The sequence below is a fragment of the Leucoraja erinacea genome, chromosome 18 (genome assembly GCF_028641065.1).
Source record: "Leucoraja erinacea ecotype New England chromosome 18, Leri_hhj_1, whole genome shotgun sequence".
NCBI lineage: Eukaryota > Metazoa > Chordata > Chondrichthyes > Rajiformes > Rajidae > Leucoraja > Leucoraja erinaceus.
In genome coordinates, this window is record NC_073394.1 from 865,031 (window position 1) to 1,009,209 (window position 144,179).

The following is a 144,179-nucleotide window of genomic DNA, read 5'->3' on the forward strand; positions in this document are numbered from 1 at the left end:
ATCCAACTCAGTATCCTGTACCTGCCTTCTCTCCATACCCCCTGATCCCCTTAGCCACAAGGGCCACATCTAACTCCCTCTTAAATATAGCCAATGAACTGGCCTCAACTACCCTCTGTGGCAGAGAGTTCCAGAGATTCACCACTCTCTGTGTGAAAAAAGTTCTTCTCATCTCGGTTTTAAAGGATTTCCCCCTTATCCTTAAGCTGTGACCCCTTGTCCTGGACTTCCCCAACATCGGGAACAATCTTCCTGCATCTAGCCTGTCCAACCCCTTAAGAATTTTGTAAGTGAATGGTTGATTGCTGCCTTCATTTCAAGACAATCTGTGCTCAATCTCTTTAGAGAATTTTAATTTATAATTTTTTGGAAATTTGCCTCCAGTTATTGGTTCTTGTTAGCATAGATGGAAACGAACAAGACAGAAAATCCACTTGGGAAGATGTGACGATGTGAAATACTACTCTATCTGAAATCACACAAAGGCTGATAGCTGGATTAGATGCATTGAAATGTAATCCATTTCCCATTTTTAAATCATGTATTCTGTTCTCGACATTGTGTGTTTTATTCCGTCATTGTCAATTACAATTAAATAGCAATACTAATACATGAAAAAAAAAACGTTAGCAATTCTACAACAGGGAGCTACTGAGCCAGTCCTTTTAATGCAAGTTTTTTTAATTGCTTATTCGGAGTGTTCAAGCATGCGTATATCTCGTGCAGTGACATTTCTTGTTCTCAAAAGCTTGTGTGGGTTTGTTCAAAGTCTTTGCATTTTTACACTGCTAAATTCAACTACACCATAGATCAAACTGCCCACTGTGCGAATGTCTGAAATGCAATTCAAGGCTATGGCAAGTTCAATTGGAACTTCTGTTTAAAAGAATGCCATAAGTGTCCAACACAGTTTTATTCCTCTTTTTAACTATTCTTCAACAAACAATTTTTATGGTTATACAACTGGACTCATTCTCTGAAAGCTGAAAAATACATAAATCCACAACTAGGAAGGACATCTGACTTTTGTCTTTGTGGGTTGCAGAAGTGGATGCAGTGGAACCTAAGCAACCATCACAAGTTCAGGTTCTAATCAAAATGGACAGATCTAAAATTCTTATTATAGAATTCTCCATTAAAGCAATGATGTTAAAACTACCTGCTTTTAAAACTCCAAATATAAAATTCAAATGAGAAAATAAGAAACACATGCTCATAAAAATGTGAGCATTATCCCCATGCGATCAAATAATTTTATGTAATTCATTTGTATCCCAATGCATTGCAGTGATCAGCGTTATCTTTTTAAACTTAACATTAACATTGACACGAATATTGTCATACAAATCAAAAATTGAGGTTTTTTGTAAATAACTAGACCAAGTGGGACCCGTTGGGTCCCTGTCACACGGGAGGCCTGGTCCCCCAACTTAACCCGTTCCCCAACGTAATATTCCACCATTCACCCGTTCCCCCAACGCAATATTCCACCACTCACCCATTGCTCCCAACTGCGCAGGCATGGCTCATTTCCACCCCCTCTTCACCCTCCCTCTTCTGAATTAGGAAAAGGGGAGATGCAACGAGACCTGGGTGTCATGGTACATCAGTCACTGAAACCATGTAGGTGCAGCAGGCAGTGAAGAAAACGAATGGTATGTTAGCATTCATAGCAAAAGGATTTGAGTATAGAAGCAGGGAGGTTCTACTGCAGTTGTACAGGGTCTTGGTGAGACCACACCTGGAGTATTGCCTACAGTTTTGGTCTCCTAATCTGAGGAAAGACATTCTTGCCATAGAGGGAGTACAGAGGTTCACCAGACTGATTCCTGGGATGTCAGGACATTCATATGAAGAAAGACTGGATAGACTCGGCTTGTACTCGCTAGAATTTAGAAGATTGACCGTGGCATTTTAACGAAGGTAGAAACACACATACGCATACATGCACATATACAGTGGCTTGCAAGTTTTCAAACCCCTTGAACTTTTCCACATTTTGTCACGTTACAACCACAAACGTAAATGTATTTTATTGGGATTTTATGTGATAGACCAACACAAAGCAGTGTTTATTGTATGTTTTGTTATTTATTGTTACTGTGTATGACAGCAGGCAACGTAATTTTGTTTAGACCGAAAGGTCTGAATGACAATAAAGGTATCAAATTCAAAATTAAGAATGGCTCTTCAGATGAGTCTTTTCAAACATATTGGAAGAAAAAGAGTAAGTTATGAGTTAAGAAGTGCAACATTAAGGATGTGAAGAAACAAACTGGACAAAAACGTGGCCGGAAACCAAAGTCAAACTTGAAAAGAGAACATTTCCCCACCGTGTATCGATGTCAGTATAAGGGTTGCTGTGCAGTTTACAGAGGAGTTGACGGACTTAAGAAACACATAAAAGAGCAGCATGAAGAGGTGCGTGAAAGACCCTGCCCCCACCCAGGATGTAACAAGGTGTTTGTGATTGAACGCTACCTGCAGCGCCATGTAAAGATGATCCGTACAGATCAAAGAACATCTTTACAGATCAGGAGGAAGTGCAAAGCCTTTGGTCACAACTTGGGAAAGACAAACCACATTTGATCAACAATCTTGAAGCATTTTGAGCTCTATCATATGACCAAGGGTCTAGAGAGAGAGAAGCTGAACATTTTGAAAGATGAGATTATGCATAACCCTATCAGGGAAGACTATGACTCAGACCTGGTGGGTAATCAGTGTGATGACAATCAGGGCATTGATGAGGATGGCAATGATAGCGTTTCTGATGAGAAGGACAATTGCCGTTTTGTTCCCAACCCTGACCAGATCGATGCCGATGGTGACAGTAGAGGAGACAACTGCAAGGACATTGACTCCAACATCCCAGATATCTATGATGTGTGCCCAGAGAACAGCGCCATCAGTGAGACTGAGCTGAGGAAGTTCCAAAGGGGACGATGCAGATTGTTCCTAACTGGGGTAGTGCGCAACAAGGACAGGGAGTTATTGCAGTCCATCAACTCTGACCCTGGCCTTACTGTCGGATTTGTGGAGTTCAACGCCATCAACTTCAGTGGCACCTTCTATATCAACACAGACCACAATCTATGGCGGCTTTGTCTTTGGCGTCCAGTCCAGCAGTCGCTAGTACTTGGTGATGGGTGGAAGCAGGCCACTCAAATCTACTGGGAGGAGAAGCTGCCCATGGATACGCTAGCCTCTCACTCAAGGTGGTGAACACTGCCACAGGCTGAGAGGGGGGGGGGGGGGGGACACACCTGTGCAACGCTCTCCGAAGAGACTGGCAACACCTTCGGACAGGTGCGAACTTTATGGCACAACCCCAATATCGGCTGAAAGGATTTACACCGCCTATAGTTTGCACCTGATCCATCAACCCTAAACAAGCTTCATCAGGATGGTTGTCAATGAAGAGAGTGAGAACTGCTTGCCATACCATTGGTTTGATAGACTTTGGGGTACAATTGAACTAGTAGCCATACCTTTGGTTTGGTGGCCTTTGGGGTACTGTGATACATTATGGCTCTATCATTCTGTTATCCATTGCTCTAATGCTTGCAACCATTGTGTGTACCTACCGAGGACTGTGAATGTTATCATGTTTGATAAAAAGGAGGGAATGAAAGCTAATAGTCAAATCTAAAATGTAGTCGTACTTCTACAAAAGCATGGTCTAGTAGAACAAAAGAATGGCTCAGTGTCAAGTCTGAATTACTTTGTAAATTATATGGAACACAATATGGAGGACAGGTTGTCCTTTCAATAAAGACATTAAGATGGAATCCTGCAGTAATAACTTGTGCTTCATTCAAGGCCATAAAGGAGCCAAGATTGAAAAAAAATAGCTGACACTTTAGAGATAAGTAATAACTTGTTATTGGATGAGCTTGGTTTGGATCCAGCTTTTCCTATATTCTGAAAGGCTGCAGAATCTTTCAGTCATGCCATATTCAGACTTGGTAGGAGTGTTTTACTGAAAAATGTATAATTTTGCTAACTTTTCTTTGTTCTGTGAGTGGAGCCCGAGAAGCACTGAACAACGTTTGTGCTCATTGTAGATCTTGCCACTCCCGTCTGACGAATCAATTAAAGATTGCCATGGTTTACCTTTAACAATTTTGTTGCTATCTGCTTTATAAGAAATAAACTTTGAAAGGGGGGGGTCGAGAGATATGGAGGGGTAAGGTGTGAAAACGACAGATCAAGTCAAGTTTATTCGTCACATACACATACGAGATGTACAGTGAAATGTAAAGCAGACACTATATCAGCAGAGAAGACAAAGCAGACGTCCGATCAGGAGAGAAGGTTATTCCCTCCATTGTTGAACTGTACACTGCAAGGGCCAGGAAGAGAGCGGGCAAGATCATCTCTGACCCCTCTCACCCTGGCCACAAACTCTTTGAATCACATCCCTCTGGAAGACGACTCCGGACTGTCAAAACTGCCGCAGCCCGACATAAAAACTGTTTTTATCCACGACTAGTTGCTCTACTCAACAGCCAAAAATCTGTAGCCTCCCTTTGATCTGGTATTTTGTTGGTTCACAAGCTTGATCAATGGCGTTTTATCATTAATGTTTTATTATTATTAATGTTTAGTGTTTTTTGAGTCATTCGTAACTGTCACTGTATGTCATGTTGTTACTTGTGGGCGGAGCACCAAGGCAAATTCCTTGTATGTGAATACTTGGCTAATAAACTTACTCACTTACTTATATGTTGGAGTAACTTAGCGGGTCAGGCAGCATCTCTGGAGAGAAAGAATGGGTGACATTTCATAGAAACTGAAAAATAGGTGCAAGAGTAAGCCATTCAGCCCTTCGAGTCAGCACTGCTATTCAATATGATTATGGTTCATCATCCAAAATTAGTACCCTGTTCCTGCTTTTTTCCTATATCCCTTGATTCCGTTAGCCCTAAGATCTAAATCTAACTCTCTCCTGAAAACATCCACTGAATTTGCCTCTCCTATGGCAGAGAATTTGCAGGAATTCAAGACCCTTCATCAGACTGAGCCTTAGCATGGCTAAAGGGACTAGCATGGGCAAGGTGGGCCAAAGGGCCGGCGCTGAGAAGCTCTGTGTGCCAGTGGTCAGTCCAGTGGTTCCGTCGGGTCAGTTAATTGGTGCTAGCGGGTCGGTCCAGTGGTGCCTGTGCCTGTGGCCGATTCAGTGGTGCCTGTGGCCGATCCAGTGGTGCCAGCTGCCGGTCCAGTGGTGCCAGCGGGTCGGTCTAGTGGTGCCAGTGGCCGGTCCAGTTAAGTAATTTAAAAAGGGTGTTGAACATCTAGATATCATCAACTTGGTCAAAAAGGCCCACTTCAAAATCTAATCACTACTCTACTCACTCCGACTTGCGTGAGATAACCACTGATGAGGTGTTTGCACAGTAACTAACCACAACCAGAGGCCAGTACAGTAGTGGTGCCAGTGGCTGGTCCAGTGGTGGCGCCAGTGGCCAGTACAGTAGTGGTGCCAGTGGCCGGTCCAGTGGTGGCGCCAGTGGCCAGTCCAGTGGTGGTGCCAGTGGCCAGTACAGTAGTGGTGCCAGTGGCCGGTCCAGTGGTGGCGCCAGTGGCCAGTCCAGTGGTGCCAGTGGCAGGGCCGGTGCTAGGAATTGCGGGGCCCAATTAGAAAACTGATGGCGGGGCCCCTACTCTACAAAAGTAAAAATTTATGTATGTTTATATTTCGTGTAGTATGCTCGTCTTTAACCAAAAAAAACATTAAATGCTTGATATACTAAAATTTTGAAAAACTATATGAAAGTTTTATTTTTTTAATACAAAGTAAGGCAATTACAGACATACTGCTTATACACAGGTCTTTAAGAAAAAGACATTTCTGGCCTTTTTATTTGCAGTCTCTCAAAATATTTTCAAGGTCAATGGTTTTAGCAATGTCATTTTCTATAGATATCATTGCCAAATTGTTTAGTCTCTCTTGTGAAATTGTTGACCGTAAGTATATTTTAATCAGTTCTAGTTTTGAAAAACTTCTTTCACCTGATGCGACTGTTACAGGCATTGTTAAGTAAATCCTCAAAGCAATAAAAACATTAGGAAATGCTGTAAATCGATTGTTTACTACCAGGTATTCAAACAGAGCATGAGGCTTAATGATACTGGAGGGAAGAAAAGTTTTCAGAGCTTCAAGTTCTTCAGCCAATAGGTAGCCATCAACGTCTTTAGTTTTTTCAGTAACTACCTCTTCATCAGTGCTCTGTTTTATTGTGGTGTCTGTTAAAGCTGCTTCAAGGTCTGCTGTGTGTTTCCTTATTTCCGCCTTCTGTATACTTTGAAAGTTATTTAGAAATCCAAATAATTTTACATGGCTTTTAAGTTGTTCAAATCTACACTCCATGGACTGAATAGCTTGGTCTAGCACTAAGTTGAAGCACTGAATTCTGTATGCTTCTTTTGGATCATCTGAAGGTTGATCTTTTGTCTCATATGAAAACATTCTCTTCCTTCTACGTAGTTTTTTTTCTTGAAATTGTCTAAACTCCAATGGTAATTCAACAGATTCAGCCAATTCATTTGCACCTACTAGAACATCATTAAAACCTTCCTCTCTATAAATTCTTAGCCATGATAATAGTTTTTCAAATGACTCCATGCCTTCATCAATGTCCTTTGTTTCACCTTGTAGTTGCTTGCTTACATAGTTAACTTAAAAAAGTACTTCATACCAAAATATCAAAGAAACTAAACATTTCTAGTCTTTTAGCTGGTTTGCTAAAGATTCAGCTTCTGCTTTTACCTTGGGCTCATCTGTTATGTCTGATATTTCCACAAGTGCATCATATACTTCTCCAACCTGATAACAAATAGCTTTAACACTATCAATCCGACACTCCCACCTTGTATTGCTCAAGGGTTTAACTGATAACCCGAGTACATGTTTTTTAAAAAGTGCCCACCTTTTTGTTGATGCTGAGAACAATATGTAGATCGTTTGCAGAATGCCAAAAAATGTTATGGCATCTGGACAACACTTGGCTACATCTCCGAGTAAAAGGTTATAATTGTGACATGCACAGGGTACAAAAAATGCTCTTGAATTATCCTTCAACAGTCGTGCTTGTACTCCAGATGTGTGATCTTTCATGTTGCTACCGTTGTCATAGCCTTTGCCTCGAATGTCTTGCACTTCTAAATTTAATTCCTTCAGTGTGTTTAATAATGTTTTATATAAATCTTCTCCTGTGCTACTTTCAACTTGTATAAACTTTATGAAATGTTCATAAACACCCAAAGGAGCAAAGTTACCATCAGACACATACCCGATCGTTAGAGACATTTGTTCTTGGTGACTCATATCAGGTGTGCAGTCTAAAATAATGGTGTAGTACTTAGCTGCTTTTACACGTTTCAGTATTTCATTCAAAACAGCTGTAGCCATGATGTTTAGTAGTTCATTCTGAGTATCTTTTCCTAAATAGTGATTATGAATTTTGTGTGTTTTGATTTTTCGCAAATGTGTATCAAGAACAGGGTCAAACTTTCCAAGCAACTCCACAAGACCTAAAAAGTTTCCATTGTGCACACTCTCATTACTAACATTTTCTTTTGTTCCTCTAAATGCTAAATTTCTCTCAGCAAGAAACTGCACTATTGCTACTAACCTTTTGAATACTTGCTGCCAGTGCTTTGCATGTTCATTGACAATTCTTTCACGCTCTTTGTCAATTGTCTATACACTACAAAGTCTTTGGTGTAACTCCCAGAAACTCCATGATGTTTGGTCTTGTTTTTCTCCGGTCATAAGTAAGCTTTCTGCTTTGGCACTGTCTTCTGGTGCATTGAGATCGTCTTCAATTTGATTCACAGCTGCGTCATCCTTTTCTAATTTGTTATCAATGTCATCATTGTATTTATCAACTGTAATTGGACTCAAAGCTATATCATCATTTTCTGAATAGTTTTTGTTTTCTTCATCCTCAATACATGGGCACATCAAAGATGCAGTGACAAGGAATTTTTTGATAGCACCTCTATGTTTTTCATTTTCAGCTACCTTAGCCTTGACCAGTGCTCATTTCTGGTTGCCACTTAAATATTTACGCCCTTTGTCTCGATCTCTACTTGTGCTTGCCATGATGTAAGGCCTTTTTATATTATCTTTTTTAGAAAAGACAAACAATGACAATAATCTGAAATTTAAAAAAATTGTATTAACAAGAAGGAAGGAAAAAAGAAGAAGAAGGGGAAAGAAGGAAGCAAGTTTGAACGATGAAAGAAGGAAAGAACTTCAATATTAAAAAAAGTTATAAGAACTATTTTACCAAAATTTCAAAGTTTTGAGAAATCGCCTTGTAAAGATTTTGTACGCATTTACTGTAATAAATTCTAAAGTATTATGCCGAAATACTTGAAAATTGCTGTGATTATACAAAATCTTATAAGGAAACCACTGTTATTTGGTCTTCGGAGTTGCACTAGGCTATGTTTACATTCATTACAAACATTCATTACAAACAGGTGATTCCTAGCCAAACCTACCGCTAGATAAATTTTGAGTCATCTAACAAAACCAAACCAAACCAAACCTAACCTGCGATTGCACTTTTCATAATATAACATTAATTTAGGCCACATGTCGCGGATCTACTTACCCGGGCGGAATGATTTGGCGGCGCCGGGCTGAAGGATTTGCCGACGGTAATGCGGTGCGTTCCCCAAAAGTAAAAACTACCCTATATAAGTATCCATGGAACACGAAAAATAATCATTATATTCAGAATCAGCTATTCCACCCACAAGCCATTTTTGGAATAAACATTTCTCATTCTTCATTTCACGTTTTCAGTAGTGGTTTATTCCTCTTAGAATACAGAAAAGGCTTCAAACGGTAACTCTGTCACTGCCCCCTGTAACGTGCGGGGCCCAATTTGATAAAATTGGTCCTATAGGCTTAAAACCGGCCCTGGCCAGTGGCCGGTCCAGTGGTGCCAGTGGCTGGTCGCGGTGGTGCCAGTGGCTGGTCGTGGTGGCGCCAGTGGCCGGTCATGGTGCCGCCAGTGGCCCGTCCAGTGGTGCCAGTGGCCGGTCTAGTGGTGACAAGGGCCGGTCGTGGTGCCGCCAGTGGCCGGTCCAGTGGTGCCAGTGACCGGTCGTGGTGGCGCCAGTGGCCGGTCCAGTGGCTGGTCGTGGTGGCGCCAGTGACCGGTCGTGGTGCCGCCAGTGGCCGGTCCAGTGGTGCCAGTGACCGGTCGTGGTGCCGCCAGTGGCCAGTCCAGTGGTGCCAGTGACCGGTCGTGGTGGCGCCAGTGGTGCCAGTGGCCGGTGCCAGTGGTGCCGCCAGTGGCTGGTCGTGGTGGCGCCAGTGGCCAGTCCAGTGGTGCCAGTGGCTGGTCGTGGTGGCGCCAGTGGCTGGTCGTAGTGGTGCCAGTGACCAGCCGTGGTGCCGCCAGTGCCAGTCCAGTGGTGCCAGTCCAGTGGTGCCGCCAGTGGCCAGTCCAGTGGTGCCAGTGACCAGCCGTGGTGCCGCCAGTGGCCAGTCCAGTGGTGCCAGTGACCGGCCGTGGTGCCGCCAGTGGCCAGTCCAGTGGTGCCAGTGACCGGCTGGTCGTGGTGCCGCCAGTGGCCAGTCCAGTGGTGCCAGTGGCCAGTCCAGTGGTGCCAGTGACCGGTGGCGCCAGTGGCCAGTCCAGTGGTGCCAGTGGCCGGTCGTGGTGGCGCCAGTGACCGGTCGTGGTGCCGCCAGTGGCCAGTCCAGTGGTGCCAATGGCCGGTCGTGGTGCCGCCAGTGGCCAGTCCAGTGGCCGGTCCAGTGGTGCCAGTGGCCGGTCGTGGTGCCGCCAGTGGCCAGTCCAGTGGCGCCAGTGGCCGGTCCAGTGGCGCCAGTGGCCCGTCCAGTGCGGGGTCCAGTGGTTACAGCGGGTTTGTCGACGACGTCCCGTCCTTCACGCCCACCCATGTCCCGCCCCCTCCCTCCCTCTCTCTCTCCCATTGGCTGACCCGCACGTCAATCCGGAGCAACGGCTGCGGCGGGCCGGTCAGGTTTAAATCCGACCAATCAGGAGGTGGGTTACGGAGGCCGGACGGCGGCCAATCAGGGGGCGGCTTGATGCGGGGGTGCGCGACTGGGATTTCAAATGCGCTTCAGCACCAACGGTCGCGACCAACGGCCCCGGTAACAGAAGCAACGGCGGCGCCATCACCACAGCCACAGCCAGGCCCCGGTAACGGCGCCATCACCACAGCCAGGCCCCGGTAACGGCGCCATCACCACAGCCAGGCCCCGGTAACGGCGCCATCACCACAGCCAGGCCCCGGTAACGGCGGCATCACCACAGCCAGGCCCCGGTAACGGCGCCATCACCACAGCCAGGCCCCGGTAACAGCGCCATCGCCACAGCCAGGCCCCGGTAACGGCGCCATCACCACAACCAGGCCCCGTTAACGGCGCCATCACCACAGCCAGGCGCCGGTAACAGCTCCATCACCACCATCACCACAGCCAGGCCCCGGTAACGGCGCCATCACCACAGCCCGGCCCCGGTAACAGCGGCCTCGCCACAGCCACGCCCCGGGAACGGCGCCATCACCGCCGGCACACCCTCGCCAGGCCCCGGTAACAGCGGCCATCATCACCGCCATCACCCCGCCAGGCCCCGGTAATAACAACAGCAGCAGCGGCGGCGGCGCCATCATCACCACCTTCCGGCGGGGGCTCCGTGACGGGAAAGCGCCTCCACCCGCGCACACACACACACCGGCGGCGGCGGCGGCTCCACACCGCACCAGCCCGGCCCGGCGCCGTTACATAAGGCCCGCGGTGAAGGTGAGTCCATTTTGCTTCCTCAGCAGCCGCCCGTGAACACAATGAAGGCCGGGCCGCCGCCACCGTCCCGACCTCAGCCCCCGGCCCACCCACAGTCCACACCCCCGCACCCCCAGGTTTCATGGGGGGGGGGGGGGGGGGGTGGTGGGCAGGGGGGGGGGGGGGGGGGGGGTTGGGGGTGTGAGGAGGATGGGGGAATTAAATCATGGAATAGTCTTAGTCTTCACCCTACCATAGTTACCCAACCCGATTCAACTAAATTTAAGGTAGCTCTTTCCTCCCACAGCCCCCTAGTTTCTGCCTGAAGTCCTCCCTCCCCCACCTCCAGTTTAAATACCATTTGGAATATTTTGGAGGACCAGGAAACCAAAAAGGGGGAGGGAGAGGTGGATGGGGATCTGTAGGTCTGGGGGAGGAGGGGGGTGAGAAGAGGGGTTGTGGAGATGGTGGGAGAGAGTATGATGAGGAAGTTGTTGGGGGGGGGGGGGGGGGGGGGGGGGGGGGGGTGGGGATGCACTCACTCGCGCATTCTCCCACCGTGAGGGATGGGGCAGGGGGAGTGGCAGCTCCTAGAGGTCGGGACGGTGTTGTTCCGTCAGCTGACGTTGTGGCTGCTTCTCCTTTAACACCTCGGGTGCCGGTGTGTGTGTATGGGGGGGGAACCGGCCCGTTTGGCCTCTTGACTGTCTGCAGCATCAAGTCAGGACAGGGTGGGAAGCGAGGAGATCTGTGGCAAGGCTCCAGTGTTCTGTTTGTGATGTATTAGGTGAATTGCTCCGGGTTTTATTGTATCGGCCGACTTTCAGTATCACAAATAGAACATAGAAAATGGGTGCAGGAGTAGGCCATTCGGCCCTTCGAGCCTGCACCGCCATTCAATATGATCGTGGCTGATCATCCAACTCGGTATCCTGTACCTGCCTTCTCTCCATACCCCCTGATCCATTTAGCCACAAGGGCCACATCTAACTCCCTCTTAAATATAGCCAATGAATTGGCCTCAACTACCTTCATTGGCTATATTTAAGAGGGAGTTAGATGTGGCTAAAGGGATCAAGGGGTATGGAGAGAAGGCAGGAACAGGATACAGAGTTGGATGATCAGCCATGATCATATTGAATGGCGGTGCAGGGCCGAATGGCCTACTCCTGCACCTATTTTCTATGTGCTTCATGAGCGAGGGCTGCGTACCGTATTGTAGGCCGCGGCCTGGCTGTGTTATTATTTGAAAACACCTCGATGAAATCCCATCCGCGTCTGTGTCGCTGTGAGCCTGCCGCGAGTCACGCGGTTTCTGCACTTGTAAACGCAATGATCTATTTGCATTCAGCCGTTAGCAAAATAAAATGTAATCGAGTATTTCTGGCCACACGTCCCACGAAAGAGAGCAATGATTTGCCTCGTCGACTGACCATTAGGCGACGTGAAAATGATGCGACGATAGCAATGGATTTTAAATAACTCCCAGTATAATTCTGACTTGAGTAAATTCCAAAGACTTGCATTTGGTTTCCATTTTAGTTTAGTTTGGATAATGATGCTGTAGAGTGTCACAGATGTTTAATTGTCCTATGTATTGACAACAGAACAGTGAAATTCTTACAGCGGCTTAACAGGCTTGTAAATGCAATATACACAGATTATATAACATCAGGGGGAAAAAATCAAGAACAATACTAGTGCAAAAACCTAAGCCAACCAGGTGCAACCAAAGACAGTCCATAGTTGATAAGGTTAGTGTGTGGTGTTCAATAGTCTGATAGTTGTTGGGGGGCGAGGGGCTGCTCTTGAACCTGGTGGTCATGGTTTCCATGCACCTGCAGGGGGGTTGCACGAAAGGTCAATGGGTCAGAGGGCTCGACGCACAGAGCCGCTACATCCAACTGGAAGACATCCGTCATTTCCGGTATATGTTATTAATGCTAGAAACGCGTACTTTCCTACCTGTTAAAAATCGCCAAAATGGTGACTTTTTGCGCTGAAAAAATTTGTGTGAGTCTGGGTAAGTGAGAGACGTGTACCCAACTTTAGAATTCCAAACCTGAAGCAAAATGAAAGTATAGAGATGTGAGAACTGAAGGGACTACAGCAGCTAAAGTGCTTGGTAAACATTGAAAATATTGGGAATTATTGCGTTTGCTCACTGCATTTCATCAAGTAAGGCATTATTTGTGTTTTTTATTGATTCCATTGGTATCTAAAAATTCTCAGAAGTGATAAATCTGGCTGTAAATTTTTCTTCAGGTGCGTTTTCATTTTGTATGTAAAAACCCACGAGAACCATGGGCGATTTAAAAAAAATTACAGCCAGATTTATCACTTCTGAAACTTTTTAGATGCCAAAGGAATCAAGAAAAAACGCAAATAATGCCTTACTGTTGATGAAATGCAGTGAGCAAATGGCCAATGTTCGCCAAGCACTCTGGCTGTTGTTGTCCCCTTCAGCTCTCGCTTCTATCTACCGTCATTTCTCCTCACTTTTGGAATTGTGAAGTATGCTAAATGTCTCACACACTTATCCCAATTTCCATAATTATTTACAGCGCAAAAATTGACAATTTCAGCGGTTTTTAACGGGCCCGCTACGCTGGAAACAATGGTAAGTGCCTACCTGCAGTTCATCGCGTGTAATCCATTTGGAGTAGCATAGCAACAGTACGGGTCATGGTTCGTGACCCGACTGCCGTGAAACCTCCCTGTACCATCTTCCTAATGGTAGGAGCAAAATGAGAGCTTGCCTCGTGTTGACCCCTTCGATGAGGAGGAGGTTATTAATACCAAATAGAGTAAATTGGTATGCGTTTGTGTACTGGCCTGTGGCACTAACATAAATGGTGATGAAGTGTTTTGAGAGGTTACTTATGATGCATATCAACTCCCATTTGGGGCACACTACAATTTGCCTACTGCCACAATAGATCAATGGGGGGTGCAATCGGGCACTCCACCTTTTACTGGACTACTTGGGCAATAAGAATATGTATGTCAGGCTGTTCATTGACTACAGCTCGACGTTCAACACCATCATCACCTCCAAACTTATCAGACTTGGAGAACTGGTCTCTGCTCATCCCTATGTAACTGGACCCATGACATCCTCATCAGCAGACCACAGACAATGGGAACTGGCAACATTTCCACCCCTAACCATCAGCACAGGAGCACCTTGGGGCTGTGTGCTCAGGTCCCCTGGTCTACTCAAACTATACCCATGACTAGCTGAATAAGAGTTCCAATGCCATCTTTAAATACGTCAACTATGCCACCATTGTTGGACATGTAATTTGTAATGACAAGTCAGCGTACAGGTCTGATTGTACCCATTCTATGTTGGAAAGATAATTTAGGAATAAGGTTGATAAAACATTCCAATTCTGAGCAAGAGCAGGAAGATGCACAAACATTGTTGTCCTGATACCAGGAGTGACAATCTTGCCCTCCTTCGTCTTGCTGACGTTGAGCTGATTGTCGACTTGAGGGAAGGAGCGGCAGATATCCTGAGACATTTGCACATAATGTTGAGCAGCTACTAAATTTTCACCTGAATTAATTGGGGAAAGTGAGTTTGGATATTTTCTGAGTATGATGACTGGAACACAATGCTCTTGCCAAGCAGTGAGTGGGCAGGAATATGGCAGATGCAATATAAATATAAGTTATGCACCGGTCCCACAAACAAAACATTTTAAAAAAATATGTTTAATTGTCGTATGCAACGGCAGCAGAACAATGTAATTTTTCTTTGCTGCCACTTTATGGGCCTATTGATGCAGAAACTCACAAATACCATAATCATGAATACAGTGAATTAATAATTAGTAATATTAGATAACCTGACCATGGATAGTGTGAATCCAAAATCCATGGTTTTAACCAAAACAAAGTCCCTAGTAGATCATAGTTGCCAAGTTAGGGTTGTGGTTGGTGTATTGCAGAGTTCAAGAGCTTAATAGTTGTTGAGCAGGAGATCAGTTTTCAGGCTCCTGTACCACCTTTCCATCAGTAGTAGCGAGATGAGAGCATGGCCAGGGTGATGTTGGTCTTTGATTACGAGTGGTCCTTTTTGAGGCAGTGCCTTCTGCAGTTCCATTTCGTTGCTGGGCAATGTATTACTTTCAGCAACCTTCATTCCTGGTTGTTGAGTTACTGAACTAGGTTGTGATGCAACCAGTCAGCATGTTCTATATCTGTAGATATTCACTACATCCGGTTTCCTCCAGGTGCTCTGGTTTCCTCCCACTTCCCAAAGACTTGCAGGTTTGTAGGTTAAATGGCTGCTGTAAACCTCCCCCTGTGCAGTGAGTGGATGAGAAAGTGGGATAACATAGAACTAGTGTGAACGGGTGATTGATGCTCGACATAGGCCAGGGGACCTGTTTCCATCTCAAAAATAAACTCTAGACAAATGCAATATCCTTGTGATGAGCTTTTTGTGATTGCCTCAATATGCTGGGCCCAGGACGTGAATTTGTTCTGCACTTCCCCAAAAGTAGGTGAATCAGATTGGAGATGTGCATTTAGATAATCCTGATGTTCCAAGGGACCTAGGTTTAGTTTAGTCCAAATTTCCAAAAGCTACCATCCGGGTGAAGCATGAAATACAGAAGGCGCATCTTGTAAGAAGTTCTGAGACGAGGAATAGTGATATTTTATTGCAATTAAATAAGGCTTTAGTGAGAATAATGTGCACTATATGCAATTTTGATCATCTTTCAGTAAAACAGATACACCCGCTTATGGGGAAGTGCAGAACTTAACTGTCAAGTCAAGTTTATTTGTCACATACACATACGAGATGTGCAGTGAAATGAAAGTGGCAATGCTCGCGGACTTTTGTGCAAAAGACAAACAACAAAACAACCAAACAAATTATAAACACAATCATAACACACATATTCTTTTACATAATAAATAATAGAAGGAAAAAACGTTCTGTAGAGTTAGTCCCTGGTGAGATGGGCGTTTACAGTCCGAATTGCCTCTGGGAAGAAACTCCTTCTCAACCTCTCCGTTCTCACTGCATGGCAACGGAGGCGTTTGCCTGACCGTAGCGGCTGGAACAGTCCGTTACAGGGGTGGAAGAGGTCTCTCATGATTTTGATTGCTCTGGAGTTGCACCTCCTGTTGTATAGTTCCTGCAGGGGGGTGAGTGAAGTTCCCATAGTGCGTTCGGCCGAACGCACTACTCTCTGCAGAGCCTTCTTGTCCTTGCAGAGCAATTCCCAAACCAGATGGTAATGTTCCCGGACAAGATGCTTTCCACCGCCGCTGCATAGAAGCACTGGAGGATCCTTGTAGACACTCTGAATTTCCTCAATTGCCTGAGGTGGTAAAGGCGCTGCCTTGCCTTACTCACCAGTGCTGAGGCGTGTGATGACCATGTCATATCCTCAGAGGTGTGGACTCCCAGATATTTAAAACAGTTCACCCTATCCACAGGATCCCCATTTATACTCAATGGAGTGTACGTCCTCGGATGATGTGCCCTCCTAAAGTCCATGATCGGCTCCTTCGTTTTTTTGATGTTCAACTGGATTTGGGGATGGTGAATTTGCTGCTTGAATAGAGATTAAATAGTCCAAGCCTAGAAAAAAGAAAGGTCACAGTGAAGCCGAGTTGCAAGGAAAATCTTATTCTGAGCCCTGGAACTAGAGGAAAGTCCTCCTTGCAACTGGGGTGTGTACAAATAGGACTAACTTGAGTAGATTTCTTGGTCAGCCAAAGCTGGGCCAAAGGGTCTATGCTATATGTCAATATGACTTTTACTTTATTTTTGCTTAGATGAGGAATTATATGAAAAAAATGTTAGTTTGTTTGCTCTTAGGAACTAGGCGGAAACAAAGCAATGTTAATCCAGTTACCAAAGTAAGTTGGCAAAATTCATTGTGGTTAATGAGCTGTCTCTGGACAGTTTTTGTAATGCAACACCTGTGGTTCCTGGCTTGCTACCAAACTACACATTTAGTAAAACTAATAAGGAATGTATGTCTTTGGAGTGTGGGAGGAAATCGAAGATCTCGGAGAAAATTCACGCAGGTCACGGGGAGAACGTACAAACTCCGTACAGACAGCACCTGTAATCAAGATTGAACCCTGATCTCTGGCGCTGCATTCGCTGTAATGCAGCAACTCTACCGCTGTGCCACCGTGTTTCAAAGATTTTCACTCTTTTATGAATAAAAGCTATGAATTTAGCTTTTGCTGCTACTTCCATTAATGAGAAGGATTTCTAAAACCTAAGAAAGCAGTGCAACCTTTGGTCTTGGTAGGCTGATCTGAGATTCCCTCTGGATAGTTAAATCAATATGGATTGAATGACTTGCATTGAAATAATCTACATTGAATGACTTGCATGTGTTTTTACTGTTCGTTTTGCTGCAATTTACGCTCGTCTTTAATGTGAATGAAAAAACTTTGTTTAAAGGGGTTCAGTTTCATATGCTTGTACTTTCAAATTAAGAGTATTGAGGTTATCCTTGGCGTTTTTGTTTAGATGTATCTTGTACAATATCCATTTGTGTGCATATTCAATTCTTACCTCTACCATTCTTTTGTGTGACTTGATCATGGGCAGTCTCACTGCCCCTTCTGAGTAAATCAAGATTAAGCAGTGTTCCATGTCAGCACTATATACCAGACTTAAGCAGTATAGGTATATAGTGCTGACATGGAACGGGAAACCTGCATTGGAATTTATTTTTTGTGCATCCTTGCAGCTGATTTGTGCAGGGATCAGGTTGTAATATTGTCAAGTACTTCACATATATATGGCTATTTCTTTTCTGGCTAGTAATTTTTGTTTGTTTCTCTAGGCTTCAGTGAGCACAATACACAATAGTCATGGGTGATGAATCAGAATGGATAAAATTGCCAATTGATCAAAAGTGTGAACATAAGGTATGTAAAAGATTTTTGAATATATTTGAGCAGATTTTGATGTTGAATATTAGTAATTAAAGTTCCTATTGGATTTGAGATATATAATCCATGTAAAATATCACTGAAGATGTAGAACCTTGGATTTTGCTCGACATTCTTTGGAAGCAGCAGCGTCTATAATTTGTGCATCTTTACCCATTTTTAGAGATGTCTTTTTGAAGCTGTCTTTGCAGTAGTCCAATTCAGGGGAATCAAATTGTGTATTTTGACTGAGCCATGAAAGAATAACAATTATGTTTTGGAGTCACGATTACATGATTTTCTGCTTCCTGCCTCATTCGTGCAGACTTAAGAAACCTTTGAGATTCTGAAATCCATCTTGTTTTTGGTACACCCTGAACTCCTATGGTTAATTGAGGAAAGAGCAACTCTTTGAGGTGAAGTGGGCAGTTTTGCCATGGATGATAGAACTTTGGTCCCACTCATATTTGGGTAATTAGAGTATTGTGATACTCTACTGTCCTATGTAGGTTGAGAGGTGAAACATTTGAGGTTTACTCCTATCTTTGACCTGGTCTTTTAACCATAGTGTTTTTGTTCCTGAAAATCACTCTTTCAAGCTCTGGCATGAGATTGATGTACACAATTTGAGGGGCATAGATAGATAGAGTAAATAACTAGAGTCTGTTTTCCTCTGGGTGAGAGAGTATAAACTATGCAGAGCTGCCAAGTTTTGTCAGAGCATTTCAGTTTTCTAGTACCTGAAAATCAGTATTTTGCTGAGAAAATCAGTATGTTGAAAAAAATTTGCAGTCGTACCCATGTACAAGAATGCATAACTTTGCTACCAATTGACATGTCTTCTACGCACTTTTCTTGACAGTGCATTCATTGCCATCCCTTTGTATACTGCTGTTTGAACGGCTGCTTCCTGCTTTTAGCATCAGATAATGATGTAGAAGCCATTTTGGAAGCCTCTCTCTCTTATTCCCTCACTATCTCTCTCCTTTTCCCTCTCTACCTCCCTCCCCAAACAGTCTGTGACCCATAGCGCTGTGGCCTTAGCGCTATGTGTAAAGCCCATAGCGCTCCAGCCGGTAGGGCTATATTTAGAACCCATAGAGCTGTAATGGACAACTCTTTGTTTAAATTCCCACGCGCTAAACTGCGCTTTTAAACGGGACAAGCAAATCAAAGCTTACAAAAATAATCATCTAAATCTTGAAATTTAAAATACTAATAGATTTAATCTGCTATAATTTTTAGAGTTACAGTTTTTATATCCTGCATTTTTTAAGCAGCAAGATGAAATGGGAAGTTGGGCCGATTTATACAAAAAATCCGTATTTAAAATTGTACATCCGTATTCTTATCGCATTTCCGTACAAAATACGGAAAATCCGTACTACTTGGCAGCTCTGACTATGGAGCATCGTTTTAAGGCGAGAGGGTAAAAATTCTAACCTATTTCCTCATGGAATTGATGTATTGTATTGTATTGTATTGTATATGATGTGATGTGATTGTGAAGCATGTGATGCGCATACTGAAAGATCTGCCAGAGGAAGTAGCAGTTATGTCACTTAAAATTTGAGGGTCAATAGTTCAATCATTTGCTCTAGAAAGCTAAGCAAGCTGAAACCTAAAAGGTAGGAATACTAAAGATAAATGTTAATTAAACATGATTAAAGTATTGGCATGTTAACATGTCTTCTCAAGCAGCCTAGATCCTGAAATAGGGTGCTGTAAAACGCCAAATGTGAAAATAAAATCATATTGCAACTTAAAGCTGACTTGTGAATACTATCAGAGCTAACAGAGGACGTCTGTAGAAATTGCAATCTACATCTACATGTGCAGCACATGGTGCAAAGTTAAGCTGCTGCCTCACACTTCCAAGGATCTGGGTTTGATTTATGCTTCGGGTGCAGAGTTTCTCCCGGCTATTCCAGTTCTGTCTTGCATCCCAAAAACATATGGATAAATTGTCCTTTGGCGTAGGTTAATGACATAAGGAATCAAAGCTGAGAATATGTTACAAGGTGTGTGTGGAATTAAAGAGGTATAATAGGACTAATATTGTATACCCTGACCCTGTGTAGACTTGATGCACAGAATGGCCTCCTGTATAATTAGAGATTTGAGTTTAACAGCAAGGAGGTCCTACTGTTGTACTGGGCCCCGGTGAGACCACACCTGGAGTATTGTGTGCCGTTTTGGTATCCTAATTTGAGGAAGGACATTCTTGCTATTGAGGGAGAGCAGCGTAGGTTCACCGGGTTAATTCCCGGGATGGCAGGACTGACATATGAGGAAAGAATGGGTCGACTGGGCTTGTATTCACTGGGATTTAAAAGGATGAGAGGGGATCTTGTAGAAGTATTTAAAATTCTTAAGGGATAGGACAGGCAAAATACAGGAAAAATGTTCCCGATGTTGGGGGAGTCCAGAATCGGGGGTCACAGTTTAAGAATAAGCGGTAGGGCATTTAGGACTGAGATGAGGAAAACCCTTTTCACCCAGAGTTGTGAATCTGTGGAATTTTCTGCCACAGAAGGCAGTGGAGGCCAATTCACTGGATGTTTTCAAGAGAGTTAGATTTAGCTCTTGGGGTTAAAGGAATCAAGGGACATGGTGGGGAAAGCAGGAATGGGGTACTGATTTTGGTTGATCAGCCATGATCATATTAAATGGCGGTGCTGGCTCGAAGGGCCGAATGGCCGACTCCTGCACCTATTGTCTATTGGGAGGGAGCAGTGTGGTAGGAACGTGACCACAGTAATTAGACGCCATTTGTCTCAAGTGTGTCCGTCTTGATATCGGTGGCCATGCCATTGACAAGCAATTGCTTCTCTTGACACCTCTACAATGACACCTTAATGCAAAGTACAGCATGAAGTATTTTTAGCTGTAACAAAAATCAAGTCCTGGTGTCGGGACAACAGCCTCCTCTTGAACATCAAAAAAAACCAAGGAGTTGATCGTGGACTTTAGGAGGGCACATCATCCGAGGACGTACACACCATTGAGGATAAATGTGTGAGCTGTTTTAAATACCTGGGAGTCCACATCTCTGAGGATATGACATGGACATCACACGCTGCAGCACTCGTGAGTAAGGCAAGACAGCACCTTTACCACCTCAGGCAAATGAGGAAATTCAGAGTGTCTCGGAGGATCCTCCAGTGCTTCTACTCAGCGGCTCTGGAAAGCATCTTGTCTGGAAATATCACAATTTGGTTTGGGAACTGCTCTGCCCAGGACAGAAGGCTCTGCAGAGAGTAGTGCATTCGGCCGAACGCACTATGGGAACTTCACTCGCCCCTCTGCTGGAACTATACATCAAGAGATGTAACTCAAGAGCCAATAAAATCATGGGAGACCCCTTCCACCCCTGCTACGGACTGTTCCAGCTGCTACAGTCAGGCAAACGCCTCCGTTGCCATGCTGTGAGAACGGAGAGGTTGAGAAGGAGTTTCTTCCCAGAGGCCATTAGGACTGTAAACTCCTACCTCACCAGGGACTAACTTTACTGTACCATTCTACTGTTTTTTCAAAAATTGCTGTTTTTTTTTCCTTTTTCCTTCCTCCCACAATATGTAATATGTAAAATAATATGTGATTCTGTTCCATTCTGTTTGTCGTTTGTTTGTTTGTTTTTTGCACAAAGTCCGCGAGCATTGCCACTTTTCATTTCGCTGCACATCTCGTATGTGTATGTGACGAATAAACTTGACTTGACTTGAAATAGTCTAATTTTGTGTGTGGGGGAGGGACTTACTGTTAATCGTAAGTATGAAATTCTCTAACCTCTGACCCCCCCATTAGCAGTTGTTTATCAGATGGAGTTTTCTATAACATGGCTTTTGAAGAACATAACTATTGCACGAGAGCAGTTGTGCTGGCAAATGAAACTGTCAATTGTTGTATTAGAACGATGAATTGAGTGATCATTCAAAGTTCTATTTATACAGTTGGAGATTGCAAATATAATGTTGATAAATGTAGTGAAAACATTGTGGGTGACCAGCAATGAATGGGAAAAGTTGAGATGACAAACTTTGAAAAGAACCAGGACTTGATAATGAATTCTTTTGTTCAGGCAGCACAAGGTAACTACAAAAGTTTTATGTTTACAATAGTCGTCAGGTCTTACAGAAGTATGTGTTTATTTGCATCACCAGGATACATAAGTAAGTATAGACATTGGCAGATACCTATAGCAACAAACCTGATCTCTGCTGAAGGGAATGAATTAAAGTATAGATTAAAGCAGTTGTAATAGAGTACAGAGAAATTAGACAATAAGTGCAGGCATAGGCAATTCGGCCGTTCAAGCCAGCCATTCAATGTGATCATGGCTGATCAACCCCAATCAGTACCCCGTTCCTGGCTTCTCCCCATATCCCCTGACTCCGCTATCTTTAAGAGCCCTAGCGAGCTCTCTCTTGGAAGTATCCAGAAAACCAGCCTCCTCAGCCCTTTGAGGCAGAGAATTCCACAGACTCACAACTCTGTGTTAAAAAGATGTGTGCACAAATTAGTACGGTACATTTTGTGTATAATATGTAGTCTGCTTTCTCAGCAGAAATGTATACATGATATAGTGATTGATTGCCTGTGATTTTCAGGCAGTCAGTATCAAGGAGTCTCGGTCAATGGGTTTGTGGCAGTGCTTCATTGGTTGTACAAAGAAAAATGATTGTGGTTGTCGCTTAATTTTCCTAACCCCGGGAATTTGCACAGGTTCTCCAGGAAATGCTCAGTTCCCAACCATCTTCTGTTGATTCACCAGTAACAGATTCTATCATAAGTTTGGAAGTGTGAATGTGCTCATTGCACAATGTTCAACCCTATTGTGGCGAGGCCTGAAGACATGTGGCAAGACTTGGTTGACATTCAATTGCCAGAATTTGAAGCCGCCCAAGAGTACTGCCTATTGTTGGCATCCACACATGTTAGCACTGCATGTTGCCCTGCCATCATTTGGGGGGTGGGGGGGGTCATTATTAATTGGGTGCTAAACTGGACCAACTACAAATACTTTAGATTCAAGAGGAGGTCAGAGGCTGGTGATACGACAGCATGTGACTTGCTACTTGTCTCAAAACATTTCTACGATCTAGAGATGTGCCTGGAACTTGATAGAATCAACTACACATGGCCAGAACAGTGAAGTTCTAACCATATGAAAGAAACTTGATGGTACCAGGGCCAGATTAGTATCCCAGTTAGCATCCTAAACATTAATTGTATTTGATTATTTCCAGCCACATTCCCACAATACAGGAGTGAGCAGACTGTTGATGGTAAAGTTATCTTTTATATCCATGCATTTGGCCCTGTCCCACTGCCAGGGGATGGGAAGATTGTTGCCATTGTCTTGATTGCTTTGTTTTCTGACACTTGTGCCTTCCAATGGGTTGTAAGAACACTTTTATGCCGTTGAGTGAGAAGAGACAACAACAGTGATGTCTCATATCGAGACAAATATGTAAAGGACCTGGTACATTCCCAGAGTGTAAGCGAGTAATGAGGTGGTTGTTGTGGGATGGCAAGATGTGCAATGTGTTAATATTGGTGCAGCATCCTAGATGTTGACTGAAAAGCAAATATGTTTCAGGTGTGGAAGGCTAGACTGAACGGCTATGAAGAAGCTGCAAAACTATTTCAGAAGATTTCTGATGAAAAGAGCCCAGAATGGTCAAAACATTTGGGATTAATCAAAAAGTTTGTAACCGATTCAAATGCAGTAGTTCAACTGAAAGGACTGGAAGCAGCACTTGTTTACATACAAAATGCTCATGTGGCCGGAAAGTAAGTTAAAATCTATTGTAACTTTATTTCTATATATGGCTTGAATTCTGTAAAGGCAAGGCTAAGAATGTGTGAGTGGCATTTGGGGGGGGGGGGGGGGGGGAAGGGTGAATTTTGAAGTTTGTTTTAGAATCTTTACATAATGTAGCGAAATTGGAAATTAAGTATTTAATTACCATGACTACAAACTTGCATCAGATGTGATTTTCATTAATGCATAGCAAATGTATTTCACAAAATACTTTATATTCTTATAGACAATGATTTGTGGCTAAAAACAATGCAGTGGAGGAACTCTGAGTCGAGCAGCATCTGTGGAGGGAATGACATTGTGGCTCCACAAAATAGTCAACTCGCTTTTCATATTTTTTCTCCCCATATCCCCTGACTCCGATATCTTTCTTTCCCCACTCCCCCCTAACCCCACCTATCTCATCAGTCCCAGAAGGATCTCAACATGAAATGTCATATGTCCATTCCTTCCATGGATGCTGCCTGCTTGCTGAGGTCTTCCAGCGTTTTGCTTTTTGCTCAAATTTCCAGCACCAGCAGCTTCTTGTCACCGATGATTTGTTTCAAACTAATGTAGAAAATATTCAGTTTAAAAAAAAAAAAAAATAAAAAAAATGTTTCCTATTTAGTTTTGTCCAATGTCAAAGCTATGTAAAAGTTTAAACACAGTTCAACTACAAACAAAATACAAGCATTACGACTATAAATAAAGCTATACTTTGTCTGCACTGTTCACTGTGGGCAAGTGCAGGTCTAGCTTGATTTGAGATCATTTGTTGGGGCATGATTCAGTACATATTGTTACTATTTGGCCTGACATAAATTGAGGAAAATATACTAGGGAATCGTTTTGTCTGTGTTTTAGATTTTATTTGTTCATGTGCACCTGATATGGTACTTCATGTTTCTGTTTTGGCTATGTAATTATTACACTACTTTTTAAATAATTAATTGCTATTTATTTCAGAACTGCTGGAGAAGTGGTATCTGGAGTTGTAAATAAGGTCTTTAATCAACCAAAAGTCAGAGCCAAGGAGTTGGGGATAGAAATATGTCTTATGTACATGGAAATAGAGAAGACTGAGCCTGTGCAAGAGGAGCTGGTTAAAGGACTGGACAACAAAAATCCCAAGATTATTGTCGCCTGCATCGAAACCCTAAGGAAGGCCCTCGGGTAAATATAGCATGTCATATAATCTATAGATTACATCTTGCTAGTTTAGAAAGCTTTATCCCAAAGAAAAGTGAACTGATTTCCTTAAAGTAATTGATTATTCAAGTGCTTGCTTTCTGATGAAGTTTGTACCTTGAACCTTGAAAAAAAAAATCATGTTCTGCCTGATTCAATTTTGGAATGCTGTGTTAAAATATCCTTAGTAAACGCATCACTGCATTTTTAATGCTGATCAAGTTCATTGACAACTAACAAGAATTAACTATTCTTTCTAGTGAATTTGGTTCAAAAATAGTTCAACTCAAGCCAATTGTCAAGGTGTTGCCAAAATTATTTGAATCGCGCGAAAAAGCAGTTCGAGATGAGGCCAAATTATTGGCAGTGGAAGTATATAAATGGATTCGTGATGCCTTGCGTCCACCATTGCAAAATATTAATTCTGTGCAGGTATGGTACATTTATACATGTTTATTAATTGATATTGCTGCATCACTGTGGGCAAGTGCAGGTCTAGCTTGATTTGAGGGGGCGGGGGGGTGTGGGGGGAAACTGCCTTTCAGGGTCCCTACCTGGTCGGAGAGGCAGCTTTTCTCCGGGCTGAAGCTTCGACCCGTCCTCGCGGCCTACCAGCAGGCCTGGAGCGGCCAGACCCTCGACTTCAGCGGCGGCACAGCGCTGGAGCGCTATCGTGGAGCGGGCGATGCCTTGCCTGGGTCGCCGCGCTGGAGCTCCGGTGAGCTGAGACTGCCGGATAAAACATCGCGGAGCTGCGGGACTGTGGAGTGGCCAGCTGCGGGTGGCGGCGCCGAACTTTACACCGGGAGCCTGGGATCTCGCGACGAGATCGCCAGTTGTGGAGCTCCAACCGGCGCGGCCTTGTCGGCTTCGGAAGCTGCGGCCTCCAGTACGGAGGCGGCCGTTCCAGGGTTCCCATGCCACTGTGAGGGCTCTCCCTATGTCGGAGCACCACCACCCAGCGAGAACGGCCAGGAACATCGGGCCTCCATAGAGGCAACTGTGGAGGCCTCAATAGGCCCGACTATGGGTGAACTGGGGTTGGGGACTGGACTTTGTGCCTTCCCTCATGGTGGGAGCCATTGTGGGGGGATGTTCTTTGTGTTTAAGACTCTCATTGGTGTTATGTCTGTATTCTTTCTTTGTGTGCTGCAAAATGGCAAAAAGCATTTCACTTCATTACACCTCGGTGTATGTGAATGTGACCAATAAAATACCTTTGATACCTTTGACCTTTGATCATGTTTCCTAACTGTTAAGTAATAATTATTTGGTCTCTTATTTTTCTCTTAGTTGAAAGAACTTGAAGAGGAATGGGTTAAATTGCCAACCTCGGCCCCCAAACAAACTAGGTTTCTGCGCTCTCAACAAGATCTCAAAGCCAAGTTTGAGCAGCATCAAGCAACAGGCGATGAAGAAGGGGGTCAGTAAAGTACATTGATTCTAAAAAACACAGTGTAAATACACAGTTTGATTTTTAAACTTGTTTCGCATCAGTTAATTTCCATGGATAGAACATAGAAATGGAAGCAGGAAGAAAATTGGCTGCCAACTTTGTTTATGTTAAAGGCAAACATATTGAAGGTATCTTATGATCTTCTTGCAGATGATGAGGAAGATGATGTTCCTGTTGTGGATGCTTATGAACTCTTAGAACCTGTTGAGATTCTTTTAAAGCTTCCAAAAGATTTCTATGATAAAATTGTAAGTGTGTTTAAATTACTGTAATCTTGCATATTTGGAACACTTTGTTTTGGTTGAGATTAAATGAAGGAATTCTATTTAATGTCCAGTTTTCATGTAAAAACTGCATTTTTTGCAACTTTAAATCAATGTCGTAGTTTGAATGCAATAATAAACTAACTTGAACTGAAATATTTAAGGTTTACTTTGGGTAGGATTGATGCTTTTATTTCTTGTTAGGATTTTATCTTTCATTCGTGTATTTTGAAAATTATAATGACTGTCGTAGCTGCTGAAGGGAGACTTATTTGAACCTGGATGTAGTTTTACGAAGGAGTGAAAGCTTCAGTCTATGGTCTGCAGTTCAAATTGCGGATGCAGAAAAATAGGGGCTACTTTTTTTTGTTCACTTTGTAAATTGTCATGTTATATGGTAGATCTGGTGTAAATGGGTCATGTTTGGCAAGATATTGGCTTAAATACTTCTCTGAAATTGGTCAGATTGAACTTGTTTCAATTGGCATCGTGGTTGAGGTAAATTGCTTCAAAACAACAAGCAATATGCTTTGTGTTCACATTGAAGTTTTTTTTTAAAAGATATTTAATGTCAGCATTGTTTTGACCAATAATCTCAAGTAGGGATTTAATTTGGCAAAAGTTTAAGAATAATCTGGCAATGATTGGTTGTCATTAGATCTGATGTGTTGATCAAACTAACCTAATTTTTCTCTTAATATAGGAAGCCAAAAAATGGCAGGAGCGCAAAGAAGCGCTGGAAGCCCTTGAGCTGCTTGTAAAAAATCCCAGACTAGAATCAGGAGATTATTCTGATGTTGTGAGAGCACTTAAAAGGGTAAATATATACTTGCTTTTTCACCAGCGTGCTTAATTGTAAACGCTGCTGATCTGTACTGTATTGTTTCTTTAGTGCAAATACCCCAATTGAAGAATTTGTGCAAGAATATAAACTAGATTTTTGGCCCTTGAAACTCCTTTTCACTCGTGCTGGGTTTTTGGGGAAGAAGAAATAGGATTGTGAGCACTGGATTTCAAGTGATGTTGAGCGATGCAGCACAATCTATTCTATTTCAATTATAATCTTGTAGGGCCGAGATGTCCTGTTTCCATGCTGTAATTGTTATATGGTTATATAATCAATCATAAGTGTAAAAATTGATTGTCTTGTGTTTTATGAAAGAGGTTGCTTTTTTCCTGCACATAATATTTTGGCTTTAGTTTCAAATTTTGCCACATCAGTTTTGTTTTTAAATTTCTTTTGGCTTTGCAATTTTTCTTATTAAGATGACCCTTTCTTAGAGGGAATGTAGTTATGCTTTATGGCTTTTGATAAGGATCTCTAAGTAAATGTAGAATGAGGAATAAATACTGCATGGAATATTGTGGAATAACTACTGAACATGTTATAATGGTACCTAGGAATCCTTTACATCCACCCAAGGGCAAAGGATAAGTCTATTGGTTTACTGTTGCTTGTGAAAAATCCTTTGCCGATTTTTGCTTGTGTAGCACTTCCTCACAATTGTACTGGACCACAAAACTAGATTGCATCTTTATTGCTTGATATACCTCGACCAGTTGAGTCAAACTAAGTAGATTGCATTTTATATTGGGGACTCCAAAGTAGACTTTGACCAAGTTGGCAAAGACGCTGGATACAGTGTTCCTATGCCTTTTCATAGCACTGCTGTATATTTCTGCCAAGTACACATTTTAGTTGATTGGTCACAAATAATGCTAACATTCGTAAGGTCACAATGATCCTTCAGCGATGTCTTGTCCACTGATCCGATCCATACTATGGTGGAAAGGTGGTCCATCTGAAACGTTAACATTTCTCTTTGCAGATGCTTTTGAACATCTTCAACCTTGTTTTTATTTCAGATTGCCAGATCTGAATTTTGAAATCATCTTTTTGATCTCCACTCTAGGTCATTGGAAAAGACTCTAACGTGCTGCTTGTCGCATTGGGTGCAAAGTGTCTCGCTGGCCTAGCTGCTGGGTTAAGGAAAAAGTTCCAAACCTATGCTGGACATGTAAGTGTTTAGGATTGGTGCAAATATATGATGCACATTTTTAGATTAGATTGCCTGTTATTGTCATTCAGACTGAAGTCTGAACGAAATTGCAGCAGTCATACATACAATACAATATGTATTGTAGTAAACACATATTAACATCCACCACAGTGAGTCCACCCAGCATCTTCTCACTGTGATGGAGGCAAAAGTCTTAGGTCTGCAGTCTCTTCCCTCCTCTTCTCCCTCTGCGCTGGGGCGATACCCCCCCGGGCGATGTTAAAAACAGTCCCGCGGCTCAAACACCGCGGCCCGGGGTGGTTGAAGCTGCCGCCCACCAGTTCTGCAGACGCAGCCGCTGGCCCGCGGCCGGACCCCGGACGCAGGCCACCACCGCCAGAACACCGTCCCAGCCACCCTCACGTGAGTACCGCACCGTCTTCAGCCTCGGGCTGGGCCGCCCCGACATGGGTGCCGAACCTCCCCCGGACCGGGCCGCCCCGACTTGGGCGTCGCTTCTTCCCCGGGCTGGGCTGCCCCGACTTGGGCGCCGAACCTCCCTCGGGCTGCCAGCGCCGCACCTCCCCGAGCTCGGCCGTTCCGACTGGAGTTTCGTTCCACCCTTGGGCTGGCCGCCCTCACGGGAGCGTCTCAACCTCTTCCAGCCCTGAGCCGGACCACCCTCACGGGAGCGAGCTCAGAGCGAGTCCTGGCGGGCTCTGCCTCCGGAGCCTCGAGGTCGTCAGGTCCATTAGGCCTCATCGGAGACGGAGGCAGAGAAGGGGAATACGGCAAAAAGGTCATATTCCCCCGCAGGGAGAGACTGCAAACCCCGTTTCAACCCCCCCCCCAAAAACACAAACTAAAACCAAAAAACTAGACTAACCAAAACAAAATAAACAACATAAAAAACACAAAACAACGGGACTGCCGGTAAGCCGCTGCAGCCAGAGCCGCGCCGCCACTCCGAATATAGACATATAGACTGCTTCTCAAATAGAATTTGTAATTCTGAGTAGCGTGAAATGAAATTTGGAGAAACTTTGTGTTGAGGATCCAAGATGATTACTGCCTTTTATGTAATGCCATGGCTTCTTTTAACATCCATTTAGATCTCCTTTTTTTCAATTAAGATTAGGACTTCTAATCAACCAAAACCGCAAATATTTTTCACCTATTCCACAGGCCAACATGACATCTGCCTGTATCTGTATCACCTTCACTGGTTGTCGCATTGATCAATTGCGAATATAGTTTTGAATTGTAATGTGCATTTTTTAAATGCTATAATTCCATGTTTAATGTCTCCCACAATTGTTCATCAATGGGTTTAATCTTTCAGGTGATGCCAACACTATTGGAAAAGTTTAAAGAGAAAAAACCTCTAGTAGTTCAAGCTTTGCAAGAAGCCATTGATGCAGTTTTTCTTACAGTAAGTTCAACATTCACACTTCTAAAGAATGTGTTGATATGTTAATAGTTGTCGGTTGTTTGCATATAGCTGTCACATTTTGGCTAATGATGGTACTGGTCCTAGATTGTGTATTTCCACAAGAGAAAATTTTACTTTGAGTCCACGTTACTTGAACTGTAGACTTGCGTCGTGACACGTAAATGATGTCGCGTAAATTACGCCCAAGTGGGACAGGCCCTTTAACCTGTATCAGTGCATGTGAATCTTTGCTGATGCAATGATTGCAACCATGGAAACTTTGAATTTGCCACTGTTCCTCTCCTGTAGCAAAATATAATCATGCATTCAGATTTCTGTAGATACACTTTTACTTTGCATCCAGGATGTCTTTTTATGTTTCTTGCCTGTGGCTATCAAACTGTACAACTCCTTCCCCTTATGTTGTGGCGTAGACCGAGACTGATTCCCCTTCCCACTCTTTGCACATCCCCAATCCTTTCCACTCATCACTTTAATTTAATGTTTCATGTATTTTGTGCTTTTATTACTGTTGGCAGATCAATTTCCCTCTTAACATAGAAACATAGAAATTAGGTGCAGGAGTAGGCCATTCAGCCCTTCGAGCCTGCACCGCCATTCAATATGATCATGGCTGATCATCCAGCTCAGTATCCCGTACCTGCCTTCTCTCCATACCCCCTGATCCCCTTAGCCACAAGGGCCACATCTAACTCCCTCTTAAATATAGCCAATGAACTGGCCTCAACTACCCTCTGTGGCAGAGAGTTCCAGAGATTCACCACTCTCTGTGTGATAAAAGTTCTTCTCATCTCGGTTTTAAAGGATTTCTCCCTTATCCTTAAGCTGTGACCCCTTGTCCTGGACTTCCCTAACATCGGGAACAATCTTCCTGCATCTAGCCTGTCCAACCCCTTAAGAATTTTGTAAGTTTCTATAAGATCCCCTCTCAATCTCCTAAATTCGAGAGAGTATAAACCAAGTCTATCCAGTCTTTCTTCATAAGACAGTCCTGACATCCCAGGAATCAGTCTGGTGAACCGTCTCTGCACTCCCTCTATGGCAATAATGTTCTTCCTCAGATTTGGAGACCAAAACTGTACGCAATACTCCAGGTGTGGTCTCACCAAGACCCTGTACAACTGCAGTAGAACCTCCCTGCTCCTATACTCAAATCATTTTGCAATGAAAGCTAACATACCATTCGCTTTCTTTACTGCCGGCTGCACCTGCATGCCTACCTTCAATGACTGGTGTACCATGACACCCAGGTCTCGCTGCATCTCCCCCTTTCCCAATCGGCCACCATTTAGATAATAGTCTGCTTTCCCGTTTTTGCCACCAAAATGGATAACCTCACATTTATCCACATTATACTGCATCTGCCAAACATTTGCCCACTCACCCAGCCTATCCAAGTCACCTTGCAGTCTCCTAGCATCCTCCTCACAGCTAACACTGCCCCCCCGCTTAGTGTCATCCGCAGACTTGGAGATATTGCCTTCAATTCCCTCATCCAGATCATTAATATATATTGTAAATAGCTGGGGTCCCAGCACTGAGCCTTGCGGTACCCCACTAGTCACTGCCTGCCATTGTGAAAAGGACCCGTTTACTCCTACTCTTTGCTTCCTGTTTGCCAGCCAGTTCTCTATCCACATCAATACTGAACCCCCAATGCCGTGTGCTTTAAGTTTGTATACTAATCTCTTATGTGGGACCTTGTCGAAAGCCTTCTGGAAGTCCAGATACACCACATCCACTGGTTCTCCCTCCCCTATCCACGCTACTAGTTACATCCTCAAAAAATTCTATAAGATTCGTCAGACATGATTTACCTTTCGTAAATCCATGCTGACTTTGTCCAATGATTTCACCACTTTCCAAATGTGCTGCTATCCCATCTTTAATAACTGACTCCAGCAGTTTCCCCACTACCGATGTTAGACTAACTGGTCTGTAATTCCCTATTTTTCTCTCTCCCTCCCTTCTTAAAAAGTGGGGTTACGTTTGCTACCCGCCAATCTTCAGGAACTACTCCAGAATCTAAAGAGTTTTGAAAGATTATTACTAATGCATCCACTATTTCTGGAGCTACTTCCTTAAGTACTCTGGGATGCAGCCTATCTGGCCCTGGGGATTTATCGGCCTTTAATCCATTCAATTTACCCAACACCACTTCCCGGCTAACCTGGATTTCACTCAATTCCTCAAACTCCTTTGACCTGCGGTCCCCTGCTATTTCCGGCAAATTATTTATGTCTTCCTTAGTGAAGACGGAACCAAAGTAGTTATTCAATTGGTCCGCCATATCCTTGTTCCCCATGATCAACTCGCCTGTTTCTGACTGCAAGGGACCTACATTTGTTTTAACTAATCTCTTTCTTTTCACATATCTATAAAAACTTTTGCAGTCAGTTTTTATGTTCCCTGCCAGTTTTCTTTCATAATCTATTTTCCCTTTCCTAATTAAGCCCTTTGTCCTCCTCTGCTGGTCTTTGAATTTCTCCCAGTCCTCCGGTATGCTGCTTTTTCTGGCTAATTTGTACGCATCATCCTTCGCTTTGATACTATCCCTGATTTCCCTTGTTATCCATGGATGTACTACCTTCCCTGATTTATTCTTTTGCCAAACTGGTATGAACAATTTTTGTAGTTCATCCATGCAGTCTTTAAATGTCTTCCATTGCATATCCACCGTCAACCCTTTTAGAATTAATTGCCAGTCAATCTTGGCCAATTCACGTCTCATACCCTCAAAGTTACCTTTCTTTAAGTTCAGAACCATTGTTTCTGAATTAACAATGTCACTCTCCATCCTAATGAAGAACTCAACCATATTATGGTCACTCTTGCCCAAGGGGGCACGTACAACAAGATTGCTAACTAACCCTTCCTCATTACTCAATACCCAGTCTAAAATAGCCTGCTCTCTCGTTGGTTCCTCTACATTCCTCTTGGGATAAAGTCTTATATTGTACAGTGTTTGGGACAAAGACCCATCATTGCCTCTGTACTCCACAATTTGAGATTTGTAATAGAAAAAAATCACATAAAGTGCACATTCTCATATTTTAATAAAGGCTATATTTATACATTTATACAATTAGAGCAGTGTTTATACGTAGCCCCCCCATTTCGGGGCACCATAATGTTTGGGGCACATAGGTGTTTGTAATTGCTCAAGTGTGTTTAATTTCCTCCTTAATGTATGTATAAGAGAACTCTCAGCATTTAGTCTTTCCTCCAGTCTTTCCATCACCTTTGGAAATGTTTATTGCTGTTTATCAACATGAGGACCAAATTTGTGCCAATGGAAGTCAAATAAGCCATTATGAGACTGAGAAACGAGAATAAAACTGTGAGAGACATCAGCCAAACCTTAGACTTACCAAAATCAACTGTTTGGAACATCATTAAGAAGAAAGGCCACTAGTGAGCTTACTAATTGCAAAAGGACTGGCAGGCCAAAGGAAGACCTCCGCAGATGATGACAGAAGAATTCTCTATAATAAAGAAAATTCCCCAAACACCTGTCCGACAGATGAGAAACACTCTTCAGGTGTGGATTTGTCAATGACCACTGTCCGCAGAAGACTAAATGAACATAAATACAGAGGCCACAGTGCAAGATGCAAACCACTGGTTAACTGCAAAAATAGGATTTCAGTTTGCCAAGAAGTATTTAAAAGAGCAACCACAGAGTCTTATGGACAGATGAGATGAACTTGTATCAGAGTGATGGCAAGAGCAAAGTATGGAAGAGAGAAGGAACTGCCCAAGATTCAACGCATACCCCCTCATCTGTGAAACACTGTGGTGGCGGTGTTATGGCCTGGGCATGTATGGCTGCTGAAGATACTGGCTCACTTATCTTCATTAATGATACTGCTGCTGATAGTAGCATAATGAATTCTAAAGTGTATAGACACATCCTATCTGCTCAAGTTCAAACAAATGCCTCAAAACTCATTGGCCAGCAGTTCATTCTACAGCCAGGCAATGATCCCTAACATACTGCTAAAGCAACAAAGGAGTGTTTCAAAGCTTAAATGGTCAATTCTTGAGTGGCCAAGTCAATCACCTGATCTGGAACCAATGGAGCATGCCTTTTATATGCTGAAGAGAACACTGAAGGGGACTAGCCCCCAAAACAAGCATAAGCTAAAGATGGCTGCAATACATGCCTGGCTGAGCATCACCAGAGAAGACACTCAACAATTGGTGATGTCCATGAACTGGCCTTTATTCAAATCTGACAATGTGCACTTTAACCACATGTGATTTTTTTAAACTTAATTAATTTTTTTACAAATCTCAAATTGTGGAGTACAGGGGCCAATAATAAATGATGGATCTTTGTCCCAAACATGGAGGGCATTGTACATCATCCAAGAATAGGGAAAGAGACTTGTGTGTGAATTATGAGTTTCGTGATCACCTGATACCCCAAATCTCCACATTGTGACACTTTCTGTGACTGCTGATCCTGGCGATGTTTGCATAGTAACGCATGAAAAATGGGTCCTGTCTAACACAGCAGAGATTCAGCCGCCTCATTTGACTCTGAAGATCAGTCTCGACCTGATGCCTCTCTGCCACAAACTCGTGACCTGCTGAGTTCCTCCAGCAGTTTATTTTTCGCTCATAATTTTTGTCTTTGGCTCTTTGTTACTTTCTTTGACTTCAGTCGACAATTGTTGTAGTTCTTTGGTAAATGCCAGCAGTTCATTTGGCTTATCTGATGAAAACGATTATCTATGGAAGTTGTCGTAGTTAATTGTCAAATTTTAGAATTTATTAGATTGGAACATTAATTTTGTGGTTTTGTATCTTGTCCATCACATTTCATTGAAACTTTTGCATGAACAAATGCTGCCAAAATATTGTTCAGAAAATGTAGAAAGGAGTAACAAATTTAATAATGTTTGCATTTAGACCACATTACAGAGCTTGAGTGAAGATGTGTTGGCTGTAATGGATAACAAAAATCCATCCATCAAGCAACAAGCAGCACTCTTCTTGGCAAGAAGCTTCTGTCACTGTACTGCATCCACATTGCCAAAAAGCCTTTTAAAACCACTTTGTGCTGCACTGCTTAAGGTATGCAACAGAATATGAAAGTTTATGAACCTGTTGTGATTTAAATATTATTTTCGAAATCTTTTTGCCTTATTTTAAACAATATATTGTCTATAAATAAAATATTTTGTGAACCCAGAAAACTAATATAATCCTATTCTGCTCAGCAAATTAATGATTCTGCACTTGAAGTGAGGGATGCTGCCTTTGAAGCACTGGGTACTGCTCTGAAAGTTGTTGGCGAGAGAATCATGAATCCTTTCCTTGCTGATGTTGATAAGTTGAAACTTGAAAAGGTGAGTCATTATGCAATGAATGTTTTACATTTTATAATCAATGTTTCACAAGTAACAAGATTTTCATTTTAAAATCATAATGTTTCACATACTTGCTGATGGGGTCATAGAGCCTTACAGCACAGAAACAGACCCTTTGGCCCATGCCAACCAAGATGTCCCACCTGCTTACATTTGGCCCATATCCTGATAAATCTTTCTGGTTCATGTGCCTGTCCAAGTGTCTTTTAGGTGTGGAATATTTTCTTATGTGGTTTTCCTCTTGCTGTCTTAAATTCAATAAGGCCACTTGGCACACAAACTTAGACTTGACACAAAACACAGGATATTCCAGACATATTCCACTAATCTATGCCATTCTTCTTCACTATTTGCAACTCTACCTCTTTTGGTATCATTGGCAAGCTTACTAACCAACCTTCCACATTGAGGTCAAAGCCATTTGTATGTATCACAAATAAAAGGACCCAGCGCAATTCAATTCAATTCAACTTTATTGTCATTGCACAGATACAAGTTTGGGTACAACGAAATGCAGTTTAGCGTCAGTCCGTAGTAATAGTGCAATATAGAAATAAAAATACAGAATAAGCAAACAATGTGGACGGCGAGACTGGAGAAATCTATCGGCGGGATTCCGAGTTCAGCAATGTGATAGTGTTGTTGTAGAAGCTGTTCCTCATCCTACTAGTACGAGACCTGAGGCTCCTGTACCGCCTCCCTGATGGGAGGAGGGCAAACAGTCCATGGTTAGGGTGGGAGGGGTCTTTGATGATCTTCCCGGCCCGTCTCAGACACCGTTTTCGGTGGAGGGCATCCATGGCAGGGAGCGGGGCACCGATGATGTACTGAGCGGTTTTCACCACCCGTTGTAGTGCCTTCCTGTCCGCTACGGTGCAACTGCTGTACCATACCGTGAAGCAGGTGGTCAGGATGCTTTCAATGGTACAGCGGTAAATGTTGGTCAGGGTCTGGGGGGACAGGTGAGCTTTCTTGAGCCTCCTCAGGAAGTAAAGGCGCTGCTGCGCCTTTTTGATCAGCTTGGTGTTTGTTGAGGGACCAGGACAGATCCTCCGAGATGTGTACCCCGAGGAATTTGTAGTTGGAGACGCGCTCCACCTCAGTCCCGTTTATATGGATGGGGGTATGTCTGCCCCCTCTGTTCTTCCTGAAGTCAACAATAATTTCCTTCGTCGTCTTGGAGTTGAGGACGAAATTATTGTTGGCACACCAGGTTGTCAGGTGCTGGACTGTAGGCTAACTCATCGTTGTCACTGATCAGTCCTACCACCGTGGTGTCGTCTGCAAATTTAATGATGGCGTTGCAGCCATTCTTAGGGATGCAGCCATGGGTGAAGAGGGAGTAGAGGAGAGGGCTGAGCACACAGCCCTGTGGCACGTGTTCAGTGTTATAGTGGAGGAGCAGAGTCCCTGCAGAGCACCACTGGTCATGGACCTCCAGCCAAAACAACACCCACCCACTCAGCCTACTACGAAGAAGTCAGTTCTGAATGACCAATAACTTTGGACCCCATGCGTGTTTATCTTTTGGATCAACTGCCCTGAGGGACATTAAAGACTTCATCAAATGCTTAACTAAAATCCATGTAGACCATCTCTATCCTCGGGTAATTATTTCTACTCCTGGCTGGAATCTTGGAATAGATTTTTACGGTTAAGCATGCGGTAAGGGCCGCTGTGTCTTAGTAACACAATGCAAGGTTATAGAAACTGCTTTCTCTTTCCACTGCCTTAAATTGCAAATTCTGCTTTCAATACAATCAATTTTCAAAGAAGAAGATTATAGTTTGAAGAATAATGTGGAATAATTTTGTGTATAATTATATTTGAGAAGTGCGGCTGCCATCAGTCATGAGCAGACAAGGTAAAGGGTTGAGAGGTTTACATACAACGGTACAGTACAAAGCAGGCCCTTCGGCCCACAATGCCTGTACTGAACATGACCAATTCTTATCAGCCTGCATATAATCCATATCCCTCCATTTTCCTACATATTCATGGGCCTATCCAAAAGTCTCTTAAATGCCACTATCACAACTGCCTTAATCACCACCCCCTCCCCTGGGCAGCTTGTTCCAACCGCTCGCTTCCCTCTGTGTATAAAAAAAATCCTTGCACTGAGTGTCATCTTCAAATTTTGCTCTCTCGCCATAAAGCTGTGTAGTATTTGATCCCAGGGGAAAGGTTCTGACTGTCTACCCTATCTATGCCTCTCATCTTTTCATATATTTATATCAGATCTCCCTGCAACCTCTGGTGTTTGGGTGTTGACTCTGAGTTGACACTGTTTTGAGACAGTGTAAGATCATGTCTGGTATCACAAATGTTCTTCATGATTTGAATATTGTCTTTCGTTTTAGATTAAAGAATCTTCAGAAAAAGTAGAACTTGTTCACGGGAAGAAAAGTAATGCATCAAAAGAGGCAAATGTTGGAGCTACAGGAAAAGGATGTTCAGCCTCAAGCAGTGGGGACAAAGCAGATGCTTCTGCGACCAGAACTGGTGTGCTGTCAAAGAAGACTTCTGCAAACAAGGTAGTGAGTCACTCTGCCAACGGGCACCGCCGATTGGCAGCCCCGTCAACAGTCTGTCTGTTTTTTTGTCTTTTATTTTTAGTGTGTTACAAGTTTGTGCAAATGTTCTCCGGTTTGTTTTATGTAGGGGAGGGGGTCGGGGGAAATTGTTTTCAGTTTAATTTTCGGGTCGCTCTGCGGCCTACCATGGATGGAGCTGGAAGCCTCATGGGACTGAATTGAGCCCCACCGCAGGGCGTGGACTTAACCTCGGAGCTGATCCCTTGCCTGGGATCGTTCCAACTGCGGCCTGTGTACTTGGCATCAACAGCTAGCAGTCTAGGGAGAGGCCGAGTCGGGAAGTTTCAACGACGCAGAGGCTCGACCAGCCCCGATCCGAGATCTGATCGCCAGCACAGGAGATCTGACATCCCCACGATGCAGGAGCTGATCACCCCGATGGGGAGGGCCCAAACAACGCCGGCTACAGGAGTCGAGATCATCCCGTCAATGGAGGGTTTGAGGCCCCGACCGCGGGAGAACAAAGAAGGGAAGAGATTTGAACTTTTTTTTTTTTGCCTTCCATCACAATGAGGAATGTGAAGGAGTCACTGTGGTGAATGTTTATGTTAAAATGTATTTTGTGTGTTCCTTGCTTTTTATTTGTATGACTGCCTTGGCAAATGAAATTCCTCATATGTTGCGAAATGTACTTGGCTAAAAGTATGATTGTGATTGTGATTTTTTATTTTGTTCTGAATAATGTGGTTGTAAAATTTATTTGTATTTAGCATTTTAATGATATGCAATGGTGTTGGTTAGAGTTGCATTCAGTATAGATGCAAGGTTATTTTGCACACCTGGTGTCTGCAAAATTACTGACCAACACTCCACACTGAATACATTGGAGCTAAATTTAGTGCTTGTACTGAGTAATACATTTCACAAATGGAAAATATTACATCTGATCAATAATGCTTCTGTGGTAGTGTAATTCATAAGAACCACTTCAAGTACTTTAGTGAGGATAATTGTTTAAGAAACATTTGTACTTGATATTTTACAGTCTGCTGGGGCATCCAAAAAAATGAAGGCAGTTGTGCCTCCTTCTGGTCCAAGTGGGAAAGGGAAAAAAGCAGTTGAAATTAAAGAGGACCTGTCTGTAAGTGATCACTTTTGAATACTTGTACTTGAAATACCTGTGAACCTGCTTAACATTCAAAATGATCTCCCATGTTTAACTGCAAAACAGTGGAATTATTTGGTGGGGGGGTAAATGGGGCCGTAATGAATATGACAAATTAACTCTTTCTCGTTGTTCTCTTTAAACTGGCTCTTAATCAAAAAATTTTGTTATTTCAAATCTAAACCTATTGTTATTTTGTGGTGATGCGTTGCGATTCTGCTCTGTTTCCATTGTATCTTTTAGGATTGTCTTCAGGATTTTTGCAACTATTTCAAATTTTCAATGTTTAAAGTTTTTTTTTCTCCTTCTTTGGAAGATTGAAGTTTGTGAAGAGCAAGCTGCAGCTATACTACCAGCCACCTGCTTACAGCAACTTGACAGCAGCAATTGGAAGGAAAGGTTAGCCAGTATGGAGGAGTTCCAGAAGGTATCTTAACAGGCTTGGAATAATGTTTTGTGCGAACCCGAGGAATAACACGTAGTGTTGTTGATGTTTGTATTTAGTCTTCCTAATTTGTGGCATGCTACATCAATATGCTAACTTCATTAGGGTTTCCAAATCAAGTTGAGCATAAAACCTGTGTGCCAGGGAGTGCTAAATATTGTGTAAAAAGGAACTACAGATGCTGGTTTAAACCGAAGCTGGAGTAACTCAGCGGGACAGGCAGCATCTCTGGAGAGAAGGAATGGGCGACGTTTCAGCCCGAGACGAAGAAGGCTCTCGACCCAAAACGTCATCCATTCCTTCTCTGCCGAGTTGCTGCCTGACCTGCTGAAGCACCAGCTTTGTGTCTATCTAGTGATAAATATTGATGTTAAATATTATAATTTGTGCAACACTTTATATTTTAAATGTCTCAAAATGGCGGCGCCTCGCGTTAGCGGCCTCTGCAGTCCGTCTGTCTTTTTTATTTTTGTCCTGTTGAGTGTATAGTTTGGTTGTAGTTTATATATTGTTTTTAGCTGTGTATATGGGGGGGACTTTTAAATCTCTTCCCTGTACGGGGGACCCGACCTTTTCCCTTGTCGTTGGGGCCTAGTACCGTGGAGCGGCCTCCAACTGGAATGACCTGGGAGCTCCAGTCGCGGAGCCTGCGGACTCAACATCGTGGAGCTGGCCGGCTTCGGAGCGTGGAGAGCTGTGGTGGCGCGCGGCTGCGACCCGACTTCGGAGCTTTGGAGGCTCCAGCCGCATGTCCAGTGGACGGTGGCATTGGGAGCTCGCGGGTCCCTGATGGGAGACTGCTTTTCGGAGCTCCCGCAATGGCAACTTCTACCCGAATTGCGGGATTGAAAACGACCCGGAGCGAGGCCTTACATCGCCCTGCGCGGCTTTAATGGCCGCAGGCGCTGGGGAGTTTAACATTGGGAGAAGAAAGGAAAACGGGAGAGACAATGACTTTGCCTTCCATCACAGTGAGGAGGAGGTTCACTGTGATGGATTTTTATATTAATTGTGTCTTGTTAATTGGTTCTTGTTGTAGGACTGCAGAAACCAAAATTTGTTTTAACTTCATTTGAGGCTCAAATGACAATAAGCAGTATTGTGTGGTGTGTATTGTATTAGCTATTCTTGTTCCAACTGGTTAAGTGATCATTTTAATCTTATTTTGAATATCAGGTAATAACATTTATATGCCATGCCTCTTTTTGTAATATAATCAACTTTCAGATATCAAACTTTAATGTAGCAAAAGCTTCTGTGATGCTTCATCAAATAAAACGCTGATACATGACCGCAAGGGGAAATAAAATAAATAATTGAAGGCTTGATTAGAGGTTATAAAGTGGAGACTGAAAGATGCAAGGAGGAATTTCCAAATCGTTGCAGCAGTTAGAAGCAGTCAAGGAAGATATTCTCCAATAGTTTTTCCACTCGGCAGTTGAAGGTTTAATGGCTTATAGTGAAGTGATCGAGGTTGAATTTGCACTGTTCCAAAACTGGAGGAGTGTGATCTTTAGCCAGGAGAAGATTTGAAACAAAAGTTTGAGGCCTCTGTTTAGAAGCGCACTTAAGCGGGGAAGTTTGTTCTGATTAAAATATAAATGGAATACCAAATATTTCTTGAATAAAATACAATGTTTTTACTAAGTTAAATGCATGATTAATGTTAAGTAAATTTGAGAGCTATCATTGCTAGTTCCAAGAATTACCCCCCTTTAGGATTATTTTCCCCTCGCTTCATCTTCCATCAACCTGATTTATCTTGAATTTAACTTGTAAATGTTCACATTTCAACAACCAGATCTGTATTAATGTTTTATTGATGTGGCTACTGTTTCTGAAAGTATCAGTGGCTATTGCCGTTTTTATATAATGGTTTAGAATATTGCATTCAAGTTCCTGGGAAGAGTGGGTGGGGTGAGGCGGTTGACTAGAACCAAGTGGTCAATTTACCATCATATTCTGCAGGGCGTAGAAGCCACGGAGAAGAAATCGCTGCCTTGTCAGGCACTTGTACGGATGCTTGCTAAGAAGCCAGGCTGGAAGGAAACCAATTTCCAGGTATGATTATAAACTCTAGATCTATTACTCTACAGATATTTTACTCAATTTTCTTTTTGAACTTTTGGGTGTGAAAACTAAAGGGATTGTGTGCTGCTGTTCACTGAGGAATGGTACTCTGTAAACGCTGTGTGCATGGATATTACATTGCAGGGGTTCCCTGGGAAGAACTGGCTTGTGGAAATCAGACTACTTGCCAATTTGGGAGAATTATAGGAAGAGTAATGTATAGAAAGTGCAGAACAATATGATATGGGTACGATAAGATAAATTTCATTTCATAGAAACATAGAAATTAGGTGCAGGAGTAGGCCATTCGGCCCTTCGAGCCTGCACCGCCATTCAATATGATCATGGCTGATCATCCAACTCAGTATCCCGTACCTGCCTTCTCTCCATACCCTCTGATCCCCTTGGCCACAAGGGCCACAACTAACTCCCTCTTAAATATAGCCAATGAACTGGCCTCAACTACCCTCTGTGGCAGAGAGTTCCAGAGATTCACCACTCTCTGTGTGAAAAAAGTTCTCCTCATCTCGGTTTTAACGAGAAAGGTTGGTTTAACTACCTTTCCTGGCAGCTTGTTCCATATACCTCGCACCCTTGGAGTGGAAAAAGTTGTCCATTAGGCTCTTATTTAAATCTTGCCCCTGTCACCTTATGTCCTCTGGTTCATGATCCATTGCCTTGTCAGATGTCTGCTTTTGTGACAGTAGGTGAACTGCAATGGGCCAAGGGTGTCTGAGAGGCTGATGGTGGATGTCAGAGCCGCTGTTCTTTCCACTGGTTCACTTTCAGGAAGGCTGATGTGACGTTTGTGATACTGACTGTGGTACAGGGGCACCTGAGGGTGCACTCACTGGGTGGATGATAGTATGCCAATAATCTTCTGCTCAGAATGAGCGTAGCCACCATAGATCTCGTCACACATGGGCACATTGTGCCAGTGACCCTGCTATGCTTCAGTTAACAAAATGCTCTTGTTAACCCCTCAGGTGATGCAAATGAAATTACACATTGTTGCACTGATCGCCCAAAAAGGGAACTTTTCTAGAATATCTGCTGAAGTTGTAATGGATGGGCTGGTTGACAAAATAGGAGATATAAAATGTGGAGTTAAAGCAAAGGAAGCACTGACTGCTATTGCAGCAGCATGTTCTCTTCCCTGGACTGCTGAACAGGTAAGAACAATCTGACATCCAAATTAGTTCTTATAACTTATTTCTTCAAATGAAAGATTGAAATACAAAATGCAGGTTGTATCGATGTAACAAGTCAATTACCATCCATCCAGAAAAATTGCCACTATCTTGATGGTGCTTTCACATCAGTGGGATGAGGGGAAGCAGGGATCAACAGATTTTAATCAAATACACAGCTGGGGAAAGACCAAATAGAAAAATGTGAGAAAGGAATTGGAAGTTAACGAAGAAGAGACAATCGGATATTGTGTTGGTGTGTACAGCGGGACTCGGTGATGTTCCTGCAAAAGAAATGCAATTCAATCGAACCCTGGGACTGAAGTGAAGTAAAGTTGATATTGGAAAGTATAACAATTATATTTAAATGATTAGGACTAGGGAACAAGGATAATTCTAAGTGGTGTAGGTTAGAGTGAATTTGCATTGTCGGCTGCATGTGTAAGTAAGTTTATTGGACAAGTATTCACATACAAGGAATGTGCTTGTAATGACAACAAATAATGACAGACAGCATTTAATTGTTCAGATAACTACCGGCAAAGTCACCTTGCATTGTTAAAATGGTGCTTTTGGTAATACCATGCTTTTTGCATCCTTGCTCTTGATAACAGAAATAATTTTGCAATTCCGGAGTATTTTTGGCATTCTAACTAAAAAAATAAAAATATGCCTCAAAGCAAATGAATGTAACTGAATGAATTGTGTTAGGAATAAATAAGCCATGAATGAGACGGGATCCAATGGTCTTGTCAGGGTGGCTTCCCTTTGTGGAAGGAGCTAGAAGTAGGGCCATCCATTTTAAGCACACAAGGTAAAACACATTCTGAAGGTTGTGCGTCTTTGTTCTTGCTGAGAGTGATGGAAGTGTTGTTACTTCTAAGGCAGATGCTGATAGATTCTGAAGCGGGGGGGGGTGCATGGATGGATGGCTTCCATGTATGTTGAGAATGCAGAGCTGAGATTGCAAAGACTCAGTCATAACCTTATCAAATGATAGAGCAGGTTTTAGGGAATGAGTAGCAATTTAATTCCTATGCTCATGGGAATACTCTGATGAACCACTCTGGTGTTAAGTGGTTTAGGTGCGCTCTAATTTCAAGAATGTCAGGAATTCCATGATTTGTAAATTGAAATACTTTGGATATTTGGCTTTAAAATAAATCTCGTAATAATACAACAAACACATTGAATCGAAGATAGACACAAAATGCTGGAGTAACTCAGCTGGACAGGCAGCATCTATGTAGAGAAGGAATGGGTGACATCTTGGGCCATTCCGAAAGGGATCCAGTCTGAACAAGGGTCTCGACTAGAAATGTCACCCATTCATTCTCTACAGAGATGCTCTAGCCCGCTGAATTTTTCTAGAATTTTGTATCTGGCTTCGATTTAAAACAGCATCTGCAGTTCTTTCCTACACACCCATGGAATCGGCCACAAAAAGCTCTTAGCTGAATGGCATGTTAGTTGGGTTTGGGTTTATTATTGTCACGTATTATGGAAACGGATCAGTTATATCATTCAATAAATTAAGTTCAACCTCGAGAATGATACTGCAAAGGGGAAGATAGAGTGCAGAATGTTTCTCAGCATTGTAGCACATCACTTCTTGCAACTCTGCAGATGGTTTTTGTATTTTTACCTAGATTGCTGCTTTTTTAAAATTGTCTGCCTATTGATAGAATTAGAAAAAAATAGCAATTTAGTAAAAGGAATGATATTGTTTGTGGTGAATGAGTACTTAGCGACCCAGTATTTAATGTGCAAAGCTCTTATGTATTGTTTCTCTTACAAGGAATAGACCAAAGTATATGTTCAAATGCAGTTCAAGGTCTTCCCACATTTTAACACTGAGTTTAAAGCAGTTGTATGTGCATTGTCTGCAGGTTGTTGCCATGGCTTTTGCACAGAAAAATCCCAAAAACCAATCTGAAATTCTAAACTGGTTGGCAGCTGCCATCAAGGAGTTTGGATTTGCTGGGTAGGCTTATTTTTTCAGATGTTGAGTAGACTTTCAATTATTTCTGTTGTAACTGCTTGCATTTGTTTGGGGTTAATTGTAGAATATATTAAACCAAATAATATGTGTCTTTTTACAATACTGGCGAGATTTGAGGAATAAGATTATTATTCAGTTTTTTACACCAATACACTGTTCTTAACAAAAATCTATCCATCATGTGAAACCTTATAATTAACAGATATAAATTAGATAACTTCAACACTGAAAGTCAAAAAGTTTTCATGACAGACAAATCATCATAGTTTTTACCACCAATTTGGACACCAAAAATGTGACATTAAAAACATTCAAATGTGACATTCATTTAGTCATGATTATTAAATTCATAAATAAACATCTTATGGCCCCTCGTACATATACGTTTTGATAATGATCTAGGGAAATATCATCTTCAATACCAGGAGAAAAAAACAATAACATAAAGATAATACAGTCCAGTAAAGATCCCTTAATGGTCATTGTGCTTGGTCACAACGGCCGTTATCGGGGTCGGTACCTCCGTAAGTTAAACCATGCAGGCTCCAAAATAATGCTTTTCAAAAACCCAATGAGGTATCCTATGGTAGTAGTGGTTTTTGGGCAAGTTAATTATTTTCCAATTTAATATATCAAAAACATTGGTGTTAAAAACGCAACAACCATTTACGATGTATTTTCCGACTTTTTAAAATCAATTAAAACAAACAAATGGACATAAACTGTTCATCAAAATTACGAAACTGAGCCAATCTTCAATTTGGCAACACACCCTCTTGTTTACCTTTCGTACGGACCAAGTTGCGAACTTCACTCCTTCGTGTCAACTTCAGGAAGCTCCGCAACAACCGTTATGGAGACATTTTACTTAATAAAAAAAATCAGCCCAAATCAAATGATCTGACGAATCATCGACCACTGATAACTCAAATCAATAAGTAATGTACCGTTTAGGTCACATTGGTGAAAATATTTGGTCACTGGTGGACACCATGCGACAACCGTTACACAAAATGTTTTATCTATTCTGGTGCCATTTTTGGAAACTTTCCATCAATATGCTATTTTTTCTTTTATTGATACCATGTTAGTCATGAACCCAATAAAGTGCTTGTCAACTTTTTTGAAGGAATTTCAAATTTGACTCTTTGTCAAATTCTTGTGTGCAGTATTGTAAAAAGACACACATTAAAACAAATTTGAGCTTGGTTTTATGTTAGTGTTAGTATTAAAATTCATTAGCAATTTCATTACAAATGCTTCAATTCAAAAACATGAAATGAATGAAATTTGGTTATTTGATTCTGTCAATTAATTTATTTTTCCAGACTTAATGTTAAAGCCTTCATCAGTCATGTGAAAACTGCTTTGGCTGCAACAAACCCTGTGAGTAAAGCGGTCAGTGTTCATGGTCTGTTTGTGTATGTTGTGATGGTTTCTAAATGTTCTGTTTAACTTATTTCTGTAGGCAGTGCGAATATCAGCAGTCGCTTTACTAGGTGTAATGTACTTGTACATGGGAGCACCTCTACGAATGTTTTTTGAAGATGAAAAGCCAGCTTTGCTGTCTCAAATTGATGCTGAATTTGAGAAGGTAACCATAATCATCCTATACTTGATGCACTTGGTTTACTGATGAGATTGTGTATTTCCTAATGAAGGTTGACCATTGCAGTGCACCAGATTAACACCATGTTATCAACAGTCAATTTAGACAGTTTCGTTTGGATAATTAAACTATTAGCAATACTGGTGTTTAAGAAGGAACTGCAGATGCTGGAAAATCGAAGGTAGACGAAAATGCTGGAGAAACTCAGCGGGTGAAGCAGCATCTATGGGGCGGGGGAAATGGGCGACGTCTTGGCCCGAAACGTCACCTATTTCCTTCGCTCCATAGATGCTGCTGCACCCGCTGAGTTTCTCCAGCATTTTTGTCTACCAGCAATACTGATGTTGTAACTTCAACCAAGAGCCCCCTAGGTTTTTTTTAAGATTAAATTCAGACCTTTGAGTCTTCAAATCATGTGTTTTTATAGATGCAGGGGCAAGCTCCTCCTGCTGCCATTAGAAGAGTGGCTAAGCATGATGCTGATGAAGAGGAGGCAACTGAAGAACAAGATGACGAGGAGAATGGAAATGTTCAAGATCTCTTGCCCAGAACAGATATAGGGTGAGCTCCAAAAGGCTAAACCTTTAGCTATACTCCATTGTGTTGAAGTCCAACTAATATAAAATAGTCGCCTTTGAGCAATGACAGAAATACTATTTAGTATACAGTTTGGGGCTCAATCTGCAAAGCTTTCAAGTCAAATTGAATTTGTAACCTGTTTGGGGAAAGGCTGAATGTATATTTTTTATTGGCGATCAACAATGCATTTTCTTAGTGAATATGGCTATTGAGAGGAAGACCATACAAAGAGTTTTTAATTGAACTTGTATAATATCTAGGGACAAGATTACTTCAGACCTTGTGACAAAATTGGGAGATAAAAATTGGAAGATCAGAAAGGAGGGACTGGATGAATTGTGTACAATTCTAAACGAGGCAAAGCTTATACAGCCCAATATTGGAGACCTTCCTGGAGCATTGAAAGGAAGGCTCAATGACTCTAATAAAATTCTGGTAAGTTTTATGCACTGGTGGTGAACATTTTATCTTGCCCGTTGTATTTTTAAAATGTATTGGATCGCCTGATATGAAATCTCAAAATTGTGAGATTGAGTGCTTTGACTGTAATTTCTTGCACTGAGGTTTTTGGATCAATCGTAAGTGTTTAGTTTAAAGTGAAAATAAATAATTTTAAACGAACTTTATGAATTTCTTGATACTTGAAAGGTGTTTCTTGCTTCTGTGCTACAATCTAGAATTGCTGTTAATTTGACCCAATTACTATTTCTAATTTGCTTTGGGAAGGCAATTGGACATTTTTAACATTGTTACCGGAGCAGCAGTTCCATGGGGAAGAGTCCACTGGTTTATGATTGCCTTTGTCCATTCCTGGTCAGGAATCCTAAGTGAATGGTGACAGCCTTGGTCTTAAAATATACCATGTAAAATTTAGACAACATTTGTCATGTAATCTGAAATTGGCCGTTGTGGATACAATTTATAGATTGCAGGATGAATAAGATTTGGAAAATTTCCAGTTAGAAATGCAATATATCAAGTATTCAGAATCTCGTGCATTTTTCACAATTGATTTTGAGATTCTTAATCCCTCAGTTGCCATGTTGAAAATTCAAATGACAACTAAAATTCGCACTTTCCTGTTCATGTTGAACTATTTAGTACGATTACTACAGATTAAGAGCAAATCTAATTCTGGCTCGGGTCAAAATTCATCATGTCTTTGTAAAATACTTTGGAGAAATGTATGTGTTTTATCTCCAGGTTCAACAAACACTTGCAATCTTGCAGCAGATGGCTACTGCAATGGGGCCAAATATTAGGCAACATGTAAAACATCTGGGTATACCAATTATTACAGTTCTTGGTGATAGCAAGGTAAGAATTTAAATGTAAAAATTACTTTTAATCTTTGTTTACAACTTCTATGTTTTGAGTACATTGACTTAACTGGTCAAGAATGTTCGTTCAATTCAAATTTGAGGCACACATCATTTCTGGATTCCGATGGTCATAATACCAATTGATGCCCCATTGTTTCCCAGCATGATCCTTTTCTTTGCCCAAGCATCTTTGTTTGTTCTCTGTCACTCTACTATCCTGTAAATACAGATGTATTTTGAGACTAATTTGAACTTTGTTAGATATTTTTAATACACTTAATCTGCTAGCATTAATCTGTACCAATTTACATTTCATGATGGTGTCAGATATTTCCCATCTGTACCAAAATTATTTTTATTTTTCTTCCTAAGTTAACCTTGCACCTTATTAAAGCAAATAGTTGGCTGATTATTAAATGACATTAAACTGATTGCGAGATGTCATTCAAGTTTCTGAGATGTCATTTGGTTTTGTGAATTTAAAAATTAAAGTTTTAAATGGTAAATTTTGAAATCCAAGTTTGTACCTTGAATTCGAGGATTATTTATTTCATCCAGAGTAATGTTCGGGCAGCAGCTCTGACAACGTTGAATTTGTGGGTTGAGAAGACGGGTATGAAAGAATGGCTGGATGGTGATGATCTATCAGAGGAGCTGAAGAAAGAAAATCCTTTCCTCAGGCAGGAGGCAAGTCCACACCAGCTATTATCTTTGAAAATATTTGATTTGTAGAGAATGCTTATGTTTTGTTTATTGTTTAGTTGTTAGGTTGGCTGGCTGAGAAACTACCATCACTGCGAACTGTACCCACTGACCTCGGGCATTGTTTACCCCATCTCTATTCTTGCTTGGAAGACAGGAATGGAGATGTTCGAAAGAAGGCACAAGATGCATTGCCAACTTTCATGATGCACCTTGGCTATGAAAAGATGCAAAAAGTTGCTAGCAAGTTGAAGGTATGGTGCTTCTCCCTTTAAAATATAAATTGCCATAAGTTTGTAAACCGGAAGATTTGATCTCATCTCTGGTTCATTACACCTTTCATCAAAAGCACTAGTGTGCACGTGGCTTGTTGTAGGCAGGCAGGGATCAATGGCCAGCTCTCCATTCAGGTAGGCTGGTGAACTATTACATGGGCCATGGGGCAAACGAGCTGGATGCTGTGCCTCCTTGATCCTAACACATGCTAAGCCTTGCCCATTCACTGCCTGCAGCTTCTGCTTATTGTTTTGAGCCTTGGCTCATTTCCTACCAGAAGTACCTGCCTAATTATTGCACAAGATATAACAATTGCATTAACCTAATGCTTTTTTTTCACTCTCCACATTCCTGCACACACCAAGATTATTGGCACAACTTTCAAACTATCTTGTAAAAGTATCTCCTTCGGGGAAAAATTCATAAATGAATGTTTTGATTTTCAGAAATACACAATGTTGCTGAAATAGAACAACTAAGAATACATGTCAGACGCAAGGTGGCATTGTTGAGATTCATGTCAACAATGTTAATGCTTTTATGCAACAAGTTTCAATTTGGAGAATTGTTTGAGAATTAAACAACGTTGAAGAGAACAAACATGAATAATTAAGACACTAAATGCTGGCGTAACTCAACGGGTTACTCCATTTTGTGTCTTTCTCTGGTCTAAATCAGCATCTGCGGTTCCTAGATAAAACATGACTATGTTGCGAGTGGGCAAATATCTGTGATCTTTTGCTGCTGTCATTCATTGACACTTGTAGAAGATTATTCGTGCAGACTGTATTGGATTAGCACCAATTGATTATTGTGACCTCTAGTTGCTTCACTTTCCTAGTTTGAGAAAGTAACTAAGATGGCCCTTTAGAACATCCGGCATGTGATTTGCAGATGCATTAGGGTTAGGGTTAGGTTGGTAAAGCTCTGTGTATACAGCAAATGGTTAGCGCTAATGAATGTGAGCTTCTGCATTATTTTCCCTAAATATGACAAATGAACTTCCAAATTGAAATGGTTATACTGAATGTATTTATGCATTTTGACTGGTTATGTAATGTGTTAAAGTTTGAATTGTAATTTAAAATGTGACATTAACAGAATACAGCCTGCCATCCAAATTTGGTTCAAGTTGTAATTATTATACTTGACATTCTGGGCGCATCTGATCTAGCATTATAACCATATGCAATACTCTTTTTTCATAAGCCTGCCTCAAAAGACCAAGTATTGGCAGCCCTTGAGAAGGCACAAGCAGTTGTGCCAGCTAAGCCCATTGTACCAACGAAAACCTCCTCGAAATCCAATGCCGGTGCAGCCAGGCCAGTGGGTGCAGGTAACACGATCTTTCCACTAAATATCTATTACTGAATGTAGTAGTACCCGACACTCTGCTTTTGTATTTCCAGTGGTTATTCTGTAGATTGTCTGCCCCATTCACCTCTTAAGTTTATTAAACGCATCGTTCAGAGTGGACTTGATATTTGTTTTTACTTTTCCATTAATCGCCAGGAGTGACAGATATTTGTTGTGATAATTTGAAGTTATCAGAATTTCAATGCTGGGATAATGCCTTATGATTTTGTAGCAAATACATTTAATATTCTATATATTTCACTGCTGAGTTTCCTTAATCACTTCATTTGTTTGAGGTGCAGAATAAGGCCATTCGACTCATCAAGTCTACACTGCCATTCGATTATGGCTGATGTATCTTTCTCCCTCAACCCCGTTCTGCCTTCAAGAATGAGGAAAATAATTTAATCTTTTTAAATTGTCAACTTAGTATTTGGTACCATTTATATATCCCTTGTTATAATAACAAGTAAAGAACATGTTTTATCCTTTTGAGGGAAGAATTCCCAATGGTTGTTCTTATTGAGTTGCTTCTAGTCCCTGTAACGTAATAACATTGCTGTTAAACTCTGCATTATGTAATCTTGACGTTCATGAGTTCAAACTTCTAAATCATTTTTGCCCTTCCCATTTGTGTTTGAGAACATTTCAAATATTTATTATTTTTATTCTGAACTGAGATTTCATCTGCCTTATTTTCCCCTTGAGTTAGCACTTATTCAGCAAATTCAAAGTCAAATATTGTGTTAATTTTTTTAATACTTAGGCAGTTTTTATATTAAACTATCATTAACGACTCATCCCAAATGTTGCTTTCTTTGATAGCGTCAGCACGTGTGAACTGTGCCAGTGCAAATGATGAGACGGATTCATTTAAATCTGATGCAAAGAAAGGCAAATCAACTGGTGTTGCTTCCAAACTCAAGGTATTCTTTTTAAAGTTAAATAGATTTGAACACGAGTACCTTTTACTTTAATTATTTTGGAACTGCCTGGTTTTCCTTCTGAATATCTACCATCCTTCCCTACCTGAACTCTCAAGCTGCTACTTCCTATACTTTTTGAGATGCAGGCATCTGGAAAGGCCAGCATTTATTACTTCAAATTGTGGTGAATCAACATTTTGATCTGAGTACTACCTAATGAAAATACTTGCACAATTTTTAGACAAGTGGTGATGTACATCCAAGTCAGAATAAACAATAACTTGGACAGAATACGTGCAAACAGTCCTGTTCACCTGCACGAACTAGCCTGGTCCTTCTGGGTGGTATCGATGACTTGTTTCCAATGTGCTGTAACTGCAGCGGATGTTGCAGATGATGCACACTGCACAGTGATGGCTGAACTGATGGGGTGTTAATCAAGTGGGCTGCTTTGTTCTTGATATAGAACTGCATCAATGCTGTTGTGTTCCTTTGGGTAACTGGAGAGTTTTCCATTTCTTAAATTTGTACCTGTTTGTGTACCAGATGGTGAGACTATCCTTGGTGTCGGCCAGTAAGTCACCAGCAGAAAGAAATCAGCCAGCATAATGCCTTGACATCAAGTTATCAAGCAAATATTATTCTTTATCCAGAAATTTCCCTCCTCTCCCATCAGATATAATTAATATAAATCCCTTATTCCACTGCTCATTGCTCCAAATGGGCGTGTAGATTAATTGAACATACTTAACTGAAATGTTTTTTATTCCTAAAGTTGTGCACTATATTTGAGGAAATAAAGGGGTGTAGTGTTTAAGAAGGAACTGCAGATGCTGGAAAATCGAAGGTAGACAAAAATGTTGGAGAAACTCAGCGGATGAGGCAGCATCCATGGAGCGAAGGAAGGGGTGTAGTGTGATTTTCTTTCAAAATGTAATTGGAAATGTTGTTTTGGTTTCAAAAATCCTTTTGTTTAGAAAGCACCATTGTTACTGTGCGTGTGCGTGTAGGAACAGTATCTTAATTCCATTATTGCCTTTGATGTCAGCAAGGGCGAGTGGATATACTGGTTTTGATCTGAGTTGTTCTTTACTCTTCCAGTCTGCACCCAATAAGAAAGTGCCAAGCAAGCCAATTGTCAAAGATGATGATGATAGATCTGGACCTCTCTTCATAATTATTCCCAATGCAAAAGAGCAAAGAGTAAAGGATGAAAGAGCTTTAAAGGTGAGACTGCTTTGCTGAGGGTAGAATTGGCTTTTTGAATGCTTTAGAGTTTTATTTTGCATTAACAAAATTTTAATTTAACTTTTTGAAATGCATGTTTTGCATTAGGTGTTGAAATGGAACTTCACAACCCCCCGGGATGAGTATTCCGAGCAACTGAAAACTCAAATGTCCAGCTGTGTGGCTAAGTGGGTGCAAGATGAAATGTTTCATTCAGATTTTCACCACCATATTAAAGCTTTAACAGTCTTGCTGGAGGTAAGGAATTAAAAAGAAACTATAGTTTTGTTTAATTCGATTTTCTTAGTGCTTATGTTTGGTTTATCACGAGTGCAACAGGTAGAGCAGAGGGAAGGACCAGAATGCACAATATAATGTTAAAGCATTGTAGCATTGGTTAAAGTCCAAGGTTTGCAATGAGGTAAGTTGGAAGATCACTTAGAAACATAGAAAATAGCTGCAGGAGGAGGCCATTTGGCCCTTCGAGCCAGCACCGCCATTCATTGTGATCGTCCCCAATCAATAACCCGTGCCTTCTCCCCATATCCCTTCACTCCACTAGCCCCTAGAGAGCTCTATCTTAAATCATTATGGGAGGGCCATTCAGTAGTCTGATTACAGCGGGCAAGAAGCTTCTCCTGAATCTGGTGGCACATGCTTTCAAGCTTTTGTATCTCCTGCCCAATGGAAGAGTGGAGAAGAGAGAATGACTGAGGTGAAGAAGGTCCTTGATTCTGTGGACTGAGTCCGCATGAAGTGTAGATGGAGTTGATGTGTGTGGGAAGGTTGGTCTGTGTGATGGACTGGGCTACAGCCACAGCTGCAATTTCATGCAGAATAACAATTCATGTTGTCCAATAATGTGATGTCACTGGCAATTTCTACAATTCTGTCCTAATGATACAAGAGTTTTATTTCAACAACATTGTAGCATTGCAAGTTTATAATCATTACTTTTATAATAGCCGTGCATTTAACGGGATATTTATTGTTCTTAAATTTGTGATACACAAAGCCAGAATTTACTGTGATGGATGTGTTTAGACTGAAAACTGAGCAAGGTAAGCAATTGTGTGCTCCCATTACTGAATCGAATTGTTAATAAGTGGTCTACCATTTAAAAAAAATAGTAAACTAGACCAAGTGGGGACCCATTGGGCCCCGTTCCCCAACGCAACCTGTTTCCACCACTCATCCGTTCCCCCAACGCAACATTCCACCAATCGCCCACAGCCCCAACTGCGCAGGCACGGCTCATTTCCCCACAGTTCCCTCCCCCTCCTCTTCACCCTCCCTTTTCCCTCCCCTCTCCTCCCCACCTCCACTCCTTCACCTCTCCCTACCTCTCCTTTCCTCGACCCTCAGTCATTCCCCCCCCCCCCCCCCCCAACATCTATCTCCCTGCTACCTCTCCCCTACTGAACACAATGTTTTATATATGCAGTTTATTAATTGGTGTCCAATGCATATAATGGTCGCCATCATTGGCATCTTAATTTAATGGTTACATTTGGGCTCTAATTTGGCAGTGTATAATTTGCCCTGGATCTGAAAGATTGTTCTACATTCAGCATTGATTTTCTCCTTGGAGTTCAACATTTAAACATCTTGGATATAATTTGTTAAGAAAATGGTTCAGAAATGAGTAAATTATTTGGCTGTTGAAGCAATAGCTTGGAATGTAGAAAAGATTTAACACAAAGTGATCACTCCGCAAAACTAATGGTGCTCAATGTAACTCTTTCTCTCAGCATTTGGAAAATGAAATTGAAGGGACAGTGGCTTGCCTGGATCTCATTCTGAGGTGGTTGACCCTACGGTTTTTTGATACCAACACAACTGTGCTGATGAAAGTCCTTGAATACTTGAAGTTGTTATTTACGCTGCTGAGCAAAGAAGATTATCATTTGACTGAAAATGAGGGAAATTCATTCATTCCATATCTAATTAATAAGGTAAATTACTCTGCAGGGTTTTCAATGGAAATTAATTCATAATCAGTCTTCATTCATATCTGTGAAGGGCATTGGGCAAAGACTAAAAAAACTACCAGTTGGAGATTGATAATAGATCTTGGTTGAAGTGGGCAGGTTGCAGAACTACTTAAGGTGAAAGGGAGATACGTGGTGGCTGAGACAATAACAGAAGTAACAGGTCAAACAGTTTGAGCTTCAACTACATGCTGCAGGGTGAATCTGTTTATAGTTGTATTGGGCCTGGCTAAATCAAGGATAAGGTTGACACAATGCTGGACACTCTGTGGGACAAGCAGCATCTCTGGAGAGAAGGAATGAGAAAAGAAAGGATCAAGGGAAGGTTTCTGTTCTTGATATTCCTACTATACAATTGGTGTAGTCTAACAATGCAGTGTTAGTTGAGATGGTCAAAAGAAAAGTTATGAACCACAGCAGAGTGCACTGGAGTGTAAAAAGAAAAGTACAGCCAAAAGCAGGATGTAGGCGCTGCAGGGCAGTTGTCATGGGCAACTCTTATTATCCTTTCATAGATTAGAATGGTTTTGAAAATTGCAGAGGGGGTAATCTTTCTTAATGAAGTGGGCCATGTTTTAGTTAAATGTTTGGAAGAATGCAGTAAGCTATATTTAACTGGATCTCCTTGAAGTAAGAATTAATGCCTTTATAGCGTTAAAGGATCGTTGACAAAGTACCTCATAATAAATATGAACCGACGTCGAGAGCATTGCCAGTGGTGGCACATACATCAATGTTAAGGATTGGATAACAAAAGGTAATATTGGGTAGTTTAATGGTTACTGGTTACATGGTGCCTTCGAGCAGATATTGTTGCATGATGCAAATGAACAACATGGTTATTGAGGAGATAAATGAAGACCATCTTGCAACTGGAAATTAGAGGTGAAATATAGCTGTGGAGCCTTCCCAGAGAAAATATTACAATCAGTACAATTAGAAAACTGTGGCCTGTTAGAGATCATTGGAACACAAGTGCACCAACTAAAATAGTTGAGTAAAAATAATAAACCTTTGAAGGAAATGTGTCCAAATGTTGTCACGTTCATTCGTTCCTAATGATTATGGCATTGATAGTGGCTTGTATTACAGTTTGTTAAAATCTGCAAGATGGAAGGTTAATTTGTGGGTAATTTGTATTTTAGGTTGGAGAATCAAAAGATGTAATTCGTAAAGATGTTCGATCCATTCTGAACATATTGTGCAAGCTTTACCCAGCCAGCAAAATGTTTAACTTGATCATGGACGGACTCAAATCCAAAAACTCAAAGCAGCGAGCAGGTGAGTGCATGCAGTGTACATTAGTGCCTTAAAATGGACGCTGAAGTGTGTGCATGCCAGCACTCCTATTTCTTATTGCAGAATGTTGGCTGTTAGCTTGATGATCATGTTGCTGGTGGAAGATGGGAGAAGTGAAGAATGTTTTGTAGCTAAAATTCTCCAGCCACCGTCCTTCCACCCACCCTCACCCCCCCCCCCCCCCCCCCCCCCCCCCCCTCCCTCATCTCACCTCTCCACAAGATTGCATTCTTGAATTACTCTGCTTCATAAAACAAAACTGTTTAATTACTAGCACAGGTATGTATAGTCTCAAGGATTGATCATTGAACGTATTGTAGCGCAGTAGATATATTTAAAAGATACATTTTTGTTTGTTATTTTTCAGAATGCTTAGAGGAGCTGGGTTCTTTAATTGAAGTTCATGATTTGAATGTTTGCCAGCCAACTCCAGCCAAAGCACTCAAAGAAATAGCAAGTCAGATTGGAGACAGAGACACATCTGTCCGTAATGCTGCTTTAAATACTGTGGTTACTGTCTACAACATATGTGGCGATCAAGTTTATAAATTGGTTGGGAATGTAAGTATCTCTTTATCATGAGCAAGAAAAGATCAGAATGTGGTCAAAAAAGCTTGATCTACGAAATGCAAGAAAATTGAGAATGATTGAGCTTTAGTATAAATGAAATATTTTCAGTTTTCTATTAAAAAATGGCAATTTGTTAATTCCATGCATTTTATTTAATTCATCTTTTGACATCCTTGATTTCTAGTCGGATTAATGCCATCAATGTAATTAATGAAACTGCAACTAGAAGAACCTTAATGTAACAAACAACTCTTCTGCGAATTATTATGCTTACACAGCATAATGTTAAGGGAACATGAGCAAATTCCATCAGGCACCATTCGGCTCGCAACCCAAAACATCTCTCTTTAGAGAAGCTGCTGCCTGACCTGCTGAGTTATTCCAGTACTTTGTCTTTTTTTGTAAACCATCATCTGCAGTTTCTGGTTTCTAGAAATATATTCGTCTGGTCTAATAGTTTTGAGCTGTAAGGTGCAATTTTCAGATCTGAATATTGTGTGGTACTTCTACACAGTATACTTCTGGGAAATATACAAGGTTTGGCCATGATAAACGGTGACAAAGCTTAATAGATCGGGCATTGATGATATGTAAATGGTGGAGTCAATTATAAGATGTGAGAACCAGGAACATAGTAGTTTAACTAAGTTTGGGCTGTCACTTTAAGGATGGTTTGACCTTGTCGGGACGCAGGGACAAACGTTTATTGAGATTCCTGAGAGAAACTGACTTGTCTATGGTAGGATTTTGCTTGATAAGATGACTCATTTTCAAGTTGGGATTTGTATGTATGGACCATTATAGAAAAGTGTTTGAGTGGCAAGTTGTTCCAAATTAATGGCACTTTTTTGAAGTACTCCTTAAGCTTGTTTTACACGCCAGTCAGGTTTGAGGTCCGGCAAGGTCTCCCTGTAATTGACCATGCAGTACAAGAACCGTCAAATACTAAGCATTAGCACTTTGATACTTTTTTTCGATTGCCTCCTTTGGACATCTGGGTCATGTGGGCACATTCATTCTTATTGGTGCTTTTCTTGTTTCGATTAATGCCCACAGTTAATTTCATTTGGTCATCTTTTCAATTATGATTATTTTTAAACTCAACCATTTTTAGTAGTGTCAATATTATGCCAATCTTTGCATTCATTCTGGCTTTTGTGATAGACTAATCAGAGTTAAAACTATCTTGTCACTGATTAGTAAGATGCTGGAAGTTAAGTTCATTGTTTTAAATTATTGTACAGATTGTACTTTTAAACAGTGTTATTTTGATCAATTTATAGTTACCATATGAATCTGTTCATGTCTTATTTACTTGGACCTATTTTTAATTTCTAGCTTTCTGAAAAAGAGATGAGCATGTTAGAGGAAAGAATTAAAAGATCAGCTAAAAAGCCTTCGACTGTATCTGTAAAACAAGAGGAGAAGACGCAGAGACCACCGGGAACAAATCAGAATGCAGGCATGCCACGAAAGGGCTGTGAGGATGTGCCGTCTAAACTGAAGTATGTATTGTGTCTCCTCATCCGGTTGCATGATCTTGATTAGTCAGTATTGGGATCATTAAAACATTGAACCACTTTGAAGATCCTATGCTGGATTGGCTCTTTGAGGGTGTTCAACTGAATTGTGTGATGATCCCCAATTTGTTTCCAGGCTGCTACAAATTTCAACCCTGGTTTTACTTGGCCATACAGCATCCTAAATTCATGCCAAATGTCCCACTCCAATCTTTGGTTTTCTTGAGACTTTTTATTTTTGCAAACTCTTTATTTTCTGTTTTTGAAGTAGGATCCAAATCCATTGGACTACCAATCTGATGATACTGCTTTCCAAATGTTGGTGGCTTGGCCCATGTTACTATTAACTGTATCCATTCCCCATCGATTTGATCTCCCAAAGTACAGCACCTCACACTTGCTCGTATTAAACACCACTCATCTGTAACTGATCCAATACACACTGCATCCTTTGATAGCTCTCATTATCTGCAACTACATTCAGTAGGAAAACTATTGTGGTTATTGACATTACAACTTTTACCCTGGAGTCTCTACCTTGTTTTGGTTCCAGCTTGTAATGCTATTTTTATTACCACTGCTTTTTGCCTTCCAAGTGATTAAGTGTACAAACTTGGAATTGGCCTGACTGCCTGTAAAACGTTTGCCTTGTTTAAGTGTGTTGTAATTTGATGAAAGCAAGTTTTGATGGAAGTCAAAGAAGTTCAGTCTGAAGGCTCCTGACACAAAACAATGGTTTGCAATATCATCTCTGTGCCATATTAGGTCACAGACAGCCTTGATCTTAAAGTGCAGTTAGTTACTACTTCTGGTGTAGCACGGTTGTAATCAGGCTTTAACCCAACGTGCACAAACAAATAGATCAAATATAACAAGTTGACCTGCAACTTTAGGCTGTGCAAGCCATACGCAAGAAGAAGAGGAAGGCCTTGGCAGAATTGAATCTGTAACTTTGAAAAATGCTGCCAATCCTTGTATCGTATGCAGTTATTTTATGATTGCCGCAGCATGCAAGCAAAGCTCACCAGAAACAGAAAATGCAGGCAAACCCCATCAGATCAGACGGCATCCAATAGAAAAAACAAGCAATCTTTTGGATGTGTGGCCCTTTGCAAAAGGGGGGTGCAAGTGAGTTTTCTGTAGGTGAGAAGGTGCAGGAGTGAAATCTTGAAAAGTGGGAGCAGTGGAAATGGCTTAATGGCTGTCAAATTTCCTTTTTCATTTCCTTTGTAAAACAGAGCTGTTGGAAATTGACTTTTTCAAACTGATGTTCTTCAAGAAAAAGTGCATATTCCAGTTTGGAATAATGCAACAAGTATGTCCTTTAAAGCCAAGCTTGGTTTAGCAATTAAAGCTTGAGCTTGCGATTATGATTTGTATCTGAGGAATTATTTTAATAAAGTCATTAATGGCTGTAGGACTTTAATATACAGGATAGAAACGTGGAAATATAGGTGCAACCCCCCCCCCCCAGAACCAGAGGCACAAAACGCACCGGCGGGCGCACGACCCGGCCGGCCCGCGTTCGGAAGTCAGCAGATCCCGGGGCTTGCGGGGGCGTAGGTGGAGGGACAGGTCGAGGGGCCGGCGGGAAAAAAGGTGGAGTGACAGGTGGAGGGAGTCGTGAGGGGGGACGCCCTCGGGGCCGAGGTTGAGCAACCAGCACCGGCTGGTCAATGTCCTTCGAGCCAGCACCGCCATTTAATATGATCATAGCTGATCATGTAAAATCAGTACCCAATTCCTGCTTTTTCCCCATATCCCTTGATTCCGTTAGCCCTAAGAGCTAAATCTAACTCTCTCTTGAAAACATCCAGTGAATTGGCCTCCACTGCCTTCTGTTGCAGAGAGGTTTGATCTGCGGGGAAGGGATTTAGTCCATTGTGAGGCCCGAATGTCCAATTCAAGTGGTTGTGTATTTGGCTAATTTTGCTGTGATACCATTGTAAGATTTGAAGGTAGAAAGTGACCATGTACCAATAGAGATACAATGTGCTAATTTTGGGGATTGATTTGTTTCAACAAAGTCCGTCATCACAACTGGTGCGGAACTAACCTGTGGTTATCCCAAGACATTTGCCCACGACACTGCTTTTTAAAATTCATCCAATCTTCATCTGTCAGCAAGGATGGGTTCATTTCTAGGTATTAAATTAATTTGAGATAAGTCTAATGTGCCTGCAAGGGTCGGGTATTGAATGCTTGTGGTGAACTCAAACTCTACTACAGTAATTGCTGTAAGAAATTTATATTGAGACCAAATACTGTTTCTGTTGCTTAACCTTTGTTGTGCCCTGTATTGCTTTTATAATCGTGCTTATTTGCTCTATTATTTTGTCTAAATCTATGTTCTGACTTCTTTCACCGCATTTCCCTGGAAAGAATAATGTATCGAACATATCGAATGTGAGTAAAACATATTCTTAATTGTTGGTTGGCAGTGTTCTGCTTTCAAACCAGCGCAAGGGCTGCCATTTGTGACTAGTATCGCAGTTCTTCCATTCTAACAATCTCAGAAACCAAGATGTATCGCAATGGCTTGAACTACTTGGTTTGTTTCAGATGTTAAATCTATGCACCAGGATCTGGTTTAATACAATGCTTCATCCAGCAGCTCACCTAGTTTTAAAAGTAATTTTAAAACCACCTCCAGCACTTTGCCGTTTTTTCATGTTGTAATAAAAATGATTAAAAAAGATTTCCCACTTATTTCTTGCAGTCAAGCACGTTGCAATAATGCACAGTCCGCATCGGAGTCTACTCACACGATTCCAAGAGAATTCCAACTGGATCTTGATAAAATAGAAAATGACAACCATGCTGGTAGATGTGAGCTACCAGATCTGGTGCAGCACCAGCTTGATGAGCTCTATGAACCAGTTTGCATTCCAGAACCAAAGTAAGTAACTAATGTCGTGCAGGAGGCTTGAAACATGGTTGAACACGTTGTATTGAGTGAAGATTTAGTTGGTAATCTAAAATTCTACTGTTTTATTTGTTCAGTTGCGCTGCAGTGTGTATCCTGCAGCTTTCCCAAACTTGTATATTTCATTTAAACTTTTAATCTGGTTCATTAATCAATCTATCTATGCCTTAAAAATATCCATTGACTTGGCCTTCACAGCCTACTGTGGCAAAGAATTCCACAGATTCACCACCCTCTGACCAAAGAAATTCTTCCTCATCTCCTCCCTAAAGGAATGTGCTTCAATTCTGAGGCTATGACCTCTAGTCCTAGGCTCTCCCACTAGTGGAAACATCTTCTCCACATCCACTCTATCCAAGCTTTTCACTATTCTGTACGTTTCAATAAGGTCCCCCAAAAGCTCCAGCACGTACAAGGCCCTATGCCGTCAAACGCTCATCATATGTTAACCTACTCATTCCTGGGACCATTCTTGTAAACCTTCTCTGGACCCTCTCTAGAGCCTGGTTGTGAGTAGCCATTTGTACATTTTGATGGTAATAATGCAAACTCTAAATATAAAAGTACATGAGGAGCAACCAACAATGACCCGCTGCAGGTGGGATGATGCATGTTTATATGTGGCATGTAAGTGGACGTGTAGACTTAGCAATTCCATACTTTTGTGATTGCGCCTTTCTGCTCAGTTTAAGGATAAGGGGGAAATCTTTTAGGACTGAGATGAGGAAAACATTTTTCACACAGAGAGTGGTGAGTCTCTGGAATTCTCTGCCACAGAGGGTAGTTGAGGCCAGTTCATTGGCTATATTTAAGAGGGAGTTAGATGTGGCCCTTGTGGCTAAAGGGATCAGAGGGTGTGGAGAGAAGGCAGGTACAGGGTACTGAGTTAGACGATCAGCCATGATCATATTGAATGGCGGTGCAGGCTCGAAGGGCTGAATGGCCTACTCCTGCACCTAGTTTCTATATTTCTATGCTCGGGTTATCTGCGCACATCAATGTGAGTTGCTGCAATGTGTTGCCATCTAGCTACCAGGGTAAAGAACATTTATGAGAGTGTTCATAGTATTGTAGACGAGGGGGTAAACTTTAAGTTGTTGTACATCGAGCCAACGCCCTGGTAGAAAAAGGGGAATTGTTGGAAGAGAGTTTGAGAAGCGGGAGCTTTAATCTATGTGTGAGTATCCAGTGCCTGAGGTGCAGCCTTTCACTAAGTGGAGGAAGGAACAAAGGTGAGAAAATGCTAGGGTCGATAGAAATGAGGGCATGTAATTTGTTTCTAGTCTTGTCAACAGAAAATATTTATGAAGAACAAAATTGGGACTAATTGGAGATGAAAAAGCCTAGTCCAGTAGGTGGAGAATGTAACTGACACGTTGGTCTTGTCCCAAGAAGGAAATTGCTGGAGTCCCAGCAAATGAAGATAAAGATAAAATGTTGGATGAATTTTAAAAGTCGAATAAGTGCAAGAAAGGCCATCTACACTTGGATTGCATCTCATCTTTATTGACCATGTATCCTCTTAAGGTTGAGGAAAGCTCTAATGCTCCAAATAAAAAGGAGGTGGTGCCTGAGGAATTGGAGTTGTAAATGTCACGCAGAAAAAATGACAGGAATAAATCCAGTCATATCATGCCAGTCAATTTAACATTGATGGTAAAACTGGCTGTCTGGACAAATATCGTTTTATAAGCAGATGGAATGCAAGTGACGAGAACAAACCATGAATCGAGGAAAGAGGCTAGAATTTGAAATGTACTGCCATGGAGAGTAATGGAGGCAGTTTCAATTGTGCCATTCAAAGGTGACAATATGGGAAGAGGCAGGTTGAATTAATTGGTATTTCAGGGACCAGGCATGATGGTGTTTCATGGCCACCTCTACACCATAGCTGTTGTGATTCTGTGGCATTGACTTTGCTCTTCACCTTGCATTTCCTTCAATATTTCAGAAATCGTTCAGTTTCTCCACACTATGATGAGATGCATGGCACCACTGATTCTACTATCAATTTTGTTGTATCTCAGGTGGCAAGTAGTGAAATTAACACCAGCATCCAAGCTCTTGCCCAGGTAGGATCCCAGCGCTGCTTATGGTCTTAGCAGTATAACCATGTGAATAATTAAACATGACTATTTTATCTATGTAACAGCCCCTCCCCTGACATCAGTCTGAAGAAGGGTCTCGACCCAGAGCGTCGCCCATTCCTTCTCTCCAGAGATGCTGCCTCACCCGCTGAGTTACTCCAGCATTTTGTGTCTACCTTTGATTTAAACCAGCATCTGTAGTTCTTTCTTACACTATTTTATTATTAATACCTATTCTCTTGGGTAAAATGTTTAGAAACTGTGCTAAATGGGAAATGTTCCTGATGGTTCTAATAGTGCAGAACAACATCTCGGGACTTATTACTCCCTGGTTGAATGAGTGGGTGATGTTTCGGGTCGAGACCCTTCTTCAGACTGATGTCAGTCGAGTGGGTGGTACAGAGATAAAATGTATGTTATTGAAGAGTCAATGTGGTGTGGGTATTCTGGATCCATTATGTAGAGTTCAGATGGTTTTGTAACTTGAGTGTGTATTGTTTTCAGATTGATGAAGTTTTGCGACAGGAGAGCAAAGTTGATGCCATGTCTGGCCACATTGACCAGTTTCTGATTGCAACCTTCATGCAGCTACGATTAATATACAATACTCATATGGCTGATGAGAAACTTAACAAGAGTGAAATCCTAAAGCTTTACAGCTGTATTATTGGGAACATGATCACGGTATGGTTTTCAATGCTATTTTGGAATGTTGCAATGCTACTTTTTTTGGTACAGATTTTTGTTCCAGGTTTATATTAGACTGATTTAGCTTGTAACTAAGATTAAACGTTGAACTTCCAGTGGCTGTTATGGCCCATGCACACTGCCAAAAAAGGAGCACATTTGACAGTGGTACAAATATGCCAAATTTGAATTTTCTAGACTACACCAGGAAATAATGCTCTGAATTAAATCATAAATTAGGTTTATTTAGCTCTAGATTGCATATTAAAGTTGGAATGTTCTAGAATAATGGAAATGTGAGAGTGATGAGTTGCACTATTCAAGGAGTAGTTGTACAGTGGTATAGCTACTCCTTCTGAACCCTGAAGACTAAGCATTGTGCACAGGGGCCATCTGACTCACAAACAGTCTGTATGCAAAATGAAAGAGTAAAGTTTTTTTGCACAAGATCTCTGCTTCATTCTCTCTTTAAAGAAAAAATTGTGGAGTTGTAAAATATTGTGCATAATATTAGTCATAGAGGTCGGCAGCCCAGTAAACCTTTCCTATCCATCTGTCTGGTAAGGTGACATTTAAATGTTGTAATTGTACCTGCCACTACCACTTCCTCAGGCAGCTCGTTCCATATACGCACCACCCTTTATGTGAAAAAGGTTGTCCCTTGTAAATCGTATCCCTCTCACCTTAAGCCTATGCCGTCTAGTTTTACGCAATCCTATCCTGGCATAATCTCCATTTCTATGACCTTCATGATTTTTAAAATATTTTCACACGGTCTCCTTCTGCCTCCTACCCTTCATAATATCCCAACTCCTGGATTCAATACCATGACCAACCTAGGTAAGCATGCCCATCTCTTCCTTCACCCGTCCCGGCCACCTTTGCATCCGCCTTCATGGAACTATCAACCTGCACCCATGGGTCTCTATTCAACAACACTCCCCAGGGCCTACTGTTTACTGTGCAACAACTGTTTGCGTTTGTCCCATCAAATAGAACTCTTCGTATTTATCTGAATTAAACAACATCTGCCATTTCTTGGCCCAGCTGATCAATATAGCATTGTAATCATGCATAGGCTTCTTCCCTTACTATTGCCTTGGCTTCCTACGCTGCAACCAAGCTTTGGATCAGCAATGTGTAAGAAGGAGCTGCAGATGCTGCTTTAAACCGAGGAAAGACACAAAAAGCTGGAGTAACTCAGCGGGACAGGCAGTATCTCTGGAGAGGAGTGGGTGACGTTTCGGGTCAAGACCCCTCTTCCTTTCTTTGGATCGTCATTGACTTGTTGCTTTGGTGCAATCATCTAATTACCTGATCCAATGAGGTTTTTTTTTTCTTCAGTTATTCCAAATAGAGCCATTGGCCAAGGAGGCTTCGATGGGAGTGCTGAAGGATTTAATGCATGGATTAATATTATTAATGTTGGATTCGCGCTTGGAAGATTTGGATGAAGGTCCACAAGTTATACGATCAATCAATCTGCTAATGGTAAAAGTCTTGGAAAAATCTGATCCAACCAATATTTTGAGGTAAAGAAAAAATATTAGTGATGTAACAACATTGCATTACAGATTAGATTTCTTGAAGCTAATCTTTCTGGGTCTTGGTTTGGGAATATTTGTTGGCAAAATATCTTGACAACCTGAGGAGTAGAGCTGGTCTTGCACAATACCAAATTGGTAACATTGCATAGGAGGAAGATTTCCTGGAATGTATACTGGGTGGGTTTTTTTAAACCAATATGTAGAGGAACCGACTAGAGGGCAGGCCATCCTAGACTGGGTATTATGTAATGAGGAAGGTTTAGTTTGCGATCTTGTTGTGCAAAGCAGCATGGGCAACAGTGACCAGAATATGGTGCAATTCTGCATTAGGATGGAAAGTGACATGGTTAATTCAGAGACGAGGGACCTGAACTTAAAGAAAGGAGACTTTGAAGGTATGAGACGGGAATTGACTAGGATAGACTGGCAAATTATACTTCGAGGGTTGACGGTGGAGATGCAATGGCAAAGATTTAAAGACCGCATGGAAGAACTCCAAAAAAATTGTTCATCCCTGTCCGGGGAAAAAATAAAATGGGGAAGGCTGCTCAACCCTGGCTGACGAGGGAAATCAAGGATATTGTTAAATCCAAGAAAGAGGAATAGATATTGGCCGGAGAATGCATTGGTGATCATTGTAGACCAATTAGCCGGACATCGGTGGTGGGGAAGATGCTTGAGTTGAGTTGATCATTTGGAACGCAGTGATGGGATCGATAAAAGTCAGCATGGATTTATGAAGAGGTATTCATGCTTGAGTAATTGTTTAGAATTTTGTGGGGATGTAACAAGTAGAATAGATAAGGGAGAGCCAGTGGATGTGGTGTATCTGGACTTTCAAAAAGCCTTTGACAAGGTCCCACACAAGAGATCAGTGTGTAAAATTAGAGCACATGGTATTGGGGGTAGGATATTGACATGGATAGAGAACTGGTTGGAAGACAGGAAGCAAAGAGTAGGAATTAACAGGCCCTTTTCAGAATGGCAGGCAGTGACTAATGGGGTGGCGCAAGGCCCGGTGCTGGGATCCCAGTTCTTTACAATATATATTAACGATTTAGATGAGAAAATTAAATGTAATCTCCAAGGTTGCAGGTGACGCAAAGCTGGGTGGCAGTGTGAGCTGCGATGAGGCTGCAGGGTGATTTGGATAGGTTGGGTAAGTGGGCAGATGCATAGCAGATACAGTATAATGTGGAAAAATGCGAGTTTATCCACTTTGGTGGCAAGACCAGGAAGGCAGATTATTATCTGAATGGAGTCAGATTAGGAAAAGGGGAGGTACAATGAGTCCTGGGTGTGCTTGTACATCAGTCACTGTAAGTAAGCATGCAGGTACAGCAGGCAGTGAAGAAGGCTAATGGCATGTTGGCCTTCATTGCGAGAGGATTTGAGTTTAGGCGCAAGGAGGTCCTACTGCAGTTGTGCAGGGCCCTGGTGAGACTGCACCTGGAGTATTGTGTGCAATTTTGGTCTCCTAATTTGAGGAAGGACATTATTGCTATTGAGGGAGTGCAGCATAGGTTTGCCAGGTTAATTCTCGGGATGGTGGGACTGACTTATGATGAATGATTCGACTGGGCTTGTATTCACTGGAATTTAGAAGGATGAGAAACATCTAAAATTCTTATAGGTTTGGACAAGCTAGATGCAGGAAAATTGTTCCTGATGTTTGGTAGAGTCCAGAACCAGTGTTCACAGTTTAAGAATGAGGGTAGGCCATTTAGGACTGAGATGAGGAAAAACGTTTTCACCCAGAGTTGTGAATCTGTGGAACTCTCTGCCACAGAAGGCAGTGGAGGCCGATTTATTGGATGTTTTCAAGAGCGAGTTAGATTTAGCTCTTGGGGCTAAAGGAATCATGGGATATGGGGTAAAAGCAGGAACGGGGTAATGATTTTGGATGATCAGCCATGATCATATTGCATGGCAGTGCTGGCTCGAAGGACCAAATGGCCTATTCCTGCACCTATTTTTCTGTTTTCTAATAACGATTCTTCATGGCATAAATTCTCAGCAATTTGTATGACAAATATCTCTGTACATCTGTTGAACAAATCCTGCGTGCAGGTTTTTGGTTTGTTACTGCTTTTAAATTTGGCTTGATTTACGAGTTTTTCCTTAAATAGCTTTAAATGCCATGAATCTATACCATTATTTCTGTTGGGAACAGTATATACATTCCTTTGTAGAAATCATTAGTGTTTGGGCATGATCATGTACTTTTCAGTTTTGTTTAAATGAACATTCTTTTGCAGTTCCCTGATTGTACTTCTGCAAGATAGTCTTCTCGCTACTCCAAATAACTCTCCTAAGTTTTCTGAGCTAATATTGAAGGTAATGTATGAAAGTAATAATTTAAAAACAAAATCAGCAATGTATGTTGACATTCGTCTTTGTAACATATTTAAACACTTCCTCTTTGATTAGTGCTTGTGGCGGGTGATACGTCTTCTCCCAAATAACATCAACGATGTTAACGTCGACAGAATACTTTTGGATTTACACAATTTCATGCGAGTCTTTCCAAAGGAGAGGTTAAAGCAGATGAAATGTGACCTTCCCATGAGAACACAGAAGACATTGCTGCATGCACTATACAAGCTCCTGGGACCAAAGGTTTGTTGACTGATGGAATATTTTTAGGTTTAAGAAGTGATGCAGTTGTTGATCTCTCAATGTAACAAAACGACAATGCCTAAAGTGTGCGTTTTGCAAGGTATGCCGCGAGGAAACTGGGTAATCCTGCCTATTTCAGTTCATGTTGCAAATTTCTTGCTCTTGTATTCATGTTTTGAATAATCAGATAGCGTTTGTGATTTATACAATATTTGGTCAGCCTTTCTTTGGGTTTCTGCAAGGCAACTGGATAATATCAAGAGCATGCAACTGACAAATAGTTTAAGGACATTAAAGTTAATGAGAGTGAAGGGAAGCCATTGCATGTAATTCTCAGGTTATGGTTGAGTCGAGGAACATACTTGATTGCAGAAGGCATTTAGTAAATCAAAACACCAAAACAGAATGGTGGAAGCATGAAGCAGATTTAGAAATACCCTGGCAACAATGTGTAGAATTGTAGTGGATCAGTGAAGCTACTCGCCAGCAAACCATACAGGACAAGGTGAGAGCATCACCAGCAACTACCCTTACAAAGCTGCACACCAGGCACACTTGGAGTGAATCATTGCCTATTAGTCTGAATTCCTCAAGCCTATACCCAACTGGATTTAGCAGGGCTACAAAGATTCAAAGATGGCTCACTGCTTCCTTAAGGGCATTTGGAAATGGACAATAAATATTAATTTTGCCAGCGTCTTGACAAAATGGAAAAAGGAAGTCTTCTAGGAAGAGTGGTTATAATACATGAATGAGTAGGCTTCCATGATGAAAGACTAATTGAAGGCCTCATGTGGCATGAAGGAAACATTAATGTTCTGAGCGTGCATGCAACTGGGTAATGACATGCTAGCATTTGGCTGCACTAATGCAGCTTTGACCTCTCAACCCAGAACTGACCTGGGATTTCATAACTTTATTGTCCATGTTGTCTCCTTGGGATAGCTTATATTTGACCCTGTGTTTGAGGAGAAAGATGGTGCCTGGCCAACTGCGGGGTTAGGGTCAGGGCACTCTCCCATCTAAATGGCCTTGTGTTCCAGCTTCTTCCTCAAACTTCAATGGAGAATTTGTTCACTTTGTTTCTCTTTGGAGGTTTGACCTGTGAGGATGGGGAGAAGTGTAGTTCATTAGTAATGGCCTCAGCACTAATGTGGCTTGTTTTGGTTCCAGGAACCTTTTTCTTTTACTGTGGTGAAGGATTATTTTGAGTTGCAGAGAATTCAAAGATTGACACTCAATGCAGTCTCGTTGGGAATGTTTATTAAATGAACGAGATAACTGAAAGATTTGAAACCTAATTGGTTTATTGTTGCCACAAAGCTTTGTTTTGTATGTTATGGAATCGGGTCAGATAGTACTGTCCATAAGATGATCAGAATTGAAAACTAGCAAGTTGGAAAACAAAATGGCCACAATGCTCAACTTGTGTAAAATGTTCTCCCTGCACCAGATTATGGATCATCTGACACTGATTGAGAACAAGAATGAATCTGAGCTCGAGGCTCATCTACGGCGTGTCATTAAACACTCAGTGGGTTTGTCAGGTGGAAAGACTGACTCGGAAACAGAAAAGGGTGGTTCCACAATAGTACGTATTGAACTGAAAAAGCATCACATTTGACCAAGAGTGTTTTATTGTCCTATGTCCCAGATAGAACAATGACATGTTCACAGTTTAAGAATGAGATGTTTTCTTGCAGCAGCACAACAGAATGTATTGTTATTATTGTTTGTTTTTTATGCGTATGTATGTACAATAAGAGTGTAATAATATTCTATGTAGTTCAGAGCTTATTGGAGGTTGTAGTGTTTAATAACCTGATGACTGTGGGTAAGAAGCTGTTCCTGAACCTGGACGTTACAGTTTTCAGGCTCCTGTACCACCTCCCCTATGGCAGGGGTGAAATGATTGTGGCCAAGGTGGTGTGGGTCTCTGATGCTGGCTACCTTTTTCAGGCAGCGTCTCCTGTAAGTCCCTTAGATGATGGGGAGGTCAAAACCGTGAAGACCAGGGAACATAATCAGTTCTTTGGTCTTACTGACATTGAGAGCCAGGTTGTTGTGTTGGCACCATTTGGTCAGTCAACCGATCTCACTTCTATACTCCGACTCATCATCTGTAATTTGTTCAACAACGGTGGTGTTGCCACCGATTATTATGAATCTCGCACTAAATAAAGCAGTTGGATTTAATTCTGCTTTTAAACATTGCATTGCAAGAAGAATGTTCCAGCTTTATTTAGTATATGGAGCCATTTAGTATTAGCAGTTCCATTAATAAAAGTATCTGATTTCAGCAATGTTAAAAAGGGGACATTTTTGGAAATTTAGGAATTTGGAAAACAAAATTGATATTTAGTGGTAGAATGAGCAAACCCTAAATCACAACTAAGAATAAACGTGCAATTCTAATTTAAAGATTTAAAAATGAAGTCGTCTGGGGTCATTGTCATTTCATTTATTTCTTGTAGGAGGATAAAGAATCAAAAGCAAAAATAAGTGAAACTTTGGCAGAAATATTCAAGAAGATTGGTTCCAAGGAAAACACAAGAGAGGTATGTTTCTATTTTTAGTTTTAAAAAGATAAATTCTTGGCTTTCATATGGTGCTGACTAAATTATGAAGTTGTTTACATCAATGAAATACTTTGGTGCAAAACTGTGCAAAAGGTCAATCTGTTTTTAGATGTGTACTATCTAGGGAAATGAATTGAAGGGTCGATCACTTGCTATTTGCTGTTACTGTGCAAAACTTTATTGCCAGCCACCGTGGTGAGGAATGATGAACAAAGATGTTTTCTTGCTGAATCTTTCCAAAGGATATTGTTCTGCCAGTGTTTATTAATATGCATGTCTAGAAATACAATGGCTCCCTCATTGCGTACATTTTACAAAGTACATGTGGCCTCATTCAATCCACTAACATTTAACGCACTTACTTTTACACATTTGTTAATGTACTTTGTCGCACTATTTACTGATACGCACATAGTTGTGGAATTGGATTTCTAGTTCTCGAGTCCAATTTGTTTGGGAATTTTAAAACATTTAACCCTCCACCTGACTTTGTGATACTTGACTTCCCACATTTTGTCAGTATGTTACTGTCTTTAACGCCTATGTTTCCATCTCTGAATAGGGGTTAGCAGAACTCTATGAATACAGAAAGAAGTACTCGGATGCTGACATTGAACCATTCTTGAGGAAATCTTCCCAGTTCTTTCAGAATTATATTGAACGAGGTCTGCGACTTGTGGAAAATGAGAGGGAGGGGAAAGGAAGGATATCTTCTTCATCCAGTTCTGGTAAGAACTTTTTATCTTTCTTTGTTGAAAAATAAATTATTCAACCATTAAAACATGAATCAGAATGTAAATATTAAGTGCGGTGACTAAGAAATGTAAGGAAAAGTGCTAGAACAGAATGGTAGGTTTCTCCTATGATTTTCCTATTCTGAATCATTTCATACTACACACATGCTACTATTGGATGTGAATGTAGGTGGTATCATTCCTAGGTTTGCAGACACGGGCATTTGTGGAATTGTAGATCTGATAGGCTGCCCTAGGATCCAGCGGGGTGCAGATGAACGGGAAGATTGGCCGGAACAGCGGCAGACTGGGTTTAATCCAGGGAAGCGTGAGGTAATGCACATTGGGAAGACTAATTCCAAAGGGACAGTAGTGCAGTAGGTAATCAGCAACAGGTAATTCTAGTGTCAGCTATTGTCCACCAAGTGCACTTTCACTTGATGGGGCCAAGGCAGAGCTGCCGAGCACAAGTTGAGAGCTAATGAGAAAAGTTGCTTTTCATTATTGGTTGTGTATTTAGCAGGATTCTCGTCGCCTCCAGATGAGATGCCGTATGTGGCAAGCTCCACGTCCATCCCTCCCTCGGGGAACGGAGAAGAACTCGGCCCTGCTGTTTACCTGGAAAGATTAAAAATCCTGCGACAACGGTGTGGCTTAGAAAATAATTCCAAGGTAACGTTCAACTCTTTTGTCACCTTCAGCTCATAGTAGTTTTATCATGTAGAATTATTTAAATTGTTATGAAATGATATACATTTTCCAATTTCAGGTTAGCACTTGTGTAACGTCGATGTAGCAGGTTTATTGTTGCCACAAGACTTTCCTCAATCCAATTAAAATAATTTGCTGTAACTAAAGTGTTTCAATGAGGAAATGTGCTTTCCACTGCCACACTAAAGACCCTCGCGGTCTAAGGTGTTCTCTCTCTCTCTCTCTCTCTCTTTTGTTGCAGCATTTACTGAAATAAAACTAATTGTTCTGGTTCATATCCAGTGCATGTGACAAATAAATACTTTTGTGGTGTCTTGTGGGTTGGACATGCTTGCATTCCTAGGCAGAGGCATTACGTATATTGCAGCTGAAGCAGGGTCTCTGCCTGAAATGTCACCCATTCCCTCTCTCCAGAGATGCTGCCTATCCTGCTGAGTTACTCCAGCTTTTTGTGTCTACCTGCATCAAACATTAGTTAGGTTGCACTAGGGATATTATGTTCAGTTCTGCTCGCTACACTTCAGGAAGGATGTGGTAGCATTGGAAAGATTGCAGTAGAGATTCACCAGGATGTTGCCCATAATGGAGCTGTTGGAGGAGAGACTGCATCGGCTGCGTCTATTCTCACTGGACTATAGGACGTTCTGTCTTGGGTCTGTAATTGGTTTGGTTGGGTTGAGCTATAGGGTTAATTTCTGAGCTGTACAACTGACTCCCATGGCTGGTATGGGTCAGGCTACACCTGGATTATGTCATACATTTTGGCTTTAATCTCAACCTTGATTTGATTAGAGATGGGTTGAAGTCATCTGGTTGAATTTGAATAGTTTAAGGATCTTCCCCTCTGGGATGAATGTTGCCTCATCAAACCAAATTGTGAAGCAGTCTATGCAGATCATTCATGCTTTGGGGTTTATGATCTTCAATGCATTTCTCATCAGGAGTTTAACTTGCTAGTTTAATATTTCCATTTGCCTGCATGTATTCTAATCAAAACAAAATTTGGCAAACTTGCCGTGTTTGTCTTGGTGCAGCATGAAGAAAGACAACCCCCAACCTCTCTTCTGTCCAAACCAGCCGTACCTACTGTGGCATCTTCATCTGAACTTCTGCACAATAAACTCACCCATCTTCGAGATTCACGAGAGTGTACCCAAGAGCAAGAATCTCATCCACCAACACAAACCAACAGTAGTACAACTTCTGCAACTAATCTTGACGATCTGAAGAAAAGACTGGAACGAATAAAGAGCAGTCGCAAATAGACAGCCTGTGAATACTGGTGCAATGAAGTCTGTTGAAATAGAAGGTCTCTTCATAGCTATTGGCCTCTATTAATCTAGTATGTATCATTTCTTTATGTACAATACAGTGAATAACTGTATATTGTGGCATAATTCATTTCTGTATATAGGCTTCTGGACTGCAAGACCAGATATTAAGAACTGTTGTGAACTTGTGGACACTTTCACACTAACTCCTGTAAAACTAGTTAAACTATTTCAGTTATCTCTAATGTTCTCCACTTGCTTTCAAACTGGAGAAGCTCCGGGTGGAATCAGAGTAACGTTGGCTACTGTGTATTGCTCACATCTCCATTTACAGTCACTTCATCAGGTTGATAAAAGGGGCTCCAGTGGGTCAATCCAAACCATGCCCCCTGTGCTTTAGTCTTGACTAATGCAGCACTGCCTTTTAAATATTGACAAGGAAGTCTGTTATCTGACTAGATCTATCTGTTTAGTTCCTTTAGAAAGTTTAACTATTGCTCGTTTTGTGTTTCCCTTTTCTTTCCTGTGATCGATCAACTTGCTTTGAAATGTGTTGATTCTGTATGGAATCATGAAGCATGGCATGAGGTTATGAATATTTGTGTTTTTTTTTAAATAAAGTCAATTAAAAACAAAAATCTGTGTTACAATATTAACCAAATGAATCTGTACTATAATTTAAAGATCTGTTAAAGCAATAACTTTTAATGTGTATAGTTGTAGCTGTTAAATTGGTACTTTTCTAGCTAGGGGCCTGTGTAAGCCTACCATTTTATAAAGTTCATGAAAAGATCATGATCAGAGAAATTTTACAATTGGAAAACATTTTTCTCAACATTAGGGAAGCATTAATATAAACATAATAAATGATAAATATTTCTATCCATTTGGGTTCTACTTATTGTTTCCCTCAAACCTGGTGAGATTTGATTACAGGTGACTTGCTTCTGCTTTCTGCAAGTCGAACAACATCTCCTCTCCTCAAATCAATTAGGTAAGCGTGAGCTCAAAGATCAAGTTTCTATCTTTAACCTCTCATTGCTGAGGTTCCCACCTGCTTTAAGAGGGCACCCGGGTATCATGCCTCGAGTATCGACCGGCGGCAAAATTGGCAAAAACACTTCTTCCTCATTAAAAATCAGTACGGGAGTACCTCAAGGCAGCGTGCTCAGCCCCCTGCTCTACTCTATACTCACGACTGTGTAGCTACACACAGTGCCAACTCCATCTTCAAGTTCGCCGACGACACCACCGTTGTTGGATGAATCACAGATGGTGATGAGTATAGAAGTGAGATCGACCAACTGACCAAATGGTGCCAGCACAGCAATCTGGCTCTCAATGTCAGTAAGACTCAAGGAACTGATTGTGGACTTTGGAAGAGGAAGGATGAGGACCCATAAACCTGTCTATATCGACAGGATGATGGTGGAGAGAGTCAAAAGCTTCAAATTCCTAGGTGCATATATCTCTGAAGATCTTTCCTGGACCCAGCACATTGATGCAATTATAAAGAAAGCACCTCAACGCATCTGCTTCCTGAGAAGATTGTGGAGATTCGGTATGCAGAGAGGATTCTCTTGAACCTCTACCGGTGTACAGTAGAGAGCGCATTGACTGGTTGCGTCATGGCCTGGTTCAGCAACTTGAATGCCTAGGAGTGAAGAAGGCTGTAAAACATTGTGAACACTGCCCACACATACCCACCATCGAGAGCGGGGTCACTGCCTCAAAGGCAGCCAGCATCATCAGACCCACACCACTCTGGCCACACACTCATTTCACCCTGCCATCGGGAAGAATGGAAAAACTAACATCCAGGTTCAGGAACAAGAATATCTATGGTTTCAGTTATATTTTAATGGCCTTTGTATGTTAATTTGCAAAGGACTTTTGTATTTTGGACGTGGGTCAAGAGTCCAGAGTATTTTATCATGTGTCCCAGGTAGAACAATTAAATTATTGCTGGCAGCAGCACAACAGAATATGTAAAGACAGTACACTGTAAACAATATAATAAATGAGAGAGAAAGTTCAATGTGTGTGTGTGTATATGCGCACACACACACACACATAGATCATATTTATATAAACACACATACCTACACACAACACAAACAATGAGGAATAGATGAGGTAGATACACGGCGTCTTGCCCAGAGTAGGGGAATTGAAGGCCAGAGGATAGGTTCATCGTGAAGGGGTAAATATTGAATAGGAATTTGAGGAAGATGGTGAATAACCACAGCCACAGTTCCAAGGAAATGTTTAATCATCACGGTGGTTATTTCTCCTTTGCTACCTGGCCTGATGGATGTTTCTACCATTTAGTTTTCATTTCAGGCTTTCAGCATCTGCAATTTTTGATTCTATTCTTTCAGATATCCACTGTTTCCTTCCTCTCTGTGCCTACACGCATGCTGGAGGAAACTACTGGGCACAGCAACCCCGCTCATTAAAATGTCCTCTTGGTTTAAGTGGAATCTTCAACTCTCTTTTAAAAGTAAATTGAGGTTAATCTTTTTAATTTTCCTTTTTATAGTATCACTAATTTACAAAATGAGCATTTTAAAATCATACATGAAGCCAAATAACCACTCTACCTGCTTCACCTAGTGTAGGGCTGGGCTGTTTCACTTTAGCTTAATGTCACGTGTACCAAGGTACAGTAAAAATATTTTGTTGCATGTTATCCAGTCAGTGGAAAGACAATACATGATTACAATTGAGCTATTGCAGTGTATAGATATATAAGGAATAACGTTTAGTGTAAGGTTAAACCAGCCAAGTCCAATCACACATAGTCTGAGGGTAACCAAAGAGATGGCAGTGCACCACTGCGAGGATGAGGATGATTCAGTTGGGGAGTGGAGGCCCCTGTGTATAGACTGTGTCTGCTGCCCCAGTGTGGCTGGGCACAGTGGCTGGTCTGATTTGGAACTGGAGTCGGCATCCTTCCTCATCGAGCTGTTTCTGGGCAATTGTTCAGCAGGGGGAGCTGTGGCAAGGTTCTGCTACAACATTGGTTTGCAAAGAAGTTATATTCAGGACGGGAACAATAGCCAAGGAAATGCAGACGAGTTGCGAATCTGATGCACAGGGTTTGAACAGCAAACAGCTCCATGTTGCCAAGATGCATCTAGTGGCAGAGAGGACAGCAGCAAGAGAGCCAGAGTCTCATATTCTTCAGTCTGAAGAAGGGTCTCGACCCAAAACGTCACCCATTCCTTATCTCCAGAGATGCTGCCTGTCCTGCTGATTACTCCAGCTTTTTGTGTCTATCTTTGGTTTAAACCAACATTTGCAATTCCTTCCTGCACAGAAAGCCAGGAGCAGCATCAACCACTATGCATGGCATATTGTTGCAAACCTTTATGTCCAATGGCCAGGGAAACAACCTTCTTGGATTTGGCTGCCCACAGAATTCATTTCAACCATGCGTATTTGACAGTGTGGATCGGACGATGCCTGCAGTGGCATGGAGTTATAGAGGACAATGACAGCTCTGGCCAGGCCAGGACAGGCCAACCAGTCACATTTACAGCATCTGTAGTATTTTATAACCTGACAATAGCATTCAATGTGATGGAACCGACATTAGTTTATAAAGCAGTACGACCTACTAGCTTATATTAGTTAGTTAATTGTTGCAGATCCAATAGGAACATTAATTGGTATGCATCTCTCAATAGCTGCTTTATTATTATTATTATTATTATAAACTAAGCTGGAACTGAAGATTGCCAACCCTATATTCCTGCCCATTTTATTACTTGCTGTAAATTTCACGGGTACCTGCCGTTAGCGCCACGAGTCGCTAAGTTGCGTCCACGAGTTCCGGTGTTCCCACTACGTTAATTGTACGTAGTTACCACGAGTTAAATTTGTTTTAAACTCTGGGTACCTCGTGGGTCAACTCGCACCGTGAGACGGGTTTAAGGTCATAAGTGATAGGAGCAGCATTAGTCCACTCTGCCCATCAAGGCTCCTCCCCCATTCAATCATGGCTGATCTATCTCTCCCTCTCAACCCCATTCAGCTGCCTTATCCCCATAACCCTTGACACCTATACTAATCAAGAATCTATCTCCGCTTTAACAATCTCCACAGCTATTCACAGAGATTCACCTAACTAAACTCTGACTAAAGACATTCCTTCTCATCTCCTTTCTAAAGTAACGTCCTTTAATTCTGGGGCTATGACCTCTAGTCCTAGAATTTCCCACTAGTGGAAACATCCACTTTATCCAAGCCTTTCACTATTCTGGATTTTCAATGAGGTCCTCCCCTCAATCTTCTAAAGCTCAGCGCGTACTGGCCCAGTGCCGTCAAACGCTCATCATAAGTTAACCCACTTATTCCTAGGATGTATGACCGGATTATTTACGTTTAATTACTTAGGTATTGGATGTTTAGTTTGTCGTGATGGATCACAAATACAAATTTGCCACGGGATGATAAATACCCCCTCGTCACCTTGGATTTGTGTTACTCAAACTCTAACCAATACATCTGCTGCTGTGTACCTTAATCCGGCTTTCCTCGCTCACCTTTGCGTCATCTGAAGTGCAAATTAATGTAACACTAATGGTTGAAAGATTAAGAACATAACACTGCACCAGTAGACCATCCAATGTGCAAACCTTTTCCACCATTCATCAAGAGCTTGGCTGATGGTGAAATCTTGAAATGGTGACAGAATTTGCTCCAATCCCCTTGTTGTAAAATTGTAAATCAGCTCCACATGGTAATGCTGGAGGAAAAAAACTGCTCATGGATATAAAAATCTGAAACTCACTGGGTTGATAGGCAGAGTTACAGGAAAGCAAGCAAGGAAAATACAGGGATAATACCCTGTGTTACAAACAGATTTGGCTTTGCCAGACATCCAAACATCAATTTTGAGTCTGAAGAAGGGTCCCGACCCGAAGCATCACCTATCCATATTCTCCACAGATGCTGCCTGACCCGCTGAGTTACTCCAGCACTCTGTGAAACGTCACCTATCCATGTTCTCCACAGATGCTGCCTGACCCGCTGAGTTACTCCAGCACTCTGTGAAACGTCACCTATCCATGTTCTCCACAGATTCTGCCTGACCCGCTGAGTTACTCCAGCACTCTGTGAAACGTCACCTATCCATGTTCTCCACAGATGCTGCCTGACCCGCTGAGTTACTCCAGCACTCTGTCAATGTTTGTAAGTCGGAAAATCAGTCTTTGGTAGCATTATTGGAATGAAGGACATAAAGTGCACAGCTGATCAGAAAGAACATTGACTAAAAGTGGGGATAGAGAAAACCTGTTCTCCACATTTGGGAATGTGCACGAGCATGTAGGTCCGGCTTTATTGAAAGTTACAGGAACTTGTTGGTGTGTAGTGAAAGTCTACAGGACGGGAATTTGTAACTTGGGGATGGCCGGTGGTAATAATGAAATGAACTGACCAAATGGTGCCAGCACAACAACCTGGCTCTCAATGTCAGTAAGACCAAGGAACTGATTGTGGACTTTGGAAGAGGAAGGATGAGGACCCATAAACTTGTCTATATCAACAGGATGATGGTGGAGAGAGTCAAAAGCTTCAAATTCCTAGGTGCGTATATTTCTGAAGATCTTTACTGAACCCAGCACATTGATGCAATTATATAGAAAGCACCTCAACACATCTGCTTCCTGAGAAGATTGTGGAGATTCGGTATGCAGAGATGATTCTCTTGAACCTCTACAGGTGTACAGTAGAGAGCGCATTGACTGGTGCATCACAGCCTGGTTCGGCAACTTGAATGCCCAGAGTCAAAGAAGACTGCAAAACATATAGGATCTTTGGTGAACACTGCCCGGTCAATCGCGAGTTCTGACCTCCCCACCATCGACTGAAGTCGCTGCCTCAAAAAGAAAGCCAGCATCATCGGAGACCCACATCCCCACATCCCCCAGGCCACACACTCATTTCACCCATGCCGTTGGGAAGAAGGTTCGGGAGTCTGAAAACTAACTTCCAGATTCAGGAACCGATTCTTCCCTAAAGCCATTAGATTATATAATACCACAACCTCCATTAAGCTCTGAACATATACTATTATTGTTATTGCTTGTATGTATGTATGTATGTTATTGTTTTTATGTATGTGTTTATATGTGTGTGTGTGTGTATGTGTGTATGAGTATGTGTGTGTGTGTGTGTGTATATATGTGTGTGTGTGTGTGTGTGATATGTGTGTATGAGTATGTGTGTGTGTGTGTGTGATATGTGTGTGTGAGTATGTGTGTGTGTGTGTGTGTATGATATGTGTGTGAGTATGTGCGTATGTGTGTGAGTATGTGTGATATATGTGTGTGTGTGAGTATGTGCGTATGTGTGAGTGTACATATACACACTGAACCTTTTCTTTCTCATTTTTTATATTATTTACAGCGAACCATGTTTACAAATTCTGTTGTGCTGCTCTAAGTAAGAATGTCGTTGTTCTTTCTGGGACACATGACAATAAAACACTCTTGACTTGATGCTGTTGCAGTTTGACCCCATAAAGATATGCTGGTCACTTGGGCAGTGGCATAAATATTGCTTCCATGGTGTATCTCTAAACTAAACGAAACAATTTAATATTTACCTCTGACCACAGCTTCTAATGCAAAGGAAATTTGAGCTGTCAGTTTATTATCACGAGTTATTCCTTTGAGTTAAAATGACCCACTTCAGTGCTGCCCTATCCATAACCTGTTAATAGATAAACCATCTTACAGCCATTCCTATTTTAATGCACAATGTCTGACTGTTCAGTTTCACGCATGTAGCAGTTTAATCTATAGTATAAAAGTACGCAGCACTGAATCTATAATATAAAGGAATCTTTACAAAGGCTCTTTGTATTGTTTTTTTTTATTTGAACACGTTTGATAATCAGTTAATATTACTTTTCTCCCCCTCAATTAATCTTAAGGCCAACACGATGAGCAGGAATGTGCAGGAAGGAACTGCAGATGCTGGTTTAAACCGAAGATAGACACAAAGCTGGAGTAACTCAGCGGGACAGGCAGCATCTGGAGAGACGGAATGGGTGGTTCTTCAGACTGAAGAAGAGTCTCGACCCGAAACGTCACCCATTCTTTCTCTCCAGAGATGCTGCCTGTCCCGCTGAGTTACTCCAGCTTTTTGTGCCTATCTATGATGAGAAGGAATATATTTTTACCACCGTGAATATTTCTAATCTTGGCACTTTGCCTTCTAGGATGTTTTAATTTAGTGCGCTCATTTTTATTTTGCATTTCCACATTTTCTATCTAAATAACACTCTTTGTTCTTTAGTTCACCGGTGATTGAGAAGAAAGATTTCACACTGGGCTCAACGTAGTGAGTTTCTTCAAGAACGTTTTGTGAAGCTGGTCAAATGTTTGTTTAATAATTCTTTCCAGTCAGGGCTAGCTCGGCAAAATCACTCCTATTGTTCTCCAAAACGACGTTATCTGTGTTTTATTTTTGACGTCTCGTTACAAATGATGCAAAATGGTAAGTTGTTGTAAAACACAGAATTATTACTGATTGAAATGAGTCTTGGATTGGACAGTTTCATGAAGTCATGATATTATTACTTTTCTCTTCCTCTTGAGCATTTTAAAATCTCGTTGAGAATTCAAGCCTTATCCAGGCAAGTTGCTTGTGAAATATGTGCTCTGTGGGTGAGTGTGAATTGTGAAACCAGTATTTACTCTGAAATAGGAGAGAGAATTTCTGCGGTGAAAATTGTAATGTTGCTGTTTTAATAAAAAATAAATAATGAAGTGCTTGCAAGGCCTGCCTGCCCCACCGCCCTATGACTGGGACTGATATGCTGATCATCTGTGATGTATGCATCAGTCCAGATGTATTGAATAGTTTAAACAGCGTTCACTAAACTAACCAAATGCGTAAGATAGACACAAAAAGCTGGAGTAACTCTATCCAAATGCCGAATTTGAAACCTAGCTTGGGCACTAATACCATCCAACTTTTTAACAAACAAAGAACAGCAGAGGCTGGTTTATACCAAAGATAGATTCAGGCAGGGGCTCTGGGGGAAACGGATTTGGGTCCAGTTCATTTTTCAGACCAATTCTTGGGACTTCTTTAGCTGATGACAGAAATACCTCATTGGCCGACACATTCACTTGACTTAACCCATTTCATTTTTGTCTGTGTCTCGACCCGAAACGTTATCCATTCCTTCTCTCCAGAGATGCTGCCTGTCCCGCTGAGTTACTCCAGGGTTTGTGTTTCGCTTCACTTTTGTCTTGAGCTGAATTGTTGGAAACAGTTGTCAGGGTGGGCAGTGGCCACACACACATCATCCATCACCTCAGATGCACAGACTCACTAGCGCTTTCAGGCAGCAGCTCCACCCGCTGCGACACTGCCGCCCCTCATCGCCAGAAAGCTGAAAGGAAAAACAGAAAATAATAGGTGGGGCCTTACAGAGAGGAGAAACAGTCACCATTTCAGACCTGGGATTCTTCACCTGAAACCAATGCTATTTCTTCTCACGCAGATGCTGCCTGACCTGCTGAGTATTTTCACTGCAAAGGGAGGTTTTGCCTCACAATCACAGTGGTGATACCTAGTCATTCCCTGCACCAAGCCCCAGTACACATGTTTTGCTATTTATTGCTTGTAGGCAGAATATATTTGCAGATTGAGGCTGTCAGTTGAATGCCATTCTAAAGTATCCCAGATGGAGATGGTTTGTAATCAATAAATCGTTTTGTTTCTTTGGCAATCCAATCGCACTGCTTGACAAGTGCAGGTTCTGGTGCTGAGCTAGAATGACACGAGACGAGACACCCATCAGTTTGGACATGAAGTCGCTATTTGTTCTGCGAATCTAAAATGTAGACCAGCTGGATTTGCATGGCCTGAACTTGAGTACAAGTTTAATTTTACTAAGTAAATACATCTTTAAAAGAATAACAGTAATTGAATTGTAGTGTAATTTTAACCCATCGACCTTCTATTTAGCAGGGCCTTGTTTTAATTCAAACAGTCTGAACCTCATTTTCTTTTGTCTGTTACTATCCAGGACAAAGATGGAATTACCACATCTGCACTCAGTGAGTCATATAGCACAGAACAGGCCTTTCGGCCCGAATTGTCCATGCTGACCAGGATTTACCATATACACTAGTCCTACCTGCCTCTATCTATATACCTGTCCAAATATATTTTACATGTGATAGTCCCTGCCTCAACTACCCCTCTGGTAGCTTGTTCCATATACCCATATACCTATACCCCAGGTACCCATATACCCATATATCCATATACCCATGTACTTGTATACCCATACACCCGTATACCCATATACCCATACACCCTTATACCTGTACACCCATATACCCATGTACTTGTATACCCATACACCCATATACCCATATACCCATACACCCGTATACCCATATACCCATATACCCATACACCCATATACCCATACACCCGTATACCCATATACCCATACCCGTATACCCACCCGTATACCCATATACCCATACACCCATATACCCATATACCCATATACCCATATACCCATACACCCATATACCCATGTACTTGTATACCCATATACCCATACACCCATATACCCATGTACTTGTATACCCATATACCCATACACCCATATATCCATATACCTGTACCCCATGTACCCGTACACCCATACATCCATGTACTCGTATACCCGTATACCCATGTACCCGTATACCCATGTACCCGTACACCCATATACCCGTATACCCATGTACCCGTACACCCACCCTCTGTGCCCCTCAGGTCCTGACCAAATCTTGCCCCTTTTACCTTCAACCTATGTTGACCCCCACCTGTGTGTATTCCCATTATCTATTCTCCTTGTGATTTTAAACACTCATACCAACTGGGTAAGAAACTCAATTTTATTTCTATAAAATACATTGATTATTGCTCAGCAAAGAATTATTATGGAAGGATGTTTTATAACGGTATTTAGTGTAGTTTAGTGTAGAGATACAGAGAGAAACAGGCCCTTTGGCCCTCTGAGTCCGCACCGACCAGCGATCCCCGCACACTAACACTATCCTACACACACTAGGGGCAATCTTACATTTATACCAAGCTAATTAACCTACAAACTTGCACGTCTTTGGAGTGTGGGAGGAAACCGAAGATCTCAGAGAAAACCCATGCAGGTCACGGGGAGAACGTGCAAACTCCGTGCAGACAGCACCTGTAGTCAGGATCGCACCCGGGTTTACACCGAAGATAGACACAAAAAACTGTAGTAACTCAGCGGGACAGGCAGCATCTCTGGAGAGAAGGAATGGGGGACGTTTCGGGTCGAGACCCTTCTTCAAACTGGTTAAGTGAAACGAGATATAGACGATGATATAGAACAAATTAATTAAAAGATATGCAAAAAAGTAACGATGATGAAGGAATCGGGCCACCCTGTATGTCTGTAGAAGATGATGATGTTGACTTCAAGCGTTGAAGCTCTGACCTGATTGTGTGGCCTCTCTACAAGGATGACTGAGGATGTACCTTATTGCTAAATCCTCTCTGGATAAATCACCGATTGGCTGGGCGGAGATTGTAAAGCTGATAAATGGGTGATGTTTTAAGCCAGACGGGGGTTAAGATTGAGAATCTGTCTGATGATTCGTCTAGCAGACGATGAACCCCCCTGTACAAATCAGGTACATTCATTCACATTTCACTACCATATGTGTTATTGAAAGGCCAGTTGACCTCTGGAAAGAATGCTTTTCATGTGCAGCCACATCTGGCAATATATTGTGGTTCTGGGAAGAGTAGTCTGTAGCATTTTATCAGTATGTTGAACTCGTCAGATGGAAGAGAGACAGACACTGACGAGACAAGATGCCCAGTGTTATGGACAACCAGCAGGCTCTTGAACACGACAAACACCAACTGAACTATGAACTATCATCTGTCTCGGTTACACGGGGGACTTTGGCCTTTTGATTTGCACTAATATTATGTTTTCTAATTTATTGAACTTTTATTTTTGTTTGTTAGTTATGTTATCTATCTTTTGGGTGGTGCAGCGGTGGAGTTACTGCCTCACAGCGCCAGAGACCGAGGTTCGATCCTGACTACGGGCGCTGTCTGTACGGACCTTGTACGTTCTCCCCGTGACCTGCGTTGCTTTCCTCCGGGTGCTCCGGTTTCCTCCCACACCCCAAAGAAGTGCAGGTTTGTAGGTTAATTGGCTTGGTATAAATGTAACTGTGTGCAGGATAGTGTTAGTGTGCGGGGATCGCTGGTCGGAGCGGACTTGGTTGATGAAGGCCTAACATGCCCCATCTACACTAGTCCCACCTGCCAGCATTTGGCCCATATGTGTTTTTTTTTTAATTCTATTTTATTTTATTTGTTTGTTATGTTGAAGTGTGTTTTTTATGTTTTGTTTAATGTGTTAATGTGGGGGAAGAGGGTACGGTGCGGGGGATACCGTCCTTCAGTCGCTTCCTGGAGATGAAGCGACTATTATTCGAGTCGCGTCCTCGCCCCCCCCCCCCACAGCGGCCTACCTATTGGATTGGCGCGGCCTTTCCTGCCTGGACCGACCAGAGCTCCAGCAGCGGCGGGACAGCGCTGATACATCGCGGGGCTGGCGATGCCTTACCGGGGGTCGCCGTCTGGAGCCCGGAGTGCTGGACCTGCTGCACCGACATCCTGGAGCTGTGGTTCGCGGAGCTCCCAACGCGGGCGGCGCTGACAAACATCGTGGGGTCCTGTGACTCTGCCCGGCTCGGCCTGTGGACTCGGGAGCTGCGGACTCCGGTGGGAGGCGGCTGATCGGGAGGTCCGGGCCGCTGAGGAGGAGGATGTTCACCGTCGGGGTTCGGCGTCGGCGTTCCATCAGCCCGGCGTGAGGGCCTGAACATCGGGCCGCCTGGGGCGGCGACTGCGGATGCTCGGAAGGCCCAGACCACGGGTGAACATCTGGGAAGATCGGAGGGGAGGCTGGCTGGACAATGGTGCCTACCTCACCTTGGTGCCACTTTTTAATATGTTTTATTATTTATTTATTTTTATGATACTGACTGTAAATGGAAATTCATTTTGTTGTCTCTAATTGAGACAATGACAATAAATTTGAATACAATACAATACAATACAATACAATACATGGCCCCCCAAACCTGTCCTATCCATGTACCTGTCTAACTGTTTCTTAAATGTTGGGATAGTCCCAGCCTCAACTACCTCCTCTGGCAGCTCGTTCCATACACCCACCACCCTTTGTTTGAAAAAGTTACCCCTCGGATTCCTATTAAATCTTTTCCCCTTCACCTTAAACCTATGTCCTCTGGTCATGTTCACCAACTCTCTCCACTCCTGTCCTTCACTTGTACCTGTCCTAATGTCTTTTAAATGTTGTTGTGACACATTGCATAGGGCCATGTTGTAAAGAATCAACCAGACTCTCAGTCTCTATGGAACAGGGATTAAAATGTAGTGTTTCACACTCCCTGCCTCCGCTGCCGTGCCACAAGAGCAGCTTTAGGTCACGAGCCATCGGTACATGAAGGAGAGGTGGCGATTCACAAATGAAAATGGGGCTGGATGCTGTAGTGCTGCAGAGTTCCCCCCCCCACACAGCCCCTACTCACCCCGGGACCACCCATACTTATAGAAACTTACAAAATTCTTAAGGGGTTGGACAGGCTAGATGCAGGAAGATTGTTCCCGATGTTGGGGAAGTCCAGGACAAGGGGTCACAGCTTAAGGATAAGGGGAAATCCTTTAAAACCGAGATGAGGAGAACTTTTTTCACACAGAGAGTGGTGAATCTCTGGAACTCTCTGCCACAGAGGGTAGTTGAGGCACAGTTCATTGGCTATATTTAAGAGGGAGTTAGATGTGGCCCTTGTGGCTAAAGGGATCAGAGGGTATGGAGAGAAGGCAGGTACGGGATACTGAGTTGGATGATCAGCCATGATCATATTGAATGGCGGTGCAGGCTCGAAGGGCCGAGTGGCCTACTCCTGCACCTAATTTCTATGTTCCTATGTCTCTATTCCTCCCCCCCCCTCTCACCCCCCCATTCCTACCCCCCCCCTCAGCCCCTCCTCAACCCGAGACCACCCCACCCCCCCCCTCTCCTCACCCCCCCTCACCCTCCTCACCCCCTCCCCCCCCCCCCCCCCCCCTCCACCCTCACCCCCTGAAACTGATGGTCGGAACATGCTAGAAAACCTGGATCTTGATTAGAGCCATAGTCGCAGAGACACACAGCGTGCAAACAGGCCCTTCGACCCACCTGGCCCATGCTGACCAAGTTGCCCAATCTGCGCTAGTCCCACCTGCCCACATTTGCCCCACACCTCTACACACCTTTACTTTCCATGTACCTGTCCAATGCTGTTTTTTAAATGCTGTTATGATACATAGGATAGGAACGTTGACATTATTGGAAGACGGAGACAAAATCAATCATTTATTCAGAGGGTATAAAGTGACTCCATGCGTGAGTATTTTTTCTTCTTTCTGGATTGTTATCCAGTAGTCCTTGTGTTCTTGTATCCACGTGACACTCGACAGGTTTAGACCCACCCCCACCTCTCTTCCAGTATTCTCTCCCCCCCGCAATACACTCACTCTGAAGGGTCCCGACCCCAAACATCAGCTATCCATGTTCTCCACAGATGCTGCCTGACCCGCTGCGTTATGGTGCAGCAGCATCTATGGAGCGAAGGAAATAGGCAACGTTTCGGGGCTGAAATCCTTATGGAAATAGGCAACGTTTCGGGCCGAAACCCGGAAGGGTTTCGGCCCGAAACTTTGCCTATTTCCTTAGCTCCATAGATGCTGCCTGACCCGCTGAGTTACTCCAGCACTCTGTGAAACGTCACCTATCCATGTTCTCCACAGATGCTGCCTGACCTGCTGAGTTACTCCAGCACTCTGTGAAACGTCACCTATCCATGTTCTCCACAGATGCTGCCTGACCCGCTGAGTTACTCCAGCACCCTGTGTCTATCTTCTGTATTATTTGTGGGAGTCTCTAACAGGATGGCGACAGAGGAGGTTGTCCTCGGGGTCGACTGGGCTTGTTTTCACTGGAATTAAGAAGGGTGAGAGTGGATCGTACAGAATTCCTACAACCTTATTCATTTAAAATTCTTAAGGGATTGGACAGGCTAGATGCAGGAAAAATGTTCCCGATGTTGGGGGGTGTCCAGAACCAGGGGTCACAGTTTAAGAATGTGGGTCGGCCATTTAGGACCGAGATGAGGAAAAACCTATTTAACCCAGAGAGTTGTGAATCTGTGGAATTCTCTGCCACAAAAGGCTGGGGAGGCCAATTCACTGGATGTTTTCAAGAGAGAGTTAGATTTAGCTCTTAGGGCTAATGGAATCAAGGGATATGGGGAGAAAGCAGGAACGGGGTACTGATTTTGGATGATCAGCCATGATCGCATTGAATGGCAGTGCTGGCTCGATGGGCCGAATGGCCTACTACACCTATTGTCTATGTTTCTATGTAAAACACATTGAGCACAGAAACACAATCAACAAGCAATAACGTTTGCTGCCCAATATTGATGCCGATATATTGCCCCACTCACAGAGCAAAGATGTTGTTTTAACTTCTGTGGATTCTGCCCCTTCACCCTCACCCTATTCGTCATTTCCATAGGAACCCCGTGTTGCTTTTATATAAAGTACAGTTGCTCAGACCCATATTTATCCAATCAGCCTAACTAGTGGTTCACTACACCGCAAAGCTTCAGTCATTGCAATTAATTGCTCTAACTACATGTCAAGTAACAGTCAAATGGATTTTTACAGAGTTGTGGTCTGAGTTAGAATGTGAGAATGCTCCATGGTTGCTGTAGTGTTTGAACTCTGCATCTGTTTTTGAACAGCCTGGGCCCACAGCTGATATTACTACAAGAATGGAGTCACTTTCAGTGCCAACAAGTTGAATTATTTGAGTTTAAGAAAGAATATTCCTTTTCCTTGGAGACTTGCTCAGCCTCTCACATGGACCCCAGGCTGCCCGGCCCTTGCCTGTATAAATCAGGTTCAAATGAAACACTTGGGCAGATCTGGTCGCCATGTGTGATCCTGGTACGCAGTGCTGAGCTGACACTTCATTCTATTTTCATCTGTCATTCCTCTTGTTCCTTGCTTTCAGCATCTTGCATTGGAATTCCTTCTCTCCGCAGTTCAGCTTCAATGTGGTAAACCCGTCCACAGTCTGAACTAAACTGCAGCTAAAGTGAAAATACCCCATTACCTATGTATTTAGTTTAGCTTAAGGAAAATATAATTAGTCTGTAGAAAGGTTGCCACTATTTTAATGAACTGACAATAAATAATTGTTCAGATTTCAATGTTTAGTTTAGTGTAGAGATACAGCGTCGAAACAGGCCCTTCAGCCCATCGAGTCCACACCGACCAGCGACCCCCACACACTAACACTATCCTACACACACTAGGGACAATTTACATTTACACCAAGCCAATTAACCTACAAACCTGCACGTCTTTGGAGTGTGGGAAGAAACCGAAGAACTTGGAGAAAACCCGCGCAGGTCACGGGGAGAACATACAAACTCCGTACAGACAGCGCCCGTAGTCGGGATCGAACCCTGGTCTCTGGTGCTGTGAGGCAGCAACTCTACCGCTGCGCCACCGTGCCACCCCACTTCATTGCCTGAGCTTTTAATTCAGCTTGAGGCAAATATTATTTGTCTTTACAAAGGTTGCCAGCATTTTAACGAACTGTCTCTAAGCAATAGTTCAATGTGAGTAAGCAAGAACTCAGGTGCTGGTTTAAATCGAAGGTAGACGCAAAATGCTGGAGTAACTCAGTGAGTCTGAAGAAGGGTCTCGACTTGAAACGGGTTTGATCCTGACTACGGGTGCTGTCTGTTCGGAGTTTGTACGTTCTCCCCGTGACCCCATGGTTTTTCAACAGGATCTTGGTATGTTAGCTTTCATTGCAAAAGGATTTGAGTATAGGAGCAGGGAGGTTCTACTGCAGTTGTATAGGGTCTTGGTGAGACCACACCTGGAGTATTGCGTTTAGGTTTGGTCTCCAAATCTGAGGAAGGACATTATTGCCATAGAGGGAGTGCAGAGACGGTTCACCAGACTGATTCCTGGGATGTCAGGACTGTCTTATGAAGAAAGACTGGATAGACTTGGTTTATACTCTCTAGAATTTAGGAGATTGAGAGGGGATCTTATAGAAACTTACAAAATTCTTAAGGGGTTGGACAGGCTAGATGCAGGAAGATTGTTCCCGATGTTAGGGAAGTCCAGGACAAGGGGTCACAGCTTAAGGATAAGGAGGAAATCCTTTAAAACCGAGATGAGAAGAACTTTTTTCACACAGAGAGTGGTGAATCTCTGTAACTCTCTGCCACAGAGGGTAGTTGAGGCCAGTTCATTGGCTATATTTAAGAGGGAGTTAGATGTGGCCCTTGTGGCTAAAGGGATCAGGGGGTATGGAGAGAAGGCAGGTACGGGATACTGAGTTGGATGATCAGCCATGATCATATTGAATGGCGGTGCAGGCTCGAAGGGCCGAATGGCCTACTCCTGCACCTAATTTCTATGTTTCTATGTTTCTATCTTTGGTTTTCACCCACATTCCAAGAAACGTACATGTTTGTAGGTTAATTGGCTTGGTGTAAATGTAAATTGCCCCTAGTGGGTGTAGGATAGTGTTAGTGTGCGGGGATCGCTGGTCGGTGCAGACTCGGTGGGCTGAAGGGCCTGTTTCCACACTGTATCTCTAAACTACTGTTTAGTTCCATTGCCTGTGGACAATACACTGGTCAGATGCTGCAGCCAATGGTCAAGGATGCTGTGGTTTGTTGGAACCCACAGAGACCACGAGTTCTGAGTGAGTGGACTGATGTCTTGTTGGAGCTGGTTGCCTAATTAACATAGGCAATAGGTGCAGGAGTAGGCCATTCGGCCCTTCAAGCCAGCACCACCATTCAATATGATCATGGCTGATCATCCCCAACAGTACCCCGTTCCTGCCTTCTCCCAATATCCCTCGATTCCCTTAGCCCAAAGAGCTAAATCTAACTCTCCCTTCAAAACATCCAGTGAATCGGCCTCCACTGCCTTCTGTGACAGAGAATTCCACAGATTCACTACTCTCTGGGTGAAAACGCTTTTCTTCATCTCAGTTCTAAATGGCCGACCCCTTGTTCGTAAACTGTGTGATCCCTTGTTCTGGACTCCCCCAACATGGGGAACATGTTTCCTGCATCTAACCTGTCCAATCCCTTAAGAAGTATATGTTTCTATAAGATCTAACTGTGAGACTGGAAGACTACTTGCTTACTTCTGCAAATGAGAATTACTGAAGAAATAAGTATTTTATATGAAATAATTGTCTTCCCATCAAAGGCCATGTACTGTAGACATTGGTCTTGGCATGCCGGCTAAAACATAGAAACATAGGCAATAGGTGCAGGAGTAGAGGCCATTTGGCCCTTCGAACCTGCACCGCCATTCAATATGATCATGGCTGATCATCCAACTCAGTATCCTGTACCTGCCTTCTCTCCATACCCCCTGATCCCTTTAGCCACAAGGGCCACATCTAACTCCCTCTTAAATATAGCCAATGAACTGGCCTCAACTACCTTCTGTGGCAGAGAATTCCAGAGATTCACCACTCTCTGTGAGAAAAAAGTTTTCCTCATCTCGGTCCTAAAGGATTTCCCCCTTATCCTTAAAACTGTGACCCCTTGTCCTGGACTTCCCCAACATCGGGAACAATCTTCCTGCATCGAGCCTGTCCAACCCCTTAAGAATTTTGTAAGTTTCTATAAGATCCCCCCTCGATCTTCTAAATTCCAGCGAGTACAAGCCGAGTCTATCCAGTCTTTCTGTGGCAGAACACATTGCTTCGTATAACGCTACACATGTTAACTAGTGATAGAGTTGCATAAAGCAGTGGAGGTGTAACACGTCAGGGACATACATGCCTGTTACACGTTTCACCTACACCTTGTTAACCGGCCCATAAACCGTTCAGTACAAAATGTGTGGGAAGGAACTGCAGATATTGGTTTAATTCAAAGGTAGATACAAAATGCTGGAGTAACTCAGCGGGACAGGCAGCATCTTTTGAGAGAAGGAATGGGTGACGTTTTGGGTCAAGACCCTTCTTCCGACAGATGACAGGGGAGAGACAGAATGTAGTCGGAGACTGTAAGACTGGTCGGAGACTGGGAAGGGGCAGGGGATGGAGAGAGAGGGAAAGCAAGCGCTATCTGAAGTTGGAGAAGTCAATTTTCATACTCCTGGGGTGTAAGCTGCCCAAGTGAAATATGAGGTGCTGTTTTTTCCAATTCAGTTCCGGACTGCAGTCTAGCTCTGGTTGGATGCTTCACTGACATTCAGAAATTTGACATGTGGAGTTTATACAAATAACCGGCACGGGTTAGGATTCCGCGGCAACATTTTGTTTCTCTTTCTGGTAAATTTCTTTCATCTTGTTTCCACGTTGTTGATCCACCTTGCCCTTCACTCTACAGGCAGCTGCTGTATGTTGCAAACATCCAATACTGCGGGATTACAACATTATGAGGGGCAGAGATAGGGTAGACAGTCAGAACCTTTTCCCCCAGGTGGAAGTTTAAAAAATTAAAAGGCATAACATCAAGGTGACCATTGGACTATCTTTGCGGACTTTGCTGGCTTTACCTTGCACTAAACATTATTCCCTTATCATGTATCTGTACACTGTAAACGGCTCGATTGTAATCATGTACATCTTCCCGCTGACTGGACAGCATGCAACAAAAGCTTTTCACTGTACCTCAGTACACGTGACAATAAACTAATCTGTAATGTGTTGGAAGGAACTGCAGATGCTGGTTTAAACTGAAGGTGGACACAAAACGCTGGAGTAACTCGGTGGGACAGGCAGCATCTCTGGAGAGAAGGAATGGGTGAAGTTTTGGGTCGAGACCCTTCTTCAAACCAACGTGTACATGGGGAGAGCGTAGTTGTGGTGGGGTCGGGTGGAAGGATTCGCTGGTGGGACCCGTCTTGGAGCAAGACCGTTATATCTCCCTCCACACGATCACACACAACTTCACAGAGAGAGAGAGAGAGAGAGAGAGTTCTGGCAGCTGAACGAAACTGGAGTCGATGCTCCAGATGTTCTGTGCACAAGACTTGAAATACACCGCTAGGCTTTGTCTAAACTCGAGTGGGCAACTTTAATCAGTCACAGTGAATCATTACTGGCTCATGCATGCCTCATGCAAACTTTCCAAGTTTCATTTACCGGTCGCTGGCTATTTTTAGTCTGGTAGTCCGGGCAGCTAAAGTTTATTTTTGTCCCTAGTAATGTAAAACTCAAAGCTGCGTTTGATGTTTAGAGCAGATATACATACAGTGTTGCTGAAAGTAACATTGCTCTAATGGACAGACAGGCGACTGAATGGAGGCAGGGTAATAATATCCGATAGGATAGAGCAGGCTGCATACGGAGGTGGTCCCAACAACTCCTTGCACGGTTTCATTTCCATTCTGCACGTGAGTGCGACGTGAGGGGTAGGTTCATAACGTGACACACGGCTTCATATCCTGCCGCGGTCAAAGGTCCAAACCCAAACCACTTTGTAGTTGGTACATTGAAGAGGGTCACAGGTCAACACGCAACCACAGAGTTAGATCAACACAGAAACCAAAGGGCTGATTGACAGTGTTTAATGAATTAGACATCTGCCAGTTGTAGAGGAACATAGACTGTGGAACAGTACAGCACAGGAACAGGCCATTCGGCCCACACTGTCTGTGCCCAGTGTGATGCCAAGATCAAGTCCTATCTGCCTGCACAAACCCTTATCCCTCCATTCCCTACATATCCATGTGTGTATGCTCCAGTTTCCTCCCACATCCCAAAGACGTGCGGAACTGGAGATTAATTGTCCCTTTGCTAATTGCCCCCTAGTGAGTAGGGAGTGGATGTGAAAGAACTAGTGTGGACGGGTAATGGATGGTTGGCAGCTAACCAGACAGCGTAAAGACAACGGGCCGGTTACAGTGAATAGATTCATGATACGGGGATGCAATTTAGTACAAGGTAAAACCGGTCAAATCCGATCACGGACAGACCAAGGGTCACCAATCAGGTAGATAGTAGTTCAGCGCTGCTCTGTAGAGGTGGTGGGATCTTTAGTTTAGTTTAGTTTATAGATACGGCGCAGAAACAGACCCTTCGGCCCATCGAGTCCGCGCCAACCAGCGATCCCCGCACAATTACACTATCCTACACACACACACACTAGGGACAATTTACATTTATACCAAGTCAATTCGCCTACAAACCCCGCACGTCTTTGGAATGTGGGAGGAAACCGAAGATCTCGGAGAAAACCCACGAGGTATCGGGGAGAACGTACAAACTTCGTACAGACAGCACCCATGGTCAGGATCGAACCTGAGTCTCCAGCACTGTAAGCGCTGTAAGGCAGCAACTCTACCGCTACACCACCGTGCCACCCAGAGGATTCAGTTGCCTGATAAACAGCTGGGAAGAAACTGATTATTCCATTTATTTACAACAGACTTCGAAAGCCAAACTCTCCTCTGTTTCAAACTCATTTCTGACGGGATCCAGCTGGAGCTTGAGCCAGGACGGTGAAACCCAAACTCAAACCAGTACGTGGTTGTAGTGAGTGGCGTACCCTGTGGGGACATTGTCTACTGTATCTAGTTTCTACAATGGAAGCATCTGAAACTGGCTAAAGCATGGATTCACCACTTGCCCTGTACATATTTCCCTTTGACCTTATTTGGTCTAAGGTTTGTACATAGAAATAGTCTGGTACTTCAAACTGATCTTCGCCAAACCTACTTGAGTAAATATTCAATTGGGATGCTGACAATATTTGTCTGAGCAACAAATGGTGAGGGTCACAGATGTGGGGCTACATTTGTAATTATGAGTTAACACATATTGTTTTAATGATTAAACACTTGTTTTAATATTCAGTAATTATTTAAATCTTGTAACAGGAAAGAGAAATAAGGATAGATAGATAGAAGAAGGGTCTCGACACGAAACGTCACCCATTCCTTCTCTCCAGAGATGCTGCCTGTCCCGCTGAGTTACTCCAGCTTTTTGTGTCTATCCTCGGTTTAAACCAACATCTGCAGGACAGACAGAAAGACAGACAGACAGGCCAACAGACAGACAGGCAGACAGACAGACAGACAGACAGGCAGACAGACAGGCCAACAGACAGACAGACAGACAGACAGACAGACAGGCCGACAGACAGACAGGTAGACAGACCGACAGACAGACCTGAATATGTTTTCTGAATTTACTAAAGAGAATATGGTTTTGCAAAGTCAGACATAGTTCCTATTTTAACTGAAGTTGGATTAAATTAGAGTAGAAATGATTGCTCTACTCAATAGGTGATTAATTTAAATGAAAGCCTTTTGAATCATATTATCAGGCAATTGTTAATGGTTGGGACATGTTATATTTGAAAACTGGTCATTTTTGGTGTTTGCACTCATGATCGCTGTCACTACGTTCTGAGTGGATGATTGGATCATTCTGCAGTTTACATAGAAACATAGAAAATAGGTGCAGGAGTAGAGGCCATTCGGCCCTTCGAGCCAGCACCGCCATTCAATATGATCATGGCTGATCATCCAACTCAGTATCCTGTACCTGCCTTCTCTCCATACCCCCTGATCCCTTTAGCCACAAGGGCCACATCTAACTCGATCTTAAATATAGCCAATGAACTGTGGCCTCAACTATATTCTGTGGCAGAGAATTTCACAGATTCACCACTCTCTGTGTAAATTTTCTTTTTCTCATCTCAGTCCTAAAAGATTTCCCCCATATCCTTAAACTGTGACCCCCTGTCCTGGACTTCCCCAACATCGGGAACAATCTTCCTGCATCGAGCCTGTCCAACCCCTTAAGAATTTTGTAAGTTTCTAGAAGATCCCCCCTCAATCTTCTAAATTCTAGCGAGTACAAACCGAGTCTATCCAGTCCCATTTACAGAGCCATAGCAACAGCAAACTGGTAATTGATGCCAAAATCTGGCTGTTGGTTCTATGCCTCCCCCACCCAGTACCAACCTGAAACGTCACCTATCCATGTTCTCCACAGATGCTGCCTGACCCGCTGAGTTATGGTGCAGCAGTATCTATGGAGCGAAGGAAATAGGCAACGTTTCGGGGCCGAAATCCTTATGGAAATAGGCAACGTTTCGGGCCGAAACCCAGAAGGGTTTCGGCCTGAAACGTTGCCTATTTCCTTAGCTCCATAGATGCTGCCTGACCCGCTGAGTTACTCCAGCACTCTGTGAAACATCACCTATCCATGTTCTCCACAGATGTTGCCTGACCCGCTGAGTTACTCCAGCATGTTGTGTCTATCTTCGGTTTAAACCAGCATCTCTGTTGTCCATTTGTGCAACTGAAAAGACTAAGCGGCATTGTCGATTGTTATTGGTGGAGTAAATCCGTGCAGTTTCTTCACGGCCCATAAAATACTCCCGACAAGCTGCGGGAATGTTCAAAGCCTCCACATCTCAGAAAAATATTCAGAACTAATAAAAGTGTGAATAATGTAATACTTCTGGAGGTCTACATGCCATTATTTCACCCTGGAGAATAAATCCTGCCCATTTAAAACTTTAGCACTCTTTCAAAGTTTAGTTTATTTTCCTTTAATTGGTTTCGCACAGTTGAAGAGATGCAGAAGGATAAGTGGACTCCAATATTTGTTGCTTATCTCTCTTAACACTTTATTTAATGATCAGAGCTAATGTTATGGTTGTTCTAGGTTTTATGGAGCAGTGATCTGAGTGGCAAGTGTGAGAGGCAAAGAGGTTGCATGGGATATACACAGCCATACATTACGGAAACAGGCCCTTCAGCCCAGTTTGTCCAAACTAACCAAGATGCTAGTCCCATTTCCCCCTGTTTGGCCCCAAATCCCTCTGAAACGTTCCCATCCCTGAACTTGTCCAAGCCAATGCAAATGTGAACAAAACATTACTGAGTTTAATGTGAGAATTGAGAAGATTAACAACCACTTTCACAGAGCAGAGATGAATAAGTGGTGGTTTATATAGTGAGTTCTTCCATAGAAATATAGAAACATAGAAAATAGGGCCATTCGGCCCTTTGAGCCAGCACCATCATTCAGTGTGATCATGGCTGATCATCCACATTCAGTAGACCGTTCCTGCCTTCGCCCCATGTCCCTTAACTCAGTTATCCCTAAGAGCTAAATCTAACTCTTGAACACATCTTGCACACATCACTAAGTTAATGTGCAATTGCACCAAGCTATTAATTTAGTTTACAGATGGCCTTCGATCCACTGAGTCCACGCCACACACTAACACTATCCCACACACACTAGGGACAATTTACAATTTTACTGAAGACAATTAACCTACAAACTTGTACGTCTGTGGTATGTGGGAAGAAACCACAGCACCCGAAAAACCCCCACGCAGGTAGGTCACAGGGAGAACGTGCAAACTCCGTACAGACAGCACCCGTGGTCAGGACTGAACCCGTGTCTCTGGCAGCAGCACTACCTGCTGTGCCACCGTGTCACCAAGAGGCAAGTAGTATATTGGTGTTATTGAAGGAGGAGGATGTGTCGCTGCTATTCCATAGAGCTTTGGCGAGACCACACCTGGAACCATCAGCCGCAGATTATTCCCCACAAGGAAGAAGAGAGAAGATACACAAAGAGGCTCGAGACTGATGGGAGGTGTAATATTGGTCACGCTGACCAGGATGTCCACAATCCAGGGTCCAAACACAAATCAGCAAAGTGCTTCACGGTCAATTATAATTCACTGGAGTTCTCTGGACATAGTTAAATATATTATGACGGAAGAAACTGCAAATACCGGATTAAATCAAAGACAGACACAAAATGCCGGAGTAACTCAGTGGGTCAGGCAGCATCTCTGGAGAGAAGGAATGGGTGACGTTTCTGGTCGTGACCCTTCTTCGAGTTCAAGTTCAAGTTCAAATCTGCGTTTATTGTCGATTAACCAACTTAGGTCCAGTGAGATTTGAGTTACCATACAGCCATACTAAGCGAAAATACCCCAATACACAGATAAAATAAATTTAACATAAACATCCACCACAGTGGAATCCACATTCCTCACTGTGATGGAAGGCAATAAAGTTCAGCCATCTTGCTCCTTTGTACACCCGTGGTTGTCGGGGCTGAACCCTCCGCAGTTTGCCGCTGCCGACGGTCCGATGTCCGAAGCCCTCGCGTCGGGATGATGGAAACTCCGACGTTGGGATGGATTGGAACACTCCGCGGCATGGAGCTCCCGAGTCAGCCTCTTCTTACCAGAGACCACGGCTTCACGGTGTTAAAGTCCACAGGCCCCGCGGTCCGAGCTCTTCTTCTGGCGATCCCTTGACAAAGGGGCGCCACGCTCCGTGATGGCAAGTCCGCGCAGTGCCCGCGGCTTGAAGCTCCGGGCCGGTCTCCAGGAAAGGTCGCACCATCCACGTTGTAGGCCGCGGGGGGAGGGGCGGAGATGCAACATGGAGAAAAATCGCATCTCTGTCGAGGTAAGTGACTGGAAAAATGTTTCCTCCTCCCCCACCTCCCCCCGGCCATTGAGTGGTCTAAAATGGCCTAATTCTGCCCCTACCTGTTTAAGAACTGATGCATTGATGGTCTGATGACCTGATTAGCAGATTACCTGACCTTTCTGTCCTGGGCCTCCTCCATTGTCAGAGTGAGGCCCAGCACAAATTGGAGGAACAGCACCTCATATTTTGCTTAGGTAGTTTACACCCTAGTTATATGAACATTGACTTCTCCAACTTCAGATAGCCCTTGCTTTCCCTCTCTCTCCATCCCCTCCCCATTCGCAGTTCTCCCACCAGTCTTACTGTCTCTGTCTACATTCTATCTCTGTCCCATCCAAGTCAAGTCAAGTCGTCAAGTTTATTTGTCACATACACATACGAGATGTGCAGTGAAATGAAAGTGGCAATGCTCGAGGACTTTTGTGCAAAAGACAAACAACAAAACAACCAAACAAATTATAACCATATAACAACAACCATATAACAATTACAGCACGGAAACAGGCCATCTCGGCCCTACAAGTCCGTGCCAAACAAATGTTTTTTCCCCTTAGTCCCACCTGCCTGCACTCATATCATAACCCTCCATTCCCTTCTCATCCATATGCCTATCCAATTTATTTTTAAATGATACCAATGAACCTGCCTCCACCACTTCCACTGGAAGCTCGTTCCACACTGCCACCACTCTCTGAGTAAAGAAGTTCCCCCTCATATTACCCCTAAACTTCTGTCCCTTAATTCTGAAGTCATGTCCCGCTGCCTGTCCCGCTGGGTTAAACACAATCATAACACACTTATTCTTTTACATAATAAATAATGGAAGGAAAAACGTTCTGTAGAGTTAGTCCACTCCCCTGACATCAGTCTGAAGAAGGGTCTCGACCCGAAACGTCACCTATTCCTTCTCCCCAGAGACGCTGCCTGTCCCGCTGGGTTACTCCAGCATTTTGTGTCTACCTTTGATTTAAATCAGCATCTGCAGTTCCTTCCTCCACATCTGACCTGGTCTCTGTAGACTCTACAGTGTAGAGGGAGTGATTTGCGCTAATCGCTGCAGATGTGTTGGGAGGGGAAGTGTTAATGAGGGGAATGATGGCCACTGTCTCTGGCCATATGGAGCGCTGATGCTGCCGAGGCTGGGGCAATGCCAAGTGGAAGAGATGAATCTTTGATTCTTTCTTTGAGGCTGCGCTGCTTTCCCCCGGGGGCAACTCTCTCCCTCACACACACACACACACCACATTCCTGACCACACTGAGTACGGATGGGTCCGCAGCTCCTCAGAGACACTAAACACCAGCCCTGCTTGTGTAGTCTGGCTGTGGGACTACCAATGGTGCTGGCGTCAGTTGCAATTACCTTGCATGGAAACTTCAATAACATACCTGCACTTAATTAAATCAGAAGTAGCCTTTGTCAGAATGCAACTTGCAATTTAATTTCTGATCTTGGAGAGGAGCAGAGTCCCCAACTAATGTTCTCTGCGGCCTGCGTGTCAGATCGAGATGATAGTGTTTACATCTCCATGTCAGTTGCCGTGGAGGGTTAGGGTTACACCAGCCCGCACAGTTAGGTCGTTGAATTATTTTCTGAATTCACTCTGAGGGCCGTTAGCTGGATTTTACAGGCGCTGTGTAACATTCACACTCTCAACACTCCTTGTTGCCGCAAATCTTTGCAGTTTTCATTTGTAGATTAGATAGTTTACATTCATTTCAAAACTTGCATTAAAAAAAAATAATTGTTGAAAATGTCTTCATAAATATTTAACATATCATCTTCGTGATCCACTCGAATTAAACCAAAATTGCCGAATCATCTTCAAATGTGGCAACGTTCCTCTACACACAGAAACATAGAAACATAGACAATAGGTGCAGGAGTAGAGGCCATTCAGCCCTTTGAGCCAGCACCGCCATTCAATATGATCATGGCTGATCATCCACAATCAGTACCCCGTTCCTGCTTTCTCCCCATATCCCTTGATTCCGTTAGCCCTAAGAGCTAAATCTAACTCTCTCTTGAAAACATCCAGTGAATTGGCCTCCACTGCCTTCTGTGGCAGAGAATTCCACAGATTCACAACTGTTTGGGTGAAATAATTTTTCCTCATCTCGGTCCTAAATGGCCTACCCCTTATTCTTAATCCATGGCCCCTGGTTCTGGACTCCCCCAACATTGGAAACATGTTTCCTGCATCTAGCCTGTCCAATCCTTTCAGAATTTTATATGTTTCCATAAGATCCCCTCTCATCCTTCTAAACCCATAGTGTACAAGCCTAGTCGACCCATTCTTTCCACATATGAAAGTCCTGCCATCCCGGGAATTAACCTGGTGAACCTACGCTGCACTCCCTCAATGTCCTTACTCAAATTAGGAGACAAAAACTACACACAATACTCCAGGTGTGGTCTCACCAGGGCCATTCGCTTTCTTCACTGCCTGCTGTACCTGCATGCTTACTTTCAGTGACTGATGTACAAGGACCCCCTGGTCTCGTTGCACCTCCCCTTTTCGTAATCTCCAATCCTTCAGAAATAGGTTAGAAAGTGACTACATTTGAACTGAAATGAAATCTCGACACGATGAAATGAACAACAAATTCAACAAGAAGCAATATCTTGCAGATAGTGACATTTGTAAATTGGAATAAAGCAAAGTTTTATAATGGCAGTCTAATATACTTCTTTGAGAAGGGTCTCGACCCGAAACATCACCCATTCCTTCTCTCCAGGGATGCTGCCTGTCCCGCTGGGTTATTCCAGCGTTTTGTGTCTACCTCTTCACAACATCTTCCTATTATGCAGTTTATGTTTACAAATCAACGTAGAACCAAATGAATGAATAAGTTTTCAAGAAGGAACTGCAGATGCTGGAAGATCGAAGGTACACAAAATTGCTGGAAAAACTCAGCGGGTGCAGCAGCATCTATAGAGCGAAGGAAATAGGTGACGTTTCGGGCCGAAACCCTTCTTCAGACTAATCTTGAATAAGTTTCAATAAGTTTATTGGCCAAGTATTCACATACAAGGAATTTATCTTGGTGCTCCGCTCACAAGTGGCAATGGAACCTTTATTGCAGGCAATTGGCAAGAGGGCCAATTAACCTATAAACCTGCACGTCTTTGGGATTTGAGAGGAAACGGGAATACCCGGAAAAAACCCACGCGGTCACAGGGAGAACGTGCAAACTCCGTGCAGACAGCACCTGATGTCGGGATCAAACTCGGGTCTCTGGCTACTCTGCTAGTTAAGGGCTGGTGTGACTAATAGTTTAGAATGGATAAATTGGTCATCCCAACATAGACACACAGAGCTGGAGTAACTCAGTGGGTCAGACAGCATCTCTGGAGAGAATGAAACCTGCCCCCTGGAGCTGGGGTTCTGGAGCTGGGAGCCGACAGATCCGTTCCTGTAGTCGACTCCCACGGCCAACTTTGCGGGTCCGTGTCTCCCCCCCGCGGCCGAGGCGGAACATTCCGGTACCAATGGACTCCTCTCGGAGGCCGTGACCTCTGTTGGTCGTGCAACAGGGATAATCCCCACAGACTCTGGAGCCAAGGGTGTTGGGGAATCAGTGGTCCTTTGTGCCGGGGCTGTATAGGCGGTAAATGGAGGTGTTTACATGAATGGCGGGTGTCAGTGGGTGGGTTTTGTGGTTCAGCATGGAGCCTGTGGTCCATGGGCTCCCATGAGTTGTCAGTAACTGCAGCCCCATTCTCTCCCCTCACCATTACAACCCTCTCGGCCCTGCCTGCAGGCTGCAAATACATAGAAACATAGACAACAGGTGCAGGAGGAGGCCATTCAGCCCTTCGAACCAGCACCGCCATTCATTGTGATCATGGCTGATCGTCCCCTATCAATAACCCGTGCCTGCCTTCTCCCCATATCCCTTGACTCCACTAGCCCCTAGAGCTCTATCTAACTCTCTCTAAATCCATCCAGTGATTTGGCCTCCACTGCCCTCTGTGGCAGGGAATTCCACAAATTCACAACTCTCTGGGTGAAAACGTTTTTTCTCACCTCAGTCTTAAATGGCCTCCCCTTTATTCTAAGACTGTGTGTGGCCCCTGGTCCTGGACTCGCCCAACATTGGGAACAATTTTCCTGCAGCTTCCTCTCGACCAGGTGGCCTAGTGAACACTTCCGCTCATTCCGCCTAAACCTACCTGATCTCCCAGTGGCTCAACACTTTAACTCCCCCTCCCCATTCCCACACTGACCTTTCTGTCCTGGGCCTCCTCCATTGTCTGAGTGAGGCCCAGCGCAAATTGGAGGAACAGCACCTCATGTTTTGTTTGAGTAGCTTACACCCCAGCGGTATGAACATTGACTTCAAATAGCCCTTGCTTCCCCCCTCTCTCCATCCCCTCCCCTTCCCAGTTCTCCCACCAGTCCTACTGTCTCTGACTACATTTCATCTCTGTTATCTTTGTTGTCACCTTCTCCCAGCTAGCACGGATCTATTGTTCCTTGATCTCCATCCCCCTTGTCCTGTTTTCACACCTTTCACTTCCTTATCTACGTATGTCTCTCTAGCCCTGACATCAGCCTGAAGACCCATTCCTTCTGTCCACAGATGCCGCCTGACCTGCTGAGTTACTCCAGCATTTTGTGTCTATCTTCTGGTTCACAACAATTAATATTGGCAGAGTAAGTGATAGCAGTTCCCGTGAAGTATTTAAACACTGCCCGGAGTCACGGTTTCTGGGGACTCTCGTGTTTCCTGATCTAACCCACGACTGGAGCTGCCCTGTCAGTTATGCTCCCGATAATTTGCCAGAACCAATCTGTACCAGATGGCAAGTGTAACAAGTTGCATTACTCTAGATTTAATCAACAGCCAACATTTTAAATCTTATAATTGGCTATTTTCTGTACAATTGCAGTCTGTCGTTTTTTCTGGGGTTTTTTTGCTTCATCTTTGTCGTAAACATTTCCTTTGTAACAATTTACCTTTACATTCTGGAACAGCATCCATCTTGTAGTGGCAATTGCCCTAAAACAACGATAGTTGAGTTTAGTTTAGAGATACAATGGGAAAACAGGCCCTTCAGCCCATCGAGTCCATGCCGACCAGCGATCCCCGCACACTAACCCTGTCCTACACACACTAGGGACAATTTTACATTCATACCAAGCCAATTAACCTACAAAACTGCGTGTCTATGAAGTGTGGGAGGAAACAGAAGATCTCGGAGAAATCCCACGCAGGTCACGGGGAGAATGTACAAACTATGTACAGACAGCACCCGTAGTCGGGATTGAACCCGGGTCTCTGGCGCTGTGAGGCAGCAACTCTACCGCTGCGCCACCCTAAGTTACTTGTGTGTGTCGAACCATATTTGCATTTACCTGTGTCGGAAGGAACTACAGATGCTGGTTTAAACCAAAGATAGACACAGTAACTGAAGTAACTCAGCGGGTCAGGCAGCATCTGTGGTGACTTTCATTCACTTGTTCTATATCTCTCTATATCAATGTCTGTATCTGCGGTCTCCATTTATCTGTTGGCTGTGACATCCTTTCAGTTCTTTGTGTGTTAGATGACAAATTCTAATCTGCGGGACTACATTAATACAACACCAGGATGTGACAAGCCATGCTCCAAACCAAGTTCAAGTTGCTGCTTTGATTACAGACAGTGAGATCCATATGAAACCTAACTGGGGAATCCTTGCTAAAGATAATCATCTGTGTTTCACATCTCGTCAGATGGTCTGAATATGATTTTTTGATCAAACTTTGCGTTACTTTGACTGCTTCTGTTAAAACATATTTAGTATCTGCTCAATCATAAAACATGTCAGTTCAGCCTCAGTCTGAAGAGAACATTAAATTAACCACATTGTTTAAATCGGGGAAACTACACACAAATAATTTTGATCTGAATAGAATCAGCACTTGCAACATCAGTAATGTCAATCTAGAGTGAGAGGTTTAGTTCAGTTTAGTTTAGAGATACAACGCTGGCCCTTCAGCCCATCGAGTCCGTGCCGACCAGCGACCCCCATACACTATCACTATCCTACACACTAGGGGACAAGTTACAGTTTTTACTGAAGCCAATTAACCTGCAAACCTGTACGTCATTGGAGTGTGGGGATTTGGAGAAACCCCACGCAGGTCACAGGGAGAACGTGCAAACTCCGTACAGACAGCACCTGTAGTCAGGATGGAACTCGGGTCTCCGGCACCGTGAGGCAGCAACTCTACCCGCTGCACCCACCGTGACCCCTTTTGTTAGATCATTCGACTTTTTTGGAATGAGGGATAAATGGTGTTGTCTCCAAGTTGTCAGAGGGAGGTTATATCGACTCAACCACAACCAGGTCAGAAGCTCTGGGTTTAAGCGCTGGTCCGCACAGCCTTGTTGATGGCGATCTGGAGTTAAGGATGAGAGGGGATCTTATTGAAACATATCAGATTGTTAAGGGTTTGGACACACTAGAGGCAGGAAACATGTTCCCGATGTTGGGGGAGTCCAGGACCAGGGGCCACACAGTTTAAGAATAAGGGGTAAGCCATTTAGAACGGAGACGAGGAAACAATTTTTCTCACTGAGAGTGGTGAGTCTGTGGAATTCTCTGCCTCAGAGGACGGTGGAGGCCTGTTCTCTGGATACTTTCAAGAGAGAGCTAGATAGGGCTCTTAAAGATAGCGAAGTCAGGGGATATGGGGAGAAGGCAGGAACGGGGTACTGATTGGGGATGATCAGCCATGATCACATTGAAGGCGGTGCTGGCTCAAAGGGCCGAATGGCCTACTCCTGCACCTGTTGTCTATTGATCAGTTTGACATTCCACGTCTGTATTGAGGGGTCTTTGCATGTAAAGAGTTGATGTTCTGGTGAGGAACTTCCACAGATCTCCATCATTTCTGTTGATTATATGTACATGATATTATTAGAAAGTGATGCCATCTCTGTGGCTGGCCAATGACCTTGGCACATTGCACTTTGTAGGAGCTCGCCTCAAAGGCAGTTGCTACAAGGAAATCTGTCCTGAGGTTGGGAAAATAACTTTGTAATATTGTTTCCAGTATAGGTTAGCGTTTTGCCCAAGGGTGACTTTCACCAGCCTCCGTGACACATGGCTGGCTAGGTGTCTGTAAAGTTAGCAAAGGTACACAAAGTACTGGAGTAACTCAATGGGTCAGGCAGCATCTCTAAAGAAAAGGAAAAGGTGATGTTTCGGGTCATAGACTCACAGCGTGGAAACAGGCCCTTCGGCCCAACTTGCTCACACTGGCCAACATGTCCCAGCTACACTAGTCCCACCTGCCTGCGTTTGGTCCATATCCCTCCAAACCTGTCCTATGCATGTACCTGTCTAACTGTTTCTTAAATGTTGTGATAGTCCCTGCCTCAACTACCTCCTCTGGCATCTTGTTCCATACACCCACCACCCTTTGTGTGAAAAAGTTGCTCCTCAGATTCCTATTAAATCTTTTCCCCTTCACCTTAAATCTGTGTCCTCTGGTCCTTGATTCAAGAGACTCTTGGGCAAGAGACTCTGTGCATCTATCCGATCTATTCCTCTCATGGTCTTATACACCTCTATAAGATCTCCCCTCATCCTCCTGCGCTACCAGGCTACTCAACCTCTGCCTATAGCTCACACCCTCTAGTCCTGGCAACATCCTCGTAAATCTTCTCTCCACGCTTTCAAGCTTGACAACATCTTTGCTATAACACAGTGCCCTGAACTGAACACAATATTCTAAATGTGGCCTCACCAACGTCTTATACAACTGCAACATGACCTCCCAACTTCTATACTGAATACTCAGGCTGATGAAGGCCAACGTGCCAAAAGCCTTTTTGACCACCTTATCTACCTGTGACTCGACCTTCAAGGAACCATACACCTGTACATCTAGATCCCTCTGCTCTACAACACAACCCAGAGGCCTACCATTTACCGTAGGTCCTGCCCTTGTTCGACGTCCCAAAATGCAACACCTCACACTTCTCTGTATTACATTCCATCAACCATTCCTCCGCCCACCTGGCCAATTGATCCAGATCCTGCTGCAATCATTCACAACCATCTTCACTATCTGCAAAACCACTAACATTTGTATCATCAGCAAACTTGCTAATCTTGCCCTGTATGTTCTCATCCAAATCATTGATGTAGATGACAAACAGTAACGGGCCCAGCACCGAACCCTGAGGTACACCATTAGTCACAGGCCTCCAGTCTGAGAAACAACCTTCTGTGGTGCAACTGTGGAGAACATGGATAGGTGACATTTCACAGAGTGCTGGAGTAACTCAGCGGGTCAGGCAGCATCTGTGGAGAACATGGATAGGTGACGTTTCACAGAGTGCTGGAGTAACTCAGCGGGTGCAGCAGCATCTATGGAGCTAAGGAAATAGGTAACGTTTAACGTTTCGGCCCGAAACGTTGCCTATTTCCTTAGCTCCATAGATGCTGCTGCACCATAACTCAGCGGGTCAGGCAGCATCTGTGGAGAACATGGATAGGTGACGTTTGACGATTCCTCACTTCCCGGGGATTGGCTGCAGTTCCCAGGTCACAAAAACAAATTTTAAAAAACCACCTGCGGGCCGGATGATTTTGGGTTACGGGGCCGGATTTGGCCCGTGGGCAGTAGGTTGCCCACCCCTGATATAGAGAGATACAGAGCAAATGAATGAAAGATATGCTGAAAAGTAACTATGATAAAGGAAACAGGCCATTGTTAGCGGTGGCGTCTGGGTGAAAACAAGTTACAGACAATGAGACTCAACAAGACAAGTTTGAAACTAGTACAAGAACTTGGGTGGGGGAGAGATGGAGAGAGAGGGAATGCCAGGGTTACTTGTAGTTAGAGATATCAATATTCCTACTGCTGGGCTGTAAACGGCCCAAGTGAAACATGTCCTGATATTCCCCAGACTGCAGTGATGAATTCAGCCAACCAGGTGGGTGATTACCTGCCCAATGGGCTTTGAATTACAACGTTACCCACAGCCAAGGAACATACGGCCTGCAGCTTTGCAAGAACGGATTGCCAACTGTTCATCAGAGGGTTTTTCATTCATTTATGATGGCCTCTGGCCAGAGCAGTATCATTTATTTTATATTGTATCACTGAGTATTCCTCAAACTCTCTGCTGAACAGCAACATCTACTTCTAAAGGCTGTTGTTTATCGTGGCCAGCAGCAGATGACTTATCTTGCCAAAATAAAACCTGCCAGTGGTTTACAGTCTAAATATGTCAGCATGCTGTTCATTTTGTTTAGTTTACGATGTTTTTGCTGCAGTCCATTTTGATAGTTTCAATTGAAGTTCCAACCTAGGCATGAGTGTGGATAGTGATTCACCGTGACTGGGTGGAATTCAACACACTGACCCGATAAACACTTTGACATTCCCTTTATCTTTCATTCATTCCAGCGGAAAACTGGAAAACCCTGGATACATCCAGCACGGGGACTTCTGGAGGTCAAAGTGGACTGTCATGTTGAACATTCAATCATTCAGATATTATTCATCTAAAGGAAGGCCAACTGTGGAACATCATTTTCTAATTAAATTAGTCAGAAACCATTTATCTATTTAACAATGAGATGAAATACACAAAGGTGTCGGGGGGAGGGGGCAGGATGATAATAGATGATTTTATGACTAATGGGACAGAGTCCCTCAACTCTGAACTGGACTTTATCTGTTCAACAATTTAAGCTGTCAATGCCTTTCATTCTCGGTCAGACTGAGAGCAAATTAAACAGACACAGAGTGCTGGAGTAACTCAGCGGGTCAGGCAGCATCTGTGGAGAACATGGATAGGTGACGTTTCACAGAGTGCTGGAGTAACTCAGTGGGTCAGGCAGCATCTGTGGAGAACATGGATAGGTGATGTTTCACAGAGTGCTGGAGTAACTCAGCGGGTGCAGCAGCATCTATGGAGCTAAGGAAATAGGTAACGTTTCGGGCCGAAACCCTTCCGGGTTTCGGCCCAAAACGTTGCCTATTTCCAGAAGGGTTTCGGCCCGAAACGTTGCCTATTTCCTTCGCTCCATAGATGCTGCTGCACCATAACTCAGCGGGTCAGGCAGCATCTGTGGAGAACATGGATAGGTGACGTTTCACAGAGTGCTGGAGTGTGGGTCAGGCAGCATCTGTGGAGAACATGGATAGGTGACATTTCACAGAGTGCTGGAGTAACTCAGAATGTACAAACTCCGTACAGACAGCGCCCATAGTCAGGATGGAACCCGGGTCCCTGGCGCTGTGAGGCAGCAGCACTACCCGCTGTGAGAAAGTGGAAGGAAGGGAATGAGAAGGAGGGGGGGAGGGGGCAAGAGGTATTGGTCTGTGTAAACTGCCTCTAGTGTGTAGGGAGTGGATGAGAAAGTGGGATAACATAGAACTAGTGTGAGTGATGGCTGGCATGGACTCAGTGGGCCGAATAGCCTGTTTCCATGCTGTGTCTGTAAAGATGATGATGGGGAGGGCCCTGGAAACAGAGGCTTCTTGAAGCCAGGCCTCTGGGTGGAATCTGTTGCGATGTTGAGGAGATGCAGGAATAAGGAGCAGAATGCTGACAGGGCAGGTAGAGTGAGTCAGTGTTGGATTCCCTGGTGGTCTGGCCATTTGTATGTGCTTCTTACCAGCATGGTGTGAGGAATGTATCGGCTTTTCCTTGCTGTCTATGAAGGCTCACAGACGAGACTGCTCTAATTGGCTCCAGATTTCACTTTTGTGAATAGAATTAGGTTTTCAAATTGAAAACCAAAACCATACGGTCCCCGTCACGATGGAACGTTCCTGCTGGTCATGGTTGGACGACATTCCCAATTTGGGTTAATGTTGGACCTTTAGGAAGGAGATTAAGTGGTTGCTGCAACATCACAGCCACTGCCCAAATATTTTAATGACTTTCATTCTCATTGTGAGCCTGCAGCAGAATAATGAACCAACATCACGTGGACTGTAACTTTCACAACATGTACCAAACCCTTTATACCATGGAATTCTCTGCCTCAGAGGGCGGTGGAGGCCAGTTCTCTGGATGCTTTCATGAAAGGGTTAGATGGGGCTCTTAAAGATAGCAGAGTCAGGGGATATGGGGAGAAGGCAGGAACGGGGTACTGATTGTCGATGATCAGCCATGATCACATTTAATGGCGGTGCTGGCTCAAAGGGCCGAATGGCCTCCTCCTGCACCTATTGTCTATTGTATGTTTAGAGTAAGCTATGGGTGTATAGAACTGACCAATACGTGTAGGAAGGAACTGCAGATGCTAATTTAACCTGAAGATAGACACAAATTGCTGGAGTAACTGATAAAAGGAATGGGTGACGTTTCTTCAGACTGAAGAAGGGTCTCGACCCGAAACGTCACCCATTCCGTCTCTCCACAGATGCTGCCTGACCCGCTGAGTTACTCCAGCACTCTGTGAAACGTCACCTATCCATGTTCTCCACAGATGCTGCCTGACCCGCTGAGTTATGGTGCAGCAGCATCTATGGAGCGAAGGAAATAGGCAACGTTTCGGGGCCGAAATCCTTATGGAAATAGGCAACGTTTCGGGACGAAACCCTTCCGGGTTTCGTCCCGAAACGTTGCCTATTTCCTTCGCTCCATAGATGCTGCCTGACCCGCTGAGTTACTCCAGCACTCTGTGAAACGTCACCTATCCATGTTCTCCACAGATGCTGCCTGACCCGCTGAGTTACTCCAGCACTCTGTGAAACGTCACCTATCCATGTTCTCCACAGATGCTGCCTGACCCGCTGAGTTACTCCAGCACTCTGTATCTACCTACTCTGGCAACACGCTCCACACACCCCCACCCTCTTATTAAACCTTTCACCTTAACCCCATGTCCTCTGGTTCTTGATTCCCCTACTCTGGGTAAAAGACTCCGTGTGTTCACCCTGTTCAATCCCCGCATGGTTTTTTATACATCTCTATAAGATCACTCCTTAGCCTCCTGCACTGCAAGGACGAGCATCCTAGCCTGCCATTTAGTCAGAGGGTGGTGAATCTGTGGAACCCATTGCCACAGAGGGCCGTAGAGGCCAAGTCCCGCCCCCATGCCCCCCCACCTCCACATCAGTCTGAAGAAGGGCCTCGACCCGAAACGTCACCTATTCCTTCGCTCCTTAGATGCTGCCTCACCCGCTGAGTTTCTCCAGCGTTTTAGTCTCCCTTTGATTTTTCCAGAATCTGCAGTTCCTTCTTCAACACAAACCACATTGGAGAATGTTTGTGGGCAATATCTGCTGACAAACTCTGAACATTGCAACCAACTGCACAATAACAACTGCAACGATTGGGTGGTGCATTCCCCAACGCAGGGGTGGTCTCCACACGCCCGCAAGTGGGAGAAACACAAGTCTCGAGCCTGGGACTGAAGTGGGGGGGCAGAGTGGATGGTTTCACTGGCAGGGAGGAACAGGCCGTTGACAGCATTGCATAGCCTGGCCTGGAGTTGTCCGCTGGTGTAAATAATCCCCAGACCGCATCACTACATTACTTATTTAGTTTAGTTTAGAGATACAGCGTGGAAAGTGGCCCTTTGGCCCATCGATCCCGTGCCAACCAGCGATCCCCACATATAAACACTATCCTACACACACAAAGGACAATTTTTATACTTACCAATTTACCTACAAACCTGCACGTCTTTGGAGTGTGGGAAGGAACCAAGGTCTCGGAGAAAGCCCAGATGGTCTCGGGGAGAACGTGCAAACTCCGTACAGACAGCACCCGTGGTCGGGATCGAACCTGGGTCTCCGGCGCTGCAAGCGCTGTAAGGCAGCAACTCTACCGCTGCGCCACCGTGACCGCCTCTTACCAAGAGAATAGTTTGTCCCTGAGAGTCAGTGTTGGGAAGAGAGGAATGTCCTGTCGTATATTTCATGGGTCTTTGCACACTGATTCATCATCACTTTGGAAACATATGTTGTGCTGGAGTAACTCAGCGGGTCAGGCAGCATCTGTGGAGAACATGGATAGGTGACGTTTCACAGAGTGCTGGAGTAACTCAGCGGGTCAGGCAGCATCTATGGAGCTAAGGAAATAGGTAACGTTTTGGGCCGAAACCCTTCCGGGTTTCGGCCCAAAACGTTGCCTTTTTCCAGAAGGGTTTCGGACTGAAACGTTGCCTATTTCCTTAGATCCATAGATGCTGCTGCACCATAACTCAGCGGGTCAGGCAGCATCTGTGGAGAACATGGATAGGTGACGTTTCACAGAGTGCTGGAGTAACTCAGTGGGTCAGGCAGCATCTGTGGAGAACATGGATAGGTGACGTTTCACAGAGTGCTGGAGTAACTCAGTGGGTCAGGCAGCATCTGTGGAGAACATGGATAGGTGTTCCATGTGTTCAAAACGTCACCCATCCTTTATCTCCAGAGTTACTGCCTGACCCACTGTGTTACCCCAGCACTCTGTGTCTATCTGTAGTTCCTTGTATCTCCTACTATTTTTGACTATTTACTGGGGAGAACTGGATATTTTTAGTGCCTTCCCTCACAGTGAATTCTGCTGTGGGGGGACGTTTCATGTTGATTTCTATAGTGTACTGTTCTGTGCCTTTTTTTTTTCTTTTTTTCTTTTTTGTTTTGTATGGATTTATTGACATTTGATCTGTTCAATTAATTTAATCAATCTCTGTAAAGCACTTTGGTTCAAATACTGGTTTTGTTGAAAAGTGCTATATAAATAAACATTATTATTATTATTATTATTTGAATGTAAGCATGTTCAGACAGAGGAAGTCGAAGAAATCGCAGCAAATTGTGGACGCAGCCCAGACCATCAGACAAACCAACCTCCCTTCCATTGCCTCCATCTACACCTCACGCTGCCTCGGCAAGGCCAGCAGCATCATCAAGGACCAGTCTCACCCCGGTCACTCCCTCTTCTCCCCTCTCCCATTGGGCAAGAGGTACAGAAGTGTGAAAACGAACGCACACACACCTCCAGATTCAGGGACAGTTTCTTCCCGGCTGTTATCAGCCAACTGAACCATCCAGAGAGCGATGCTGAACTACTATCTACCTCATTGGTGACCCTCGGTCTACCCTTGATCGGACTTTGCTGGCTTTACCTTGCACTAAACGTTATTCCCTTATCCTGTATCTGTACACTGTGGACGGCTCGATTGTAATCATGTATTGTCTTTCCGCTGACTGGTTAGCACGCGAGGAAAAAGCTTTTCACTGTACCTCGGTACACGGGACAATAAACTAAACTACACGAGGTCAGCTTACGTGCAAAACACAGTGAGATTTTTATTTCATTGTAATGAGATTCTTACGGCAGCACTCCACAAGACCGAGCACGTGGACTGGACTTTGGAAATGGTTCAATTCTGGGGACCTGTAAAATAATTTCCCTGTTTCAGTAGGAACTGCAGATGCTGGAAAATCGAAGGTAGACAAAAGTGCTGGAGAAACTCAGCGGGTGCAGCAGCATCTATGGAGCGAAGGAGATAGGCAACGTTTCGTCCCGAGCATCTGTAGAGATGCTAAATTAACCTACAACTAAATGGAACGTAGATCATAACTTCTCGGAGCAGAATTAGGCCATTGGCCCATCAAGTCTACTCTGCCATTCAATCATAGAAACATAGAAATTAGGTGCAGGAGTAGAGGCCATTTGGCCCTTCGAGCCTGCACCGCCATTCAATATGATCATGGCTGATCATCCAACTCAGTATCCCGTACCTGCCTTCTCTCCATACCCTCTGATCCCCTTAGCCACAAGGGCCACATCTAACTCCCTCTTAAATATAGCCAATGAACTGGCCTCGACTACCCTCTGCGGCAGAGAGTTCCAGAGATTCACCACTCTCTGTGTGAAAAAAGTTCTTCTCATCTCAGTTTTAAAGGATTTCCCCCTTATCCTTAAGCTGTGACCACTTGTCCTGGACTTCCCCAACATCGGGAGCAATCTTCCTGCATCTAGCCTGTCCAACCCCTTAAGAATTTTGTAAGTTTCTATAAGATCCCCCCTCAATCTCCTAAATTCTAGAGAGTATAAACCAAGTCTATCCAGTCTTTCTTCATAAGACAGTCCTGACATCCCAGGAATCAGTCTGGTGAACCTTCTCTGCACTCCCTTTATGGCAATCATGGCTGATCTATCTCTCCCTCTCAACCCCATTCACCTGCCTTTTCCCCATAACCGCTGACACCCGTACTAATCAAGAATCTATCTATCTCTGTCTTAAGTGTATCCACTGACTTGTGGCCTCCACAGCTGTCTGTGGCAATGAGTTCCACAGATTCACCACCCTCTGACTATAAAGATGTTGACATGTACAGTGATATCGGTGTAACTGGCCAACGTCCAATACATTGTAAACATAAGCAGCAGTGAATGAAGGACCACAATATGTATGTTGTTATTGATGATAAAACGTAGATGATAAAACAAATGTAAAGACATTCTTGCCATAGAGGGAGTACAGAGAAGGTTCACCAGACTGATTCCAGGGATGTCAGGACTTTCAGATGAAGAAAGACTGGATAGACTCGGCTTGTACTCGCTAGAATTTAGAAAATTGAGGGGAGATCTTATAGAAACTTACAAAATTCTTAAGGGGTTGGACAGGTTAGATGCAGGAAGATTGTTCCTGATGTTGGGGAAGTCCAGAACAAAGGGGTCACAGTTTTTCCCTAAGAGTGGAAATCTTTTAGGACCGAGATGAGGATAACTTTTTTCACACAGAGAGTTGTGAATCTCTGGAATTCTCTGCCGCAGAAGGTAGTTGAGGCCAGTTCATTGGCTATATTTAAGAGGGAGTTAGATGTGGCCCTTGTGGCTAAAGGGATCAGAGGGTATGGAGAGAAGGCAGGTACAGGATACTGAGTTGGATGATCAGCCATGGTCATATTGAATGGCGGTGCAGGCTCGAAGGGCCGAATGCCCTACTCCTGCACCTATTGTCTATGTTTCTATGTTTCTATGTTTCCCTAAGGTGGACGTGATGTTGAAAACTATCTCATGGTGATGGTCTGATCTGGGTTTGATGAGAACATTTGCTTTGTTCAGGATATTTGAGATCATGCCATTAGCTGCAAGGTTGACATTATGAAGGGGCAGGAGTCTGACAAATATCCACAGTTTAAGCAGAGCTGCGGAGCACCGGTTAAATGCTCTCATTTACTCCTTGATTATAATTGCCTGTGAATGTAGAGAGTCGCTCACCAGATTATAAGTAAGCTCGCTTGTTTTGTACAAAGTATTTTGTCTAACAATTATAGATGTCTGTTGGTCTTGCAATTGTACAAGGCAGGAAGCTCTGACTCTATGCATTGTGTCAGAATTGACCAATATTGACATTGTCAAAGATGCTGGTGAGGCCGCACTTGTAGTATTGTGTAGGAAGGAACTGCAGGTGCAGCTTTACACCGGAGAAACACACAAAGTGCTGGAGTAACTCAGCGGGTCAGCAGCATCTATGGAGCGAAGGAAATAGGCAACGTTTCGGGCCGAAACCCTTCTCCAGACTGATGGGGGGGGGGGGGGGGGGAGAGAAGGAAGGAAAAGGGGAGGAGGAGGAACCCGAGGGCGGGTGGATAGGAGGGTGGGAGGAGACAGCTCAAGGGTTAAGCAAAGGGAGGAGACAGCAAGGGCTAGCAAAATTGGGAGAATTCAATGTTCATGCCATCCGGACGCAAGCAACCCAGGCGGAATATGAGGTGCTGTTCCTCCAATTTCCGCTGTTGCTCACTCTGGCAATGGAGGAGACCCAGGACAGAGCGGTCGGATTGGGAATGGGAGGGGGAGTTGAAGTAATGAGCCACCGGGAGGTCAGGTTGGTTATTGCGGACTGAGCGGAGGTGTTCGGCGAAACGATCACCCAACCTCCGCTTAGTCAGGCAGCATCATCAGGGAGTGATGTTCTGGAAGGCAGGTTTGCTCGTGCTACACGTGTGGGTTTAAACTAAATAGCGGGGGGGAGGGGGGTCGACAAATTGTGAATATAAAGATGGAGTTAAAGGGGAAGAGACTACAGGAACAGTTACAAAATTAATGAGACGGAATGTGCAAGAAGGGATAAGGGAGTAAGGTCAGATGAAATAGGAACTGGTGGGAGAGGGGAGGTGAATACAGAATTAAACGTCTTGTATATGAATGCGCAAAGTATAAGAAATAAAGTGGATGAGCTTGGGGCTCAGTTAGAAATGTTGATGTTGTGGGAATTACAGACATGGCTGCAAGAGGGCCAGGGCTGGGAACTGAATATTCAAGGTACACATCCTATCGAAAAGACAGACAGGTGGGCAGAGGGGAGGGGTAGCTCTGTTGGTGAGGAATGAAGTTCAGTCCCTTGTGAGGGGTGGCATAGAAACAGGAGATGAGGGGTCAGTATGGAACTAAGGAATTATAAATACCCTAATGGGACTTATCTACAGGCCCCCAAAGTGTAGCCTGGACATAGGGTGCAAGTTGAATCAAGAATTAAAATTACCATGTAGTAAAGGTAATGCTGTGGTGGTTATGGGAGATTTGAACATGCAGGTAGACTGGGAAAATCAGATTGATACTGGACCCCAAGAAAGGGAGTTTGTGGAGTGCCTTTGTGATGGATTGTTAGAGCAGCTTGTATTGGAGCCTACCAGGGAGAAGGCAATTCTGCATTTAGTGTTGTGTAATGAACCAGATTTGATAAAGGAACTCAAGGTAAAGGAACCATTAGGAGGTAGTGACCATTATATGATAAGTTTTAATCTGCAATTTGAGAGTGAAAGGGAAAATCAGAAGTGTTGCCAAGACTCGAGGGTAAGGTTGTGCAGGCTAGGACTTTATTCCATGGAGCGCAGGAGGCTGGGGGCTGATCTTATAGATGTGTACAAGATCATATGGGGGCATAGGTAAATGCATGGAGTCTTTCTTTCCCAAGAGATGGGAATCAAGAACTGATCGAAGGTGAGAGGGGAAAGATTTATTGGGAATCCGAGGGGAAATATTTTTCACCCAGAGGGTGGTGGGTGCATGGAACAAGCTGCCAGATGAGATACTCTCGTTGAGGCAGGGACTATAATCACAATTTAAAAGACATTTGAACATTTGCACACAGTAGATAGAAAAAGTTTATAGGTAGGAAGAGATTTACACCGAAGACAGACACAAAATGCTGGAGTAACTCAGCGGGACAGGCAACATCTCTGGAGAGAAGGAATGGGTGAATAGGTGACCCTCTCGACCTGAAACGCCACCCATTCCTTCTCTCCAGAGATGCTGCCTGTCCCGCTGAGTTACTCCAGCACTTTGCATCTACCTAAGGTTTATAGTATTTGGGCCAAGCATGGGCAAGTGGGACTAGTGTAGATGGGACATCTTGGTCAGCATGAACGAGTTGGGCTGAAGGGCCTGTTTCCGTGATTCTTGTATCTTGTATTCAAATTTTATGTCGTTGCCTCACTTTGAGACAACGAAATGAATTTCCCGTACAGCAGTATCGTTAAAAAAAATCACAAGAAAAATAATAAAAATAAATAATAAATAAATAATAAAACATATTAAAAAAAATAAAATTAAATTGAATTAAAATTTAACAAAGCTGACAAACACAAAAAGTCACGTCATAACATAAAGTGCACCCAGTGTGAGGAAGGCACCTTCATCCCAGCTTGCCCCCTCCGGCCAACAATAGTCGGGGCCTTCCGAGCACTAGTCCCACCTGCCAGCCCATGTTGGTCCCTATCCCTCCAAACCCGTCCGATCCATGGTACGGTGGCACCTCCTCCTCAGCGGCCCGGACCTCCAAATCATCTTTGACTTCAAGTCTGTTTTCCTGAGTGAACATTGCCGAGCCGGGCAGAGTCGCAGGACCCCGCGTTGTTGATCAGCGCCGCTCGCGTTGGGAGCTCTGCAACCCGCAGCTCCAGGATGTCGGTGCAGCAGCGGTCAGCACTCCGGGCTCCCAGACGGCGACCCCCGGTAAAGCCTCACCAGCCCCGCGATGTTCCAGCGCTGTCCCGCCGCTGCTGGCGCTCCGGTCGATCCCGGCAGGAAACCCTCGCCAATCCAGGTAGGTAGGCCGCTGTGGGGGGAGGGGGGGGGGGCGAGGACGCGACTCGAATAATAGTCGCGTCCTCACCAGGAAGCGGCTGAAGGACGGTATCCCCCGCACCCTCCCCCCCTCCCCCCCCAAAAAACCCAAAAAAATACACTTTTTAACATAACAAAATAACACAAAAAACATACCAGATACCGGGCTGTAGGTGGAGGCTGCTGCACCAGCACCACCGGAAGTACAAGTGATGTGCAACTTAGCACAATATGTTCCAAAATCAAACTAAATTACGTACATAGGATAGTTAATATCTACCAGCTTGTTTCGTCCTGTAGATTAATGGAGACATAGACTCAATAGACAATAGGTGCAGGAGTAGGCCATTCAGCCCTTCGAGCCAGCACTGCCATTCAATGTGATAATTTTATATATGCTATATTGCTATATTTAAGAGGGAGTTAGATTTGGCCCTTGTGGCTAAGGGGATCAGGGGGTATGGAGAGCAGGCAGGTACGGGATACTGAGTTGGATGATCAGCCATGATCATATTAAATGGCGGTGCAGGCTCGAAGGGCCGAATGGCCTACTCCTGCACCTAATTTCTATGTTTCTATGCTTCTATGATCATGGCTGATCATCCCCAATCAGTCATAGAGTGATACAGTGTGGAAACAGGCCCTTCATCCCAACTTGCCAACACCGGCCAACAATGTCCCAACTGCACTAGTCCCACCTGCCAGCATTTGGTCCATATCCCTCCAAACCTGTCCGATCCATGGTACAATGGGACAAGACTCGTCACTTTATGCTTTCAAAGATCTTTGACTTCAAATGTTTTCTGGTGAACATAGACCACTTTCTGAACAATTTGCTCCTTAAAGTTTGAACATGAAGTTGGCCATAACGTTGAGATCCGTGCATTGTGGAACGAGTTGAAAGCCTCATGCCATCGTGGCGGTCTTTCGTTACATGTACCAGGATGCTCCATTCTCCTTTCACCTTTTTCCACAACTAAACCCTTGTCAGTTATAGCCGTGACCGTTCTCCCCGCACATCACCAGCTCGAAGGGCCGAATGGCCTACTCCTGCACCTGTTGTCTATTGAAGTTAAACAAGCCACAACTCTGCATCGTTCTATTACACTCATCATTTATACCAGAACCTGTCTCTTTGTCTGAAGCCAACTACAGACAATCCAAATAAGGATTTCATCAAATAAATGTCCATTCCACTGCTTTCAACTTTGAGCTAATAATTGACTATTATTTCTCCCTCCGCCAGTGTTCAGCTGATCCACACTCCCCGACTGTCATTCCCAGACTTGAAGCATTACAGCGCAGAAGCAGGCCCTTCAGCCCACTGAGTCCATGCGGACCAGCGATCCCCGCACGCTAATACCATCCTACACACACACACTAGGGACAATTTTACATTTACACCAAGCCAGTTAACCTACAAACCTGTACGTCTTTGGAGTGTGGGAGGAAACTGAAGAACTCGGAGAAAATCCATGCAGGTGACGGGGAGAACGTACAAACTCTGCACCAACAGCACCCGTAGTCAGGATCGAACCCGTGTCTCCGGCGTTGCAAGCGCTGTAAGGCAGCAACTCTACCGCTGAGCCACCGTGCCGCTCCATGGCCACACCGATCCCCTGTTTCTGCGCTGTGTTTCTAACGTCAAAAGTGTTAATTAGAATTTTATGACATTAAAGAGCATTTCTCAATATTTTTTAAATTAATTGATTAGTTTTCCGTGTCAGGGCGTTAATGTCCAGGCTGCTGTTTGTGGCCCTCGACTTCTCATCTCCCCTGAGACAGCGCTGGCAAACCTGGAGTACAGATGCAAGATTCGACCACAAGGTGGAACAAGTAGGACATATTCACACACACAGGCTTTGATGCCAGCACAACACACACACACACACACACACACACACACACACACACACACACACACACACACACACACACACACACACACACACACACACACACACACACACACACACACACACACACACACACACACACACACACACACACACACACACACACACACACACATTCACACACACACGCATTTACACACATCCACACACACATAAACTCATTCTCACACACACACACACACACACAAACAGACTGACTCGCACACACACACACACACATACACATTCACACACACACACACACACACATACATACACACACACACATACACATATACACACACACATATACACACACACACACACATTCACACACACACACACACACACACACACACACACACACACACACACACATAAACCAAACAATAATAGTGCAAACAGACAGAACCAATGTCCCCAGGTCTATGTAACTCTGCATTCGAGGTTGAGGCGAGACCTGAGAGAAGGAAATAAAACCATGAGAGGTTTAGAGAAGGTAGACAGTCAGAGCGTTTCCCCCGTGTGTGTGGAAACATGAAAGACTGGAGGAGGGGAGTGGAGGATGTGGGTGGTGGTGGGATGCCACTGTAGCGGGGGGAGGATGTGGATGGAGGTGGGATGCCACTGTAGTGGGGGTAACAATGATGGATGAGGTGGGTGGATGTGGGATGCCACTGTAGTGGGGGTAGCGATGAAGGATGAGGTGGGTGGAGGTGTCGGCTGCTGGGCGACTGGGAAAGACTAGAGCACTCTCTCTCTCTACTTGGACAGAGGGGGGATTGAGTGAAGACGTCCATGGAGTGGAGGAAATGGGATCTCTGTCCCCAGTGGCCACGTCCAGGTGAAGCCATGTCCACTCAAATAGGAGGGTGTGTAACACAATGTACAAGAGTCTATCAGTCTGAAGACGGGTCTCGACCCGAAACGTCACCTATTTCCTTCGCTCCATAGACGCTGCTGCACCCGCTGAGTTTCTCCAGCATTTTTGTCTACCTTCGATTTTCCAGCATCTGCAGTTCCTTCTTAAACAAGATGTACAAGACATTTGGTCAGGAAGAGTTTAGAGGGTTATGGGCCATGAGCAGGCAGATGGGACAAGTGTAGATGGGACATCTTGGTTGGCATGGACGTGTTGGGCCGAAGGGCCTGTTTTCATGCTGATTATTCATTCACTGCACTAACCAGGTTAAAGCAGCATTGAATGAGAACATTGTTTAATGCTGTGATTTCAACCATCAGACACAAATCCATAACTGGTATTTCGTCTGGGCAATTGGAACACATGTGAGGGATTATGACTCTGTGTTGGTAGACTGAAATGCTGGACAAATTCAGCACTTTCCCGCTGAGTTTCTCCACCATCCTTGTCAACCTTCGATTTTTCCAGCATCTGCAGTTCTTTCTTAAATATTGACTCCATGATGAATAGGTTGGAAATAAATAAGAATGGCACAGCCAGAAAACACAAACTACTGGAGTAACTCAGCGGGTCAGGCAGCATCTGTGGAGAACATGGATAGGTGACGTTTCACAGAGTGCTGGAGTAACTCAGCGGGTCAGCAGCATCTATGGAGCTAAGGAAATAGGTGACGTTTCACAGAGTGCTGAAAGTAACTCAGTGGGTTCAGCAGCATCGAAACGTTGCTAATTTCCAGAAGGGTTTCGGGCCGAAACGTTGCCTATTTCCTTCGCTCCGTAGATGCTGCTGCACCCGCTGAGTTTCTCCAGCACTTTTGTCTACCTTCGATTTTCCAGCATCTGCAGTTCCTTCTTAAACGGAGTGCTGGAGTAACTCAGCGGGTCAGGCAGCATCTGTGGGGAACATGGATAGGTGACGTTTCACAGAGTACTGGAGTAACTCAGTGGGTCAGGCAGCATCTGTGGAGAACATGGATAGGTGACGTTTCACAGAGTGCTGGAGTAACTCAGCGGGTCAGGCAGCATCTGTGGAGAACATGGACAGGTAACGTTTCAGGTCGAGACCCTTCTTGCAACACAAAGATATGATTTGGTTCCACAGTGTCTGACACCAATGCTCCAGAGGTCACTGATCGATGCGGGATTTACATGGGCTGCTAAACACTTCACTAATCATCACAGCCTCTCGTGTATATTACTGTAAAATGTTCTCCCCATCAACAATTTGACCAAAGTCTAGACAAACAGCATTAAATAAGAACATCCTTTAATGCTGTGATTGAAACACAAGAATCCATAACTGGTTTATATTCCCTCTGGGCAGTGAGAACAGGTTGAGGATTATTGCAATATTCTAACAGGAAAGGGATTGTTTGAGCTGCCACGCTGTACATCCATTTGTTGTAGATTCACTTGTCTTGGTTTTAGTATTATTTTTAAAGAAAGGAATTTGAATTATGTTGTTTGAGTTTATTAATAAATATTTTTAATAGGAGGAAAAATATAAGTATTCAGCTATAATTAGCAATCCAGAATTAACGGGACGAGCTCATCTAACGAGTAGCCGTCTGTAATGAGGCACTTTAGTCTGAAATTGTTTCATACAATGAGAAGAAGCAGAAGGAAACAAGTCCCATGACCCAATTGACTTCTTTGATGCGTTCAATAGAGGCACTGAGGTTTAATTTAGATTTAAAGAGCAAAGCTAATTGATCAAGTGTATCACAATTAATTAAACTTACTTCCTACTGCAGTGAAGAGCCCAGTCTAGAGACAAGAATGTTGCATTGTCCTGATATGGAACAATGAGCCTGGACCTGGATGTTACAGTGTTGAGCAAAGATCACAGTGGAGCAAGATGCTTCACTCCGATACAAAGCTGTAGTAGGTGATGGGTAAATCTTCAGCGCCATTCCCGTAACCGGCTTACATCTACAAGCGTACAATGTAGAAACATAGAAACATAGAAACATAAAATAGGTGCAGGAGTAGACCATTCGGCCCTTCGAGCCTGCACCGCCATTCAACATGATCATGGCTGATCATCCAACTCAGTATCCTGTACCTGCCTTCTCTCCATACCCCCTGATCCCTTTAGCCACAAGGGCCACATCCAACTCCCTCTTAAATATAGCCAACGAACTGGCCTCAACTACCTTCTGTGGCAGAGAATTTCAGAGATTCACCACTCTCTGTGTGAAGAATGTTTTCCTCATCTCGGTCCTAAAAGATTTCTCCCTTATCCTTAAACTGTGACCCCTTGTTCTGGACTTCCCCAACATCGGAAACAATCTTCCTGCATCTAGACTGTCCAACCCCTTAAGAATTTTGTAAGTTTCTATAAGATCCCCCCTCAATCTTCTAAATTCTATCGAGTACAAGCCGAGTCTGTCCAGTCTTTCTTCATATGAAAGTCCTGCCAGGACAATGTAGGTGAACCGACCTGTCTTTCTTCAGGTTCCCCACGAAAAACGATCTTTGACCGGACCGACTGTTACTCGTCTGGAGCTGACATGGTGAGACTCCGAAGCAGTGTGTGTTTTAACATGTTTGGCACATAGGGCCGCCTGTCTAAACGACACCAAGCGGTTGATGTCAAGCTTATACATGTATCCACACACTTGCCTTTTTTCAGAAAATTGCAGCAACGGCAATAATGAAATTGGAGAATGAAAGGAGACAGGTTGTAGTTGAATGAAGTAGGTGAAGCAGAGAGAAATCACAAGAAAAATGTATCAATAATAGTAAACAAATACTGGCCAACCCAGTCCCACCTTGCCCAGTAAATTAACCGCGGTCAATTCGGCAACATCGTGTTCCTGTCTTGTGTATTTGTTCTGGAGATTGATGAAACTGACCTCACCTTTGGCAGGAGTAGGTTCCAGGCTGGTGTATGAAGCTATAGATGGACTCTTTGTGTCCTTGGTCCAGATTTAAGACAATTTTGCTCTGTATCTAAGATTCTTGCAGAGGCAGCACAAGCTAATTCAGGGAGATTCTGCAATATCAGGCTGAGAGATTAAAGGATAGACACAAAATGCAGCGGGTCGGGCTGCATTTCTGGACAAATGGAATAGATGACATTTCGGGTCGAGACCCGTCTTCAGACTGAGTCGGGGAAAAGAGGAACAAGAGATATAGACGGTACTAAGGACAAATGAATGGAAGATATGCCTATATTTCCTGTTTCTCTTTCCCTTGACTGTCAATCTGAAGAAGACCAGTCGACCCCAAATGTCACCTATTCCTTTTCACCAGAGACGCTGCCTGATCCGCTCTTTTACTCCAGCCTTTTGTGTCTGTCTTCGGTTTAAACCAGCATCTGCAGTTCCTCCCTGTACGAGGCATGTGCTGTTTCCGTGTGTATTAGCGTGTGTCCAGTCAGGTTTGGCTTCCAGTCAGATTAACAAACGGACAAGTTTCCACACATACACTTACTTCAGCAAATAGTGACCAAGGCAGTGCTGGCAGTGATGAGGGTTTACTGCATTTATAAAATAAAAATGTAAATAACATTTAAAACATTTAAAAAAAACACACAAACAATACATTGCGAGAGGCATAACTGAAGCCGGGCCGGGGTTACTGTAAAGGTGGAAGTTACGCTCCGTTGCGTACTACACGTCAGTCCATTGGGTTCCGCAGGAGTGGGCCATCTTGCTCCGTTCTATGATCTTGGATTTTTAGGCTCCTGTACCTTCATTACAAGTCACCACAGTGACGGGCAGTTTATTTCACAACACAGCCATGTTGAGGAGCCTTGAGTGTGTTTGTCACTCTGACACTCACTGTTGTAATGTTTGTGCCATGAAATAGAGTCAGTCTGAAGCTGGGTCGGAAGAAGGTCCCAACCCAAACCATCACCTATCCATGTTCTCCACAGATGCTGCCTGACCCGCTGAGTTTACTCCAGCACTCTGTGAAACGTCACCTATCCATGTTCTCCACAGATTCGGGCCGAAACCCTGACCGGGTTTTGGCCTGAGTTACTTTCCAGCACTCTGTGAAACGTCACCTATCCCATGTGAAACGTCCATGTTCTCCACAGATGCTGCCTGACCCCGCTGAGTTATGGCGCAGCAGCATCTATGGAGCGAAGGAAATAGGTAACGTTTCGGGGCCGAAATCCTTATGGAAATAGGTAACGTTTCGGGGCCGAAATCCTTATGGAAATAGGTAACGTTTCGGGGCCGAAATCCTTATGGAAATAGGTAACGTTTCGGGGCCGAAATCCTTATGGAAATAGGTAACGTTTCGGGGCCGAAATCCTTATGGAAATAGGCAACGTTTCGGGCCGAAACCCTTCTGGGTTTCGGCCCGAAACGTTGCCTATTTCCTTAGCATAACAGATGCTGCCTGACCCGCTGAGTTACTCCAGCACTCTGTGAAACGTCACCTATCCATGTTCTCCACAGATGCCCCAGCTCAAGATTCCAGCACCTGTGCACACTTGTTGCCACCAAGCAAGAGATCCATTTGGCCAAAAGGATCATATTTCAGAGAGATAGTGTTCAAATTAGATGCAGAGAACTCGCGGTTTTGACAAACCATTTGCAAGCATGGAGTTTGTTTACGTGGCGTTCAAATGCATCTAGACTTTAGACATGACCTTTCTAATTGAATACATTAGTTGATTTTCGTTCAATAGGTAATGAAATTAGCATACAATGAAAGATATGATTGGCACAGTGGCAGCCAATATTACAGAGTCTTTATCTACTGCACGTCTAGAATGTCATGTGGTCATTTTCAGTCAATGTCTGTTTCTAAGCCATCCTTACACCAATCACCGGAAGTCTTCGACTGTGAGACATGTGGTCAGTAGATGAATATATTCTGTGTGGAATCTCTGAAATAAAAACAAAACACGGTGTGATTTGAGTTAAGTAACTGCTTGAAACATAGAAACATAGAAATTAAGTGCAGGAGTAGGCCATTCGGCCCTTCGAGCCTGCACCGCCATTCAATATGATCATGGCTGATCATCCAACTCAGTATCCCGTACCTGCCTTCTCTCCATACCCCCTGATCCCTTTAGCCACAAGCGCCACATCTAACTCCCTCTTAAATTTAGCCAATTAACTGTGGCCTCAACCACCTTCTGTGGCAGAGAATTCCAGAGATTCACCACTCTCTGTGTAAAAAAAGTTTTCCTCATCTCGGTCCTAAAAGATTTCCCCCTTATCCTTAAACTGTGACCCCTTGTTCTGGAACTGCTTGAGCTGTTTTGTTTTATGCCAATGGATTAATATCCATAATTGGTTATTGGGGATAAAAATAACCTCAGTCAATCCCTTTATTGGGACTGAGATGCAGCAGTGGGAATAACTAGAGGTCTGTTTCACTGCAGAGTTGAAATTTGCCCTGGTCCCAAGAGTTGAAAATCAGGATTAAACTGGAGTTTTTTTCTCCTTTTTAAAAAATAAAAACCATGTGATTATAATCGAGTCAGGAAAGAAAATTTGATAAAAGTAAAGAAACAGACAAAAAAACGGTGACCCTAAAGAGAGGTCATGTATAAAAAAAGATCTCCTATTGAGAGTGAACCAGTTGAAGTGCTATTTTAGTCAAAGATGTCGTGAGCTTTCTCTGCCCACTGCCCTTTGTTTAACTTGACCTAACTTCAATACATCTGTGTCCCTTCTCCCCACCAATCAGGTCCTGGGCTCCAGTAGCCTGGAGCACAAGCTTTCAACACATATTGGTTGAATAACCTGGGGTCAAAGAAGGGGATTAGGGATCAGAGGCGGAATTTAGCTCCACGGACTTCCTCAGAAGCATTCCGATCATCGCCGTGGCAGTGGCTACCGATGCATACATCCATCGTGCAGGTATTGCACCGAGCGACTGACTCCTGGAGCATCATTAGATGTCGGACGAACAAGGAACTGCAGATGCCGGATTACCCAACAAAAAGACTCAATGTGCTGGAGTAACGCAGCATCTCTGGAGAACACAAATACATTGTAAGAAGGAACAGCAGATGCTGGTTTACACCGAAGACACACACACTCCAGTATTTTGTGTCTATCCTACGGGTACATTCTTCACCTTCTGAAGTGTCCTCAGGAAAGTCTCGACCTGAAACATCACAAATGCATGTTCCCCAGGGATGCTGCCTGACCCTCTGAGTTACTCCAGCACTCTGTGTTTTCCTGTTAACCAGCCAAAGGGCCTGTTTCTACGCAGTATATGCTTTGATGGTTGGACAGGTACATGGATAGGAGAGGTTTGGAGGGATATGGACCAAGCGCAGGTAAGTGGGACTAAGGTAGCTGGGACATTGTTGGCCGGTGTGGGCAAGTTGGGCCGAAGGGCCTCTCTGTGACTCTATAACTCAACTCACAGAGACACAAGGAACTCCAGATCCTTCTTATTTCACACAGAGAGTGGTGAATCTCTGGAACTCTCTGCCGCAGAGGGTAGTTGAGGCCAGTTCATTGGCTATATTTAAGAGGGAGTTAGATGTGGCCCTTGTGGCAAAAGGGATCAGGGGGTATGGAGAGAAGGCAGGTACGGGATACTGAGTTGGATGATCAGCCATGATCATATTGCATGGCGGTGCAGGCTCGAAGGGCCGAATGGCCTCTACTCATGCACCTAATTTCTATGTTTTTCTATGTTTCTTCCGTCACTGGGCATTGAGTTATGGAGTCCCAGAATCATACAACATGGAAACAGGTCATTTGGCCCAACATGTCCACGCTGACCAAGACCCTCATCTTTACTAGTCCCACCTGCCCATGTTTGGCCCATATCTACCCAAACCCGTACAACCCACACACTTGTCCAGTTGTTCAAGTGTGACTTCTCATCCCCTTTCACTTCAATGAAAGTGAATTACTGACTGATCATTACATTTGAAATCAGTTTCATATCAGTTTGAATTCCATATTTCTCACAATCACATGTTGGAATCTCATGGCGAAGACCCAGAATGGATTGTTGATAGTATTATCTTGTTTGTAGCATCTACAGCACATATACAAAGGCTATTTGGCCCACAGAGACTATACCAGTTTGCAGTGGAGTAAGTGAAGCGATGGCCAAGCCTATGCTTGGTCTCACTGATGTAGAGCAGCTGACGCCCAGAGCAGTGGGAGTTTCTCCAGCAGTTTTGTAACCAGTTTGCAGTGTAACTTGTTTCACAATTCAATTAAAACAATTTAATTTGTTTAGTGTAATTTGTTGTAGGTGTAAAGATGTTGTGGGTCGCACTTGAAACGTCACCTATGCATGTTCTCCACAGAGGCTGCCTGACCCGCTGAGTTACTCCAGCACTCTGTGAAACGTCACCTATCCATGTTCTCCACAGATGCTGCTGCACCCGCTGAGTTACTCCAGCACTCTGTGAAACGTCACCTATCCATGTTCTCCACAGATGCTGCCTGACCCGCTGAGTTACTCCAGCACTCTGTGTCCACTTTTGTTCTCATCTCCGGCAGAGAAGTGGCTGGGTTGCTAGTGTAAATGCCACGATGCCTACCTGACGACCCTTCTTCAGACTGACGTCGAGACCCTTCTTCAGACTGATGTGGAGGTGGGGGAGGGGCGGGTTCCCGCCCCTCCCCCATCTCCACATCAGTCTGAAGAAGGGTCTCGACCCGAAACGTCACCCATTCCTTCTCTCCACAGATGCTGCCTGACCCGCTGAGTTACTCCAGCACTCTGTGTAATTTTGCATAAACCAGCGTCTGCAGTTCCTTGTGATTACGTGCAGTGTAATATTGTTCCTTCTGCTGGTATTGCATGGAAACCTGGAGAGAACAGGTTGTATCGACCTCCCACAGCTGTAGGGTTCCATGGGCACGATGATAGACAATAGGAGTAGGCCATTCGGCCCTTCGAGCCAGCACCGCCATTCAATGTGATCATGGCTGATCATCCCCAATCAGTAAGATCTTGGGTTTGGGTTTATTGTTACAGGTACTGAGGTCCAGTGAAAAACTCTGTTTTGCAAACTATCTACAGATCAGATATACTGGACATAAATACCATCGAGTCAAACTCAAATCCAATAGGTAGAGTAAAGGGGAAGATACAGAGTGCAGGATATAGTCTCAGCATTGTAGCGCATCAGTTCCACAGACAAAGTCCAATGTCCGCAATGGGGTAGAGGTGAATCGGACAGTGCCCTAGCTGATGGAAGGACCGTTCAGAAGCCTGATAACAGAGGGGAAGAAGCTGTTCCTGGGTCTGGTGGTGTGTTCTATGTCGTTGTGCTTCCACTTTCAGGGAACGTGGAGACGAGTGGGAAAATCAGGGATGGAGGGGAGGACTTGATAATTAAAATATATGATTAGTGCAGAGTTAATGTTCAGTTAATTTCAGTTCAGTTTTGTTTATTGTCACGTGTACTGAGGTACAGTGAACAGCTTTTGTTGCGTGCTAACCAGTCAGCGGAAAGACAATACATGATTACAATTGAGCTGTTTACAGTGTCCAGATACATGACAAGGGAATAATGTTTAGTGCAAGGTAAAGCCAGCAAAGTCCGATCAAAGATAGTCCAAGGGTCACCAATGAGGTAGACAGTAGTTAATGTAGGTAGTCTACGCTGATTGGATGGGCTGAAGGGCCTGTGTCCATGCAGCCTCTCTATGACGGACTGTTGCGCTGTCGGAAGTATTCGAGTGGAGCGGGCAGCGTGGGGAGGACACAGGCAAGCATGAACAGAGCGTGGCTGTGATCCATGTACAGCCACTGCCTTTAGATGGCCCCCTCTGGGGAACATGGTGCAGGCTGTGTTGAGAGACCAAATAAACAGGTCAAGTCAAATGATAAATGGCCTGAGATGAAGCCGACAGCATTTCCTCTTTATTATTGGGGTTGTGGAAGCAGCAGCAACAGCCTCGTCACAGAATGAAAGGCAAACACAGTTGGTTGCAAATACTGGAAGGTAGACACAAAATGCTGGAGTAACTCAGCGGGACAGGCAGCATCTCTGGAGAGAAGGAATGGGTGACGTTTCTGGTCAAGACCCTTCTTCAGACTGGTCTTCCGTTTCCTCCCACACTCCAAAGACGTACAGGTTTGTAAGTTAATTGGCTTGGTGTAAGTGTAAATTGTCCCTAGTGTGTGTAGGATAGTGTTAGTGTGTGGGGATCGCTGGTAGGTGCGGTCTCGGTGGGCCGAAGGGCCTGTTTCCACGCTGCATCTCTGAACTAAACTAAACTGAAGTAAAAATGGCTACTTTGAAGGAGAAATCTGATGTGTGGATGAGTGGGAAAGGTGTGTAGATGTGGGGTCTGGTGGCTCAGACTAAGATGGGTGTGTAGATGTTAGATCTGGTGGCTCAGACTAAGATGGGTGTGTAGAGAATGGTGGATATCACCAGGAACATCAATAGGCTGCTCATGTGTATACGTTCCATGATCTGTTTTGTTTCAGCTGTGCTATAATGAACCGTATGAAGCACTATGACTGATTTAGGACAGTTAATTCATCACAACCGTCTCCGAAGTGAAGGGAGAACGATATTATTTTCTGGAATTTCAACTGGTTATAGGAAATAATTACAAAAATAGCCGTTTCCTGAAATTAACCTTATTTTTAAAAATGAAGCCATCTGTTCATTCCTTAACCCATGTTTTTAACTTTTGGAAAAATAAGCCAACTTTCTCATCCATTATCAATTGAGATCAAATAAATCATCTTTGCTCAACTTTCATTACTTGCAGTTGTAAATAGATTCTAGGCACTTTGATTCCATTAGGCAGATAAATTTACCACTTAATCTTCAACACGGTTTGTTGTCTGTTTCATATTAATTTGTTCCCTCTCATCAATGAAGACATGTTGCCAGTTGTCAGTCAAACCTTTTCAACTTTTCCAATAAGCAAAAACAAGAAACTTAATCTGTACCCCATTATCAGAGAAATGTACCCAAAATAGTCACGGCTGCACGGAATTAAAGTGATGGAGAGTAGAAACAGGCCCTTCGGCCCAACTTGCCCATAACGGCCAACAATGTCCCAGCTACACTAGTCCCACCTGCCTGCGCTTGGTCCATATCCCTCCAAACCTGTCCTATCCATGTACCTGTCTAACTGTTTCTTAAACGATGGGATAGTCCCAGCCTCAGCTACCTCCTCCGGCAGCTCGTTCCATACACCCACCACCCTCTGTGTGAAAAAGTTACCCCTCAGATTCCTATTAAATCTTTTCCCCTTCACCTTGAACCTGTGTCCTCTGGTCCTCGATTCCCCTACTCTGGGCAAGAGACTCTGTGCGTCTACCCGATCTATTCCTCTCATGATTTTGTACACCTCTATAAGATCACCCCTCATCCTCCTGTGCTCCATGGAATAGAGACCCAGCCTACTCAACCTCTCCCTGTAGCTCACACCCTCTAGTCCTGGCAACATCCTCGTAAATCTTCTCTGAACCCTTTCAAGCTTGACAATATGGCAGGTCTGCTATAATTGAATGGCGGAGCAGACTTGGTGGGCCGAATGGCCTAATTCTGCTCCTATCACTTATGATCATGCCTCGGATGCTCTTGCTGGGAGAACATTCTGGAACGCCGGAGGTTGTCAGGAGTCCTGATCAAAATGTACATAATAATGAGTGGTGTAGATAGGGTAGACATTCAGAAGCTTTTCCCCAGGGTGGAGGCTGTGGAGGCAATGGAAATGGTGTAGTGGAGGCTGATTAGAATGATGCTGGGATTACCAGGTATTATCTGCTACAGGGAGAATCTTACAGGGAGAGGTTAGACAGAAGGATTGTTTTCTCTGTAGTGTCAGCGGGTGAGAGGAGACTGATAGAAGTGTCGAACATCATGAGAGGCCCAGATACGGTAGATAGTCACAACCTTCTTCCCCAAGGTGGAAAAATCAAATGTAGTCTCAAGATGAGAGGGGCAAAGTTTAAAGGAGATGTACGGGGCTTGTTTATTTTACACAGAGGGCAGTGGGTGGAACATGCTGCACACACGTACAACACGACGACACACAGTGCTGGAGTAACTCAGCGGGTCAGGCAGCATCTGTGGAGAACATGGATAGGTGACGTTTCACAGAGTGCTAGAGTAACTCAGCGGATCAGGCAGCTTCTCGAAGGGCTGAATGGCCTACTCCTGCACCTATTTTGAGAGACTGCATTTGACTGAGAGGCCGTGCTCTCCAGAGTCGGAAACCCATGTGTCAATAGTAAGGTTATGGATGCCACAGCCTCAGTGTAACGGACGGACCAGCAGAGACCTCGCCCCGAGGCCACATCCTGCTGTCGCAGGAGAAACGCAGCTCAAGGCGAAGAATGATGTAAGGGTCAGTGTTCGAAACACAAGTCCTGAAGCCATGGAATTCCGGCCAAACTTCAAGTCAATGAGGAAAACATGACTGTGATTAGTACATTACTGTACATCAAGTAGCCTCTTTGTCCCCCACTTCCCTATCAACTATTTCACATTCCAGCATGTGGACAGATAGTTTTTATATTAAAATGCAAGACTTGTGTTATCTGACGTACAGAGGGCACGCACATTCACAAAGCCAGTGTGGATGTGGATTTATTAACAAGTACGGTGGTAGCTCATGCAATGAGTAGCGGGTGTAGTTCAAGGTGGCAGTGAGCAACATCCATGCAAATATCACTGCAGTCACCCGCACACTGTCTCAATCCATGTCCTAGTGTGGCGTATGTCAAGCAGGGGTGACGGGCTATGAGGGAGCGGAGAGGATGCTGTGATATGCTGAGCTCAGTCGCTGTGATATCAACACACGCTATTGCAACTTTCACACTAATGTTGGCAGCTGCAACTATGGGAATTCAGGTCATTATGTGTTGAGCTGGTTGTCAAACTCTAAGGACCTTTCCTGACAAACTCCTTTCCTGAGCTGTTGGCCCAGTTCCCTCTCCGTTCAACTAAAGCCCAACACACCGTTTGTAGCCATGGTGTCCTACATAGATACATAGATACATAGAAATTAGGTGCAGGAGTAGGCCATTCGGCCCTTCGAGCCTGCACCGCCATTCAATATGATCATGGCTGATCATCCAACTCAGTATCCCGTACCTGCCTTCTCTCCATACCCCCTGATCCCTTTAGCCACAAGGGCCACATCTAACTCCCTCTTAAATATAGCCAATGAACTGGCCTCAACTACCTTCTGTGGCAGAGAGTTCCAGAGATTCACCACTCTCTGTGTGAAAAATGATTTTCTCATCTCGGTCTTAAAGGATTTCCCCCTTATCCTTAAGCTGTGACCCCTTGTCCTGGACTTCCCCAACATCGGGAACAATCTTCCTGCATCTAGCCTGTCCAACCTCTTAAGAATTTTGTAAGTTTCTATAAGATCCCCCCTCAATCTCCTAAATTCTGGTGAGTATAAACCAAGTCTATCCAGTCTTTCTTCATAAGACAGTCCTGACATCCCAGGAATCAGTCTGGTGAACCTTCTCTGCACTTCCTCTATGGCAATAATGTTCTTCCTCAGATTTGGAGACCAAAACTGTACGCAATACTCCAGGTGTGGTCTCACCAAGACCCTGTACAACTGCAGTAGAACCTCCCTGCACCTATATTCAAATCCTTTTGCTATGAAAGCTAACATACCATTCGCTTTCTTTACTGCCTGCTGCACCTGCATGCCTACTTTCAATGACTGGTGTACCATGACACCCAGGTCTCGCTGCATCTCCCCCTTTCCCAATCGGTCAACATTTAGATAATAGTCTGCTTTCCTGTTTTTGCCACCAAAGTGGATAACCTCACATTTATCCACATTATACTGCATCTGCCAAACATTTGCCCACTCACCCAGCCTATCCAAGTCACCTTGCAGTCTCCTAGCATCCTCCTCACAGCTAACACTGCCCCCCAGCTTCATGTCAACCGCAAACTTGGAGATATTGCCTTCAATTCCATCGTCCAGATCATTAATATATATTGTAAATAGCTGGGGTCCCAGCACTGAGCCTTGCGGTACCCCACTAGTCACTGCCTGCCATTGTGAAAAGGACCCATTTACGCCTACTCTTTGCTTCCTGTTTGCCAGCCAGTTCTCTATCCACATCAATACTGAATCCCCAATACCGTGTGCTTTAAGTTTGTATACTAATCTCTTATGTGGGACCTTGTCGAAAGCCTTCTGGAAGTCCAGATACACCACATCCACTGGTTCTCCCCTATCCACGCTACTAATTACATCCTCGAAAAATTCCATAAGATTCGTCAGACATGATTTACCTTTCGTAAATCCATGCTGACTTTGTCCAATGATTTCACCACTTTCCAAATGTGCTGCTATCCCATCTTTTATAACTGACTCTAGCAGTTTCCCCACTACCGACGTTAGATTTGAAATGCATCTGCTAGAATTTGTGTATTTAATCATGAGAGGAATAGATCGGGTAGATGCACAGAGTCTCTTGCCCAGAGTAGGGGAATCGAGGACCAGAGGACATGGGTTTAAGGTGAAGGGGGAAAGATTTAATGGGAATCTGAGGGGTAACCTTTTCACACAAAGGGTGGTGGGTGTATGGAACAAGCTGCCAGAGGAGGTAGTTGAGGCTGGGACTATCCCATCATTTAAGAAAGTTAGATAGGTACATGGATAGGACAGGTTTGGAGGGATATGGACCAAGAGCAGGCAGGTGGGACATGTTGTTCATTGTGGACAAGTTGGGCCGAAGGGCATGTCTCCTCGTTGTATCACTCAATGACTCTATGCTGCCTTTCACTCTCAACCCCATTCTCCTGCCTTCTCTCCATAATCCCTGACACCCTTAAGGGCCTGTCCCACTTAGGCGATGTTTTAGTTGACTAGGCGGTCCCCACATGGTCGCCTGTGTGGTCGTGAGTCGTCTCCTCAGTCGCCCAAAGAATCGTAGCGTTTTTCTGGTCGCCGCTGGATTTAAAACATGTTGAACATTTTTCGGAGACAATCAGCGACAGTGAGTTTGACGCCAATGAGCGCAGCTTGACTTCTCCTGACGTAGGCGCTGTCGTGCTTGTCGCCAGGTGATGTACGGTGTCGCTGGTGCTGACTTTGTTCTTGGTGTTAAAGTAATGATTCTATTTCAAACTTTATGTCGAAGGGGGGGGGTCCAGTCACTGTTTTTTTGGCCACCTGCTACGACTATGACAGTCGCCTAAAAGTAGCCTAAGTGGGACAAGCCCATCATACTAATGAAGATCAGTTCATAAGACAGGAAGAAAAAGAGACACAGCATGGAGTAACTCGGCCAAAACTGCGAGTGCACACTTTCTGTACTTGCAAAAGTAATTTAAAAAGGTATTGCAAGGCTGTTGAGGGAGTGGAAGCTTGCAGCAGACAAGTACTGTCAGTATGCGTGTCATTGAAGCTATACAAGCTCTTTGCTTTGCAGCTGAAAAAATAATCCGAAGGATTTTATAAAATGTGAAGGTGTGAATCCATCTGTTTTGGCAAGTTATTTTAAAACACACAAGATGCCATTTTGTTTTAAGACTGGCCGAATCTGTCTATTTTGCAGAGATTGTCGTAAACCGTGGGAAATGAACATTTGTATGAAATCCTTCCCCATGGTTGGATCGCCTACTTTAATCGGCATCTGCAGAGTAACATGCACTTTGTTGACAATCAGCCTTTAAAAATATATATTATCTGTGGACGTAAAAAGCCCGGCTTTCTCCAGTTTAAAAAAAATCATACGGTCCAGTTTAGTTTAGTTTAGAGAATCATCGCAGAAACAGGCCCTTCGGCCCATCGAGTCTGCACCGGCCAGCGATCCCCGCACACTAACACTAGGGACAATTTACAATTATACCAAGCTGGTTAGCCCACATACCTGTACGTTTTTGGAGTGTGGGAGGAAACTGGAGATCCCGGAGAAAACCCAATGAAGTTGGCTTTGGTAATGAAAAAATTGTCTGTAGGATAGTGGAATGTAGGGGGATTACTGGACGGCGCGGATTTGATGGGCCAAAGGGCCTGTGGTGAAGGAGTGGGCAATTTCAGGGAGATGCTAAATGCATTTCGTTGTCTCTGTACTGTACACTGACAATGACAATTAAAATTGAATCTGAATCTGAATCTGAATCTGAATTTGCTACACGACGTCGCTGATACAGAACAGTGGGGCTGAAAACCCATGAATACAGAAAAAACATTTGGCAATCTCCTCTCTGTGCCAGCATTACAGGGGGGGTGGGGGGAGGGGGTAACCAGGAGATCATATATTGCTGGAAGAAGGCAAATTGTTGATTGCAATCAAATTTGTTCTTAGTCAATGTACCTGTTTGTTGTCAGGCACTGACTGTGATTGTCAGAGCTCTCCAGAGTAGCCGCAGTTATTAGGTGTCAGCTGGTAAATTTTACATGGCCTAGCCCTGCCGACAACGGCTCAAATATTCCAAAGGTCAACACTTCCAAGCATCAAACGGGAGATTTATTGGCATATGTCTGGTCCACAGGCAGGGCGAAGGTTCGATTTATCCAGGAGACTCACTGAGTTGTCGCTCAAAATAATTCAAAAATATATTCCAGAACCAGGGGTCATGCGTTAAGAATAAGGGGTAAATAAATCTCATTTAGGACTGAGATGAGATGAAACGTTTTCACCCAGAGGGTGATGAATCTGTGGAATTCTCTGCCACAGAAGGCAGTGGAGGCCAATTCACTGGATGCTTTCAGGAGAGAGTTAGATTTAGCTCTTAGGGATAACGGAATCAAGGACTATGGGGAGAAAGCAGGAACGGGGCTCTGATTTTGGATGATCAGCCATGATCATATTGAATGGCGGTGCTGGCTCGAAGGGCCAAATGGCCTACTCCTACACCTATTTTTTCCTCTATTTCTCTAATCCACCCATGCCTACAGCCAATCACTTCAGTGTAGACACGTATTTACCAGACGTTCAGCCACTTGCACTGAGATGTAATGAATAATAACAAGCCAATGGTCCTGTACTCGCTGGAGTTTAGAAGAATGAGGGGGGACCTCATTGAAACGTACTGAATATTGAAAGGCTTGGATAAAGTGGATGTGGAGAGGATGTTTCCACTAGTGGGAGAGTCTAGGACCAGAGGTCACAGCCTCAGAATTAAAGGACATTCTTTTAGGAAGGAGATGAGGAGGAATTTCTTTAGTCAGAGGGTGGTGAATCTGTGGAATTCTTTGCCACAGAAGGTTGTGGAGGTCAAGTCAGTGGATATTTTTTTAATCGCAGAGATGGATAGATTCTAGATTAGTGCGGGTGTCAGAGATTATGGGGAGAAGGCAGGAGAATGGGGTTAGGAGGGAGAGATAGATCAGCCATGATTGAATGGTGGAGTAGACTTGATGGGCCGAATGGCCTAATTCTGCTCTTATCACTTATGACCTTATGAACTGAACTGTAATAAGTGATAACTACCGACATCAATGTTTTACCAAGAATCACAAATCATTCTGCCCTTCGAGCCTGCACCGCCATTCAATATGATCATGGCTGATCATCCAACTCAGTATCCTGTACCTGCCTTCTCTCCATACCCCCTGATCCCTTTAACCACAAGGGCAACATCTAACTCCCTCTTAAATATAGCCAATGAACTGTGGCCTCAACTACCTTCTGTGGCAGAGTGTTCCACAGATTCACCACTCTCTGTGTGAAAAATGTTTTTCTCATCTCGGTCCTAAAATACTTCCCCCTTATCCTTAAACTGTGTGAGCCCTAGTTCTGGACTTCCCCAACATCGGGAACAATCTTCCTGCATCTAGCCTGTCCAACCCCTTAAGACTTTTGTAAGTTTCTATAAGAAACTTCTATATTGATACAGAGGCCCGGGGAGCTCACTGGCCGAGCAGAATAGGTAGAGGCTTCCCTCGTTCACCGGTGTTAAATGTTGATCCTTAGTTGGGAGAATGCCTGGTTCATATACAGTCGCCCAACCGGGATGCATGTGGGCAATTGCTTCAGAAAATTTGGTTTCACAACAGGTGTTTTGTACAGTAGAAGAATCCTGACCTGAAACGTCACCTATCCATGTTCTCCACAGATGCTGCCTGACCCGCTGAGTTACTCCAGCACTCTGTGAAACGTCACCTATCCATGTTCTCCACAGATGCTGCCTGACCCGCTGAGTTACTCCAGCACTCTGTGTCCACTTTTGTTCTCATCTCCGGCAGAGAAGTGGCTGGGTTGCTAGTGTAAATGCCACGATGCCTACCTGACGACCCTTCTTCAGACTGACGTCGAGACCCTTCTTCAGACTGATGTGGAGGTGGGGGAGGGGCGGGTTCCCGCGGGTTCCCGCCCCTCCCCCATCTCCACATCAGTCTGAAGAAGGGTCTCGACCCGAAACGTCACCCATTCCTTCTCTCCACAGATGCTGCCTGACCCGCTGAGTTACTCCAGCACTCTGTGAAACGTCACCTATCCATGTTCTCCACAGATGCTGCCTGACCCGCTGAGTTACTCCAGCACTCTGTGTCTATCTTCGGTATAAACCAGCATCTGCAGTTCCTTTCTGCACACTTTGTGTCTTTAATTACTTTATCCTTATGTTTATAGTTAACGAGACCCCATGGTTTGTGTACATTAGAACATGCAAAGCACAGTGTAGTCCAGAAACAGGCACCTTGTGCTGAACATGATGCCAAGACCAACTCTTATCTACCTGCATGTGATCCATATCATCCCATTCCCTGCATGTCCATGTGCCGATCCAAAACCCCATAAACACCACGATCGTATCTGCTTCCTCCACTGCCCCCGACAGCACGTTCCAGGCATCCACCCCCTCTGTGTAAAACACTTGCCCCGCACATCTCATTGAAACTTTGCCCCTCTCCCCTTAAAGCTGTGCCCTCTAGTCTTTGACATTTCCATCCGTTATTATTTTACTCACTTGTGTGTCAAAACATTTTTGACGTGGGGCGGTTGATGATGGCGCCGGCCGGGAGACGTGAATGGACACGTGGAAGTGGGGACGCCGCTATCGGTGAAGGAACGAAGGAGGAACCGACGTGGGGGGGGGGGGGCACCGTGAGGGGGGAGAGAATAAAAGGAGGGCCTAGCATGGAGGGGCACTGTGTGGGATGGGGAGGGGGGAGAACTAGGGGGACTCGGCCATGGGGGGGGGGGCACCATGAGGGGGGGGGGAGGAAGAATAAAGGGGGAGCCGGCGTGGAGGTTACTCTATAACTCTGTAAACGCCCTTTATGTGGAACTATTTGCATACCTTGGCAAAGCAAAGTTCGCTGTGACTTGTCACATTTGACAATAAAGTATTCAATTCAATTCAATTCAACATTTGAATTCAAATGCTGAGTTACATATTTAGATTTCTCAAAGAGTATCACCCATTAATTAATATGCGGGCAGTCTTGTTATATATGGGAGACATAAATTAATTAACTACTAACTAAATTAATTGTAAATTTTGTCTTCTGAGATGAAATACTTTCTGCTCAACGAGTCAGAAGGAACTGCAGATGCTGGTTTACACCGAAGATAGACACAAAATGCTGGAGTAACTCAGCGGGTCAGTCAGCATCTCTGGAGAGTAGGAATGGGTGACGTTTTCCATTCCTTCTCCCCAGAGTTGCTTCTTGTCCCACTGAGTTGCTGCAGCATTTTGACTACTCTGTTCCCCACCATGTGTACGTGTGTGAAGCAGACGTGTGTCTAATGAAAAGTGGAGTGTTGCTGAGTGACCATGGTCCCATAATGAGCACAACTTTGCTGCCTAGACGCCCAGGGTGGAGTTGCTGCCTTACAGAGCTTGCAGCGTCAGAGAGATGGGTTCAATCCCGACTATGGGTGATGACTCCGAGATCTTCGGTTTCCTCCCACACTCTAAAGACGTACAGGTTTGTAGGTGAATTGGAATTTACCCAGAATAAGTGTAAATTGTCCCTAGTGTGTGTAGGCTGGTGTTAATGAGCGAGGATCGCTGGTCGGTGTGGATTCGGTGAGCCAAAGGGCCTGTTTCCGCAGTTCTCCATGAGGCAACGTTGAAACGTACTTGCCTCTATTAACGGGGGCTATTGTATCCTGAGACAGCTGAAGAGGTTTCCTGACTAGATACTGTAACTTCCCCTCTTCAGTTCCAGCCCATCCATGTGTGTTGCACATTGAGGCTCTGCTAGTTGTGGATGTTGCTGGCTCCACATCTGCTCTGCAGCTTTAGCAGGACATCTCAAACAGTAACCTTTGATGTCTTTAGACTTTAGACTGTAGAGCTACAGAACGGCAACAGGCCCTTCGGCCCAACGTGTCCGCGCCGACCAGCGATCACCCCGTACATTGGTTTAGTTTAGAGATACGGTGTGGCAACAGGCCCTTCGGCCCACCGAGTCTGCCGCGACCAACAATCCCCGCACACTAACACTATCCTACACACACGAGGGACAATTTACAGAAGCCAATTGTCCTACCAACCTGAACGTCTTTGGAGCGTGGAACGATACCGGTGCACCAAGGTTACAGAGGGCAGTGCTGAACTACTATCTACCTCTTTGATGACCCTGGGACTATCCTTGATCGGGCTTTGCTGGCTTTACCATGCACTAAACGTTATTCCCTTATCATGTATCTATACACTGTAAACGGCTGGATTATAATCACGTATTGTCTTTCTGCTACAAACGTTACTCCTCATATTCCTATTTAATCTTTTCCCCTTCACCTTGAACCTGTGTCCTCTGGTCCTCGATTTCCCTACTCTGGGCAAGAGATTCTGTGCATCTACCCGATCTATTCCGCTCATGATTTTTTTCACGACTTAGCAGCAAGTCGACAAAGGGGGATCTGCACAAATGAATTGCTGTTTTACTGTGTAGACCAGTCCCAGCCTCTGGCAACTGCTACAAGTACATTTCACAGCTCCAGACAAATTACAACTGATAGTTTCCACAATACACTCTGTACAAAGACCATCAAATCTCTCTGACAAAGGCTGTTTATGTGACCAAATGGAATAAATGGATTATAATGAAACCATTAACCCCAGGGATAATATGAATCATACATAAATTTAGAGTTTTTCTTCAAATCTCTTATATAAAGATCAGATCAAATAGGCAAAACTTGACATAGTCATTAAATTAAAATTTTATCTCCTTCTTTGAAGAACTGTAGCTCGTTAATGGCAGATCCATTCGTGCAAAGAAAAACACAATTGTGTCTTTGTCGATTCTTACGACTGCGTTAGGTTGTCACTGAAGTTGTGTTGCTCTATGCTGGAGCAAGCTTGCCAGAGCAAATTATTATAGATTAGGCTACTTGCCCACAATCCCACATCAATGCACTCCTGGAGTGCAAGTAGAGCTATAAATCCTCAGGCTGGAGTACATTGGAATGCATCCAGGGAAGATCCAACATTTATGAATTATTATACTTTTAATATTATTTATAAATAATATTAGAATCATAGTCATAGAATGATACAGTGTGGAAACAGGCCCTTCGGCCCAACTTGCCCACACCGACCAACATGTCCCAGCTACACAAATCCCACTTGCCTGCGTTTGGCCCATATCCCTCTAAACCTGTCCTATCCATGTACATATCTAAATGTTTCTTAAATGTTGCAATAGTATCTGCCTCAACTACTTCCTGCAACAAACCGTCCCAAACACCCACCACCCTTTGTGTGAAAAGGTTATCCCTCAGGTTCCTCGTAAATCTCCCCCCCCCCCCCCCCCCCCCCCCCCTCACCTTAAACCTATGTCTTCTGGAAGAAGGGTCTTGACCCAAAACGTCACCCATTCCTTCTCTCCAGAGATGCTGCCTGACCCTCTGAGTTACTACTGCACCTATTGTCTATTAGCTCTGTTTCTCTCTCCACAGATGCTGCCTGACCTGCCAGTATTTGCAAGTAGGTTCTGTTCCCATTTTCCACGAGTCTCTGTGTCGGAAGGAACTGCAGATGCTGGTTTAAACCAAAGATAGACAGAAAAATGCTGGAGTAACTCAGTGGGACAGGCAGCATCTCTGGAGAGAAGGAATGGGTGACGTTTTGGGTCGAGACTTTTCTTCCAACTGAGCCTTGAATCGTTTTACACGAGTCTGTTCTGGTGGAGAGCTGTACAGGATCAAGGAATGTCCTTTAGTTTTCAAATTTCCAGCAGTCTAAACAGGACTGATTCAGATTTCATGGGCATGTCTCAGTCTACCGCAGTGACTAATGTACTCTCCCAGAGCCCACATTATAGACATCCCTGGAGTCAAGGCTATATATATCCCCTTTATTCTCTTTCAGGGGAGATGTCCTCACAAGAGATGTGGAATCCGTTATAAGATTCAGAACATAAAGGAGTCTGTTTCCAGAAACATTACTTGAAGAAAGAATAATAAAAAGAGCAGTGGGGGGTAGAAACAAAAGGGAAACAACCAGATCACAAGACGCAGGGAAAGGGAATTTATATTGAAGAAACAAAAAAATACACAAAAATACTTCAAAACAAAAATCAGTCGTGTGTGATGTGAAATGTGTTGGCGTCATATGTTTGAAACCACACATCAAACAGTACTGAGGTGCAAGGATACTCAACCTCTATCATAACCAGAGACGTTTCCTGATTTAAGCCTTTCTTTCAAATGAGTTGTGTGCAGGGTTAAATTAGTAGGGCAGCAAATCTGTGGAATTCTTCGCCACAGAAGGCTGTGGAGGCCAAGTCAGTGGATATTTTTAAGACAGAGATACACTGTAGATAGATTCTTGATTAGTACGGGTGTCAGGAGATATGGGGAGAAGGCAGGAGAATGGGGTTGAGAGAGAAAGATAGATCAGACATGATTGAATGGGGTAGTAGACTTGATGGGCCGAATGGCCTAATTCTGTTCCTAGAACATATGAACTTAGTTGTAAAGCAGTCATTGGGTGATTTATTTTTTACATAAAGTTCCTTTATGTTCATGATGGATTTGGATGGATTTGATTTCCTGTCCCAAGGCAATGGAAGTCTGGTATCAATGTGGTTGGGACGTTATAACTTGGGACCAATGCTTGGCATGTGGGACCCAGGACACTCGCCCGGCCCTGCCAACAATGGAGCCCTGTCAACAATGTGGCCTTGTCAACAATGGGGCCCTGCCAACAATGAGGCCTTGTCAACAATGGGGCCTTGTCAACAATGGGGCCTTGTCAACAATGGGGCCCTGTCAACAATGGGGCCCTGCCAACAATGAGGCCCTGTCAACAATGAGGCCTTGTCAACAATGGGGCCCTGTCAACAATGGGGCCTTGTCAACAATGGGGCCCTGTCAACAATGGGGCCTTGTCAACAATGGGGCCCTGTCAACAATGGGGCCCTGTCAACAATGGGGCCCTGCCAACAATGAGGCCCTGTCAACAATGAGGCCTTGTCAACAATGGGGCCTTGTCAACAATGGGGCCTTGTCAACAATGGGGCCTTGTCAACAATGGGGCCTTGTCAACAATGGGGCCTTGTCAACAATGGGGCCTTGTCAACAATGGGGCCTTGTCAACAATGGGGCCCTGTCAACAATGGGACCCTGCCAACAATGAGACCTTGTCAACAATGGGGCCTTGTCAACAATGGGATCATGCCAACAATGGGGCCTTGTCAACAATGGGGCTTTGTCAACAATGGGGCCCTGTCAACAATGGGGCCTTGTCAACACATTGGGGCCTTGTCAACAATGGGGCCCTGTCAACATTGGGGCCTTGTCAAAAATGGGGCCCTGCCAACATTGGGGCCTTGTCAACAATGGGGCCCTGTCAACATTGGGGCCTTGTCAACAATGGGGCCCTGTCAACATTGGGACCTTGTCAACAATGGGGCCTTGTCAACAATGGGGCCTTGTCAACAATGGGGCCTTGTCAACAATGGGGCCTTGTCAACAATGGGGTATTGTCAACAGTGGACCCTGCCAACAATGGGGCAGAGAATGCTGCAACAGCTAATGAACATTCAAGTCATCCCTTCTTGTCCCTTCATTAAAATAGCCAGCTTGGCTAAGTGTGCAGGAAGGAACTGTAGACGCTGGTTTGAACCGAAGATAGACACAAAAAGCTGGAGTAACTCAGCGGGGCAGGCAGCATCCCTGGAGAGAAGGAATGGGTGACGTTTTGGGTCAAGACCCTTCTTCCGACTCAGCTAGTCTGAAGAAGGGTGTCGACCTGAAACACCACCCGTTCCATCTCTCCAGAGATGTTGCCCAATGATACCAGAGCAAGATCTTTGATGTTGCCCGTCCCGTTAAGTTACTCCAGCTTCCTACGTCTATCTTTGACGAAGTGAGTAAATTGCTGCAGGTTAATTTTTGTTCCGAGAAGGTTATGTAACCACTTGACCACTTGACCATAGTTTACGTGGCCGTCCGGTTCGATTACTGAGCGCGGTATCGTTAAATTAATCTGCTGATTTTAAAGGTTGATGTGCCAAGATGTTCTACACGGTGGTGAAGCCACTTCATCAAAGCGGGTGCGGCAGCATCTATGGAGCGAAGGAAATAGGCAACGTTTCGGGTCGAAACCCTGGGCCCAACGCTGAAAAAAAATGTTTAATCATCAATCATTGACAATTGGCTTCAATGGACTATTTCTGTACACTTACTAATCTGGGATTGTACTTGTACTTTGCTGAACCTCCATCCAAGAAATCGCAGAGCATTGTGGACGCAGCCCAGACCATCACGCAAACCCACCTCCCTTCCATTGACTCCATCTACACCTCGCGCTGCCTCGGCAAGGCCAGCAGCATCATCAAGGACCAGTCTCACACTGGCCCACTCCCTCTTCTCCCCTCTCCTATCAGGCAAGAGGTACAGAAGTGTGAAAACGAACGCACACCTCCAGATTCAGGGTCAGTTTCTTCCCAGCTGGTATCAGGCGACTGAACCATCCTATCACCAACTAGAGAGTGATCCTGACCTCCCATCTACCTCATTGGAGGCCCTCGGACTAATTGTAATCGGACATTACTGCACTAAACGTTATTCCCTTTATCCTGTATCTGTACACTGTGGACGGCTCGATTGTAATCATGTACAGTCTTTCTGCTGACTGGTTAGCACGCAACAAGAAAGCTTTACACTGTACCTCGCTCAGTACATGTGACAATAAACTTTGATGTTAATGAACCTGATGAAAACAACTAGTTTAGTTTCACCCTTGATAGTGTTTCACGGTATAAGGGCAAGTGGATGATAGGTCCTTTTAACAATCTGCGGCCAAATAGCTTTTAAAATATGAAATGAAATGTACTTTTGGAATTTTAAAAAATCACATCTCCCCACGTGAATGTATGTAGTTTTGCCACATATATTTACAAATAGAAAAGCAACATTATTCAGGCAGAGACAAATGGTTCAGTCGATTGGAAAGGAAGTAGACTGAAAAGGAAATGTCTTTATAATATTTAAAGATCGCAAATAGTTGGGCAACTCTATTGGAATAGCTCTTGGAATTAGACGCATGGAATAGTTCTAATTCTGAATAATTAGATGAATCCTATGTCACTTCCCATATCACCAATCTTTACCCATTGGCTGATTAGTTTTGAGATAAAGCACAAAAACAGACCCTTTGGCCCACCGAGTCTGTACCGACCA

At 43.7% G+C, this 144,179-nt stretch overlaps 1 protein-coding gene and 1 non-coding gene across 3 annotated transcripts; both read left to right on the top strand.

Annotated features, from left to right (window-relative positions):
• Positions 1 to 10,632: 10,632 nt before the first annotated feature.
• ckap5 (cytoskeleton associated protein 5) lies at positions 10,633 to 74,073 on the top strand. 2 transcript variants are annotated; one of them, XM_055649127.1, is made up of 44 exons: positions 10,633 to 10,798; positions 17,611 to 17,695; positions 23,301 to 23,494; positions 24,474 to 24,680; positions 24,956 to 25,127; positions 25,989 to 26,118; positions 26,302 to 26,399; positions 27,118 to 27,231; positions 28,328 to 28,432; positions 29,757 to 29,846; positions 34,785 to 34,949; positions 35,096 to 35,224; positions 37,606 to 37,779; positions 38,825 to 38,920; positions 39,261 to 39,371; positions 41,358 to 41,450; positions 42,446 to 42,631; positions 44,539 to 44,633; positions 45,980 to 46,037; positions 46,120 to 46,245; positions 46,688 to 46,821; positions 47,100 to 47,274; positions 48,043 to 48,156; positions 48,720 to 48,848; positions 48,923 to 49,117; positions 50,349 to 50,475; positions 51,321 to 51,421; positions 52,523 to 52,648; positions 52,757 to 52,906; positions 54,400 to 54,603; positions 55,785 to 55,920; positions 56,306 to 56,499; positions 57,847 to 58,013; positions 60,748 to 60,927; positions 62,906 to 63,026; positions 63,546 to 63,725; positions 65,073 to 65,260; positions 67,534 to 67,612; positions 67,706 to 67,894; positions 69,348 to 69,485; positions 70,369 to 70,452; positions 71,036 to 71,201; positions 71,731 to 71,879; positions 72,953 to 74,073. In XM_055649127.1, the coding sequence occupies exons 2-44, from the start codon at positions 17,639 to 17,641 to the stop codon at positions 73,181 to 73,183; spliced, it is 6,057 nt and encodes a 2,018-aa protein (XP_055505102.1). In that variant the 5' UTR covers positions 10,633 to 10,798; positions 17,611 to 17,638; the 3' UTR covers positions 73,184 to 74,073. The 2 variants fall into 2 exon arrangements, with proteins under 2 accessions (XP_055505102.1, XP_055505101.1); XM_055649126.1 differs by having other exon boundaries at positions 10,634 to 10,798; positions 71,728 to 71,879.
• On the top strand, positions 64,024 to 64,131 carry LOC129706027 (small nucleolar RNA SNORD67). The gene has a single exon (XR_008724999.1). It is a non-coding gene; the product is annotated as a small nucleolar RNA SNORD67 (small nucleolar RNA).
• Positions 74,074 to 144,179: the final 70,106 nt, after the last annotated feature.

Coding starts and splice junctions, on each gene's coding strand:
- ckap5 (XM_055649126.1), top strand. CDS start 17,639: ATGGGTGATGAATCAGAATGGATAAAATTGCCAATTGATCAAAAGTGT. Junction 58,014..60,747: donor GATGTGCCGTCTAAACTGAA/GTATGTATTGTG, acceptor TATTTCTTGCAG/TCAAGCACGTTGCAATAATG. Junction 67,613..67,705: donor TTTCTGAGCTAATATTGAAG/GTAATGTATGAA, acceptor CTCTTTGATTAG/TGCTTGTGGCGGGTGATACG.